Source organism: Cupressus sempervirens, chromosome 9, assembly GCF_028749045.1.
Source record: "Cupressus sempervirens isolate cs-2001-9-10 chromosome 9, ASM2874904v1, whole genome shotgun sequence".
In the NCBI taxonomy this organism is placed as follows: Eukaryota; Viridiplantae; Streptophyta; class Pinopsida; order Cupressales; family Cupressaceae; genus Cupressus; species Cupressus sempervirens.
In genome coordinates, this window is record NC_143126.1 from 31,836,303 (window position 1) to 31,980,481 (window position 144,179).

General features: G+C 35.9%; 2 protein-coding genes across 6 annotated transcripts; both read right to left on the reverse strand.

Moving 5' to 3' along the window:
- Positions 1 to 29,913: 29,913 nt before the first annotated feature.
- LOC149537474 (D111/G-patch domain-containing protein) lies at positions 29,914 to 91,544 on the reverse strand. 2 transcript variants are annotated; one of them, XM_089798907.1, is made up of 10 exons: positions 91,444 to 91,544; positions 89,599 to 89,856; positions 81,608 to 81,846; positions 81,230 to 81,310; positions 79,330 to 81,127; positions 52,453 to 52,544; positions 52,192 to 52,266; positions 36,291 to 36,352; positions 31,423 to 31,492; positions 29,914 to 30,804 (listed from the first exon to the last, which is right to left on the reverse strand). In XM_089798907.1, exons 2-10 carry the CDS (start codon positions 89,834 to 89,836, stop codon positions 30,217 to 30,219), a joined length of 3,243 nt encoding a protein of 1,080 aa, XP_089655033.1. In that variant the 5' UTR covers positions 89,837 to 89,856; positions 91,444 to 91,544; the 3' UTR covers positions 29,914 to 30,216. The 2 variants fall into 2 exon arrangements, with proteins under 2 accessions (XP_089655033.1, XP_089655032.1); XM_089798906.1 differs by having other exon boundaries at positions 79,330 to 81,310.
- Positions 91,545 to 122,131: 30,587 nt separating this feature from the next.
- On the reverse strand, positions 122,132 to 124,963 carry LOC149537475 (transmembrane 9 superfamily member 11-like). Of its 4 annotated transcripts, none has more exons than XM_089798910.1 (2): positions 124,817 to 124,963; positions 122,132 to 124,587 (listed from the first exon to the last, which is right to left on the reverse strand). In XM_089798910.1, exon 2 carries the CDS (start codon positions 124,451 to 124,453, stop codon positions 122,474 to 122,476), a length of 1,980 nt encoding a protein of 659 aa, XP_089655036.1. In that variant the 5' UTR covers positions 124,454 to 124,587; positions 124,817 to 124,963; the 3' UTR covers positions 122,132 to 122,473. The 4 variants fall into 4 exon arrangements, with proteins under 4 accessions (XP_089655036.1, XP_089655034.1, XP_089655035.1 ...); XM_089798908.1 differs by having other exon boundaries at positions 122,132 to 124,595; XM_089798909.1 differs by having other exon boundaries at positions 122,132 to 124,595; positions 124,713 to 124,963.
- Positions 124,964 to 144,179: the final 19,216 nt, after the last annotated feature.

The window sequence follows — 144,179 nt, forward strand, 5'->3', positions numbered from 1 at the left end:
TTAAAAAGTAATATGGTTGTTTTTGCTATCTTTTCTTTTAGAATTTATAGAAGCTCATTTTAGTTATTGTAGATGGACTGAAGGGAGTTAATGAAAAGGATTTAGCTTACTATCAAGTTGGTAATATTTGGACATAAACTTTTCATTGTGACTACAACCAAAAATATAACTTGGGCCAAGATTTTTTAATCTTGCGATAACAATTTATCTCTATAGATGTGCATTCACAAAAATTAGCATTGCATAGCTAAAGATTCCAACACTTTATATCCAATCAAATCAATCAAAATTTTATTTGTGGCATTTCGCATCTCAAATGTAGATGATGTCAAGTTTTTAAAATATGTTTGAGCATTGGTTTTATGTATTTTGGAAGATAAATTATTACTATTGATTGATTTCAAACTATACTAATCTTTGGTGCAACATATTATTATTTAGTATTATTTTGGAGGAATGCATGGTGTTACAAAAGAAATAGTTTATGATGCATATCTAAAACCTCTTCATATCATGCCCAGCATTGGGATCTTCAAAGTAAGTGCTAAAAGAGAAATGAAGAAGGTATGTACCTAAAAAAGTGAGTAGAAAAGGAGTACTTTGAGGCTGATTTTATATGTTTTAGAGTGATAAAATGACCTAATTTCATTATCCTTTAACCTATAATATGTAAATCTAAAATAGGTAGTTCTCTATTCTGCCTCTAGTTATAGGTATAGGTCATCTTTCTAGGCATAGGTTGGCTTTTTCCTATACTTGATTGTGTAAGAATAAGAAATAAAAATTTGAGTCTTATAGATCTTCTACTAGGATTTCCAGTCTTGCAACCAAAGTTGATGCTTTCAAAATCAAAGAATCCCTAAGGGAGATGTCTAACCTTGCAGCAAGAGTAAGTCACAATGGAAATGCACAAATAAACTTCGTGAAAAACAACACAATATGGAAGAATCATTAGATTATCATCAAATTGGCATGAAAAATCATTTAATTACATCACCATTGTCAATAAAAAAAATGCTACCAAGATTGCAACTAATCATCCCTCAAATTACCAGATCTTAGACTAAAAAACCTAACCTTCCAAATACTTCAGCCTAGCTTTGAAAATCTATATTTTGACACATTTCTCATGTTATCCTTCCTATCCACTTAGTACTAACTAGATCCTCTACTCTAGTTATATACAAGATTATAAGCCACAAGTCAACTCATCTGATGAAAAAATCCAAGACAAAAGAAACATATTACAATCATAAAGGTTAGGATCCAAATCATAAGAGTATCCCTCATATGAATACATCATGCCTTGCCTTGTGAACATACAGGAGGGTCAATGAAACATGTTATTGTTGGAAACTTTTCTATTGTAGATATATGGATATTATCATTTATTAATACACTATTTTCAGCTAAGGTTGTATGAAGGAAAAAGTTGATGAAGAAATTGTCTAAGTATCACTGACAATAACTTTTAGTAGAGCAATACTTTTAGTCAGTGAACTTCACTAGAAGTAGATATATGGCCACAATTTAGGAATATGGTTTAATTGTTTTTATATATGATATATATCTATTTGCTAATGTTAGTATGTCATACAAAATGTGTTTCAAATAAAAATCATGAAGATAGTTTTGATATCATAGATTCAAATTGTAAGGCAAAGAACAAATAATTGGGCTAAGGAATTGAATAGTCTTGAAAATTCAAGAATGGGGAAATGTAGGGATAAGATCATAGATGTTTACCCTCACTTATTAGACTATGATAATAAAAATTGATACACGTAATACATCTCATTATTCAGAATGACTAGATAGATTAAATGAAAAGAGTATATAAGAAGGCCTTTTGGTTATACAAAAAGATACACAATTATATTATGTTATGATTACATTACTACACAAGGACTCAAACTTTCTCTAATCAGACCATTTTCAAGAAATTTTGGCACTTGTCTATTCAACTCAACATTTTTAGTAGGTGTCAATCTGTGTGGTGCTTTATTAGGAAAACTAGCTCTAGGTATCAAATCCATGTAGTGACTAATACTTCTCACGAGAGGTAAACCATTAGGTAAATTATTAAAATAATATCTTGAAACTTTGCCAAAAAACATTTAATCTCAAGTGCATATTCTACTTCATCTTGTTTCTTAGTATTTCTAGGAATCAAAGCAAAACAAATATTTTGTTCTTTCACATCTTTGGAAAATTGTTTTCCTTCAACCAAACATACTCTAATTGTGGTACCATGATTCTCATCAAGCTTTTATACCAAAGGTAACAAAATTTTCTTCTTCCCATCAACCTAAATAGTCTATGGATTCAATCAACCATCATGCAAAGCTTTTCTATCATATTGCCAAGGTCTACCCAATAGAATATGACAACAATCCATAGGCATAATATGACACAAGCCTTCATCATGATGAATTCCAATTTTGAACTTAACAAGGAATTTCTCACTTACAAGTAGTTGATGATCCTTTTGGATTAAAGAAACATGGAAGGGTTTATGATGTTTTAATCTCTACAAATGCAACTTGTTAACTATCTCCTTAGATGCCAAATTATTAGAACTTCCAGTATCAATGATTACTTTGTAATATTTTCTAGTGATCCTATATCTAGCCTTGAACAAACTTCTCCTTAAAATATTTTCTTCATCAACTTCCTTATTACACAAAACTCTCCTTATCATTGGGATCTCACCATTCTTAAGTTCATTGGGTGTTTCAATAACTTCTTTACAAGCCATGGTACTCCCATTACTACCTCCAATCTTCTTACCAAAATTACTACATTCAAAAGCTCTATGTCCATCTTCTTCACATTTGAAATAAGTTCCTTTAAACCAAGATCTCCCTTTTCTCTTACCACCATTGTTATTCCTAGAATAACTAGTATAGCTACCTCAAGTGTAGTTACCTCCTAGCCTAGCAGGTTCTTCTTTCCATTATGTCTTTTATTTATCTTGCATTGTATTGTTAGATCTACTACCTTCTTCATAGGTTCTTTCTCTGCCTCTTTGAAATCTACCATCTCTACCTCTTTGTCTTTGATCATGTTTCTTTTCCAACCTTTGTTCATCTTTTAGAGCATATTGGTATGCTTCTTCCACATTATCCATGTTGACATAACTAATCCCATCTTGAATTGATGTCCTCAAACCATTTAGGTATCTATCCACCTCATCAACTTCATCATCAACATGTCCAAACTTGATATCCAATTTTTAAAATTCCTTAGCCTTCACACTCATGTCCTTTTGTCTCTAATTTTGTACTATTCTCAATAGGTTAACTTGATTATCTATAAGAAGGAACTTCTTCTTCATTTTTCCCATGACTTGATCTTTTCTTTTCCCATTTTCTATTTTTTAGTTTGTAAGTGGTCCCACCAAGGTGAGGCATGACTCTTCAACTTTGTGACTATTATCTTCACCTTCTTGCTGTCAAGAGTTCTTTCATACTCAAAATACTTATCCATCTCAAAGATACAATTTAATACTACATTAGTCTCAAGTCTTCTATTAAAGAAAACAACTTCAGCAATAGGTCTAGAGTTGGTCGCAAACAAAACTCTAAGGATTATTTCCTCATCTTGTTCCACCTTAGGTTCAGGGTTAGTAACCTCTTTATCATCACTAACATCCTCAAGATGTACACTTCTTCTCTAGGTTGTCTCAACAACTTCAAGTCTCATTGCAATCTACCTACTAGAGCCCTACTTAAAGTACACACAAAATCCAAACATAAAATTGAGTACAAAGAGACCATTGAGATCATAGACCTATTGATTGATTTGATAATATAATAGCAACCAACATGCTTGGTTTTGAGGTCTTCTAGGTTGTGGCCTTATACAATGAATTTCAACGTCAAATTCCAAATGTGCAGTCTTTATCTACCTTCCATTGATAATACCACTTCATACTATCTTCTATCTTCTATCATACTTTTTTTCTACATTCCTACATCAAATCCAAGTACTTATGTAGCTAGCAAAGTCACAAGTCAGCCATCCGGGAAATTAAATTATAATATAGGTCCATTCTTGGAGATGTAAACTATAACCCAAGATACAAGCATCAATTGTTCACGCACTCTTAAGCATAGGTTCATACACATGTTAGGAGTCATCTTCTAACTACGCAAGATTCCATATCATCATGGAAACTACGCCAAATGAAACTTGGTACTCTTTGCAACATGAAATAAGTTGGAAACAATGATTGGAAAGAATGACATAGAAATTGAGAAATATGACACAACCATTTGTGCTCTTAAAATAAGGACTGAGAATAGGTCCTCAACATCATGCTAACTGTGCATAGTGCAAAACTCAAGGTAGAAACAACTACACTATGAACATCAAATAGGTATAGAAAAATAGCAAATATTTTTGGGTGATGCAAGAATTCTCATTGACCCAAGATGCTCGTACATCATTACTAAATTGAAGGTTTGAAGATTTGTACTCTCTAATATAAGTCGTTCTAAAATATAAGGTTCCCCAATCATCATCTAAAAGGACACTAGTAGAAGGATCATCTATAGATTTTTTTTACCATGATTTTCTTCAATACACACAAGTGTATTTCTTAATACAATATTCAAAAAACTACTATCATCTTCTATAAGTGTCTACATCAAATTGTTGTAGCTAAAATTGAGTTTTTTATGAAGACTTGAAGGAACAACATGCATAGTATGTAATTAAAGTCTTCCAAAAGAAGGTTATAATTAAGAGGTCCAAACATGACATGAATAGGATTATATAGAATAATCGGGCCTACTTTAAAAGGTAAAATTTTGATTCCTAATATTTTATTAGAAGCATTATCAAATATGCATATAGGAATGCTATAGTGTTTGATGGTTAAAATATCATCTTTCATTTCTTTGAGCACATCCAGACTGCAAACATTTAGCCGAGATCCATTATTTATTAAGGTCATATGAATGAGATTACTATTGATAAGGACAACTAGCATAAAGTTATCATGACATTATTGAATTTATTTAGGAGCTAACTCATCTTGAGTAAACACAATTTGAGGTGGGCCAAGAGCAAAACTCCTGCATTACAAACATGAATTGATATTGTTAGAGTAATAAAGTATTTTCTTATTAATTTAATTATATTAATTTAATTATTAAGTCACATATTATCTCTAGTTTACTTAAGCTAAAATTTGGGCATATAATAATTAATTTTTTTATTAATTATTATCATGCAACCAAGGTTTTACCTTTCAGGGTTTTGATCTCTTTTATAAGGATTGATATCTTTGTAATAATTCATTTAGTTTTGATAATAGCAATTCCTCTTTTTTCTCATCAAGAATATCTCATCTATGATTTTGGGAATTCCAGCCTCCATAGTTTTTGTTTCTCTCTTTCTGTGACATGTGTTTGCATACAAGTGTTTATTGAGAGTTGTGGAGTTGATTTTTCATCAACTCTGATACCACTACAACATCTGGGGTCAAATTGCAATGACAATTTGTAATAGTGGTATAATATGTGGTTATTTTCATGTTCTTTTTGTAATTGTCCTCGACAATGTCATAATACCGATGTTAGCATCGTAATTGTGATGCCCTTGTAAGCATAAAACAAAAACAAAAGAAACACAAAAATCATTTTCCATTTGTTTTGATTTTGGAGAGAGTTGTACATGAAAGAGGTGGAGAGGTATAAATGTTGTCGCGGCGCCCTTGTGATCGATGCAATTTTTTATTGTACCCTTGTAATCTCTACATTTCATTGGCATGCTCTTGCTCTGTAATTTCATTATCGTGTTGTGCCCTTGCTTTGCAATTTCATTTTTGTGTCGTGCCCTTGCTCTACAATTTCATTGTCATGTCATGCCCTTATGATCTATGTGCCCTAACTTTGCAATTTTCTTCAAGGGCAAGAAGGGTTACGTATGTAAATGTTTTTCTTTTCTTTTCCTTATAAACATGTATGTCTTTATATTTCTTTCTAATTAAACATGTATCTCTTTATATATTCAGAGAGATCTTTTTCAAGGTGCTTATTACATATATGATCAAGTTGCATACATATTCTAAAATCTAAATAATAGAACAATAAAACTCACTCAACACGTGCTAAGTGACTTACCTCAAGATCCTGCACAAAAATAATATAGACCATGAAAAATGGGTCGAGTTTGCAAGAAATTTTACAAAAACATATCATAGAAAATATTTTTAGAAAGAAACAAGCCATAACCAGTTAAATGGGTCTAGTTGTTGATTAGCTGGGTTGATACATACATATATTTAATTGGGTAATGGCATCTACAAGGGAATGAGCCTCGTGATAATGCATATATGTTTGGTGCATTTCTTTCCTGTGATATATCTCTACATTTTGTTGTTGTGCCCTTGCTCTACGATTTGGTTGGCATGCCCTTGTGATCTCTATATTTTGCTGTCGTGCCCTTCCTCTGTGATTTTGGTGTTGGGCCCTTGCTCTACAATTTTGTTATCATATTGTGACCTTTCTTTGTGATTTTGTTTCTATGTTGTGCCTTTGCTCTACGATTTTGTTGCCATGCCCTAGCTCTATGATTTTCTTCAAGGGTATGTAATGGTGGTTTATTTTCCTTCTAAACAAGTATCTCTTTATATCTCCTTTTGAACATGTATATCCAGAGATATTTTTTAAGGTGCTTGTTATATATTAGCTACACAAAAGAAAAATTGATCTAGCTACATACATTTTCCAAAGTCTAAATAATAATAAAATAAAAATCACTCAACTCGTGCTAAGTGACTTACCTCAAGATCCTCTACAAAAATAATGTAGACCAAGAAAAATGGGCAGAGTTTGCAAGAAATTTTACCAAAACATATCATAGTAGATATTTTGAGAAAGAAACTAACCACAATCACAAGGCTCATTCCCTTGAAAAAGTCTTTGCCACAATGACATTACCTCTAAACCTTGGAAAGGATGTTGAAGTGGTTCCCAACCTTGAAACACTCTTATAAGCATTTGATACTTGGGATCATTGTAGGGAGACTGTGCCAATACTTGAAACACTCTTATAAGCATTTGATATTTGGACTGTAAATTCTCAAAGACACTTGCAAGTGATTCCACTATCATAGTACCTACCACAACACTTTACTAGATTCTATCTAGTGGCTCCCATAATATCCTCTATGATGTCTAGTTGTTGTTTTTGTCATGCAGTCTCTTTCTAAAGTTGCTCCTTCTCATTCTCTTTCTAAAGCCAGTCCTCCTTTGCTCTCATGCCTTCAATTTTGATTAGCAAACTTTTGAATATCTGCCTCTACCTTATCTAAAATAAACTTCACAATGTGTTGTAACTCTAGCATAGGTGTTTGATCATCAATAGCTTTCATTTCAACATTCAAGTTTTCAATATTGGTCAACACCCTCACTTGCGGACCTCTCATGTCAAGCACTTTTTATATTTTTTCAACACCATGTTCTTTCTTATGAGCTAACAATTCTTTAGATGCATTTTCATGTAAAACATTAATTTTGTTGAACAATTGTAAACTCTTAGAAAGTTCATTGTTGTTTTCATGTATGTATGTATGAATGTGTGTGTGTGTGTGTGTGTGTGTGTATATATATGTATGCATGCATGCATGCATGCATATATATATATATATATATATATATATATATATATATATATATATATATATATATATATATATATATATATATATATATATATATATATATATATATATATATATATATATATATATATATATATATATATATATGTATATGATATATATATACATTCATATATATGTATGTATATATATGTATATGTGTATGTATATATATGCATGTGTGTGTATGTATGTATGTATGTAGAGAGATCTTGTGAATTGTGGATTATGGATTATTAAAAAAAATGGAAAAAAAACACAACATTAATCATTCCTCATTTTTTTTTATTGATTATGGAGAGTTGTGTGCAAAAGAGGGTGGAAATCTCTAAATGAGGGTGGAGACCTCTGAACATTGGTGGAGATCAATGGAGATCTAGGATTTTGTTCTGGTTCCCTTGTGATCTTTGTGCCCTTGCATTGCAATTTTTTTCGAGGGGAGAAGAGGTACCTATATAAATTTTCTTTTCTTTTCTTTCTAAGCATGTACCTATTGTTCATATATAATAGCTTTGGTCAAATTCAAGCATAACTGATTATGATGATTGTATGCATATGTGCATGTATGTATGTAAATCAGTTCATATGTGAATTGATTTACATGCATACATACACAATTGCATAATACTTGTGATAAATTAAATTAATCATTCATGTCTTGGATTCACGCAAGCAATTATCCTTGCATTCAATCGAATTTATTCATACCAAACTAAGTATGTAGAAATCTGTACTTACAGATTATATTATCTCTTGGTGATTAAGTAAAGATCTTGTGCATAATATCGTCTAGGTAATGATTAGATGCATTCATATTAAGTCATAATAGGATCGAGTAGATGATCCATTTATGTTAATTCATACTTGTTTTATTGAACATTTTTTTTAACATAATCAATAATACTAGAATTATACAACTACACTTAGTACTCTTGTTTATTTTATTCAATCATATACATTTAAGACTATTATTTTTCTTAAAATTATTGTTTATATTTGTTATCACTAAAACACAAATATAGATCTCTAATAGTTGTCTTTTTCAATTTCAAGATCTTCATATTTAACATGAAGAGCTTCCACTACTAAACAATGGAATATCCACAATGTGGGGCCACATAGCTCATGGATTTTTCCACCAAATTATATTTTTATTATATTTTTGTCCTTCAAAAATATTATAGGTGAATGTTCTTCTGATTTTCCATATATTTAATAATTTGTCACTTGTCGTTTGAGGTAGTTTTCTATTATGAGATAGAGACATCTATCATAAGGATGGACATGCCAATTTTGATCATCTTGCTTTCAAAGATGATTCCCTTATCTAATTAATGAAACCACTTGCAACTGACAGCCTAATTTTCTGCAACTTGCTCGATCAGCCATTCACACAAATGAATCATCTCATATCCATAAACAACATTTAATCTTGTGTAAGCCTCTATCCTCTAAAGGCCCAATACATGGAGCCATTATCATCATGAGTAGACTCACTCTCCTCAGATGAATTCAATTGAAACTATTCATACCAAACTAAGTATACAAAAATCTGTACTTACAAATTATATTATCTCTTAGTGATTGAGTAAAGATCAAATACAATTTTCCAAGGTGATAAAATTGCATATGTAGATGTATGTATGTATGTATGTATGTATCTTTGCATCTTTTTTTCATGCCTTTTTTGTATTTGTATATGTATGTATGTATATACATATATATACATATATGTATATGTGTGTGTATGTGTATATATACATACATAGACATACATATCTGTATGTATAAATGTATATATACACATACATATACATAAAGAGAAGCTTATCTAATCACTTGCTCAAGGAATATAAAGATATACATGTTTAGAAGGAAAAGAAAAGAACATTTACATAGATACCTCTTCTCCCCTTGAAGAAAATCGCAGAGCAAGTACTACTACATTTGGGCCCGAACACCACAAATTACACCACTATCATAAATTGTCATTGCAGTTTGATCCCAAATGTTGTAGTGAGCTACAAAATGCACAAAGATCACAAGGGCATGACAACGAAATCTAGAGATCACAAGGGCACAACAATGAAATCCCAGATCTCCATTGACCAAGGGTACAGCAATGAAATGCAAAGATCATAAGGGCACAACAATGAAATACAGTGATCACAAATGCTTGAAAATGAAATCTCCACCAATGTTTGGAGCTCTCCACCCTCGTTTGAAGCTCTCCATCCTCTTTTGCATGTAGCTCTCCATAATCAAAATAAATGGGGAATGATTTATGTCATGTTTTGTTTTTTTTGTCTATATCTAAAATCAACTTCACATTGTGTTGTAACTCTATCATACATTTTTTATCCTCGATAGCTTTCATTTCAACATTCAAGTTTTCAAGTTTCCTCTTCATTATATAGTCCTTTCCACCCTAAAAATCACTTTGTTACTTCATTAAAATCAAGACTTGAACAAAGCCAATGATAAAATAAAGCCCATATTCCAAAATCCAAATAATAAAATAATAAAACTCACTCAACCCGTGTTAACTAACTTAGCTCAAGATCCTACACAAAAATAATGTAGACAAGGAAAAATGAGAAAGAAATTTTAGAAAATCATATCATAGAAGATATTTTTAGAAAAAAAAAAAATCCATGACCTAGTTAAATTAGTCTAGTTGTTGATTAGTTGGATTGATTACAGATTCCTATAGAACCTTTATCAGATTAGGTACAATAAAATGAACAATCAGATATTCCCAACTAGTAGGATCAAATACAGTTTTCCAAGGTGATAAAATTGCATATGCAGATGTATGTATGAATATATGTATGTACATATGTATGTATGTATGTTTATATGTATATATATATAGAGAGAAAGAGATCTTATGGATTGTGGAGATTAGTGGAGATCTAGGATTTTGTTGCCGTGCCCTTATAATTGTTGCATTTCATTGTCGTACCCTTGTGATCTCTACATCTAGTTATTGTTGCCTTGTGATCTTTGTATATGTATGTATGTACATATGTATACATATATATACATGTATGTGTGTGTATCTGTGTGTGTATCTGTGTATGTAAATAGAGAGATCTTGGCACAACAGAAAAATATTAAAACTCACTCAACCAGTAGCATGGCCACAAGTATTGTTGAGATAATGGGTGTTGCACACATTGGATAATATTGTTATTTTATTATTTTATTTTGTTATGTAATGTTGTGCCTAGATGGACGTGCAACATGTAAAGATTCCCATAGAATATTCTTGATGAGTTGTATTGTAACATTGTGAAAATATTTCATGTAATTATTTAATATTGGGAAAAAGAATTAAATGCCCAATATTAAATGTGGGGTCAGTGGGTTAGTTAGCACATGGTTTATGTAATACCACTTGGTGGTTTTGTGGGACTTGCTACTATATAAGCAACCACAAGGGTAGTTGTTGTAGAGAGAGAGTAAGAGTGAAAAAGGCAAGAGTCAAGCGGGACAAGGCTTGACAGGTTAGCCAAGGGAGCATTTGTGAAGGTTGAAAGCATGGCATGGGATGTGTGGATTCATGCTTGTTCACATAGTTTGCTCGATTGTGGCTATGGCCATGAAGGCTTCCATGGTTGTATGGAAATGGTTTTTTTTGTTGAATAATACATGGTGATGGATGCTTTTGGAGGCTGGTTTTTTCCCTCAATGAGGGTTTCCTAGGGTATATCTTGTGTCACAATTTTGTGGGTATGTTGTCTATTCTCTTGCATGTGGATTTTAATTCCGTGTTTATTTCAGATTTATTATGGGTTATGTGGAAACGGTTATATTCTTTGTTGCCAAATTTCCTTACAAGTGGTATCAGAGCCTGGTTTTGGCCTGGTCATGGGTTCAAATCTCCCCGGTGCCTTCCCGACCCATGTAAGTACCTGGTATGCGCGCCAAGGGGGAGATTGTTGGGTGATGCGGCGTGCTCCCCTGCCCATAGGTAGTTAATTATGTGGTGTTTCATGTTCACTAACAGTCATGGCTTTTGGTGCAACGGCAAATGGGCCCTACAAGTGGTATCAGAGCTATGGTTTTATTATTGTAACCCTAGATTGAATCCATGGGAATGCATGAGAGGATAAAAGAAAAGGGCAAGATATATGAATGATTTATTGCAGATCTGAGGGTTTTGGATTTGCTGTTATGATGGGATGTTAAAATATTTGGGCATGTGAAATTGTTGGACAAAAAGATTTTTTCGGATGTTTCATTTAAATGAGGGTTTTGGGGGGTAGCTTGCAGAAATGACCTCCTGGGTAAAAACAGACCTCACCATTGGATCCGGGTTGACATTTTCAAAAAAAATTGATATATAATATGCCCTAGTTTGGCCATGTTCAGAGGAAATGAAAGAGTTTTTTAGTTTCAGCCCATGATGGCCGTCAAATTTAATCCCATCGGAATTTTCGTCACTGAAAAAAATAAAAAATGAAAAATCATATTAAAAATGGTAAAAATATTGTCTTAGTAAAATGGCCATAACTTTCTCTTAGAATATCGAATTTCAGAGTTCTTATAGGTGTTGGAAAGCTAATTCAGAGCACTACAACATGGTGTAAGTTTGGTTCTATGATTTTGAAATTTTGTCAAGTCTTAAAAGCCCTAAAGTTAGATGTTATTTATTTTGAGCACAGATTAGGGCATAACTTGGGCATACGGAGTCAGATTTTGGACTTCGAGTAGTCAACGAAAAGCTCTTGGAGAGCTCTACACATTGGTTTAGATTTGGTGCAAGTTTGGCATGATTTATTTTGTGATATATTTATCTGAACAGCTTATAGGTATATTTTGACTATGGTAACATTGTGAGTTTATGGCATTGGAGATTTAAGATTTGATGTCATTGTATACTCAGTTCATATTTTAGATTGGTCTCATGATGATATGGTTATCAGTGTTTAGTTTGGATATGTATGATGACTTGTTGGGTCTACAAGTTGTGCAGTGTTGTAAGCGGTCTATATTTACAGGTTGCATTTATGGCTTGGTTATGGGTTGTCTTTGCCCATTGATCTTTCATTATTGATGCATATTCAGATTGGTGGCTTGGATTTGAGTTGTCTATGCCCTAAGTCACATGATTTGCTGATTTCTTCATGTAGAAGGGATGAGATGTTGTTATCAGGTACAGTCATGGCAGAGGATTGTGGTTGACTATGCTGACAGGTTGGACATATTGAGAGCCAGATGCTCGGTTCATGGATGTGATCATGGTGTCATGGATTTTGGCATGACATGATTGGTTATACAAGTACATCCTTGATGTTCATTAGCTTGGATTTTTCAGATTCAGTTATGGTGGTATATCTTCTTGGTTGAGGATCATGGTTATTTAGTTTCTTTTGAGGAGCTCATGATGTGCACTTTGAGTTCTTTGATAGTTTGATGCCTTAGTTGATTCTCATGGTTAGAGGATGGGTTTTCATCATGATGTTATGCATAGCTTGGATACACGATTTAGTGGGAGCTTGTGACAGTGATGGGGTGACAGTGCAGGATTAGTTCCTGGTTTGGTTTATATCTTCTTGGTTTGGAGAGGATGGATTTTATGATGCCATAGGTGACTTGGTACCACAGTTGAGTGGGAGTTGTTGGCATTGATATATTTATTGAGTGTTTATAGATGTTGGAGGTTTGTCTTAGATCCTGTTGTTGCAGAAGCATCTTTGACATTTGCATGGTGCACTTGGTTATCTTCATGGTGTGTGAAGATGGTTAGATCTTTAGAACTCATGGAGTTCTTGTTTATCTTCATGGTGTGTGGAGATGGTTCTTCCTCGTATGTGGAAATGGTTTTCTTTGTGGTGTATGGAGATGGTTGCATCTTGAGGACTTACAGGGTTCTTGGCAAAGGTGTGTTTTATGCTTTTATTTGGCATGTTATCCTTGGTATGAGGATGCTTTCATTATTATGTCATGGTATACTCTTGATATGCGTTTAGAGTTGTGACATGTTATGGTGTGTTTATTGGAGCATGTTATCTCTTTGGTTGAGATGGTTAGATCATGTTGTCATGTTTATGTTCCTAAGGCCATGGTTGGAACTTTGACATTGATCTTGGTTTAGTTTCTTGGTATTGAGTACATTGATCATAAGCTAGATACTTCATGATATCGCTATGTTGCATTTGGATTTGGCATGGATTGATTGGTTACAGGTGCTCATGGATACTTAGAGATGGTGGTGATGTTGATTTCTCTTGGATTAGAGATGTATTTGTTGGGATGGTTAATGGTTTCAACAAGAAGTCCGAGGGGTAGTCACCTGATATGGACTTGAGAGAAGATTGTTCTTAGATGAGTCTTAGTTGGAGACTTGGGTATCTTGATGAGCATTCTCATTCCCCACTCTTGGTCTACTCAGCGGTTTGCTACTTGAGAGGTATAGCCCATTGTTTTTTCTCAGTTGCATTATATTCATGCTTTTCTTTCATGGATATGGATCTTGAGCTATGGTACAGAAGTTAGTTCTGGAGGGTTCATTTGAGAGATGGTTAAGCATTGGTTATCTCCATGTGCATATGTTGTTATGCTGGTTGAGTTTGGGAGAAGATTTTATATTGGGCATATTCCTTGGATTAGGAATGGTTATTCCTTGGTTTAGGAATGGTTTATGAGTTTTATCTTCTTGTGAGAGGCTTACATCCATGATTAGTTATATGGTATGGTTTGGGTGTTGAGGCAATGGTATTTTTTGCTGAATAATACATGGTGATGGATGCTTTTGGAGGCTGGGTTTTTCCCTCAATGAGGGTTTCCCAGGGTATATCTTGTGTCACAATTTTGTGGGTATGTTGTCTATTCTCTTGCATGTAAATTTTAATTCCATGTTTATTTCAGATTTATTATGGGTTATGTGGAAACAGTTATTCTTTGTTGCCAAGTTTCCTTACAAGTGGTATCAGAGCCTAATTTTAGCCTAGTCATGGGTTCAAATCTCCCCGGTGCCTTCTCGACCCATGTAAGCACCTGGTATGCGTGTCGAGGGGGAGATTGTTGGGTGATGTGATGCGCTCCCCTGCCCACAGGTGGTTAATTATGTGGTGTTCCATGTTCACTAACAGTCATGGCTTTTGGTGCAGCGGCAAATGGGCCCTACAAGTATTGTCACATGATTTTAAACATAACTATATAAGGAGTGAGTTAGAATGTATATAGGTTAAGCTTACATGAATTGTAAACTACAACACAAAGGTTGCACCAGGGTATTACAATATTTTAATTATAGTAAACTGCCTAATTCACCTGAGTGGGTGTATGATTGCGAAGAGTTGTATTAGGTGAGTAAAGCTCAACAATAGTTATAGGAATACATTTACATCAAAACAATTAGAAACCAAAACTACATATTCATTAGAGTGAGTAGTTCAAGGGTCTTGATCTAGTGGATACAAGTATGTAGGCAGCTTGGTAGGCGGAGTATGCCTCCTATGTGTAGACACCTTGGACATAGTTAGATAGAACTTAACCATCTATGTATGTATGTATGTACCTATTCTCTCCTTAACAGTTCCATCCACATGTTGGGCAGGGGGGGGATAGTTGAGCTTGCACCTTCGACAATACTTCATTTCTATTATTTGCGCTCTCTAAGTCAAAGGTATATAACTTTATCACTTGTAACTATAATTTTCAAATAGTACAAACCACGATAATTTCTTATAATTCTATGGTTCTCTTTGTAAGTTTATAAAATTAAAGTTTAAAAATTAATTACATTCATGTACATCTTTTTCAAGTTTGATATTTCTCTTTTTCCCAACTCACAGTTGAAGATTAATTTTTCAAAACACATACTGACCAGTTGGAGATTGAGCCAAAAAAATATAAGAACGATTGTACCAAAAGAGCTAAAAAAAATGATTGTGTAGGATAATCATTTTTTATGTTCTTTTTGACACAATTGTTCTTACATTGTATGATTTTTGGTGAGAACATAATTCCAAACTAATCAGGTAGGTGATAAGACCTATGTCTTGTGATAAGACATGTTTCTTTATTTAAGAGAAATCCTAGAATATATCTAATTGAGTTCATTTTTATTTGGTTTTGGCTAGTACAAACTTTTATTTCAAATCTATGTTTTTTTTCCAAATGCCATGATTTCTAACAAGAAAATCTAGCTGAAATATCGTATAGAATCATAGAATATATCTAATTTCTTTAAGGGAAAATTTGTTCATCTTTTTAAAGGGTGTATGTATTTAATGATTTTTTCCTTTTCGAATGGGATTTTAAATATGCTTACTTGTTTGTGCCTCTTAAATATAACTATATTTTCAATGTGCTCAAGAAATACAAGTCTTTGAAATTCCAATTTGACTTCAATTAGATTCAAGAAAATTAGCCAAGACAGGGTATTAACAATGTAGGAACATGTTGGGAAACTTAGTGGACTATGTTATTATTTGTTCTATGTTTGCCATTAAATTTAACTAGAATGTCTAGATCTAGCAGACTTGGTATTTTATGCCTATCTTATTAAAGGTTTAAAAGAATTGCAGATAAATAACTTGATTTAAATTTTGAGGGTTTTGAATTATATTGGCACACTCTCCCTATGAGGATCCCAAGTATTTATTGATGTTATTAATTTGGTCTAGTTGCTAATTAGTTGGGTTGATTACAAATTCCTATAGAACTGTCATCAGATTATGTACAATAAAACTAACAATCAACATTAATTTTGTGTTGTATCTCGAGCTAATTCACTTAGCACAGGTTGAGTGAGTTTTATTGTTTTATTATTTGGATAATGGAATATGTATGCAACTGGATCTATTTTTCTATTGTGTAGCTAATATGCAATAAGCACCTTAAAAAAGATCTCTCTATATCCATACATACATACATACATAAATACATGTATATTTATGTATGTATATATATGTGTATGTGTGTGTGTGTGTATGTATGTATCTATCTATCTATCATGTGGAGATCTAGGATTTCATTGTGGTGCCCTTGTGATCTTTGCATCCCAAGCATCTACAGTTGTTGTTAATTTTGGCATAACTATATGGTCCAAAATGTTATGAAGTACTAAAGCTGGTAGTAACTTCTCCCATGTCTCCAAAAAATATAGCATAGGTTCAGGGTCCCTTAGCTCCCAAGAGCTTGTAGCAGCTATTCTCACTACTGGAAGAATAACTTCAATGAAGAGTTGAGTGTAAGGAGTTGAAGCAGGATCTTCTTCTATGTAAATGCCATAATCACAAGGCTCATTCCCCTGCAGAAGCCATAACCCAATTAAATGTACCTATATATCAACCTAGCTAGACCCATTTAACTAGGTTATGGCTTGTTTCTTTCTAAAAATATCTACTATGATATGTTTTTGTAAAATTTCTTGCAAACTCTACCCATTTTTCCTACTCTGCATTATTTTTATGGAGGATCTTGAGGTAAGTGACTTAGCACCTTTAAAAAAATCTCTATGTATATATATGTATCTATGTATATGTATGTATATATGTGTCCTTGTGATCTTTGTATATGTATGTATGTACATATACATATTCATATGTGTATATATGTGTATATGTATGTACGTATATATATAAACAAAGAGATCTTGGCACAATAGAAAAACAATAAAACTCACTTAACAAGTAGCATGGCCATAGATGCAATGGCAAGATCTATTGGTAAGTAGATTCCTCTATTTCTCTCTCATTTTTCATGTGTTTATTTCACTTGAATTATATAAGGAGTGAGTTAGGATGTATATAGGTTAACTTTATATTAATTGTAAACTACAACACAAAGGTTGCAGTAGGGTATTACAATATTGTAATTATAGAAAACTACCTGATTCGCCCAAGTGGGTGTATGATGGAGAAGAGTTGTATTAGGTGAGTAAATTTCACCAATGGTTATAGGAATATAGCTACATCAAAACAATTAGAAACCAGAACTACATATTCGTTAGAGTGAGTAGTTCAAGGGTCTCGATCCTATGGATATGGGTATGTACATAGCCTGTTAGGCAGAATACACCTTTAGTGTGCAGATGCCTTGGACATAGTTAGCTAGAACTTAACCATTTTAAGACATTATATGTTAACTCACGATGCTCATTCCCTTGCAGAATCCTCTCGCCAAATCACCCAAGATGGCTAGAATATCTAGCTAAGCACCTCCTATATTGCTCAATTTCTTGAGTACATCTCTAACATAATTCTAATTGTGTATAAGAGGACTATATGTTTCTTCTGTTTCCAATATCTATGTTCATTCTAAATATGTACTCTTACTTTTTTTAGCACATTCTTTGACAACAATTTACCTTTTGACTATTGTTAGGGCCTAAGCTTTGGAATCAACGTAAGCTAATTTGCATGGTAGTAGAATTTCTTGAATTTTTTGACACCATGCTAAGTGAATTTGAAAAAATTGTACTTCAATTCTTTGTTGGGGACATAATCGTATTTTATTCCTTAATTTTTGATGCAGTAATGAGGATTTTAGCTCATGCCATGGGAGAGCATTTGAGTTGTGAACATAAAATTGGGAATGATTTATGTCGTGTTTTCTTTTTTCTTTTTTATATCTAAAATCAACTTCACATTGTGTTGTAACTCTGGCATAGGTGTTTGATCCTTGATACCTTTCATTTCAGCATTTCAGCATTCCATTTTTTAAGTTTTCTCTTCATTAAATGTTTGTTTTATCAATGATTTCCTCCAGTTTGATTACAATGCATCTCAACTAGCTGCTCCAATGATGCAATCACCCATCTATCTCAAGATTATGCAAGCACTTGTTGATTTACAGAATCTAGATAGATGTTGAGAGTTCCAAAGCCATAAACGGAAGACCATCATGTGTGTGTCCCATTGTAGGGAAAAATTGGATGTCATGTTCTTGTGCATATATTACAATCACTTCCTTCAAAATCAACTGAGGTGCACCCATGGAATTATTCAGGTGATTCTCAATGCTTATGGAAGCTAAGGCTTGTTACTGAGCATATGTTGTTGCTTGTTGTTGTTGAAGTGCCTCAAATTGGCATTGCTTAGTCACCCTAAAATAGCTTACATTCTCTCTAGCCCCATTTTGCTCCACAGTCATACCCTCTATAGTTTGATTTATCATTTCAAGGGCTACATTTAGCTAACTTCTTATCCTCTTATTAGCAAGAAGCTCAGGGCCAAATAGTCTTTTCCACCCCAAAAAACCACTTTGTTACTTTATTAAAATCAAGCCAATGATACAAAACCTATTGCCACTTTTGAAAAAATGTTGTCTCCAACATTGCAACCATATGATAAATGGGAACAGCACATGCCTGAGCCATAATCTAGTTAAATTGGTCTACTTGTTAATTAGCTAGGTATTGAAGTTAATCTGGGCATCAACAATAGAGATCTTGTGGATTGTGGATTATGGACCATAAACAAAAAAGAAAAGAAAACATGACATTAATCATTCCCCATTTGTATGTTGTTAAACAGAGAGATCTTGGCACAACATAAAAACAATAAAACTCACTTAACAGGTTGTTGTGCCCTTGTAGTCTTTGTATATGTATGTATGCATGCATGTATGTATGTATATACATATATAAACATAATTATATGTATATATGTGTATATGTATGTATGTATGCATTTATTTATATAAATAGAGAGATCTTGGCACAACAGAAAAACAATAAAACTCACTCAACAAGTAGCATGGCCACAGATGCGATGGCAATGCCTATTGGTAAGTAGATTCCTCTTTCTCTCTCACATTTTTTAGGTGTTTATTTCACTTGAACTATTATTTCTTAGGGGGAATTTTCTAATATTAGATTCATTTTGTGCAGGAGGTGATGAGGACATTCTTGAATGTACCTATGTGATGAATTGTTTGTGAGAAATGAAGATGGACTTCCCCTGAGAGTAGCAAGAGGCGATGAAGAAATTTTAGGAACTTTAAAGATTGATCCTTTATTAGATACTTTAGATGTTAAAGGGGAATTTAGATGTTGTGGTGGGGCGGGGAATGAGCTTCCACCTTCATGTGGTTGGCCCTGATTAGTAGAGAATATTAAACTATTCTCAAAACCAATTGAAGCTTGACAATAACCTATGATTGTATGACAACTGATTGTGTGAATCTCTTGATTTTAGGCAATGCAGAAGGACACCATAGTTAAATATGTAATGTCAATTCATATGCATACGATATCAAGCAGAGTTGAAAAATGCAACAGTTTTGCATTTTTGTTAGGGGTATTTAATTAGGTATTTTAAGTTATAGACCATCACAAACATTATTCATGATGATGGTCTATAATTTTAAAAACTTAGAAGACCTATTAAATAAATGCAATTTTTTTGCATTTTTTTAGCTTCGCCTATTGTCCATATTTAAAGAATGCAGTTGCATGTGCATTCTTTATTTAGAGTCGTAGAATCTTATTTTGGATGCGACGAAAAAATGACAAGCACCAAAAGATGGGAAATTGATGTCACTTTTACAAGTCTGGAACCTTATTTGTACTTTAAACATTGATCATTCCTTAAAGATTTTAGATGTTAACAGGGAATTTAGATGTTGGGGTGAGGGGGGAAATGAGCTTCCATCTTTATGTGGTTGGCCCTGATTAGTAGAGAATATTGAACTATTCTTGAAACCAAGTGAAGCTCAATATTAACCTATGATTGCATCATAACTATTCAACATTTGCTGCCATTTTTTTATTAATACAGCACAATGTTGCAATTGCAATAGTTGGTCGTCAATCCCACAGTATTCCAGCCACATGCTTGTCCCCATTGTGATGGAAGTTTCTGATGGCTTGTCATTGGACCCATATCATTGTTGTCACACGAACGTCGCTCACAATTGTGATAGTGTCTTTGACAGATTTCTGTTGCAATGCTTATGGTTGAAATGAACAGCTTTCCAGAATGATATCCCAATTTATGACACCTCTATGCATAGCAATTGCAATGATAAACCTTGTTGTCACAACTTGCAATAGTAAAAGTCGGACGCCAATCCGACGGGAGCCAATTTTGACTGATGTCAGCTAAGCAATGGTTGACTATTGTAATTGCAATAGCCCATTGTCGTAATTTGGGCCCAAATGTAGTAGTGTACCATGTTTGTACTCTACAAGCCTTGTAACCTGCTAGCATCAACATCTGACTCCTGATGCCACCTGTCAACGAGTGCATCTCCCAAGATGGTCTACCTCCAAACTTCGGCCTCCTCTCCCACCAACGATCTTCTCCTTGCAATGGCCCTTTGACTATAGCTTTGTGATCCCATGCACTTTATCTCCATTGGTGGAAGCATTTTTTTTGTTTGGTGAATTTTTTTACTTTTTTTTGGGGGGGGTGGGGGCAAATTGATTAAGAGTTGCATTTTATACAAAGAGAGGTGATGGTGTTCTATGGGGTTGACTCACCACTAGCCCTTCGACCTCAACCAACTTGGATTCTTTGCCACCACGCCATTTTTTTTTTTGACCCCCTCCATATTTGGCATTTTTAGCTTTTATGATCTGCAGTTTCAATCTTATATGGATGAACTTCTTTAGATGACATGTTTTTTTGTGGTTGGAAGGTGTAATTTCCCCATGCTCATGTACCTATGTTCATGCAGTGACTTTTCACATGGTTTTTGGGTAGATTTTTTTTTGAAGATGGCGCCTTTCTTAGTACTTTTACATTTTGTTTGCCATGTCCTTTTCCATATCAATGACCCAATAACCTCGACCTACAGATTTTTTGCATTCAATGCATCTTGATTTTTGGAAGATGTTTTTTTATTGGAGGGCACAACCTCACCTCATGCCACACAGGCCTTGTGCCAATTTTAATTCCTGATGGTGCCCTTATATTTTATGTGCATGTGAATTTTTTCAAAGTTTGCGCTCTTATGTTGAACCTTGTTGGTGGATAAATATTTCATTGGGACTTGCTTTTGCCAATTTTTTAGCATGCTTGGCTCATGTTATTGGTAATTTTATGATGGTGGATTAGTTAGCCCACCCTTATGGCACATTTTTGGAGGACACGCTACCCTTGAGTTGTGCCTGATTGGTCTTTGTGAATGTGTTTTTTATTGGTGGAGCTTATTTTTGTGGCTTGAACTTATTTTTGGAGAAGGCACTTTTATTGGATGGCATTGTTGACCTTCTTTATAGGCCTCATGTAAACAACCCACGTCCTAAGTTTACGCGCTTGATTAAAGAACTCTCCTCTTGCCTACCTTGCCTTGTTGTATAGGACCTACATATGTGTTGCACCTTATTTTGGTGGCTTCAACCTTAGCCCACCATTTTTTGACACTTGGTCCCCTTATTTTGGGAAATTAACAAGTTCATAATGAAATTTTTAGAGTGGAGATTAAGGACACCACATGGTTTTTGCAGGACTTCACACTCTGACATTTCATGAATGGTCGATTTGGTTATCCTTAGTAGTTTCCATGATACAAAAACATTTTTCACCACATAATTTTTTGGCCACCAGATTTTCCTCCCAACACCAGCCCTTTGATCTAGTGATAGTGACTTTTTTGACATCCTAATTTGTTTCTAGCGACTGGATTTTTTTTATGATAGGGGTCATTTTTCTAGCATTTTTTTACCTCGACAGTTGTTTGACCATCAAATTTATGCTCCTCGTATGTTGAAGTCCACATTGCATCAGCATTCCTACTTACCCTTATGGCTTTGTTTGGACCTACCTTTGCATCTTTGTTCATATCTTGAGCATATAGACTCCATTTTCTGCAAAAAAGATATTGCCAGAAAGTTGGTTCTGAGCCCACTGCACTAGTACAATTATTTATAGTTTTGATGCTTTTTTATGGCATTTTTGGTTGTCAAGGTCAGAAATTCTAATTTACACTCTAGGATACATATCTTGAGCATTTTATCTCTGATTTGGGAATTCTTTATATTGTTGCAAAAATCTTTTTGAACTCTTTCCATTGATCCTAGTTGTTTTTTGAGATTTTGCCCCAAACACATTTTATTTAGTTTTTTTATTTTTGCATTCTGGTAGATATTTTGGTTGTTTCAAGTCGAGGGATTGATTTTGTTTCTTTATATGATTCGTAATGGTTTGTATTATCTATTGTATTAGCCCTATGTCTCTTCTGGTCTATTTAGACATCATTTATCTATATTCTTGCAAATGCACTGAGATAAAGTGTCATATTGTATCTGTATTTTTGTTTTCCTTGTTTTGCCTTTTGATTCAAGTAGTCTCATTTGAGGACACTTGCACAGATTATTATATTCTTGTGATTTACCATATCTTGCGTCTTATTGTACATGCGCTACTCTAATTAAAGTGTCATGTGGGGTTGATGTTTTGCATGTGTTTGTCATCTTCCTTTGTCTAGAGAGTGTTCCTTCTGTGACATTAGCCTAATATCTAAGATTGATCACCTTAGTACACATATATATTCTTTTGTGCATCTTAATTGTGCTTCCTCGACATGAAGTTCTTTTGGCCTGCTTTTCTAGTTGACTGTCATCTCGCCCATGTCTACATTAGGGAGTTCTTCTGTTGTTTCTCATGTTTCCTTGGTACTTATGCATTTCGATGAGATGGATCATTTACCATACAAACACTCTTCTTTTTGTTCCTACTATGGATGCAGCCTTCCATGTGCAATTGATCAACTCTTTAGACTTTGGTGTTGTATGCCATATGTATCTCCGAGTTTAGTTATTTGCCTTGTTTGCCTCCTAATTCGAGTAGTTTCTTTTGAGAGAAATCATGCATATTATAGTCTTCTCGACCTAGTCAGGTTCTATTTTAGTGGAGGTTCTTCAGATCAACAATTACTTTTGACAGAGCTTTGTAGCTCATGCTTCAATGGCATTCTTCATGATCATCTTTTGTTCCCATCTTCTATGACATTCCCTAGTTTGGAGGCTTCTTCAATCCTTCACTAGTTATTTTCAATATTATTTCCATCTCTTTTTAGAGTAGGTATTTTCCCATGTGGTTTTCTCTATTTCTCCTCTTTTCAAAGATTTTGTTGTGCTTGGGTACCTCAACATCCATCATTGTTGAGACCAATTTTACTTTTAGTAGTAGTTTCTAGGTTTTTAGCTACTCCCTAAATTTATCTTAAGGGGGGCTATTAGAGTAATAAAAAAAAATCTTATTAATTAAATCATATTGATTTAATTATTAAGTCATTTATTATCTCTAGTTTACTTAAGCTAAACTTTGGGCATATAATAACTAATCCATTTATTAATTATTATCATGCAACTTAGGTTTTACCTTTTAGGGCTTTGATCTCCTTTATAAGTATTAATCTCTTTGTAATAATTCATTCACTTTTGATAATAGAAATTTCTCTTTTCACTCATCAAGAATGTCTCATCTATGGATTTGGAAATTCCAACCTTCATAGCTTTTGCTTCTCTCTTTATATGACAGGTGTTTGCATGCAGGTGATTCTTGAGAGCTGTAGGGTTGATCTTTCATCGAATTCAATAGATATTATCTTGATTGGGAGGTGGAGTTGGAAGAGTGGTTAAAGATTTTTACAAGAATTTTTTATCATCCCATGCTAGATCCAAAGAAGGAAGTCAAATTCAAAAGAGTGTAATTTAACAACTTCTTCTTCTTCTTCTTCTTCCACTTCTTCTTCTTCTTCTTCTTCTTCTTCTTCCTCTTCTTCCTCTTCCTCTTTCTTTTCCTCTTCTTCCTCTTCTTCTTCCTTTTAAACATGATAATTCTATATGTAGCTTGGATTGAATTACAATTAATTTGAATGAGGAAGATAATCTTGATGATTAATTTTTTTATACAACCAATGATGATATTCATGTTGGTTATTCTATCAATATGTGTGAGATTATTGATGTTAACCATGATTTACCAACTAGTTTTATAGAACACTTATCTCTTAGTCCTAGTGATGAGAAAAATGATTGATCTTCACAACATGGTTCTCATTTGAAACTAGCTATTGTTCCATTTAATGTGTTGGATATTCCTCCTCATGCATGTTTCCCACCTTCCTCACATACTCAACTCTCATATTGGGGAACATGAATTTTGTTGGAAAAGATCCTTTTGTATTGTGGATTATTTATTTATATTGTTATAATATGTCTCCCCTATGATGTGTTTCTTGATATATATTTTATTTAGATTTCTTTAGACGATCCTTATTACTCCATTGGCACAAGGTGATAAAGGAATCAATCTTATTGTTGTGTTCCTCTATTTGCATCTTATTTCTTCTATATGTTATTATGTATGTTATGTTGTGCATGTTCAACTGTTCATAAATGTGTCTTTGTATTGTCTAATTAGAGTTGATGCAAAATAGAAAGTACTTATTCTTTTTGGTCTCTATGATTCTAACCCAACAAAACTCTTCTTAGTGATTGATATGTGTTCTTCCTCTAGTTCTACTACATTTTAAAAATGATGACAATATGATATTGGTGACCATATAAATTCCTAAGATAGTATATATCTTTGTGTTCCTTTGTCAAGTGTTTCATTCCTTTTGATATGTCCTTTCTTGTGGGAATCTCCTAGTGAAAATGTCTTTTGTTAGTGCAAATATGCTTTGTGGAGATATTTCTTGCATTAAGGTGTTTAAAATCACGTTAACATGTGGGCATACACTTTTCTCCTTGTTTCACATTTTTCACACACATACATAGTGATTCAATTCAAATTCTATTGCAGATGACTGAGGAGACCTTTTTTCCTAGTCTTCATTTTTTAATCCCTTTGGAGACAATGCTTTGTTCAAGATCTCTCTCTCTCTCTCTCTCTCTCTCTCTCTCTCTCTCTCTCTCTCTCTCTCTCTCTCTCTCTCTCTCTCTCTCTCTCTCTCTCTCACTCACACACACAAGACTATTTTTGAATATGGAAAGCTGGAATATCTTGTCATATAGATAACTAGGATGATCCATTACCAAGTGCAATCATCAAGAAATCAAGTTTTTTTAAGGATTAACCATAGACAGAAATAACAATTACATGAAAATATAACCAATATAAGAAAATAATAAGTCGCACAAAAAAGAACATAAGACGCAAGGATTTAACGTAGTTCACCCAATCCCTGGGCTATGTCCACCAACAAGTCCAATACTATTATTATCTAGTGATTACAATATGCAATCCCTTACAACTCAATACCACCAGAAGAAGCTACAATCTCATCATACATTATGAAATCCCTAACTCTATGCCATTTTATACAAGCTTTTTTCTCTTACAAAATTAGGGCTAGGATAAGTCGTCCAATAGAAAAATAACAGTCGACCCCTTTTCCAATAATAGAGTCATTTTTGGCTTCGAGGGCGCTACCCTTGACCCCACCATGTATTGCGACAAAGAGCACACCTAGGGTGTTGCCTCTTGACCCCATCTTGGGGACGCTACCCCCAAACCCTTGTAGAAATAATCTAAGGGGAAACCACACCGAATAAACCTTTGATTCTGATTAGGCTCCAAATGACAACATTTTTTAAGCAATTAAGCAATTTGATTCAAGATTTGAAGGCAAGCATCAAAGGTCAAGTTTCTCCAATTCTTTTATTGTTCAAGATCATCCAAGTCAAACATAATATTCCATAATTGAAACAATTTTCTCTGCCATGATGCACAAGTAGAGGAAGATTTAATCAAGCGAGAAGATCCTTCCTTCCCTTCATATTATCTCTCCATCTTTGCAAGCAATTATCAAAGCATATTTACATTCAAGATCTAAGAGTAGTGTTCATAGATCCATGCGCTAATGAAGGAGTCATTAATTCTAATTTACATTCCAAGGTCAACTCTACAATTTCAAGTACGAATCTTCATGGGCATAAGCAACTTCCTACATCCATCCATGTGGTTCTATGGAAGGTGAATTAAACATTTGCATTTTTACATAATTTCCTTTATGCAATTTTATTTTATTTTTAACATACCCTACTAAAAAAATCAAAAGCATTTTGTACCTTACATTATGTTCTTAGATTTCAGCCATGGGTCAAATCTACATTATGGCTTTCATTTATGTACATTTGAATTCTTGGTTGGTTTGTATCAATTTTGTAATTCCTATTTTTAAGTGTATCATCTTAAATGGGAAGGCCCCATTGACTTGGGGGATCTTAAGATGTTTTAGGTTCTCTTTGATGATTTTCCAGACTATAGGTGCATTCATGCTCAAGTTTAGCTATTTTCTACATTTCTACCTGCTTAGTTTCAAGTTCACTTCACCTATTGATTATGGATAAGTCTAAAACTAGAAGCTAGTTGGGCCAAGGGACCAAGTTGAGGTTGACTTGGTCCTTTATAGGGTCCAAGTCAAAGTCGACCTTGTCCCCTAAGTGAAATCAATTTCAGATTTTGGGAATTAATTCAATTTTCCAGTTTCTACCATGATTCTTGTATACTCCTTATTAGTGTCCACACTTGGAATTGGGTATATAAAGAAGCTTTCTCCTTTAATTCTGACACCCACAAGTAGTGTAAAGATCGCACATCAAGGAAGCAAGAAAATAATTATCAATCTACATCTTTGTAAACATTCATTTTGGTAATCATGGAGTTCAAGCAATGATTCATTGAAGGCCTTCTTTCATGTCTTTCTTCTTTAAGATCCAACTTCATTTCTTGTTGCTAGTGAAGTTGGCCATTCAAGAGATCTACACTCATCATCATTGCATTCATCCTTCTTACATTGAGGATGTTTACATCCATAGATTCATGATATGGCTTGTGTAGATCTATTGCATAATCAGAGATATCCTACATGCAAGAAATTCATCATTCAAGCATTCTTGGCAAGAAAGGTGCATATTTATGTTTATCTTGTTTTACGTACATTATGATTCCAAGATTTATTGCTCAATCTAGGGCTTGACCAAGGCTAACCCTCCCACCAACAAACCCAAAAAAACTTTTCTCTTGTATGCAAATGTCAAAAGTATAGGTTTTGATCACAAAATCAAGCACCCGTTGTAATGAAGATTCAAGATATGAGCTTTGCTCCAAGATCCAAATAGAAGTCATTTTGGTTCCCAAGTCATCTTGGTCCCAATTCCAGTTTTCACGATAGAAATCACAAAACTAGCACAGAACAATCTAGATCATAGTTTTTTGCACTTAGGTTGACATTGTCCCTCCAGGATTACTTGGTCTTGAAGGCATCTTGGCACTTGGGTTGAATTAGTTCCAAAACTTTCAAATTTTTAGATTCAGTTGTTGCAAGTCTTTGCTATCTCATTCTTTCATTGTCTTCTTAGTCTTTTATAGAATTGGTATTAGGCTCATGAAAATGGAAAATGATGAAACAGTGTAATATAAAGGATAAATTAGACAAGCTACTAAATGTAATGATGAAAACAATTGGTATTCAACATTACATTATATGGGAGGAAAACAAAGCAAACGAGGAATCAACTAGCACACGAGAATGCAAGCAATATGTAAAACCCTTTTGGGATGATAGAATTACTTGGGTTTTGCCCCACCTTTCCCTAAGAGAAGGAATCAAATAGTATAAATGTGAATTAAGATTGCCTTTGTATCTTAAATGTAAAAAGAAAGAAGACAACTTAAGATGCAATGTAAATGAAATGAAAAGCAAATAAGATCTGAAATGTAACAAGGAAATGAAAGAACATGAAATTGAAATGACTTATCTTGATCAAAAGGGACAAACTGAAATATGAAATTTTGTTGTTATTTTGTGGCAAACTAACAAAACGACAAATTAGGATATAAAAGACCTACAGTAGTCAAAGTTAAAAAAATATAAAAGCTCTAGAACCAAGTTGATGTGAGTGTAGAAAACTAAGATTTGGATTGTTCTACATTTGTTTGGTGATTTTTGTTCCAAGTTAGTCTCCCCTTGAGCCTAACGAGGCATCTTCCTTCCAAATTTGTAGCCTTGGAAAGGAGAAGCAATCTACCTATTTGCATTGCTTCACTTTTCCTTACAGACTAAAGATAAATTAAGCACCAATTTTAGGTAATTTTAGCACATGATTTTAGCACTTTTTGTAATTTCATATATTAGGTACATTAAATGAAGGATGTAATAGTCTTTAGGCCATTTAGTTAACCTTTGGATCTATATATAGTTGGCAATGTTCTTGTGAAAACTTGTTTTGCACATATATTATGATGTCACTAATTCCTTGCTAAAATTTTGAGCAGTTTTTGGAGTTCAAATTTTTGCTCCTTAAAGGGTTTCCCTTACTTTAATCACTTTGGTGTGGTATGCATGTAATTTATGGTGTTTTTGTCAAGTTTTTGTACCTGTTGTAAAGATCTAAAAAAAGTCCTTACATAACCCTCCTCTCAAAGTTAATGTAAAAGTTGTATTACTACCTTAATTTTCTTACAAATCCTTATCAAATTTTTTATATAAACAAAATCTCCTTGCTCTTCTTCTTTGTTTTTGGCTCCTATCTAATCATTGTTGGTTGAATTTGAATTGTAGTTCTTATTTCTCCTTGCATGAAAAAAAACTAATAAAATATTTTTCTTCTATTTTACAAGTTCCAATCGAAAGTATATCACAATGAAATTCCACACTACTAACATATCCTTTTATACATAAACATTCAAACTTTGCATGCATGTTTGTGACGTTAAATATGTTTATAAGTGTAGTGATTCAAAGATTTGCACACCTAATAATATGAACCATGTAAAACTGAAACACGAAACCAACAAACATTTTTTTAACCACTATTTTTTAATAATAATAACTATTATAGCAACCTCTTTCACCCTACCATTAAAATACATCTTATAACACAATGATCAAGTCTCTACAATCTCACATACAAGGTCAAGAGTTCAACTCTTATGCCCTTTTCTTATATCTTTAAAAAAAACTATTATAAAAAACAAATGCTACACAATAATGGTTCAATTATAACATGATAGTAAAATGGGACAAAAAATTAGGACGTGCCTATCCTCCATACAAATTGCCAAAAAAATATGTAAAACAAAAAATTATGTCTTAAATGTAGTAGAATAAAGTAATATGTAAAACAAAAAATTATGTCTTAAATGTAGTAGAATAAAGTAAAAAGATTTAACACGTTTATCTATTTTGGTTAATTTATCTTTGTTATAGAAGCTACTTTACAGTTGCATAATTAATGAACATCTAAAAAATGGCTAAAATAATATTGTGATATATAATTCTAATGGATTGCCCCTGTTTATTTTATAGTTTTAAAACAACCAGTATAATTAGAATATAAGATTTTGTATTTTAAAAATAATTTCATTTATACATTTACAAATTAAAAAGAATGTAAGGAGAGCCCAATAATGCTCAGTTCTTGGAAGAGTGTCATGCTTCAGGTACTCTTGATCGTTTATTTCAGTTCATTAGAAGTGTCGCTTGTAGCTTGCGCACATGTTAGTAGTAGTCACAAGCTCCCCTATTTCTATTTTACATGTTTTTCACGGCTCTCCTTGGAAGGGAATATCATTCAAGGCCAGTAGATCCATTTTCAAATGCAAATATCAATATTCTTGAATAAAAAATTACAATCCCAAGCCCAGTGATTTTGGTCGTTTTACTGCTTCAATAGGTTGGACGATACCTTGCCCATCTTTCCCCAGACCAGTCCCTTCAACAAAGCCCATTTTTGCCATCATCCTGGACCCAAAACCTTTCGTATGAACTTCGAAGCTACCCATCTTGGATGAACTTACAGTAACCTTTCTTTCTACGCTTGCCCCATTCCCACGGCCTTTCAGATTCTTTTCAACTACATTTACACAGGAAACAGATGTTTCGGCGATGCGGGCATCAGGTGCCATCGTGCCGCTAGAAACAAACGACATTGGCTGGTTCGCATAGTCAGTAGCACGTTTCTTCTCATTCTTTTTAATGGGGCCCACTTTTTTACTGCCAGACACAGCCGTGCTACCCGAATGAACATAAACCATCTTGGATGGCGTTTTATTGAATTCTCGGCTAAAAGATTCATCATGCTTCATGCTCCAATAAGCTCTGCGAGCAGCACGCCTTGTTTTCGTAGCCATTCGATCTTGTTCTGAAGACACCTTTACCCTGTTGAACGAACCTCCATAACCCACTTCATCTGATTCATATCCAGCACCCAACAACTACAGACAACAAAAATCAAATTGTTTAAAAAATTATGATCCGATAAAGAATAGAACCACTAGACCAAACAAAACTCTAATATCTCATACAAATCAGACAAACATGCCAAATTATCTGTACATGCCCATACAGGTTGACGAATTATAAGACACTTTGTTTTTTGCAGCTCTTGCTCTCTTGCTCTCTCATCCTGATGATGAATCAGGTAGTGTGATTTGAAATGTTAATGGTAAAACTTTCAACACAATCTAATCCAAAAGCAATTACGAACAATAATAATCTTTGTCAAAGCAAATTTGTATATAGGGGGCCTGGTAAGCTAATTGTATCTTCATGCACGTCATCCTTTTGCTACATGCATGGAACAAACTTGGAGTTATAAAATCCATTAGTGGAAGCAAATTGTATAATAATCATCGAAGCTGTTTTTCAATATCGATCTCTTTATGCAAATAATCATGGAAACCTAAGCTTCTTATAATTTTTTCTGACAAAATACAATGCATGATTTCTATACAAACATTGGATCAATTGCAAGTTCATCTAGGTAAACTTATTGTAACCTTATATGAATGAAAAGAAGTAACAATAACAAACATGGAAACCAATCAAACTACCTGCAACAAACGGCTTTTGTCACTGGCAGATGGCATACACGTGTGTTTTGTGCGAGATACTGTCACAATCCTGTAAAGCCAAACGTGTATAGGATATTAACATGAAAAATTAAAAAATGTATCACAATAAATATAAACTGATTCCGCAATCATATAACATTAATAAATCCCTTGTTAGATATGCGAAAGGAACACAGGAATACCAAATCCCTTGTTTGTATGCAAAATGAAATACAAATAGCATTTTTAACATTCATGTAAAATTACTTCCAAACAAGGGAACATCTAGTTCTTTTATGCTTCATCCATTTCAGATTTGCTGTGTCAAGATGGATACATTCAGTGTTAATGCTGATTTTGATTTAGAGAATGAAATTGATGCGGAATATATTGCATGCAGCCAAGTGCACTCCCAAAGCAGAACCAGAGACAGTTCAACTGCAAGTATATCCCTTAAAAGTTATCACAACTTTCCAAAGGGCCATTTAGCAGCAGAAATAATCCGTTACAGGAATTTGCATCAGTAAATGACAAAACCAGAGAACTTAATTCAGGTGGGAATTGGTAATGGAAATGCGACATTTGCCCAAATGGTCGGATTGGCAGCATGCCATTGTGACAAGGATCAATGCACACTTTTTACATATCCTTGGCAAAGATGTTGGGGCTTGTGAGAAACACATACTTGAAATGAGGGATCAAATTAGCTCATAGAGAAATCACTGAACCATCAAGTTCTAGTACATCACAAGGTTAAAGTAGACCGTCTTCATTTTTATTATTTGGGTTGAGTGCAGTGGAACCTAACTGAACCCAATCTCAATAATGTTGAATGTGCAAGGAAGAGAACAGGTGGAAGGAGTCGAAGACTTCAGTAGGTGAAGGGGGTGATGGAGATGAAGGAGACTAATCGGTAATACTTTTTAGATGAATGTATAATGTACCTGTAACTAGATTTAAATGATAAGTGCTGGAAACTGCAACAGAGCATTAGTACACAATAGAAGATATATATCCAAATCTTAAAACAGGTTAGGAAGACTAATTACTTGCACGATCTAGATGCTATCCCTCGCTACCCTTCCTAATCCTTAGGAAAGGACTTCTCTCAAATAACCTAACCCTCTAATGAGAATAAATTCTCGATTAGGCAATCGTCATATGAGGAGTGCTTCCCTAAGGCCTCTGGGGTCTCTTTTAGACATTACTTAGTAGAGATCCCATCTCTAACCAAGCCTCTTCTCTGACATATGCATATAATTAACCACTACAATATATATTGTCTCTAAGAGCTTCTCTACAAATCTCTCCCTGGGATCCTACTCAGGAAACCCTACATTCACTCTTGAATGTCCTCTGATCACTGAGTAACTTTTAAGGAGCTCAACATCCACGGATGTTCTCTACCAAAGGATTCTCTTAGACTTTAATGAGAGTATAAGTTCTCATCTCTGTTATGTAGTAATATCTGTTTGATTGGTAAATTCTCTACTATAATTTAATACTCATATCATAATGATGCATACCTCTTTAACTCTGAACTGATATCTCTTGCAACTATTTTTATCCTCTTTCCTTTGGCCGATAGTTTATAGATTCTTTTATTTATTCATTATATTATCAATCTGTTTATTTCTCTCGTGTTATCTCTGATGAGGATCAACTTCCTAACCTTACATTACTCTTCCTTACTGCTATGTGGCTTTCCTCTGATCACTGAGTTCCTTTTAAGGAGCTCAACATCCACGGATGTTCTCTACCAAAGGATTCTCTTAGACAGAGTATAAGTTCTCATCTCTGTTATGTATTAATAGCTGTTTAATTGGTAAATTCTCTACTATAATTTAATACTCATATCATAGTGATGCATACCTCTTTAACTCTGAACTGATATCTCTTGCAACTATTTTTATCCTCTTTCCTTTGGACGATAGTGTATAGATTCTTTTATTTATTCATTATATTATCAATCTGTTTATTTCTCTCATGTTATCTCTGATAAGGATCAACTTCCTAACCTTACATTACTCTTCCTTACTGCTATGTGGCTTTCCTCTGCAATAACTAGTTATCTTTGATCTTATAAGTCTTACTAGCTGTCTTTGAATTTTCTTAATGTTGTCCATTTCTGTTTTTTAGGTTTATTGTCTTTTGTTTACTTGTATTCTGCAAGTAGGGATTTTACTTATCTTTTTCCCAGTAGGGGGTACTTCCTAATATTGGCACCTCATCTAAGGCTGCAACTGTTAGTAATCTCTGTATTTTCCATTATCTACTGTCCATGCTGGATATGTGATAGGTCTTCCTTGTCACTTCTAATCACATCTTTGCCTTATTGTCTGTTTCTGACTTCTGTCTGCATATATCTCTATATTGTTTGCTTGTGATTTGTCAATGACTGCGATACTGTTATTGTCACCTTTTGATGGGATATTCCTTGTTTTCCACGTTAATATTATAAATGCCTGCTTTCATTCCCAAGTCAATAATCATATCTTTATTTTGGTTGACGTCATTACATACTCCTGCGGTTTCCATATCTCCCGTCGGTTGCCTTCAATCATTTAATATATGTTATGAGACTCTACATAGGTGTTGCCCTTTACATCATCTGTTGCTTTTTATCCTTGTCTCTCCCGCAGACCCTTCCACAGTGGTGAGGTATGTAGTAATAACATTTGCCAAAGGCTCATGAGTTGAATCCAAGTCATTCGCCCTTTAAGATGTTTCCTGCTTTTGGTTGTAATCCTTGTATACCTTCTCGATGGTAACATTTCTATCCTCTTCATTGTCTTTTTAAATTTTTTTGAATTTTTCCTTTTTCCTCCCTTTCAAATGCTACAATCCACTCAATTAAATATCTTGGGTCTTGAAATGTTGTGACTATTGGTTACTAATAACTAACAATCTCTTTAAAAGAAATAATCACCACTATTACCTATCTCCTCATTTAAAAATCATTTCCTTATTGATTAAATGATTGTTCATTTCCAGCTAATTATTCCATTGCAGATTTTAGATATAGTTGTCTATAATTGGTATCGATAAATATATATCTAGTTTTTCATCTATTAATACTGCACTACAGATATTTTAACAATTAGTCAATTCTTCTTGGTAATTGTTAATCTTTGTATTATTGATAATAATAATAACCACTTGACCAATAAAATAAATAAAATCATTAAGTATTCCCAGGAAGACAATAATATTGATTTCTTTAATATTATTATTTATTTATTTGTAATGATATTATTTAGTTAATCATTCTCTATATTTAGTTACTATATATTATTATATTATATTTTAGCACAGGAGGTATTATCATTAAGATCTTATGTGGGGGACATGACAGCATGTGGGACGCATTTTTTATATAAACTGTTTTCATTGTCATCAAATAGACTCTAACAGTCCTAGTCTAGGGGAGATCTATGAGCGCAATTATAGAATGCTTTGCCAAATGAAGACCGCAATTTGCACAGAAGACCCCATCCTAGAGTTGTACAATGAGCATACTCACCCCGTCATCTAGAAAGGGAGAGAAGTAGAACAACTTTCTAAACATGACTGCATATGCTTTGAATCCAAAATAACATTTGAAAAGAGTAGGTAGGATTCTTCCTACTAAGGATCATGGGTAAGGAATGGCCTCTTAAAAGGCCTTATAAAATACATAGTTTAGACTTTAGAGGACACTTTGTTGGTCATAGATGATTAACTTCCTGCTAAGGATCATGGGTAAGGAATGGCCTCATAAAAGCCTTACAAAATACATAGTTTAGACTTTAGAGGAAGCTTCACTCACCAATTGTCCTCACTCACAGATTTGTATTCCACTACTGCTAAGGGGGAATGGTCCACATATAGCTTTTATTCAATCTCTAAAGAGGAACAGACCTACCACTGTGAGGGTGAAAAAGCTCATTGCAGTGCATAGTATCTTGCATCTGACTCACTGCAAGACATCTGTGTATAGGCAGCGGCCAAACAAAGATGGGACATAGCACCTAAGGAGCCACAACAACCTGATGATGACCACAATGTGTAGATGGGATTGGAGGAAATAGATCCACTGATGAACAGTTACCCATGTATGCAGCTGCAGATGACAATGATTCTTATTTTTGAGCCTTCTGCTTAAATACAAACAACAATAGATGTTGCTTTGGCAATTTAATTATTTTATTTTGATGCTTGTCTCTAGTATCATGTGACTCTAATTGGTCCTTTAAACTTTCAACTTATTTGAATATTTTGATTTGCCAGGATTCCAATTTTCAACAATGATGATTCATGAAAGATCTTTGATATTCAAATACTAATTATAACATTTTGTTAGTTACTTTGATGCATGAAATTAAATCAAATTCAAAAAAATTGCTCTGGGCATTGTTTAGTTTAAGTTACTCGTATCTTGTTTTTTTTTTTTTTTGATATGCTAGGACTGTCCTTGCATCTCTTCCCAGCAACCCGCCATACCTTACCTTGGGCTTACTTATTTGATGCCAGGTTGAGGACCAACGGAGTGATATGAGATGGGACTAGTCCTCTATGGATGGACACAACAGCCCGCAAGTACACCTCTCAAGCCAGCGAGAGTAGAACATTGGACCTTCGGGTAGAACCCAAAGCCTAAGCATAACCTTACCAACCATTCAGACTAGGGGCGAACCTATATCTCTTTTTTGTTTTCTGTTTTTTTTTTGTACTTTTTAGGTTATAATTTTTCATTAATATATATCATATTAGAGCTGTCCCCATAATTTTGGAATTTTTGAATTTCCCTATAACCATATAAAAGAAAAATATATGTTGTCTTACACATGCTAGAACAGTATGTATATTTTCAAAATGTAGACATGTACCTTTTCTTGCCAGAACCTTGTCGTCCACTTTTCAAGCGATAAATTGAAGCAAGTCGCTGAACCTAGAAAAGCCCAAACATCACAAAAAGGTATTAACATCAACACAAAACCATGCAAAACATAGCATATACCAATTTAAAAAGCCACATTAAAATAGCCTCAAAGAAAACTGCACAACTTAAAACTCATCACTGAAGTTACCAAAAGGCAACATTATGGTGGGTGAGCTCCATGCCTTCCAAATCTCTGGTTTCTAATGGAACTACATGATTAACAAAGAAAAATGAAACAAAATCCTATATATTGTTTGAAATCCAGAAAAACGATATCTAGAACTTCATGGACTGTAGCAATTCTGTGTTTCTAATAAAAAAGAAATTATTTATTTCAATATTTTCATATAATTTTAAAAAACCAAGATGTTTATGATATTACATATGACCATTCCTAACCATGTAATAAGTTCTCTCTTCTTCCAAGCCTAAAATTAAAAATGTCAATTTCAGGCCATGCCATCAACTGATATTTCATCGGCACTGTGCATAGGTTAGTTTTTAATCAATAATATTATAACTTACAGATAATTGATCTTGGGACAAGCATCTTGATCTAATTTACAATCTACTAAGCACTTTATCCAATAGCAATTACACTGGTAGGATGGTATTTATAATTTTATTATGATGACAATGTTAGGACAGCAGTGATCTAATTGTTTGGACTTCCACAGCGCTATGTTATCAACTCTTCTTTCAGGTGTGAATTTTGATCTCACATCTTGTTATAATTTCAGTATGCTTATTGTAAATTTTAAATGTAATTTGTGTAAGAAATTGCTAGGAAAAAACCATGATACTATTTGTAGGCTGGTAATAAGTAATTAGTGAACTATAGTAGACTTGTTATGAAATAAAATGTACCGAAGAATCACAACGGTTGGTATTCTTAACCAGTCGGAATGCTATATGTACGGTTTGTACATAACAGTGAAGGATATGGGGGTTATTGTTGGTAATGTAATACTGCGTTATAACCAATAAAAGTAATATTCTGCCATTGTCATGTGTTTTCTATGACATTGTTATTTATGTTGTTATCCTGTCAATCATAATCTTGTTGCATTAGTACAAAGTCACGGTGTTAAGACTACTTCCATATGCGGCATATAATAACATCACTTCCATATTTAGCACATAACATTTCTGGTGAGCTGTCTAGTATGAGCCTAAAGGTCTCTAGGTGATAGGTGATGGATGGAGGTATAATGGATCATACTTTTAACCAACAAGTAGTCATAACAAACAGTGACATCAAGGAGGAAGTGACCTCAGAGGATCAATTGACACAGGACCTCGTTCAAGTGTGGGACATAGTGGTAGACCAGTATGTAGGGCAGCAGGCAAAGCAGAAAGCTCTTCCCACCAATATGGTACGGGCTGAACTCCCGATGAACGAAGCAATGTACGATCTCCTGGGGAGCCTTCCAAAGTTACTAGCACATAGGCTGGTGGAAGTAGAAGAAGAGTGAGAGGCTATCCAAAGAGAACAACAAAGACAACAACATTGCCACGATACCAAGAAAGGAACTAGTGGGATGGGGAACCCTGCGACACAAACAAGCGTCGCACATCTGGTGACTCCAAGAATCAGTACCCCTCCTGCCAAATAAGGACAGCAGGCGTCATAAGGAGACACAACCAGAGGAAAATGAAGCCAGAGTGAGACAATCCTAATGAATCCAACAACCTTTAGAGAGATGACAAAAGTTGCTGCGCCTTGTGAAAGAGTCTAGCAGTTCTCACAAACCCAGTGAAAACCGTAAGGAGGGGTTGCCACTTTAGTGTCATTGAGACAAAATTAATACTTGGTACTACCCCAAAGGAGGTAGATACAGATAGCTAGGGAAGCGAGTTGGGTGAAACAAAACCATTTGTGCACTCTAAAGCCAGTGACAGGAAAGAAGCTTCGAAGGAGAGGTAGCCAACTTATTCGATAATGGTGTATGTTGGATAAGGGGGCTGGCCATATCCAACAAAATAAGAATAGGGCAAACAAAGCCAGAGACCCCAAGAAGGAGGGAGTATCAATACCACCAAGGTATATATGAAGACAATGGTAGAAGGGAAGTCTCATAGTGTAACAGTGCGAGACAACTACCAAGGGAGCGCGGAGGAACAACTGATCAACCTAATTTCCAAAACACAAGGGGTCCCAATCAAGGGAGAAAAATGCCAAACACTCCGAACAAATAGAAACACCCCAAGTTTAATGGTGATGGTAGCACAATATTGTAAGACATGCGAGACCATTTGAGAGGTAACTAGACAAGAGCATGAAGATTATTGGGTGAAGGCCTTCCTAACCACAGCCATTGACTTGTACACTAGCCTTCCAGCCACCGAAAAGACAACCTGGAACAATATAAAGAAAGCCTTTAAAGCAGAATTTAGGTCATGGGATGATGATGGGGTAGTAGCAAAAATATATAACACAGGCCAAGGAAAGAGCAAGACTATTTGGTCCTACCATCGAAGGCTGAAGGAGCTCATAGGCAAGTTGAAGTATAAACCAACAGATGGATTAAAAAAGAGGTGGTTCATAGACGATCTATCTCCTATCATTAGGTAGAAAATGAAAGCAGTGTCCCCGTCCACATATACAGAGGCCTATGATTGAGCAATGGGTATTGAAAGTGAGAACAAAACATCAAGAAATAAGAAAAAAGTGATGACAGCAACGAGGACAGCGATGGAGAGTCCCCAACCATCTAGGGACTGCGCAAAGATATGATGCAAATGATGAAGGAAATGGAGGGGGGAAAAGAAGCCAACGAAAACAAAGAATGGTGCACGCAATGCAGAAATGAAGGGCATACAAGAGCTAATTGTCCAAAAAAATGTTTTGCGACCTCTATCAAGTAAAGGGTCACTCCCTAAAAGAGTGCTTGTAAAATCTGACAGGAGGAGTATGCAAGTACTCCTAACCACGGAACAAGCAACCCCAGCCACCACACGCTGTAAAACCACGACTACTGACGCCTCCCCAAGATGTTATCAGAAGAATGGATGTGGAAGCAATAACAACATGCCCCAGAGCCAAATCCAGTAAGATGCAAAAAGGTGCCTAAGGGTACAATGCAAGAGATGCAATGTGGGACCACCTTGCATGACAATGTTGAAGACGGCAAAGTGCCAAAAGTAGGTGGTACGGGTTACGGAACCATGAAGATGTTTACTACTTGAAAGAGAAGGCTGTGAACATGTTGGAAGTCGCAAAACTGGATAAGGTAGTGATGGCCACTATGGATCCCCGAACTAAAAAGGAAAGATTGAAGGAAGCATAATTGGCAATGGAAGAAGAGCAGACAAACTCATGAGGCAACTTACATCCAGATACGATCAATATCAGAGGCCAACATCACAAACCAAATGTTACTGACCACTGTACCAATAAGGGTAGTAGACCTACTGGAAACATTACCCCAATTAAGTAACAATCTCCAGCATGGAGGAGAATAACAACAATACAAAGAAAGACAAGAGCATGGAAAGAGAAGATGGTAAAAGACTTTCATGACGGGACCCCCCACCTCCAGATACCACGTTGTTCACGGTCACGACAGGAAGGACCCCTTCGATAGTGGAACTGGAGATCATGGGTCATAAGCTCACTAATACCATTGTGGATCAAGGTTCTAAAGAAAATGTACCACCGAAAGAGACATGGAAGGTTGTGCGCAAACTGATGTTATGGTTGCCAACCTTCCATTTGGTAGGAGCAGACCAACATGGCATAGAACCACTTGAGACCTTCATGGTCCAAAAAGTAACAATTGGATCACAACAATTCTTCTCAGATTTCATAGTCATCACCCTAGAAAAGAAAGGATACAATGCTCTACTTCGTAGAGAATGGCTGATCACAACAAAGGCCAATCATAGCTAGAAGAACACGTTTTCCATTAAAAGCAAAGGGAAAACATTTTGGTACAATTTATGGTTTGCTCTCATTTAAAGGAGTTGGCACAAATTCTTTTGTCAAAAAAGTAAAGATCTTCAGCTAAATATTGCATGGAAGTGTTTTCTAGCCACTTCTAAGCTATTCTTGAGTATTGCAATGCTCAACTTGCATGCTTATACTTGGAGAATTCATCTGTACTATTGTTGTCCTCTTTGTAAATTGTTTAAATCAGATTTTACTTCCCTGACTTCAATCATGTACAACAGTAGTTATTATTTATTTAATGTCTTCCAAACTCATGGAGCTCACTCTATGAAGGTTTGTGTAGCAAGCTTCAACATTTTACCTTTGGAGTTGCTCCAGGACACAAACTTCTTTATGCTATGGTCCATCTTTCAGAGGGCTTTGAAGTTGTGATAAAGAATGCTAACACCGCTGTCCACTCTCCAATCAGATGAGTTGGATGGTTTCTTTAGCCCAACAGATGGATAAGCCCTTAGTTCAGGATTGATGGCAGAGGAGATTTGATCATAGAAGATGGGTTTTCTATTAGTCCCATATTCATGAGTTTCATGAATTGAGTGAGGTTCTAGATTGTTTACTATTATCCTCACAATTTCAAATATTCTATTTTGACTTCAATCTTGATGCAGATTGATTTTGAACACTTGCAGATTTCATTGCAACCAAGTGTGGGATATCCTCTTGGTACAGTTCAGCTATTCTCAATTTCCACTTTGGAAACTTTGGGTCATTACAGTCACTTCATGATGCTAGTTTGCATGCTTCCAGATAATAATTGGTTAATTACAGTAAGTTGGGTTTTCTGGTGTACTCGCGCTCCCTACCTTGACACTTGGAGGCTACGTGCCACTCATATGATTCCAATTATTGATCACAGATGCACTACTTAGCTGATTTTGGGGTTAGTTGTACAAACATCATTATTAGTCCCTCATTTGTGATAGATTTGTTTCTTCTTGTTTGGGACTTCATGAGATATACTGAGAATTATGATTTTGGGCTGAGTAGATATTCTTCTGGTTGCCCAGGATCATGATAGCTTTTGGAATTGCTATTATGGATCTCACTGGGATGTCACAAGAAAAAATTTAAAAAATCATGTTGAGATCAAAGGAGTGCAGCGTCAACATGGTGGTTCCTTTATGAGATTGATTTGGAACCCTGGGATCATTTTGATTTACGGTTTAGCAACTGAGAATGAGGAAGCCAATGTTGGCTTATTGCAGGTTGCTCCTATGGTGTTTCAGTTTAGTTTTTTCGGAGAGCAGTTTCCAAAGGAGTTCATAGAAATAGTGCAGTATTTGATCGCTATAAATACTAGTTACTGTTAGGAGGTTTCTTGTGTTGGCATCCAGCAAGGTAATGCTTTCAACAATTGGTGCTATAGATCTCCTAGGTTGGCTCTGGACCCTGGGATCATAATCAATTTCAGTTTGGTACTACATAGTGATCTTGGGAAAGCTTTGGAATTGGTTGAGGACAAGCAATTTTGAGAGGGCAGACTGTAATGTCCCCTTTAGCCCATGTTGTATGATGTTGTCACTAGCCTATTTCTCCATGGTCCCATAGACTAACCAAGACTTTTTTAGGAATCTTGATGATATTTGGCCTAAGCAGTTACAGTTGCAAAACATTCTGAAGGGTTTTGAGCATACTTACTATTTACAGTAAGTCATTATAGCTATATTTGAACTTCCATGCAGGTAAATTGCTCAATATTGACAGGATCATTTATTTACAATTGATATAATTTATTATGCATTAATAAAGCCTTTTATAAAGTTGAATTTTTTATTTAACTTTATTAATGCATAATCTACAGTTATCTTTCTAAATTATATGCAAAAGATCGGCAATTTTTTATTTAATCTTCCATTGTTGTAACAACTGGGTAAGTCTCGAAGTTTAGATTATGTTGTTGTTCACTAGTTACAAATTTGATTTACTATGGAATGAATGGATGTGTGGTAGATGAAATCAATTAATCATAGATGTTTAACTGTGCTTTTGAAATTTATGGTTATAAAGCAATCTGTGAATCACTATTGATTTCGTTTTGTTATATTCATGTTATTTGGCAGATTGCTAGTTCTTTTACAATCAACTGTATGTATGATTTTCATGGTTATGAGAGTATGTGTACAGAAATCTCGGTGGTAGTTATTACTATGTTTTATTTTCATAGTTGTGGGAATGCAGTATCTATTTCTGTTTCAATTTATGATCTTATGTTTTATTGTGGGTGTGTCATGGTGATGTGCATCCATTAGGAACCTCTTCTGCTTTCTGGCTAAAAGCATAACCCCTTCATATTTAGAAAATATCAAAAACGAATTCATTGAAGATTTGTCACAAAGAGCTGTACCTGTAAAATTCAGAGAACCATATGTCATCTTATTATTACAGTTTGTTCAACTTTTTGTTGACAAAGAAGTCTCGTGAGGGTTTGAGTCAACATTACAAAAGGCCAATCTATTAACGAATGATACTCCCATTGCTAGTTCTAGTTTGTTACTTCAATGTGCCAAAATTCAAGAAAAAATTAGGAGAGCTCCATGGTCTAACCCACCAGTAATGCCATAAGAGCATGAAGGGGAGAGAAAGAGAGAGACCATGAATCCAACGGGCTAGCTAGTTGTCTTATGCTAGGTAACCCATGGAAGAATAGAGTAGCAAGGCTAGCAAGCTGTGTTACAATAATCAACTCTACCTGAAAAATGTAACAGAGTAGATCAAATAGTCTAGCAAGTTGCATTATGCTCGTTCAGCCTATCCAAGGATAACTAAGTAAAGCATTGTTTACGAGGAAATCCACCAAAGAGGATTGACCTAAGGAAAGCTTCATCTCCAAAGGAAATCTGCTAAAAAAACTACAAGGAAAATGCAAAATAACATGCAGGGGCTTTAAAGGATAGAATTGATAGTCTAGCAAATTGCATTATGCTAGTCAACCCACCAAAAAGGATACCAAGGAAGCATTGACCACATTGAAATCCACTATAGGAGGATCAGTTCTAAGGAAAGCATTGTCTACGAAGAAATCTGCTGGAAAAGGAGGACTAGGCCTAAGGAAAATATTGTCTCCAAAAGAAACCCATTGTATAATGTGCAAGGAAGTCATGTATACACCCCCCTCCTTATGATGGAAACATATGACTATGGTGTCACCATAAGAAAAAGAGAATAAGGATACAATCTAACAATAAGGAGATATCCTTTAAACAATAATGTATGCAATAACCTTAGCAAAGGGGCAAGACTTTTGTTAACCAAAGAAAAGATAATTTCGAAAGGATATCTTGCAACAAGTGGAACAAGACCCTTGGTAGGAAAAGATGTTTGTTAAAAGACATCTACCTTCAAGAAGAGTTCTTCAACAAAAACATTTTTGAGATGAAGAGGAGAATAACTATTCACCCTTTTAACTCTTCCCGTTGCTAGGTGAAAAAGGAGATTATTGATGAAGGATGACACATTTTAAGTCCACAGGTATGGATATTTGACATCAGTGCTTCCCAGGGATGCGTCCCCAACATTTTTTGGCCCAATTCCGTCCCAAGGATGGAACATTAATGTGGGGACGGATTTTTGCCGTCCCCAATTTGCCCTCCCTGGAAACAATTTTCGAAACGATGTTTTGAGCCCAGCAGGAAATGGCAAAATGCATCACTGTACCGAGTACAGAAATCCCGTCCCTCGCCTGTCCCCAAGACGGAATGCCTTCCCCGATTTCCCAGTAGGGACGGGAGAGCGTCAAAATGCCAAAAAGCAGTTTTTTTTAGTTTTTTTCTTTGGAGTGGGCCCCACATTGTTTCTAGAGGTTTCTAAAATATGTGAAACCCTATTGTGCCCTTCAAAACACTAACATTTCAACTTCTTCTCATTTGTAGTTTAGACAAATTTGCTAAGAGGAAGTGGAAAGCATAGAGCAGCAATAACGGTGAGCTGAGATTGCATTTTGAAGTTGCAAAGGGAGGTTTTGCATTCATTCTAGGTATGGATTTCATTTTCCTTATGCTTTTTTCAAACCATGCAGCTATTTGTTGTCATTTTCCAGTTTTTTAATCTCAAAAAGAGGGCGTTTTGAAGGAAACATTGAGATATCTTTTTCTTGTAATGACTTGCAGCACTACAATGCATTGCAAAATCTAAAAATATGAGCAGCAGCAGTGAGAGTGATTATGAGGGAAGTAGTGCTAGCCATAGCCTAGAAGTTATGGAAGAAACTCATAGATCACAAAGAAAAACTATAAGGCCTAGAGCAGGCCACAGGGGCTTCAATTAATGTGGGTGATCATGCAACAGCAGCAACCTCAAATCCAAATCCATTTGAGTGCCCTTCCCAAGCTCTCAAAAAAATGCCAAAGGCCCATTTGACCTAAAGAAACCTCTTCTACAATAAGCCACAAAAGTGGACAAGGATAAGTAGAAAAATACAGGGGGTAGTAGGGAATGGGAGTGCAATATATGTCACAAACATTATTTTGGGAGCTACACTAGAGTATACTGCCACCTTTTATTGATAGGTGGACAAGGGCTGAAAGCATGTAAATTGATCACACGAGGAAAAAAATGAGGCCACTAGATTGCACATGGAGGGGGAGGGGCTGAAAATGGGGAATCCAAGAGGAATGTGCAAGCCACTATGCCTATGAGTAGCACAATACCCACGGACACAAACACAGCCAGCACTACTAGAGGAAAGGGAAAGAAGAATAAAAGAGACTATAATATTGCTGATTTGTTTAATGTGGCTGCAAAAGAGAAGGCTGAAGAATCTATTGGTAGGATCCTTGTTGCTCATGGCATACCATACCATGTTACATGTTCCTCATTTTTTTTTTAAATGTGCAAAGATATATATGCTGGTGGTCCACCATTTGTACCACCTGGTGAGACAAAACTACGCACCACTATCCTTGATAAAGAGTATTCAAAAGTAAGTATTTTAATGGAGGAAGTGAGACAAATATGGATGACTAATGGATGCTCTCTCATCATGGATGGCTATTATTGTCACTAGCACAACAGGCTCTTATTTTCTTATAGCTATTGATTGTTCAGGGAAAAAGAAGGCTGCATCCTTTCGATTTCAGATTTTGAAGGATGCTATAGAAGAAGTTGGACCTCAAAATGTTGTGCAAGTAGTCACCGAGACAGCCCGGGTGTGTAAGTCAGCTGGTTTGATGGTGGAGAGTACTTATAGAAATATTTTTTGGACCCCATGTTGTGTGCATGCATTGAATAACACCTTGAAGGGCATTGGTAAAATTGATACGTTGTTGTTCTAACACATAAGCATCACTAAAATCTTGGAACTTCTGAATATTGTTTGAACCAAAGAAACAAAGAGAACCACACATCCAAACTGCAAAACTCAAAAAAAATCAGAAAAACTAAAAAAACTTTCTATTCCATTCTCCTCAATCTGATCTCTTTTACATTCAAAAATCTGCCTTTTAAAACACTTTCCCATCTCTTCTCTTGGGAATCTGAAACGTCCATAATAAAAACAAAAAAACTGAAACCCATTTTTGGAATCGGTTAGATATCATGATCTGCTGCTATCTTTTTCCAGCTATTTTAAGTAACATGGTGGAAAATGTGACAAAAAGTTAATGCAGACCAAACAGTTTCAGCTACAGGAAGTTATGCAGAAATTTAATTTTATGTTTTAAATGTTTTCAGTCTTAATGTTTGTAATAAAGTCCTATGATGTGGTGGCATAAATAGAATAGCATTCATATTAGCTCTCTAATTATAGCCCCTTAGGACAAAGTCAGTTTTCTTTAAAGAGTGTTTAATAATTAAGACAACTAAAAATCGACAGCTACAGGAAACTTAAAATAGCTGGAAAAAGATAGCAGCAGATCATGATATCTAACCGATTCCAAAAATGGGTTTCAGTTTTTTTGTTTTTATTATGGACGTTTCAGATTCCCAAGAGAAGAGATGGGAAAGTGTTTTAAAAGGCAGATTTTTGAATGTAAAAGAGATCAGATTGAGGAGAATGGAATAGAAAGTTTTTTTAGTTTTTCTGATTTTTTTTTAGTTTTGCAGTTTGGATGTGTGGTTCTCTTTGTTTCCTTGGTTCAAACAATATTCAGAAGTTCCAAGATTTTAGTGATGCTTGTGTTTTAGAACAGTAACGTATCAATTAAGTTTTGGGATCAGATTTTAATTTGCTGTTTTGAAATTGTTATAGGAAACACGCTTTTTTCAAAATATTTGAATGTAAATATTTGATGTTTTGAGAGTCACATCAGTGGATGGTAGTCTATTAGACTCTCTACGATCTATTTCCTGGGATCGCAGCAGAGCCATGTATTATACATTTTTATTTTTCATTTGTTTTGTTTTTTTGGTCAATTCAGCCCATGTCTGCACGGAAAGGAATTTCACATTCATGGTGAATATATTCATGTATTCACCGAATTGTTGAAATCACATAGTTGTTATGTGAGAGGGAAAAGTTGTTTTATGTTTGGAATATGCAAAAGTTGTAAGTGTCTTGAATATTTCAGAATTGGTGGTCGGGTTTGTGCTCAAGTTTTAAATCCACGCATGCATAATGGTGGTGTAGATTTGAATATGAAAAATGCTATTTGATAGTCACTTTGTAGTCAGATTGATGTTAATTCTCTTCTCTCGAAAGGGTATGTCAAACAAGTTGCAGAAAAGTCGGGTCGGATTTTATTAAGTTAGTGTAGAAAAATGTTGCGACAAGAGGTCATGAAAGTTCATGTCGCCTGACAGTTTTCAATGGGCATTGAGAAAATTAGATGTCGAACAATCTGAATGAGTTTCTAATAGTTCCTAGAAGGTGTATGTGCCCCTTGATGTAACTTAGTTGAGTGACTGTTTTCCTCCTGAGTTTTCCAAGGTGAGGCTCTGCATCAGAGTACTTATAGACATATTTTTTGGACCCCATGTTGTGTGCATGCATTGAATAATACCTTGAAGGACATTGGTAAAATTGATTGGATTAAGGCTTTGGTATGTGTGGCTAGGGATGTACAAATGTTTATTTGCAATCATCACACATTTCTTGCATTATTTAGAACATTTTCAAAGAACGAATTCGTCAAGCCCATGGAGACTAGATATGCTAGCTACTTCATTTTGTTGGAGAGGATGCTTGAGGTCCAAGAGGCCTTACAATCCATGGTGGTCAATGTAGAGTGGAATAGGTGTCATGAATCAAGCACAAAAAATCTTGGATAAAAATTGGTGGACCGCAATAAGGTAAGAAGCTTAGATAAAGTAATATTAATAATTGTTATTTGCTGATTTGATAAAATAGAAAATTATATCTGATTTTAGCATTTGCTGATTTTATTATTTATGATGTTTCTCACATGTAATTCACTAATCACTGATTGATAATTTGATTGCATTTTCAGTTACATTTGCTCCTTCATTAAGCCTAATGTAGCAGTCATTAGATATGTTGATACTGACTCTCCTAGCCTTGGAAAGATTTATGAGACATTTGAAAGCATGTTTGGGCAGATCAAGCATGTTATTCATGCCAAGGACCCCAATTTGGTGTTTTATGATGAGCAACTTAAGCCCATTGTGATGAGGAGGTGGAAGATAATGAACACTCCACTTCATATGGCAGCCTATGCAATCAATCATAAATGGTATGCACCAAGGCCCAGGAGAGTGCCTCTATCTAGGGATGAGGGGTGAGTCTCTATTCTGCAATCTGAAGTATTTTGCTTTTAGTTTTCAATTTAAATTTAAATTTCTAATTGCTTTAGATGACATCTGATAATTTTACTAATGTATTATGTTTCTTATTTGTTCAACATAGGTGAAGGAAGGCTTCTTCAAGGACCTTACAAAAATGTTTAATAACATTGATTATAGTATTCTTCGGGAGCAGTGGCTTGACTTCGCCAATCTTCGTGGTCCAACATTTGGTAGGCTTGAGGCCAATACAGACAAAGATACATTAGCTCAAAGGGACCCTATTGGATGATGGACGTGGCATGGTAGAGATGCACTTGAGCTAAGAGTTTTTACCATTCGTCTTCTTTCACAGGTTGCGAGTTCCTCTACTGCTGAGAGGAATTGGTCCACATATAGCTCCATCCAATCAGTAAAGAGGAACAACCTTTCCATTAAATGATCGGAGAAGTTAGTGGTTGTTCACAGTGTCTTGCGCCTATGTGATCGTCAGACCCCTTAGTATCATTAGACTCCAGCACTACGTTGGGATGTAAATCCCAAGGATGCTATGCAAATTGAGGAGAATGATGCACCTCCAAGATTGGTTGAGGTTCCATTGGATGAGAACCCTTTGCCTATAGCTACCATTGACTCAGAGGATGATGATGCTGTTTTAGATTTAGACATAGATTTAGATTTGTAGAGGATAGCTTGCAGGTTGACATATATTTGGCAATGGCATTTATTATTTGACATTTGCAGATACAATAAGGATTTTATTTTTGATTTCATGAGATATCCTATTAGTTATTACTACTGTTTGGTGTTTATCATTTATGTCATGCATGATACTTGGAGCCTTCAGGCATTTTTGCTACATTTATGTCTTATATATTGCAATGAATTATGGTTTATGAGAGTACTTAGTATTTTTATTTTGTTAATTTCAATTTGTTACACTTATGTTACATGTGCATTGTAATTGTATCAATGTACTTTTTAAATGTTTATGATGAATGTTTTATCAATCCTATGTTGTGCATATTTGAGTTATGTCTCTATATATAAAAACCCCCTATGTTTTTAATCATCATCCCCTGAGGTGCCATCCCCTAAATTTTGGCTTCGACTCGTACCCGTTCCCATCCCCTAAACCGTCCCCTTTCTAGAAATTCCATGGAGCATAGGTATTTGTTGAAGATGAACATGCTTTTGCAAATAAGAGGTTGTGATCAAAGATGCACACCTCTTGCATAAGAGAAAATTCTAAATCAAGACATTTAAAATTCCGTATAAGAAAAGACTGTCACATGATTAACAAACACCACTTCACCAAAGATAGTGGATCCTTAGGAAAAGAGCAAAGATGCAAAGAAAACAGCTCGCTTCCCCCGAGAAAATATAACATGTTATGTATTCTAAGTTAATGATATACAGTTCCAAGCAAGGAAGAGATTGTAAACTAGGATATCAATCTCTGAAGAAAAGGAATATTCCCAAAATTCTGCACTCTTTACCACACATTGCATAAAAGGCATCCAAATCCTCCTCTTGCTGATTGTCCATAGATACATCCTACTACAAAGTTTATTCCTGCTAAAAATGTGACCTTGGGTGGTCATGTGCCTGCTACTGATTTCGTTAGTGTGTTTTGGTTCATTGCTGAAGATGAGGGCTCTCCTTGTGCCCCATTCCCCAAATGTGCAGTGGGATTATTAGTTTACTTGGTTTCTGTCATAATTTGAATGAAAACTTCAGTAAGTAGTTGTTACCTGTTCTTTCAGGCCTTTATCACCTTGAAAATTTCTGCTCTTTGTCCTTTTGTGACATTTGCAGCTTCCTTTGTTACCTATTCTGATACCACCTTTTACTAATGCTTGCTGACATGCAGATAAGATATTTGACCATTATGATTTCTTGTTATGCTTTGTGTTTCTTTTATTTTGTTTTTATATATTTAGTTTTTCACAAGTTGGCAAGATCACAGCTAAGATACCACTACAACAACCCTAACTAAAACATAAAACATCTGTACCAGTTTGATCTAAACACAGAAAATCTGTAGCAGCCTAGTCTAAACACAATGAAAATAGGCCTATAAAAGGATTGTAGAAGAAGCAATCTAATAGGATTTCCTTTGTTCTTTTTATATAAATAGTAAATACAAAAATACACCACAAATAATTTCAGACTAACTACCGGCTGTACTTAGCACATTTATTTGAACTTTGACTCCTTGAAGCCTCCAGAACGGTGAACATGCCAGCTAAATGAGTGTGCGTCTCCATGCCCCACTCTTCCCTACAGTTGCCTTGCAGTACTTGATTGTCACTGAGGGCTTTCATCCTCAGAACTTGTTGAGGAAACACGTAGGGTTTTTTGTCCTCAGAATTGTAGAAAAATCTAGGGATTCCCATCCCAAGCACCGTAGTGTTGTAGCGATGGCAATCTGAGTATGAAGATTATTTGATATGTGATTTCAGTGATACCCCTTTCCTTTTTTCTGGAGCTTTCTATATCCTCTAATATATGCAATCCTAAATCAATGTAAGGTAATTCCTCATTCAGTGGTATCTAACTAACAAAGCAGTCTATCCAAAACCTAACAAGTAACTGATCAAGCGTATCTGCTTATTTTTAAACGCAAAATATTTAACTGGCCAAAGAAGCTCCTTCGACGGGAAGATTTCACCCTCTAACTGAATGACCTACTATCTGCCATCAAGGACTCGATCAAAACCCAGACCTGCCTAACTACCAAGCAAATCAGTCTTTGTGGATCAAAAGGAGCATTCCAAATGTATGATAGATCGAATGTCCAAACTTAATTTAGTCAACTTGATCAATAATTTGTCTACCAGACCATAATATCTATGACTTTAAAATGTATGGCCATGAGATAACAACTCAATGTGATAATGCAATGACTATTTCAAAAATCAATCCAGGTTGCATCAGATGGTATCATCAAACAATTCAATATGATAATGGGAAATGACTGTTTCAACAATCAATCCAAGCTGCATCAGATGCTATCATCATGGACAACGCCTTGAAATTCATATACCATGCATGCATTAATGATCTTGACGTGACAGATTGCTAGAGCTGCACACTGAAGATTTCAACAAGGACATCAGGTATGCTCTTAAGATCCTTTGTCTTCCAAAGATAAATATTTTCCCTAGGGCATCAGTATGAGTCCAAGCGGCAGACTTCCAATGACTATTAGTAATTTTCCCTACCAAAAAATGGGGAAAGAGCACAACTAGTTTCTTATCTTCCTCCATTCTTAGAATTTGGGTCTATGTTACAATGTAACAAGAACTGATCAAGGGGTTTCAGTGTGCCAAAATATACATTATTTACCTCAGAAAATATTTAGATGAAGCAGATGAACATGAAGAAGTTCCATATGATCCTTCTCGATATCAAGGGTTCCGATTTCAGCTACTATTCAGCATATCTAATTGCTCTTTCTACACCCCGGGCACTGCAAATTGTCATTGACTTGAACAATGCTGAATATTTTATTGACAAGATGTAGTCTAGCGGCCAGCCAGTTAAAATGCTTACCCTGCCTATTCAAGAACTTTCAGGTAATGATTTGCAATGGATGCATAATTCCATGAGCAGAGGTTTGACACAGTATGAGAATTGGTGGGTTTCAGTTCAGTGCATCTATGCATATTGCCAGTCTTAACGATATGGACATCATATAAAGGTCTCAATGAATTAAAACCTTAGAATTATATTTGAGAAGAATGGTTGCAGAAGAATGCATGAGGATTCATTGCTCATTTTAGATTTACTTTTATCCAAAACAACAAGAAACCGTAGCTAAACACAATTCATGTCATGTCAGATATTGAATAATCATTAAAAATTTCTGGATAATTTTAACATATTGTTATTTCTTTTTGTTCAAATTACAATATATAACATCAATTTTTCTTGCAATCAAGAAAAAATAGTTTAATTTGGTTCTTCACATTTGATTTTATTTTTCCGAAGTATGGATAGAATAATCATTTATATTAACTTCTACAATTGCTAACACAAAAACCCATTACGTTCCTCATTTCACTCCTCATGGTTTGTAATTCTAAAGACACAAGAATCATAGCTACCCATGAGTACTTCAAGAGATCTATCTTAGAACTGATATAAAGCCTGGATGTGCAAATCAAAATTTTGAGAGTTTGACAACCAGACAATGTTTGAAATTTAAATGTATTACCTGTGAACAATCACGGCTATGCATTGGCTGGAATGCTAGTATATCAACTGAATCTAGCACCATCTTTTCCAAACTCTGAAGATAATGAATTTCAAAGTAAGGAACATGCAAGTCAAGATTCAAATATTTGAATAAGTTACAAGATACATGCAAACAAAGAGCACTAAAATATTATATAAATAAAGTTAGTGCTATATAACATGCTGAGAATGTCCTACAAGACATATGTATGTGCATGTGTATATACATTGATCAACTCACCAAATTAATTGATTCTAGATCAACTCCGCGGCGTAGAGATCTTTCCCTGCGCTTCGCAGATATCATCTCCTTGCGATGTTTCTTCTTTGCACCTATCAAATGTGCATTTAATTAATGTAGTCATTAATAGCATGTTGATGCAATACATATTCTTGGTATATTTTGTTTATTATTTGAACAAGTTTTGACATTTTAACATATGACTCTCAAAATAATTGAGTTTTTCATTATAGCACAACAATAATTGATCAGTTACTCCTTTCCATTCAAATTAGATTGGCTTATTAAAAAGGAATAATTTGATAAAGAGGGGCACTTAAAATTAACTGAACTATGCCTTCAATATGAAATTATGCAAAATAGAATACATTGGCATATTAATTAGGCAACATACATCAATCTGCAAAGACCCTATCTATTAATGAAAATTTAATGCAAGAGCATCTCAAGGGTGGGTCCAGCCATCAGCATCAAGGAAACTTAATTATTGTCTCAAGACTGGGTAACGGCAGTCTAACTCTATGTTTCCATGTGCAGAGCCAGTCTCTACTGTTCAAAAGTTCAAATTCACACAATTTCCCTCTCATTTGGATGTTTGCATCTTTTTGGAATCTGTAAAGGCCTAATTTGACACTTGTACACTTGTTCATGGTACAACATAAAAGATGAAGAATCACATTTTCTCATAAGGGCACTTGGGATGGTGAGCATCTTGCATGTTGCTTAGTCAACTTGTATGTTTCATTTCCATGCCATCTACCTTGAATGGGGTGCCCAAACACACAAGAATTGCAAATTAAAGGGTGTCTTGCATGCCTTTTCTTAACTGTGATGACTAGGTGACGAATGCATTTTCTTAGTCCTTTGATTTTGAGAATGGTACCACTTGACAAAGGAGGTGCATTGACTTGGATTTGCAAGAAGGTAAGAAAAAAATGTCACGATTTTTGTTGTTGATGTCAAGGTATATGAGCAAGATTATTGGAAAAACTGATTGTCATTGATGTCAAATGAGAGACCACCATCCAATACCCATGTAAAGCCCTAGCACAAGAGAGGGTTCAATATTTTATTGGGCTCCAATGGTTGGAATAGTGTTTAAAAATATGATTATATTCACCATGACATATAAAGAAACCCTCCATGGTTGAGCGAGCATACAAACCCGAAAGTTAAAGAATCTTTATATTAGCAATATGAAGGACAACAAGTTTTAGATTAGAAGTGAATGATAATAGATAAAGATGCAATCTCATCAGGATCATTGGATGCTTGTTCAGAGCATGTGGGAATATATGATGGCCAATATCAACTGAAAGAAATAAAACAAACTCAGTGCATACTGTGTGTCTCAGCATCTCACAAAAGATTGGAATAGAGAACTTACATTATGATTGGCATTGAAAGAACATATTAAGAGAAGATGAACTAAATCTTAACCGATTCATTAATTTGGGGTTATCTTGCTGTTATGTATGAAAGATGTTGCCAATTGTTGCCAATAATTCTGATATACTTTATAATTAACTGATAAAGAAAGAGGAATTATATTTGATCAACAATATAGACTATATAGAACAATACCTATAGGCTCTTTTTGGAGACGTTTGATGGGAATATTGTTCGTCCTAGCTACCTTTCCCGGAGGTGGTCTCATGCCCTACGTACCGTCTTCGGGTTCAGATTGACCATCATATTGTAATAACCCCAACAGGTTATAACTCCTTCAAACACCAAAAATCTTTATACTTCAATTGTTTGACATTTCGTCAAACACTTTGCAAGCAAGCTCTGATACCACTGTAATAACCCTCCTCAAATCTGCCCTCAAAAAATGTTGATGAAAGCTCAAGGAATTTCATCAAACAATTCACATGCAAGGGGCGTATGGCTGATATAGTATTTCAGGTAGCTTCAAATGACTTTTTCTTCAATTTGCATCAATGAGAATCTTGTGCTAGAAGACTACAATGGACTACACAATGACCTAACATGAGTGTGCTACTAATTTTGACAATATTCAGTGCATATATATGATCTAAGCATGAAAAATAAACACCTACAGCCAACTGACATTTTTACAAACAGTTGGTTTGCAAACTAACTATCTCATAAATAATGATATTAAATTGCCTAAATGACACCAGCAACTATTATTTTCTTAATTGCAATGAAAAATACAATGCTCATGAAATATGGCCAAGACTTTGGCATTTACATGGATTACAAAATGATAATGCTGGTATAATGCACACTTACAGCTGAAAGCTTATAACACCCTAAAAAGCAATACTAACAAAAGAACCTGGTTATAGATGGCTGTAATAATTTCCTTCAATGTTGTCCCTTCTACTTTGCTTTTTTCGAACTGCTTTTTCGGCCTGCTTTTTCGGTTCCACTTTTTTGGACTGCTTTTTTCGTACCCGCTTTTTCAGCCTGCTTTTTCGATTCCGCTTTTTCGGACTATTTTTTCGTATTTGCTTTTTCGGATTGCTACTATGTTGAATCTCAAGACCATATCTTTCAATGGCGTCAAAATTTCTAGCTTGAAGGGATTTCTTCCTTCAAACTATTGAGACAATCTCCAGAAAATTCCCCAATTTCTTTGATATTTCCAAGCATGCTAAAATAGAAGCTCTTCCATTTCTTTTATAGTGTTCTCACAAGAGCTCCATCTTTCATTTTCTCAATGTGGGATAAAAGATAACTCCCTTTATGTAACTTATGTCTCCAATGTGTTATAAAATAAAAGGGACTCTTTTAATTTAAATATTTCCCTCAAACTATAGTCTATGCATTAATAAAATTAAATATTTAAATTTAACTTTATAAAATAGCTTTATCAGTGCATAACTAGTCTTATCAATGATAAACAAGTCTTCTTGTCAATTTTGAACAATTACCATCAACATACCGCTGCCACAGGATGTCCGACCATATCCAAGATGACTTACGATAAATAGTAAGTATGCCCAAAGTTGCCTCAAAACCCCTCAAAAAGACCTGCAACTGAAATTATCTAGGCCAAATGGCCTCTAAGCCCCTTCAATGTCCTGGTTAGCCTATGGGACCGTGGGGAAATAGGCTAACGACAACATCATGCTATGAATGCTAAAAAGGGGACATTACAGTCCACCCTTCCCAAAATTGCTTGTCCCCAAGCAATGGTCGAACAACAACCCAATCAATCCACCTGGATCCCAAATGTAGACATGAACTATACCACTGTTAATTAACATAGGCTCCTACAATATCCTCTGCAATATAACCAAGAGGAATCCATAATCAAACTGACAATTACAGCTCAAGCAAACTCCAAAATCACAACTGCCACAGTCAGAAACCCACAAGACACAAACTCTTAGAACATCAGAACCCAAGTAAAGTGGGCAAATCAAGTTGCCAACACAATAAATACCATCAACACATCCCACTGGCCTATACGGAATGTATAATCCAACTCTACAACAATGGTGAACGCTCCCGAATGAAACTATACCAAGTATGAAGAATCCACACACTGTACAACTCCTGCAGTCAACACAACTCTGTAGATCACCGGCCACTGTCTCATAACCATAACTCCCATGCACCACTGATGGTGAAAAGACATCACAAGATAAACAGCAAGAAATGGAACCCAAACCAATTTTGCCTGCCATCAAATCCTCAACACAAGGATCAAATGCTAACTGATGTACATACACTACAGTATAATGCTGATAAAAAGAACCAACCTCAGTCAACAGCTCACCACGAACAAGTGATACAACCCACTGTGACTGATCACCAGCTAAGTCAGGAGATGTCATAGCCAAAGGAGTAGAATCAATAACAACAACCGCTGAAGCATCACACTCCCAAACTCCTCCTCTAAGTCATGTATAATCAAGCTGTCAACCGCAGAACCTATCGCCATGTCATGCCCATCACAACTATCATCCTGAGGCGTCAAACCGTCCCATAACTGATGACAAGCACTAGGAACCAAAGTACATCTCTGTATCATCATCTCATTAACATGGTCATCAAAGGTAAATTGACGAGCATACCTCACAGTGTAATGCCGATAGAATGCGCCAATCTTAGTCAATGGCTCAGACTGCAATCGATCATTAACCATGTTGGAACTGACTACTACCTCCGAAGACATCACCAAGGGAGTAGTATTACTAGCAGGAACCATGCCAATTGCCGGCTCACCAATATCACAAATGATCTTTGATACAACATCTCTAGTCTCTGTGCCATCAGTACTAGAGGCCACCACCATGTCAAGCATACCACAACAATCTGCTGCAGCACCCAATTCAACTGATCCCGACTCTAGTGGGAACGAACCCGATATGCCAATGTTAGTATCAAGGATGGATGCATTCCCATCTCCACTGTCTTTGACAATCTCGACCATGGACATCCTCGGATCACCAGACACCACAGCTTGTGACTGTACAGAATCTGGTAAAGACTGCAGTCGCTCTAACTCCACAGTTACCTTAGCGAAATGAAATTGTGACTCCTTGAAAACCAACTGTGTACTCTCAACAATCTCAGAAGTCACCTCGAGCTGCTGAGTAAGCTCACTCACCTCATCTTCCTTGGCCAATAATGCTTCGTATGCTATACTCCCCCACTCCATAAGATAATCTCTATCGGCTACCAACTGCATATAATTCTATCTCAGAATCCGAATAGCCTCCCATAAAGAGTGGATCTCTGTCAAGGAAAGATAACTGCCTCCCTGCTCATCACTAGTAGGAGAAACCCATCCATAAATTGCTAACAACTGGCGAGCAGCATCAAAATGTTCGCACACAATAGCAATGTCTTGCTTGCCAACTCTCAGCTAACTAGACACATGATTGTGCCGATTGGTCGAACTCCTATACTCTATCCCTGGTACACCGTCCAAAGGAGTAAACCTCAAAATAGCTATCATCTGTAATACTCAGATCCTGGGACTCTCCTGTAAACTCTGTCATCTCTAAGAAATCATCAACATGTGACCTGACTGTAAAAGAAAACTGAGTCCCTGCTATATGCGCTAACTCCCGAACTGAGCTCACCTCAAGACAAAGCTTGTCCACATGTCTCTCAGAATCCTGGAGAGCCAACTGAATACACACCAAGGAATTCCAAGTATCCTCCAGCTCATGAGAAAGTCGGTCAACCTCCTCCTTCTTCTTCAATGCATCTAAATAGATCCCTGCAAGATTAAGGAGATGATCGCGATCTGAGAGTAGGTGTATGTAACTTACCTTCATTGCCTCCATGCCTTCCTTGATCTGCTGTAAGTCGTCACAAGAAGAACCTGTTGTGACTCCTTTCTATCTCTCCTGCAGTTGAATCATCCAAATGTGATTCTCAATCAATCCATGCATCCTGTCATGATGAGATAAAGCCGCGACAATATCTTTGTCCCCTGTTTTCAGCTGGCTTGCCAAACCAAGTGAAGAGCTACTAGCCTCTATCTCATGTGAAGAAACATCTAACTGTGCTTGATACTCATTTTCTGCAAAGTCCTACTCCTGAATGCTCACTTTCTGATCAATTGTACTATCCTCAAACATGACAATATCCTCAACTACTGTAACTTCATTCAGCCCAACTGTACTAGAATCACTATTTGTGTCAATCACGCAATCCGATGTGCCTATGATATCACCTTCTGATGCAACTGGCTCAACCTGCACAACATCTGAAACCCCTTTTGCCTGTGAAGATGATGCAGATAAACCATTACCTGAAGATGTGCTAATGTCTCCCTGTATTGAATCAGCATGTCTGTTAAACTCCTCATACAAGTTTCTGCCTGTCATAGGGAAGGTACAATCCTTAGGCCTATCAAAACGTTCAATCAGTCTCTTCGTAAACTCCACATATGAGGTAATGTGTGCATGACCCATAGTGACCATACCATGATGCCACCACTCATGTGCTACCCCATCCAGGTGAATTGTTGCATACTTAATAACTTCTTCCTCAGGCATAGGGTTCATTTGAAAGTATGTGTCAAGCTTTTGAACCCAAGCTGTTGCTGTAGACTTCCCCGAGCCATTATAATATGGTAACTGAAGTTTCCCTACTTTCTTCTGTAGCTCATAGCTCTGGTTCCTGTCATGTCCACATGGCATATGCTTCATCCACACATCTATATACTCCCTAAAGGTGATTGCAGCAATAAAATCTAGACCTCCGGCTTCCCCATCTCTCCTCAGCTGGTCCTGTATATCAGTGATCTGGGGCTCTGGTACGAGCTGCTTTGGAGCTCTAGGAGGAAATATGGGAATCATGGGCCGCGAACTCACTGTCCTAGTTTGCTGGGGTGCATGACCGAAATTGTTCCCAACTTGTTCACCTCCATTATGTGTCCCATCCTGATTATTCCCATTCTGATTGTTACCATTCTGATTATTACCATTCTGAATATTTCCTCCACCTACGTTAGCATTCAACCCCATTTGACGAGCCATCATCTGCATCATAAACTCCAATCTCTGAATCTGTTCCTGTGCTCTCTGCTCTGCTGAACGCTGTCCCTGTGCTAAGGTGTCTAATAACTGTAAGAATCTTTCCTTTCCCTGATCTGGACTGGCATTCATTTTGTCAAACATTTTTCTCTCTATCTTGCTAATCCAAATTCCCAATAAGACCTCCACAGGATAGCAGGACTTATAGCTCTGATACAATTGTAATAACCCCAACAGGTTATAACTCCTTCAAACACCAAAAATCTTTATACTTCAGTTGTTTGACATTTCGTCAAACACTTTGCAAGCAAGCTCTGATACCACTGTAATAACCCTCCTCAAATCTGCCCTCAAAAAATGTTGATGAAAGCTCAAGGAATTTCATCAAACAATTCACATGCAAGGGACGTATGGCTGATATAACATTTCAGCTAGCTTCAAATGACTTTTTCTTAAATTTGCATCAATGAGAATTTTGTGCTAGAAGACTACAATGGACTACACAATGACTTAACATGAGTGTGCTACTAATTTTGACAATATTCAGTGCATATATATGATCTAAGCATGAGAAATGAACACCTACAGCCAACTGACATTTTTACAAACAGTTGGTTTGCAAACTAACTAGCACATAAATAATGATATTAAATTGCTTAAATGACACCAGCAACTATTATCTTCTTAATTGCAATGAAAAATACAATGCTCATGAAATATGGCCAAGACTTTGGCATTTACATGGATTACAAAATGATAATGCTGGTATAATGCACACTTACAGCTGAAAGTTTATAACACCCTAAAAAGCAATACTAACAAAAGAACCTGGTTATAGATGGCTATAATAATTTCCTTCAATGCTATCCCTTCTGCTTTGCTTTTTTCGAATTGCTTTTTCGGCCTGCTTTTTCGGTTCCGCTTTTTCGGACTGCTTTTTTCGTACCTACTTTTTCAGCCTGCTTTTTCAGTTCCACTTTTTCGGACTGCTTTTTCGTATTTGCTTTTTCGGATTGCTACTATGTTGAATCTCAAGACCATATCTTTCAATGGCGTCAAAATTTCCAGCTTGAAGGGATTTCGTCCTTCAAACTATTGAGACAATCTCCAGAAAATTTCCCAATTTCTTTGATATTTCCAAGCATGCTAAAATAGAAGCTCTTCCATTTCTTTTATAGTGTTCTCACAAGAGCTCCATCTTTCATTTTCTCAATGTGGGATAAAAGATAACTCCCTTTATGTAACTTATGTCTCCAATGTTTTATAAAATAAAGGGGACTCTTTTAATTTAAATATTTTTCACAAACTATAGTCTATGCATTAATAAAGTTAAATATTTAATTTTAATTTAATAAAATAGCTTTATCAGTGCATAACAAATCTTATCAATGATAAACAAGTCTTCTTGTCGATTTTGAACAATTACCATCGACATACCGCTGCCACAGGATGTCCGACCATATCCAAAATGACTTACTATAAATAGTAAGTATGCCCAAAGTTGCCTCAAAACCCTTCAGAAAGACCTGCAACTGAAATTATCAAGGCCAAATGGCCTCTAAGCCCCTTTAATGTCCTGGTTAGCCTACGGGACTGTGGGGAAATAGGTTAACGACAACATCATGCTATGAATGCTAAAAAGGGGACATTACACATATTGACAGTGGAGAGCGGATCTGCAAGCTTTGTACTTTGGGTGAGGTGGAGACTGAGACTCACTTCATTTTTCATTGCCCTATTTATTATGAGATCAGAGGGAGATTTTTCTATCTGTTCTGAGAAGTGCTTCTCTCTCTATGATTTTTTCAGCTACTATGATCAGCACTGTCTTGCACTTTATCTTCGAGAGGCCACTATGCTCCGTGATAGCATGATCCAGTCATTGCTTCCGCATAGGAACTCATCTACTCAACTCATTACTGCTTTTTTTACACCATTATCTCCTTTGCATGATGTGGAAAGGCCTTCTAGCTCCACTAGATCTACCACACACTCCAGATGCATCAAATTCCGTACCAGCTATTTGCACCAGCGACACTCCTCTATGAGTGGCCACAGACATAGCAGGGCCTTTACTCATCGGCGTGCATATCATTCAATGACTGATTTCTTTTTGCCTAGAAAGGACTCCTAGTCTCTCTCTTGGCCTCCTCTCTGGTTCTTTGTTTGCTTTCTCTTGTTGTTGTTTGTATTTATTTTCGAAAACCTTTGTGTGCTCTTGCTACTGTCAGCGTCATTGTTGTAATCCTCTAGTCCCATAGACCTTTTGTTGGTCTTTTGTTGGACATTAATATCATTATCTTATATCTTATCTTGTCTAAGTAAATGTCTTAAGGAGTTTTCATATATATAAAACCAATTTCAATATCAATATAAATAATTGATTGACAGTTTTTCAATCTAGTCAATATCAAGGATAGGAAGTACTTATAAGGATTATATATCGAAGTCAAAAGTATGGTGTGAGTTGAGCTTCGATCTGATATCAAAAAAGATTGTAATGATCTAATGTTGAACTCCAATATGTTACTGATCTTAATGTAGACATAATAGTTGTGGTGTTGTTATGTGGAACTTAATCAAACTTAGAGGTTAATTTTTCTCTACTTCCTTCAACGCGGTTTCCCTCTAAATTTTTCTACAAGGGTTTGGGGGCAGCGCCACTTGCGGGGTCCAAAGAAGCACCCTATGCAAGGTCTTGGGGTAGAGCCCTAGGCGCGTTCGTCGCTATACAAGGTGGGGTTGAGGGGCAATGCCTTGCAAGGCCAAAAATGACTTTATTATTATAAAAGGCGCCAGGAGTTATTTTTCTATTGGACAACATATTCTAGCCCTAATCTTTGTAACCGTCATAAGTTTTGTATTCAATGGCTTAGGGTTGGGATTTTATGATGTATGATATTTCAATAGCTTCTTGCAACAGTATTGAGTTGCAAGGGATTGCAGATTGTAATTATGTTAAATCACTGGATAATAATATTGGACTCATTGTTTGGTAGACGTAGCCCAAGGATTCAGTGAACCATGTTAAATCTTTGTGTCTTATGTTCGTTTATGTGTGCTTTATTCCTTTGTGATATTGGTAATATTTGTATGTAACTATTTTTTTTATCTAACTAATACTAACACATGGTAGTGATCTTAGGTTGTTTTAGTTGAAAACATTTTCAAGTCTGAGTGTGATTTTGTGCAAGTTTTGACCTGCCAAGAAGTAACGTATGTCTTTGGTGTGAGCAAGTGTTGAGCTTAGGAACATAGAATTGAAACCAAGTGATTTATGATGGAATGAGCTAAAATCTTTAAATGATCCTTATTCTAGCTTCAGTTTGCCCTTATAAATCCAGGATAGGTTATCAAGGGTTAGACTGTTAAAGTCTTGTTGAATCCTAAAATTTGGTTGTCTGATTTTTTTTGAAAACTCCCAAAATCTACATTATGTATCTCAACTCCTATGAAACTAAAACCTATCTCAAACATCTTGACAGTATTTATATATATATAACTTAAAGTGCAAGAAAGGAAATAACTTGCAGGAAAATTGACCAACTTGGGTCAGAATCCAACCCTCTTTGGGCATTATTTCCCAACATTGCCTAATTTTTGCCCACCCCCCAACTTGGCCTCTGAATAAAGCATGATGGCAATTTGAAGTTTAGAGCAAAGTAGTATGAAAAGTGGGGGCAGTTTTAAAGGTTTGTGGACTTGGAATTTTTTTCGAGTTTGGCTAAGAATGCCCATGATGGTTCAGAATCCGACCCTCTTTGTGCATTTTTGCCCTTTCTTGATTTCTGACCTTCCATTTGTGCTTAAGTCTTTGATTCCTTTGAGATCTGCCCAAATGCTTAGCGAATTGGATGAAAAATGATTGAAAAGGACGAACTTTGGTGGGTTTGACACTTAGAAACTCCTTGCTAATGACTGGGAATGCCAAACAAGGTTGAAACCTGACCTAATTTGGGCATTAATGCCCAAAATGTTGCAATTTCCAACCTTATTTTTTTGCCTCCAAGCTTTGATATCATGCTTCAAATTGAGAAACTTAACAAATATGGGGAAAGATGGGTTGAACAAACAAAGATTTGGAGATTTTGGGGACTTCATTTTTTCTGATAAAAGAGTGAATTGCCCAGATAAAGCCGGAATGCATCCTCATTTGGGCATTAATGCCCAAAAAACCCATAATTTCCGACCTCCTCCTTTTTAGACAATAACATTGGTGGCTTAAAATCTACCTTAGTCTTGGCGAATTGGGTGAAAACTTAGGAAGTGAGGGTCAAAATGGGTTGATGGGACTTGAAAAATTCAGACATAGATGGAATTGCCCGAGATAGGTCAGAATCTGACATGTTTTCGGTATTTTGCCCAAGAAGAGTCAGAATTTGACCATACTTGGGCATTAATTGCACAAAATTTTACAATTTCTGACACTTTAAATTTGGTCCAAATTCAGTCCTGAACTGTGTTTCTTTTCCTATGTATGAAGTTGAGATTCAATTTGAGGGCTAATTGAAAAAGAATAAGCAGGCACATGAGAATTTAATTCGATAGGATTGCCCAAGAACGGTCAGAATCCAACCCTCCTTGGGCATTCTTGCCCAAACTTCAGCATATTATGACCCCCCCAAATCATGCTAAAACTATGTTTCCTTGCACCAAAGTCAGAGTGGAAAGAATGAATTTTTATTTGGGCAATTGTGTGAAGGAGCAGTTCCAAATTTTAATGAAAAAATATTGCCCAAGAGAACTCTGTGCCCGAAAACTTATGATTTCCGACATAGCCTTAAACCATTTCAAAATTCAGAAAATAATACAGCAGGTCGGCCCAGAATTGCTGATTGAATATGTAATTTTTTGTGTTAATTTGACCGGGTTGGCACTGTAATTGGACATGGTTTTTGGGGGCTCTTAGATTGCACATATAAAGGGAGCCTCTCAAATAGATTGGGTATCAATCCAAGGTGATTCTGCTCTGAATCTAAGGCAGCGCATTTCTCAGACCTGTTGCAGCGAATTTCTCAGGCATTAAGCAGCAAATTTGGCTCAAAATTACTATCAAGATTCCTCCAGACTACCATCAAAACTCCATCATGACTTAGCTGTGAACAACCTCCAGATCAGACAGCGAATTAAGAAGGAATTAGAAGCAAGATTTCATCATACAGGGCAGCAAACTTGATCATAAGAGTTGCAGGACCTCCAAACCCAGCGAACTTCATCTTTACTAGGCAGCAAATTAAGAAAGGTGTGAAATTCGTAATTTGAGGGTGTAATGATGTACAGTAACAACTCGTTTTCCCAGCTTTCGAAAAAAAAAATTGTTTGCCTCAAATCTCTAATGTAAAATTTTAGTTAACATGCTGGAGTTGTCATTTTTTGAATTCAATTGAAAATGTGGGAAATAAGACATAAAACCTATGCTCCACGGGGACGCGTTTCCTGCCTCTGTACCCTAGTACCCGTACCGGGTACGAAACGGGGACGCGGGTACGGATTTTGGCCGTACCCTGCGACGTCCCTTTTTTGAAGAATTCAGAAACGTCCCCGAAACAGCCAATTTTTTTGGGCAGGAAACTTGGGGACGGCCAGCAGTATCGGGGACAGTTTTGCCGTCCCCTATCCGTCCCCGAAACTGCTGGCCGTCCCCTTTTTTCCAGTCAATCTGGTAAAGGCAAACCATACCCAAAAAAACATTTTTTCCTAATTTTTGTTGTTCGTGTGGCCCCTAGTCATCTTAAAGACATAATAACAATATGCAACCCATATTTGGTCCATTAAAACACTAACTCTTCTACTCATTTTTCGATTTAACATACTTGCTAAGAGGAAGGAAAAAAACATAAGAGCAGTAGCAGCAATGAGCAAAGATTGTGTTTAGTGAGGCAAGACTGCGTTCGGTATTTACTATTTACCAACTATTTTAGTTGGACTTCTCTTTATTTCATTCTGATTTCAGCATGATACTTGAAGCCTTTAGGCATTTTAATTTTTGCTATATATGTATGTGATATTGTTATAATGGAAGCACTTAGTATTTGCCATTTGATAATATTCCATGTATTTATCTTCTAAAATGTCTATGGTGAATGGTTTATCAATGTTATGATATACATATTTGAATTTTGTCTCTATAGTAAAAAAAATCCCCTATGTTTTTAATCGCCGTCCCCTGATGTCCCGTCCCCTAAATTTTGGCTTCGACCCGTACCCGTACCGAAAACACGTCCCCGTCCCCTAAAACGTCCCCGTCCCGAAAACTCCGTGGAACATAACATAAAACTGATTGAAATTCTTAACCAAGTTTAGTGAATCAAAATTGGGAAGGGGTAGTTTGCTTTGAAACTAAGAGAGATCCGTGATAAAAAGGTGGGCTTTATTGTGATATTGATGCAATTGTTTCATTAAAATATTCAACTTTCATTTCATCATTAACTTTATAAATCTCCTCTCCTGTTTTCGTAAGGTGAACTGCTGGAGAGGTTGCGAGAAGCATGCTACAGGAGGACTGTCTCTAGCTCCCAGCCTCTAAGCAAGAAGATCAAGTTCAGGTCCAATTTACAAGTACAAGAAATCTAACTGTCCAATTGCACATCCAAATCACACCCAGCTGCCTGAGGTCTATATTATCACAAATACAATCAAGATTGGTCAAGTATGCGATGGTGAATTCACAAGAAGCCATGAGAAAATCTCAAAGGATGAAGAGATTTGAAAGATCAAGCAATTTGAAAACATGAACCATTTCATTCATCCACAAGAGATTGCTAGTTTTGGAAGAGTTAATCAAAGTTAGAAATGTTGAGTATCAAGAAACATTTTCTCTTCATCAAAGGATTAAATAGAGATCAACAAGATAAAGGATAATGAAATGGCAATTGGCTCTCTTCTCCAATCAGAATATTCCAAATTCATGCTCAGCCAATCACATCATGCCAAGAGTTCAATCTTCTCATTGGTTGTAAAAGGCTTTGTAATTTTCTTATTGGTACATGACATGGTGCACCTCTTGTAATTGGTTGTAAATTTGGCAACTCTAATTAGGGTTTGTGGTGTTAAATCTCAACCCTTGATCTTGAACCAATCTTGGCCCTTTGTTGTAATGGAAATATTATAAAAGGCCAAGGCCTTCTCATTTGTAGAGAATTAGATTTATTAGAGAGGAGTTAGAAATTGTGATATGAATATCAGGATTTAACTGTGTGATTTTTTAGTCAAACTCATTGACCCATATTTCATGAGTAGTGATTCAACATGAATCCATCTCTCATGAGAATAAATGGAACACTTAGCACTCATTGGATCTAGGTGATGCTCACAGGGGTGAAGCACCGAGACTTCCCAGGAGGTCACCCATCCCAGTACTACTCCAGCCTGAGCGCGCTTAACTACAGAGTTTCCTCCATAGTTAAACCCAAAGCTTGCAACCCCATTTGCAAAACCTTCACCAAGTGTTGTGCCTTATGAACCATTCATTAGAAAGCCCCCTAAGCTCATCAATTGATAAGTAGGAGATATTTTTCCACAGCAAGTCAAATTGTGATATGAATATCAGGATTTAACTGTGTGATTTTTTAGTCAAACTCATTGACCCATATTTCATGAGTAGTGATTCAACATGAATCCATCTCTCATGAGAATAAATGGAACACTTAGCACTCATTGGATCTAGGTGATGCTCACAGGGGTGAAGCACCGGGACTTCCCGGGAGGTCACCCATCCCAGTACTACTCCAGCCTGAGCGTGCTTAACTACAGAGTTTCCTCCATAGTTAAACCTAAAGCTTGCAACCCCATTTGCAAAACCTTCACCAAGTGTTGTGCCTTATGAACCATTCATTAGAAAGCCCATTAAGCTCATCAATTGATAAGTAGGAGATATTTTTCCACACCAAGTCAAATTGTGATATGAATATCAGGATTTAACTGTGTGATTTTTTAGTCAAACTCCTTGACCCATATTTCATGAGTAGTGATTCAACATGAATCCATCTCTCATGAGAATAAATGGAACACTTAGCACTCTGTAATGTCCCCTCTTTAGTTCGACATGGCATTGATCATGGATTTGCCTATTCCAGACTCTCGTAGGCAAATGGTGTGGAAAGAGAGTCAATTCTGCGGATCAGATAGTCATATCTTGCTCTTGAAGAAGTGTTAAGAGGTTATATTTTATCATTATGTGATATCGGGGCCCACATGTCATAATTTTAATTTGAGTTGCACTTTTTATTTTATAAAATTACTTTATTATAAAAAGTGCATTATAATGAGAAATTATAAAGGATGTTTCTAGAAGTTCTAGCAACTTCTTAGAAAAGTGAATAAATAGAGGGCTGGGCCTCTCATTTGGACATGCTTGGATTGGAGAACTCTTCTACTTCTTCATTGTGAAGACATTTGTGGACTTTGGATCTGCAAATTATTCGATCTTTGGGAACGAATCACTCCCTTGGATTGGCGACTTTGAGGGTGTGAAATATCACCTGAATTGTTGCATAATTGGAGTTGGTATTCAGCCATCTCATTGGAGCTTATTGAGAATTCGTTGTTAGGGTTTGTTTTTGGTTGGAATAAGGATTTCAGATTTGCCCTATCATTGGAGAAGCATTTGACAAGAGTTTGAAGACAGAATAAGTGCATTTTCAGAATTGGCAAAGCAGGGTTCGGAACCACATAATTGCTCACATCTCCTCAACCCCTTGGAGTTATTTTTTATGGTTTTACAGGGTTACTACCTAACCCTAGGCGCCCATTTTCCTTGCATTTGGGGGTCCCAAAACCCTAATATTATTTTATTTCAGCAGCCGTACAAGTACGGCCTGGTACGGCCTTGCTAGTTTGGGCAGCAGCAGCAAATTAAGGACAGTTTGGGGGTGCGGTTGGAGGTCTTCATCAACGATCTGCAGCAAAACGTGGTGTTCTTCCATAGTTCTTCAAACCAGGTTCTTGCATTCTGAAATATATGTCAATTTTTGGGTAAATTTGTTGTCATACAGTCATTGTAATAATCAGTCCAGAATTGGTAATAAAATAATTTCAGAATTTATTGCAATATAGTTCAATGGCTTTATATATATTGTAATTCTGTGATTATATTCTGAAAGTATCAAATCTGAAATTACCATATTCTAAATATTGTTACTGTTACACGCCAAGTGTTTGACAAAATTCCTAAGTTCAGTTTGAGGGTTTCTGTGGCCTTTATAGAGAGGGTCATTACAGTGGTATCAGAGCTATAAGTCCTGCCATCCTGTGGAGGTCTTATAGGGAATTTGGAACAGCTGGATAGGAGGGAAAGTGTTTGACGAAATGTCAAAACACTAAAATCAGAGCATGCGACAAAGGCCTTATAATTTTCGCAATACCAAAGCAAGACAAGATAGGATTTCTGACCTGCAGAGCGAACAGTCTAGCTCATCTATCCAGGTGGACATAGAATCCAGTCATACAGACACAGGGGAGGTATTTTTTGATCAAGACTACGACTACAATATGGATAGAGGCGGGAATGCCGGTCCAGATCCGCAAGAGGAAAGATTTTTACAGTTATTAGACACCCTGGCACAGGGACAGCGATTAGCCGAATAAAGAGCACAAGAACAGAATCAGAGAATGGAGCTTATGATGCAGATGATGGCTCGACAAATGGGGTTGAACGCTAACATAGGTGGAGGAAATAATCAGAATGGTCACAATCAGAATGGGAATAATCAGGATGAGAGACCTAATGGAGGCGAACAAATTGGGAACAATTTCGGTCATGCCCCCCAGCAAGCTCGGACAGTAAGTTCAAGGCCTATGATTCCTACGTTCCTTCCTAGAGCTCCAGAGCAGCCGGTACCAGAACCCCAGATCACTGACATACAGGATCAGCTGAGGAGAGATTGGGAAGCAGGAGGACCAGATTTTACAGCTGCAATCACCTTTAGAGAGTATATGGATGTGCGGATGAAGCATATGCCCCGTGGACAAGACAGGACTCAGAACTATGAGCTACGAAAGAAAGTAGGAAAACTACAGTTACCATATTATGATGGCTCGGGGAAGTCTACAGCAAGAGCTTGGGTTCAAAAGCTTGACACATACTTTCAATTGAACCCTATGTCTGAGGAAGAAGCTATTAAGTATGCAGCAATTCACCTGGATGGGTTAGCACACGAATGGTGGCATCATGGTATGATCACTATGGGTCATGCACACATTACCTCATATGTGGAGTTTACGGAGAGACTGATTGAACGTTTTGATAAGAAAGATCCAGAACTCCATTTCAAGGAATTAGCCCAGCTTAAACAGTGGGGATCATTGGAAATATACATTTCAGAGTTTCAGAAACTTGCAGTGTTAGTAACAGATGTATCTGAACGAAGGCTATTGGTTTTATTTATGGATGGGTTAGTTGATCCATTGAGAGGTTGGATTAAAGCTCTCAACCCTCCCACTTTGCAGGAAGCCATTAAGAAAGCTCGTGACATGGATTCCTCTTCAGCTTCAAAAAACAAATTTCAGGCAAAGAGTTTCCCTTCAGGAAAAGATAAGGACAGGAAACCCTTTCATAGAGAGGCACAGCTACCTAAGGAAGAAAGTAAGAGGCTGGACAAGGAGACACTTAATGACTTGCGTAGGAAGAAGCTATGCTTCTATTGCAAAGGCCTGTATGAGTACGGCCATGACTGTCCTATGAGGCCAAAAGGGAAGGCCAACCGGGCAATGTGGGCTTATTACGAAGACTCAGATTCAGATGGTTCAGAACATCATGATGAGGATCCTGATGAAGCAGAGGGAGAACAGGAGATAGACAGTGCAGGGCAAAGGCAGGAAACAGAGCTACATTTACAGGAAGCACGATTGTCTAGTATCCAGAGAGAGGGATCTTTCAGACTTCGGGGAGTCTTGGCTGGGCAAAAGGTTATTACATTATTGGACACAGGTGCCACGCATAATTTCATTGATGCACGATTCGTAGAGAAGTGTGGACTCATTACTGAGGAATTCGAGGGACTAAGAGTCAAGGTAGCTGATGGATACACTCTGCGTTGTGACAGGATGGTACGAGACTTACCTTTGCGCTTGAACAACTATGAGTTTAAGGCGGACTATCATGTGGTCAACATGGGTGACATGGACATAGTACTTGGAATGCAGTGGCTACATTCATTGAAGGTGGTTACCCTAAGATTAGAGGATATGGAGATACAATTCGAAATGAATGGTAGGACTCATGTGCTAAAGGCTATCCGTAATGGAGACATCAGGACTATCTCATTTAGGCGGCTGGAGAGATTAACTAGGCATAATGATATAGAGTGGGCAGCAGTTTGTACTTTGATACCTATACAGGAGGAGCAACATAAGGCGGAATATCATCCTGATATTCAGAAGTTGAGGATTAAGTACGAAAAGGTATTCAGTGAGATTCCACCAGGCAGGCCACCGGACAGAGGCATTGAGCATATTATTGAGCTGGAGGAAGGTGCTAAACCTATCATGGTCACACCATATCGACATCCAAAGCGACTCAAGGATGAGATCGAAAGGACCATTGAGGAGTTGCTAGCGATGGGGCACATCCTACCCAGTAAGTCACCTTTTGCATCTTCTGTTGTTTTGGTAAAAAAGAAGGATGGAACGCTTTGGATGTGTATTGATTACAGGGCATTAAATAAGAGAACCATTAAGAACAGGTATCCTATTCCTCGCATTGATGAGTTGATAGATGAATTGCATGGGGCCTGTTATTTCACGAAAATTGATTTGAGATCAGGATATCATCAGATCAGAGTCCGTGAACAGGATATTGAGAAAACTGCTTTCAGATGTCATTGTGGGCACTTTGAGTTTGTAGTCATGCCTTTCGGCCTGACCAATGCACCTGCCACTTTCCAGTCCACTATGAACAGAGTTTTCCACCATCAGTTGAGGAAATTCGTGCTGGTGTTTTTTGATGACATTTTGATCTATAGCCGATCATGGCAGGAGCATCTAGAGCATTTGGAGACGGTGTTGAGCATTCTACAGAAGGAGTCCTTGTATGCAAAGGAGTCCAAATGTGACTTAGGGATGACCGAGCTGTTATATTTAGGACACATCATTAGTGCAGAGGGAGTGCGGATGGATCCTGAAAAGATTCGCGCTATTGTTGATTGGCCTCCACCAGAGAACCTTACACAGTTGAGGGGGTTCCTTGGTTTATGTGGTTTTTATCGCAGGTTTGTCAGTGGCTACTCACGACATGCAGCTCCCATGACAGATTTACTGAAAAAAGGGGAATTTGTGTGGACTCAGAAGGCACAGGACTGTTTTATGAGATTTAAGGAGATAATGACTACGTGCCCAGTTCTAGCATTACCTGATTTCACGGAGCCATTTGAGCTTCAATGTGATGCATCTGGAGAGGGAGTAGGTGCTATACTTATGCAGAATAAGCACCCCATAGCTTATGAGAGCAGGAAGCTCAGAGGCCCTGAGCGTTCATTCAGTATATATGATAAGGAGATGTTGGCCATCATGCATGCTTTGGCCAAATTCAGACAATATCTTGTGGGTAGCAAGTTTTGTATTAAAACTGATCATAACAGTCTGAGGCATTTCTTGGGACAGCAGGACCTGAATGATCGCCAACAAAAGTGGGTACGTAAGTTGCAGGCATATGATTTTGACATCTCATATGTCAAGGGAACTCAGAATGTTGTTGCAGATGCTCTATCTCGAAGGCCACACCTCACTCTTATGGTTCAGATATCAGAGGATTGGCGACACTTGATTATAGCAGAGTATGCCAGGGATACATGGGCCTCCGATATAGTAGAGGGAACAGTGATTGATACCAGATACACACTTGTAGATGATTTGATCATTTACAAGAACAGGATTTACCTAGTCCCAGGATCTAAGGTTAAGCAACTGATTATGAGAGCACTTCACGACTCACCGACAGCAGGCCATCCCGGGTACTTCAAGACTTACAAGTCGGTTCGAGAGCGGTTCACTTGGAAGGGGCTAAAAGCTGATGTTTTGCAGTATGTTCGAGAGTGTCATGTTTGCCAGCAAAACAAACAAGAACACAGCTATCCGGCAGGGCTCCTACAGCCACTTCCGATTCCCGACAGGAAGTGGGAATGCATCTCCATGGACTTTATCACAGGTTTGCCCAAGGTACAAGGACGAGATTGTATTTATGTGGTGGTAGATAGATTAACGAAATATGCTCATTTCTTTCCTATCACCACTACACATTCAGCAGCTCAGGTGGCAGAGGTTTTCTTTCGGGAGGTTTTCAGATTGCACGGCTTGCCTCAGAACATTGTGAGTGATAGGGATAGCCGTTTCATGAGTCACTTTTGGCAGGAGGTATTCCAGTTATGTGGCACGGAGCTTACACCCAGCACTAGCTATCACCCACAAACCGATGGTCGGACAGAAATTGTGAACAAATGGGTGGAAGGGTATTTAAGGAATTATGTGGCAGCTCAGCAGTGAGCTTGGGTCAGATGGATATATCTCTGCGAGTATTGTTACAATACTACATATCATATGACTATACAGATGACACCCTTCATGGCACTTTACGGTTATGAAGCACCTAGTTTCTTGGATTTGTTGTTGAGCGACAGCCGGGTACCCAGTGCAGGTGAATTATTACAGGAGAGTAAGGATATAGTTGCTACCCTCAAAGACAATATTGCAAGAGCTCAGAACCAGCAGAAGCAGTATGCAGACCAGAAGAGAACTGAGCATAGTTTTGAGGTAGATGATATGGTTTACCTCATGTTGCAGCCATACAGGCAATCTACTCTTAAGAAGAGTGGTGCAGAGAGACTTAAGCCACGCTATTATGGACCATTCAGGATTATCAGGCGAGTTGGTGAAGTGGCTTATGAGTTGGAGCTTCCCGCAGACAGCAGAGTGCACAATGTGTTTCATGTGTCACGCCTCAAGAAGGCGTTGGGTCAGAATGTGGTGCCTTCTGCAGTATTACCTCCTTTAGACGATGAGGGAAAATTGATTTTAGTACTAGAATCCATCCTGGAGAGCAGAGAAAAACAGCTTCGTAGAAGGGTGATCAGAGAATACTTGGTTAAGTGGAAAGATTTACCTGTTGAGGATGCTACTTGGGAGGGGGAGGCTATTTTGCAGCACCCGACGTTGAGATTGCTTGAGGCCAAGCAATTTCAGGAGGGGCGGACTGTAATGTCCCCTCTTTAGTTCGACATGGCATTGATCATGGATTTGCCTATTCCAGACTCTCGTAGGCAAATGGTGTGGAAAGAGAGTCAATTCTGCGGATCAGATAGTCATATCTTGCTCTTGAAGAAGTGTTAAGAGGTTATATTTTATCATTATGTGATATCGGGGCCCACATGTCATAATTTTAATTTGAGTTGCACTTTTTATTTTATAAAATTACTTTATTATAAAAAGTGCATTATAATGAGAAATTATAAAGGATGTTTCTAGAAGTTCTAGCAACTTCTTAGAAAAGTGAATAAATAGAGGGCTGGGCCTCTCATTTGGACATGCTTGGATTGGAGAACTCTTCTTCTTCTTCATTGTGAAGACATTTGTGGACTTTGGATCTGCAAATTATTCAATCTTTGGGAACGAATCACTCCCTTGGATTGGCGACTTTGAGGGTCTGAAATATCACCTGAATTGTTGCATAATTGGAGTTGGTATTCAGCCATCTCATTGGAGCTTATTGAGAATTCGTTGTTAGGGTTTGTTTTTGGTTGGAATAAGGATTTCAGATTTGCCCTATCATTGGAGAAGCATTTGACAAGAGTTTGAAGACAGAATAAGTGCATTTTCAGAATTGGCAAAGCAGGGTTCGGAACCACATAATTGCTCACATCTCCTCAACCCCTTGGAGTTATTTTTTATGGTTTTACAGGGTTACTACCTAACCCTAGGCACCCATTTTCCTTGCATTTGGGGGTCCCAAAACCCTAATATTATTTTATTTCAGCAGCCGTACAGGTACGGCCTGGAACGGCCTTGCTAGTTTGGGCAGCAGCAGCAAATTAAGGACAGTTTGGGGGTGCGGTTGGAGGTCTTCATCAACGATCTGCAGCAAAACGTGGTGTTCTTCCATAGTTCTTCAAACCAGGTTCTTGCATTCTGAAATATATGTCAATTTTTGGGTAAATTTGCTGTCATACAGTCATTGTAATAATCAGTCCAGAATTGGTAATAAAATAATTTCAGAATTTATTGCAATATAGTTCAATGGCTTTATATATATTGTAATTCTGTGATTATATTCTGAAAGTATCAAATCTGAAATTACCATATTCTGAATATTGTTACTGTTACACGCCAAGTGTTTGACAAAATTCCTAAGTTCAGTTTGAGGGTTTCTGTGGCCTTTATAGAGAGGGTCATTACACACTCATTGGATCTAGGTGATGCTCACAAGGGTGAAGCACCAGGACTTCTCGGGAGGTCACCCATCCCAGTACTACTCCAGCCTGAGCCCGCTTAACTACAGAGTTTCCTCCATAGTTAAACCCAAAGCTTGCAACCCCATTTGCAAAACCTTCACCAAGTGTTGTGCCTTATGAACCATTCATTAGAAAGCCCCTTAAGCTCATCAATTGATAAGTAGGAGATATTTTTACACAGCAAGTCAAATTGTGATATGAATATCAGGATTTAACTGTGTGATTTTTTAGTCAAACTCATTGACCCATATTTCATGAGTAGTGATTCAAATCTCCTACTTATCAATTGATGAGCTTAAGGGGCTTTCTAATGAATGGTTCATAAGGCACAACACTTGGTGAAGGTTTTGCAAATGGGGTTGCAAGCTTTGGGTTTAACTATGGAGGAAACTCTGTAGTTAAGCGCGCTCAGGCTGGAGTAGTACTGGGATGGGTGACCTCCCGAGAACTCCCGGTGCTTCACCCCTGTGAGCATCACCTAGATCCAATGAGTGCTAAGTGTTCCATTTATTCTCATGAGAGATGGATTCATGTTGAATCACTACTCATGAAATATGGGTCAATGAGTTTGACTAAAAAATCACACAGTTAAATCCTGATATTCATATCACAATTTGACTTGCTGTGGAAAATATCTCCTACTTATCAATTGATGAGCTTAAGGGGCTTTCTAATGAATTGTTCATAAGGCACAACACTTGGTGAAGGTTTTGCAAATGGGGTTGCAAGCTTTGGGTTTAACTATGGAGAAAACTCTATAGTTAAGCGTGCTCAGGCTGGAGTAGTACTGGGATGGGTGACCTCCCGGGAAGTCCCGGTGCTTCACCCCTATGAGCATCACCTAGATCCAATGAGTGCTAAGTGTTCCATTTATTCTCATGAGAGATGGATTCATGTTGAATCACTACTCATGAAATATGGGTCAATGAGTTTGACTAAAAAATCACACAGTTAAATCCTGATATTCATATCACAATTTGACTTGCTGTGGAAAAATATCTCCTACTTATCAATTGATGAGCTTAAGTGGCTTTCTAATGAATGGTTCATAAGGCACAACACTTGGTGAAGGTTTTGCAAATGGGGTTGCAAGCTTTGGGTTTAACTATGGAGGAAACTCTGTAGTTAAGCGCGCTCAGGCTGGAGTAGTACTGGGATGGGTGACCTCTTGGGAAGTCCCGGTGCTTCACCCCTGTGAGCATCACCTAGATCCAATGAGTGCTAAGTGTTCCATTTATTCTCATGAGAGATGGATTCATGTTGAATCACTAATGAAATATGGGTCAATGAGTTTGACTAAAAAATCACACAGTTAAATCCTGATATTCATATCACAATTTGACTTGCTGTGTAAAAATATCTCCTACTTATCAATTGATGAGCTTAAGGGGCTTTCTAATGAATGGTTCATAAGGCACAACACTTGGTGAAGGTTTTGCAAATGGGGTTGCAAGCTTTGGGTTTAACTATGGAGGAAACTCTGTAGTTAAACGCGCTCAGGCTGGAGTAGTACTGGGATGGGTGACCTCCCGGGAACTCCCGGTGCTTCACCCCTGTGAGCATCACCTAGATCCAATGAGTGCTAAGTGTTCCATTTATTCTCATGAGAGATGGATTCATGTTGAATCACTACTCATGAAATATGGGTCAATGAGTTTGACTAAAAAATCACACAGTTAAATCCTGATATTCATATCACAATTTGACTTGCTGTGGAAAAATATCTCCTACTTATCAGGAGTTAGAAAGTTAGAAGCTTAAGAGCTAAAAGTAGATTAGAGTAGGCTACCTAAGGGAGTGACTTGATGAAATTGTTGCTATGATGCTTTTGAAGTAATGGATAGGTCATTGTTGGTTCTTCATTGTGAATTACTTAATATCACTTTGAAGTGTTGCATGGTCTCCTCAATCTTTCACTTAGAGGAGGTTTATTTTCATGTTAAAGTAATTTAGTTGGATGAGAGTAATTGTGGATATTTACTTGCTTGGCTCGAACAAATCTGGGCCACTAGCCTCTTGCTGATGGTAAGCGTGTCTTGTGTGGTAAGCCGATTAATGAAAGCATTTAACTTCATTTGATATCTAATCTTTAGTTTGCATCCATTTAATGGGATTAGAGAGCATATATCAATTTGAAAACCACAAGTGTTCCTTAGAAGCTTGCACTAGGTGGATGAAGTCATTGATTAAGCTACATCTAGTAGAGTCCAAGTGCATCCATGATTCCTTGCAATCATAGTTAAGAGTAGAAGTAGAAGCAAGTTTAAGTTGGAGTGGAAATTTGAAGATCAAAGCTATATTTTCATTGCACATTGTGACGCTAAATCTTTAGAAATGCAAGCAGCTGATATCCATTGAATGAACAGTGCATGTCCCCTAAGTGATTACCAAAAAATCATATTATTTCACTGAGTGAGTATCCACAGCTCATGGAGCCTTGAAGTCATTTCATGATCTTACACTGCAAGCTTAGCTTGAGCGATAACCTTATATCAAGAGAGGACTGAGTAGTTGGGGTTTCATCTCAAAACATTGGGTATTTGATTCTGCATGTTGTAGTGGAACAAAACTCACACCAACACATCACTTGTCAGATATAATATCTTTGTAATGTCGATGATCCAATATTGAGCGATTTGCAATTGGCTATCACCGTTTCAGATGTAGTACTTATTATTTATGCAATGATTGTATTGCTAATCCTGATAGGGATCTCTATGTTCAAGAAATCTGGTTTCCTAGCTGATAGTGGATTACTTCCACTTGAGTCAAAAGGAATAATCTGAAAGAAAAATGATTGAACGATCAATTTCTAATTGATTGATTGATAGGTGTTTCTAATTGGAACTTAATACTTCTTCTATAATCCTTGGCACTGTGTCTGAAACTCTGAATATAGACTTTGTGCTTATGCAAACTTAATTTGTTCCAAATAAATAATTCTTGTTTATTGAGTATCAGTTAGCATGGTCCTTAATTGATATTAATCGCTGATTTTCATGATGACAACTGCAACTTTCAATTAAACAAGGAACTTGCCATAAATCACTTGTTAATTTCCTTACTAAATCTGAGTATTTATTGCTTCCTTTCATAAAATGCAGCCAAATTGCTTGCTTATCCTTCCTGTGATTGTTGTTGTCCAATAACTCTAATCATTCATCTTCAAACTTTCCTCCACAAAATGTACCTCATCCTATCTGACAAATAGCTTGATGAATCAGCCAAGATACTTGATATAAATTGTATTGCTTAAACAACCTACTTGAAGTTGCTTCTAACTCTTCTTTTTTATTGTTAACAGCCAGCATACATTTGCAATCATTTTTACATTGTTGCAAATTTCAACACATCACGAAGTTGGCTTCGTAGGATAAATATCTCTAAATTTGAAACAGTCGTTAAAGTCTTCTTTAATATAATTGTTGCTATATTTATTTCTTAATTCTCTTTTTATCACTATTTATGGTTATTAATCTTACAACTGCTATCACAAAGTTATCATTCTGAACATTAGTAAAGCCGCCGTAAGCTATCTATTCTTAGCAAAGCACTGTCATTGTGTGGATAAGATCAACATATCTTCCCGAGGCTACTTGAACACAGTCTCGATACAATGATATTTTGGCAAATAAAATATTTCCAAACTGCAATCAAAAACCTATTCTTTAACATCAATGCCTTGTTCATCAATTTAGTGGCCTTGGGCCTTTAATTATCAATAGTGCTATTACACTAGATACACATTCTTGGAGCTGAGATATACATAAGTCATCATATATACAATGATTTAATACAAGTCCGGAGTTGGTCCTTGAACCACTTGTGTATCAGGGCTGCCTGAACGTATCCTAAAGGTATCGAACAATGCCTCAATGTATTGCTTCATTGCAAGCACTAAAGAACTATTGTACTGTATGTAAGTTTGTGTATCAAGCCAAAAGATAGTTCAATCTCAAAGCCTCTTCGTGACACCATCGCTCCTCAAGACATCTTACAAGCTCCATTGCCAAAGCATTATTGCATTATTTCAGGAAATTAATAAGCATTATTGCATGGATTATATAAGCCAAGCCGCATTACTATCATTCAAAACAAGAACATCATTGTAGTGCTTCTGTTACACAAAGATTAGAAGTTATTGATATGCTAACCAGTCAAAATAATGTGTTAACTTGTGTGTTCATATTATTAACCACAACCCAACATGGTGACCTGCAATCTAAGTTGTGCTCTTGATGTGTTATCAAAATCTGGTCTAGAAGCACATTATAATTTTAAATTTGCTTCTCTATGTGGCATGCTCAAAATTGATTACTAATGTACTTACATTAACTGTCCAAAGGTATAATTTGTACTCTAAGAATCAACAAAATCATCAAACAGTTTGCCTGGTCAATCTTGACCACAGGCTCAAACCTTGTGTCCAAGACACCAGAAAGAAATTCATTATGGATAAGAAAATGACTTTAGAGTGGAAAAACAATTGAAGTTCTTATTTTCAGTAGAGGAATACAAAAAGGGACTAATTCAGAACATCAGCATTAAAGAGCTTTACTGGAGATCAAATTTTGCATTATTTTACTTCTCGGAATGTCATTTAATGTTAAGCTTTCTTAATTAGAAAATACCAATGTGTAATTATGCATCCTCTGCTCATATTTACCATTGTTGTCGTATTGTTTTACACAGATTGAGCAGATTAAATTTCCTCAATTAAATTCCTCCATAGAAATTGCCACAAATATGTTCTGAAGTTTTGGAAGCATAATTAATGAGCTCACCTGATCTAAAACTAGCACAAACAAATAAGTTATTTAACACGCACTTTATCAAATTAAAAACCTTTCCAAAGTATAAACAAGGAACACACAATTTACTTCAGTTATAACTGAACTAGAGAAAAGAATTGCTTAAGGATTGCAATAAGACTGAAATTGAAAATGTGGGAGAAAGCGAGGTAAAGTTACCTGGAACTCCCTTATCTTTACTGTTTTTCTTAACAACTGGCCAAGTATGAGGAGCATGGGCAGATTTCTTCTTCTTGTTTGAAGGAGTTCTAAAATCTTTTGAAATTACAATACCAGCAAGACTTTTTTCAATGCAATCTTGATGACTAATTGTTTCTTGAGCATCCACGTTATCTTTTTTAAAACTTTTGTTGTCAAAGTGTATACGAAACTCTGCTTCTGATCCCTCACTATCTTGCTCATCAAACAAAATGCTTTCACTGAGCTTTTCCATCTTTATATCACAGACTTCATTAGCAATAGATTTTCTGAAGCTCCCTTTCCCTGAGTTATATTTTTCTGTCGGATTTTCAAATGTATCTTGTCCGTCATCTGCCGCATCACTGCTTTCAGAATCTATGGATTCCTCATCAGTGCTTTCTGACATTTCTCCATGGGATAGCTGTTCTAATGCACCTCTATCCAGTAACCACTCAGCTTTTAGCAGTTCAGAATAACTGCCACCTAATCCCTCAAAATAGTCTAGTGCTGTTTCATCATCTATATCAGACCCAAATTCGTAGTACTCTGAGGACTCAGATAACACATCAGTATTGCTGGAATAATTCTCACCACTCATTTCCCTTTGTTCACCCACTTGTTCACTGCTGGGCTGACCACATCTTTTTGAGCTGCCTTCGTCATATTGGTTTAGCATCACTCTATCAGCTCCTTCTGGAACAGAAACATCTGCAGTGTAAATACGTGTACCTCCAATAACCAAAAATCCTTCATTTTCATTTTTCTCTATGCTTGTCTTCTTTTTCCATTTCCCTCGCTTCCAATATCTACCCTTTTTCTTGTTTTTATGCTTAGATGTTTGTTGTGCTATATTAGCTTGTCCACCTTTGCATTCTTCTTCAGGTAATTCCAGATACTCTTCAGCTGGAAATGATATTGCCTTCTCTAACTGATATCCTAACCCTGGCCTAGTTTCTTCGTTTAATACAATATCTGTGCTTCTATGATATATAACAGATCCAGATGCGAGCCCCTTACCAGGATTTTTGTCAAGAAAAACTGGAACTTGATTTTCTGAAGAAGGAAGAACAGTTAACGGACAAATTTTGTTACATGGTGTAGAAATTGTTAAACCTTCCACTTCTTGTGCTGAATCACTAGCCTTCTGATAATCTTCAGCTGGAGATAGCATTGCCTTCTCCAAGCAGTATCCGAATCCTGGCATAGTTTCTTCATTTAATTCAATATCTGTGCTTCTATGATATGTAGTAGATTCAGAGATGCGCCCCTTACTTGGATTTTTGTCAACAATTACTGCAACATGAGTTTCAGAAGAAGGAAGAACAGTTACCGAAGAGACTGTGTTACATGTTGTGCAGATTGCACTAACTTTCACTTCTTCTGCTGAATCACTATCCTTTAGATAATCTTCAGCTGGAGATAGCATTGCCCTCTCCAACGGGTATCCCAATCCTGACCTAGTTTCTTCATTTAATTCAATATCTGTGCTTCTATGATATGTAGCAGATTCAGAGGTAAGCCCCTTACTTGGATTTTTGTCAACAAAAACTCCAACACTAGTTTCAGAAGAAGGAAGAACAATTACTGGAGAAATTGTGTTACATGTTGTAGAGATTGCACTAACTTTCACTTCTTTTGCTGAATCACTAGCCTTCAGATAATCTTCAGCTGCAGATTCTATTACTCTCTCCAAGGGGTATCCCAATCCTGACCTAGTTGCTTCATTAAATTCAATATCTGTGCTTCTATGACATGTAGCAGATTCAGACGCGAGCCACTTATTTGATTTTTTGTCAAAAAAAACTCCAACATTAGTTTCAGAAGAAGGAAGAACAGTTACTGAACAAATTGAGTTACATGTTTTAGAGATTGCACTAACTTTCACTTCTGCTGCTGAATCAATAATGCCCAGAGACTGATGCTTGGAAGCATAAAGTGTACTAGAGTTTCCTTCATAACCCTGATAGTAATGGTATTTTAATTATTTTAGTGAATAGAATACTGAACCAGTTTACACTATGTAAAAAACAAATCTGAGCAAATACATAATATAACATAATCTAATATCATAGATGACGAGATGAAATATATTAAAGATCGAGTTATAAAGAATATTCATAAGAATTCAAACCCATATAGCTGCATAACTGAACCACAAAATGTCTAGCATAAACCATTGTACAGCTATTGCTATGCAGGAAAAAAATTGTTTTCAACGTCAAACCTTGCTTTGAACAGAAAAGGGTGCATTTTATACCAAACCAAATGAAGGAGAATCGTCTGCAGTTTCCACATCAGAATAACCATAGCTGATAGAAGGGGAGTCCGTTGTGATATTCGCATCAGGGTAACTATAACTGATAGTATTATTGTTCTTATGTAACATGTGAGGCCTGCTGTGACTATCTTTCAGCCCTTGTCGTCTACCCCTTCTAGAAGTAGAAGCATCGAATCTCTGAGAATCAACAGGGCACCGCAAGCTCCTTCTACAACTTTCTGCAATACAAACCATAATAGTAAGGAAGAAGGTAGTTCAAAGCTAAGACCACAAACTGATAAGTACAAACCCCCATGCGATCATGACTTAGACAAATGATGGCATATTGAATTTGTGCCCTCAAAGGAAAAATAAATAATTTAAATAACAAATTAGTGATTTCTAATTTCAACACAGAGATGCACCTCAAGCCCAACAAAAGTAGAAACTAACAATAAAGACAAAATGTTAGGACCAATATGTCCAAAAGGTGTGACCAAGTTGGTAAAGACTGAACATTACCATATGAAGACCAAGGTTCATCTCTCACTCCAAGACTAATAAGCACATTGCTGGTAAAAATGTACAGGCATAAAAAAGTGTGGGAAAGCAGGCCTGTGCAATAGGCCCCTTTGTATCTCATTGCCAAGGAGCCCAATAACTTCATTAACCAACCAACAAAATAATGCTAGTCCCAATTACTAACTTGGACAAGCACCATGGAACATTGCCAGCAAAAGAAAAAAACATGATAAACAGAAAGTCATAATGCAGGGAGAAGAGCTCAACAATGACGTTGATAGATACAGGAACATGAAATAAAGTTCATCCTAAAATTTATGAAAAATGATGTCAAAATCAAATCCATAACAAATGAAATAAAAAGCAGATTTTTGTAGAAAATATTTGTGATTTAAAAAGATTCAACAGGTAAAGAGTTGGCAATGTAGCAGCTGAGATCAGTTCAACATCCCAAGGTCATTTGCAAAAACAAAGATAACCTTCCACAAGAGAGTATGCAAGAAATGAGCTTTCTTGATATTACGATCTATGAGATATGATCTTCTGATCTATATGATATAAAGTGTACAATGGCCTTGCTTATTTAAGGGACTGGGTTAGAAAAGCTCATGACATCTACTTCAACAAATAATAAATGATCTAGGACACAAGAAATAAATGAGATGAGTTCTCTTTGACAACTAAGACTTCTAGAACGATTCCAATATGCTGAATTTTCTTAACATGTGGATAAAGCCCACTAATTGATTAACTAGGTAATACCTTATTCACACAACCACCCCCTTGATTGCTACTTAGGGAGTTACAAATCAATGCAATGATACAAGGATGTAAATATGATGCATGATGGGTCCTGAGTATGAGGCCAAGCACCCATTTATAAAATATCTCTCACAAACAGAGTTCAGGAGGAAAACCACTTGGGAAAAAACTCCTTTGAAGCACATATGTAAATTTTTCTCTTGGCATCTTAAAGGGGGATGCTTTGCTCTTTTCCAACTAAAAAGGTCCCTATGATATGACAATTGCATGTGGCACCAAGTGACGCTAGGATCAGAGTGGCAAACTCTATATATTAGGCGTTCAGGTACTTGTTTATGCGGTGCGACAATTATTGCAAAAATAAAAATCAGATCAGAAATTTAAAACATATTAAGTTTTCAAAAATAAGTTGGTTTACATTGAAAAGGGAGTACACTGGGAAGGGGGTAGTTTGTGCAAATAAAATGTTTTACCTAGCTAGTTCGCCTAGTGGGTCATATTCACATTTTTTATTGGCCCTAGGAATCTTTGTAGAATCTTGGTTGTCTTGATGAGAACTTATTTACTTCTTATGTTCTTGCCTCCTAGGTAATTTAATATTTGTTTGTGTTAATCGTCTCTTGTCATGTAATTAAGATATATGTCATGATCTTCTCTAATCCTATGCCTCACCTTGCCTTTATAAGGTGCTGGCCAATTTTTGACCTCTGTTGAAAAATTAGCTATCCCAAATCAACCTTTTTTGTCTAGAGCCATTCTTTGGGTGTGTCAATCCTCCATGAAAATTTCACATCATCTATTTGACTCTGAGAAGCTATCCTAAGCTACCCAAGTCTTTTAGCATCTTTTGTGTTCCATTTTATCAATCACTCTTTAAAATTTGTTCTAGGTCATCTCAGCAACAAGCAAAGCAAGGAATTGTAGTTGGTTGATCTATCTTGTTGAGCTCAACAACTGAATCCTTCATTTACAGAAGCCATGAGACCATCTATTGGCCATAGTTTGCTGATGGCACTAGTGTAACACTAGTACTAGGGTACTTCAAGACGATGTGACAAGTGTCCGAGACGCAGGGAAAATGGGCCTCATTTTCGCGACAGCAGGGGGACGCCTAGGGGACAACAGCAAGCAGAGGACGGAACAGGGAGGGGTGTTGTATAGTATACATATAGAACTAGAAAGGCTAGTTATGAAACGATGTTTCAGTAGAACATACCAAATTTTAAATACTTGAACATAGCAAAACAACAACATGAACTAGAACCATTGACTATTTTGCTACTTCAGTACCCAGTGCGGGAACGTCTTGGGGACGGGTACTTCGAGGTTTGGGAGGGGAGTGCAAGTCCCCATGTTACACTGGCTAGCACATACTATTGTAATGAAGTTATATGGAAAAATAGCATATACAAAAACAATATACTTGATTAATGGTATCGAGGCTATAAGGAGTTTTCGGTCAACAACCTTCTGTTGTCAAGGAATAAAAATACATGTTGTTAAGATGTCACTAATATTGTTAATATTAGGCTAACTAAGTGGTAGGCAGTTATGAGTTGTGATGGTTTGCCTTGCACCCCCTCAAGTCCATATATGTACTTCTCTCGGATGGAAATGAGGTCATCATTGAAGTTGTTGAAACTGTTATGTCATATTGCCATTAGTTGTAAACAGTTGATGAATTAATACAAAAGCATTGGGTGTCCTCTAGCATATCATGTTCTTTTACATTTCCTACTGTTATTATATGCACTAAACATGTTACCCCACAGAGGCAAACATTTGGTGTTGTTGCCGATACAAACTCGAGAAGTGATGGAGTAATGAAGGTGGAGGAAAAATAATGGGCCAACCAATAGACGACAATGCGAGAAGAAGTTAGGAGCAAGAGGTCGGGTCCTAAGAATTTTTTGATGGTGAACGGGCATTGGCCTCAATCTTCATAGCATTGATAAGTAGGAGATAATTTCCACAACAAGTCAAATTGTGATATTGCTATCAGGATTTAACTGTGTGATTTTTGAGTCCAACTCATTAACACATGTTTCATGAGTAGTGATTCAACATTAATCCATCTCTCATGAGAATAAATGGAACACTTAGCACTCATTGGATCTAGGTGATGTTCATAGGCATGAAGCACTAGGACTTCCTGGGAGGTCACCCATCCTAGTACTACTCCAACCTGAGCGCGCTTAACTACGGAGTTTCCTCCATGGTTAAACCCAGAGCTTGCAATCCCATTTGCAAAACATTCACCAAGTGTTGTACCTTATGAACCATTCATTGACCCACGAAGGAAACTCCGTAGTTAAGCGTGCTTACGCTGGAGTAGTATTGGGATAGGTGACCTCACAGGAAGCCCTAGTGCTTCACCCCTGTGAACATCACCTAGATCCAATGAGTGCTATGAGTGCTAAGTGTTCCATTTATTCTCATGAGAGATGATTTCATGTTAAATCACTACTCATGAAAAATGGATCAATGAGTTTGACTCAAAAATCACACAATTAAATCCTAATAGCAATATCCCAATTTGACTTGTTGTGGAAATTATCTCCTACTTACCAATTGATGAGCTTAAGGGGCTTTCTAATGAATGGTTCATAAGGCACAACACTTGCTGAAGGTTTTGCAAATGGGGTTGCAAGCTTTGGGTTAAACCATGGAGGAAACTTCGTAGTTAAGCGCGCTCAGGCTGGAGTAGTACTGGGATGGGTGACCTCCCGAGAAGTCTCAGTGCTTCACCCCTATGAGCATAACCTAGATCCAATGAGTGCGAAGTGTTCCATTTATTCTCATGAGAGATGGATTCATGTTGAATCACTACTCATGAGACGTGGGTCAATGAGTTTGACTCAAAAATCACACAGTTCAATCCTGATAGCAATATCCCAATTTGACTTGGTGTGGAAATTATCTCCTATTTATCAATCGATGAGCTTAAAGGGCTTTCTAATGAATGGTTCATAAGGCACAACACTTGGTGAAGGTTTTGTAAATGGGGTTGCAAGCTTTGGGTTTAACCATGGAGGAAACTCCGCAGTTAAGAGCACTCAAGCTAGAGTAGTACTAGGATGGGTGACCTCCCGGGAAGTCCTAGTGCTTCACCCCTGTGAGCATCACCTAGATCCAATGAGTGCTAAGTGTTCCATTTATTCTCATGGGAGATGGATTCATGTTGAATCACTACTCATGAAACATGGGTTAATGAGTTTGACTCAAAAATCACACTGTTAAATCTTGATAGCAATACCCGAAAACACTCTTCTACTCAGTTTTAGAATTGACATACTTGCTAAGAGGAAGAAACAAAACATAGAGCAGTAGCGGCAGTGAGGAAAGATTGCACTAGTATTACAGTTACTATTTACTACTTACTCTTTTAGTTAGAGTTCTCTTTATTTCATTCTAATTTCATGCATGATACTTGGAGCCTTTTGGCATTTTGATTTTTGCCATATATGTATGTAATATTGCTTTAATGGAAGTACTTAGTATTTGTCATATGATAATTCTCCATGAATTGATCTTCTACAATGTCTATAGTGAATGGTTTATCAAAGTTATGATATGCATATTTGAATTATGTCTCTATATATAAATAAATCCCCTATGTTTTTAATCGCCATCCCCTAAGGTCCTGTCCCCTAAATTTTGGCTTCAACCCATCTTTGTACCAAAAACACATCCTCGTCTCGAAAACTCTATGGAGCATAGGATTAAAGCCTTCCTTGAGGAAACAAATGAAAATAGTAGCCCCCACGTCATACATTGACGCCTACGACTGGGCCATTGATCTAGAAAGTGAGAATAAAACCTCTGAGAAGAACATGTCATCTTTGGGTAGCAACATCTAAGTAGAGCAGCAGTGATGAGAAGTCGAGTAAGAAAGTACAAACCCTTCAAAAAGATACAATGTGAATGATGGAGTTTATGGCAATGAAGGAGCAAGTCTCACGAAGGAGAGTTGTGGTGTATTGATTGCAAGGAGATGGGCATACAAAGGTGAAAACAAGGAGCCACCAAGTGCTTTTCTCATAGGAGCAACCATGCACATATGCAGCATCAAGCACCTCTCAATTGACAAACAATAATGTCCATCTGGCAGGCTCCAAAACAACTGGAGAGGAGGGAAAGGTAATAAAAGAAGCCGGATACAATATGACGCAAAGGATCGGCCAATGATCGAGTGTTAGGGTTGTAAACAATGGGGTCACTTTGCCTGAGATTGCCAAAAGGAAGATAGACCACAAAAGTTGTGCCAATGGTGTGGCCCCAGGGACCATGAAGATGTCAACTACCCAAAACTTGACGTCGACCTTTTGAACATAGAAAGGAATGAAGTATTGGCGATCACTCAAGCACAAGCAAAGCAGACCATGTACCCTGACCAGCATACCAAGAAGCAAAGAGTACGGGAATTGCATTAGATGGCTACCACTTAGGGCCAGATGGAAGCTAAACAAAATATATTAAGGAAAATGTTACATGGAGGTAGCGATCAAAGTCCAAGACCTCCTCCTTCACAATATGACCCCAATTTTGGACAGCATCAATTTTGGACAGCATTGTTAAGCACCTTCTCCATACCAACCAGCACCACATAATGTACAGATGTTCCTAGCAGGTTTGCATGGATCTAATGTTGCTTGTTGTAGACAATGGTCAACACCCCGTAGTTGTACAGATGGGGATCCTTGGGACCATTCTCACAAATACCATCGTCAATGGTCAATCAAGGGTTACTATACTCCCTGAAGAGATGCAAAAAATTGGGGAAATCAACTCTCTCGCCCCCCAACTTTTAATCTACTAGGTGTTGATCAACATGGAATCAAACCCCTCGAAACACTCGTGGCACAAAAGGTCACAATAGGCTCAACCACTTGTCCTAGACAGGCATTGTCCATATTAGATGAATGCACCCCGCACGAACTTTTTACATCCATGTTATCATCCTTGACTCATCTTACTGTCTGAGGCAATAAGCTCACAGAGCCCAGCAGTTGACCTTCAAGGTCCTAATTTTCCTCTTGACATGGCAAGATGCCCAATGGCATAAGCTGCCAATAATGTCCCTTGTATCTTGTAATTGCATAAAAATGTAAGAAGTTGCGTGTATGAGCTTATGTCACATGATTATGATGAGTACTCAACATCTACTAGTAGCTCAAGTAGTGATAGAAGATCTTGAGTTCATATACACACCGACACAAAAATTTCAAATAGAGAAGTAACAAGTGTTGTGGAATATGAAGGTGCATGAGAGTTTCTAAGTAAATACGAAGGTACATGATGGTCACTTTTATGGTTATGATTACACATATCAGATGAGGAGATGAATGAGTTGTTAGTAGTAAGAAATTTTAAAAACGTGTCATAAATGGCAACCACCTTTTCATTTTGATCATCATTGTATGGGTTCAATGGGCTTTCTAAAGGTCCATAGTTCACTTATCCTTCCTATTGGCTTTGGAGAAACTTATAGAAGAGAATTACCACCTATTTTCTTCATTGAGTTCCTCATAGCCTTCAAAAATTGAATGGAGTGGATATCCCCCAAATACTTTAGTATAATCCTACACAACCCAATTTCAAAAACATGGCACCAAACAAAAACTCAATCTAGATGAATGTGCCCCACGAGGACTTCCTACATCCATGTTATCATCCTTGACTCACATTGTTGTTTGAGGACTAAGTTCACAGAGCCTAGCAATTGACCTTCATAGTTAGCTCTTTCGTTTCTGATGGTCAAAACACTTATGTTGTTGTTAAGATATTTTAGTTCTTTTATTCTCTGCATTTTATAATATTTAAACTTTAGAACTCATCTTCATTATTTATCTTGATCCCCTAGCTCACCAAAGTGTAGTAGACGTAAGGGTTAGCTCATCCATTGGGATTTTAACTGGTCTTGAGGTTGGTGAATTTTCCCTTCTCCACATATTGAGTCTCTTAGCTCTTTTATAATGCCATAAGAGTCGCCCCATATAGTAATCCTCAAGTTGCTCAAGGGTACAAAAACACTTCATAGACTCACTGATCGTGACATGCAAGTGTTAACATGAATGCTGATGGTATTTCTGTGGGGGAATATTGTAGCATTGTTGGAGACATGATTCAGTGCTTATGAGTTGCATTCATGACAGTGTTTGTCATTGATGTCAACATACACCTTATTCTATGAAGATTTCCAGAGTCGTAGAGGTAGGATGTGTTTGGCGCGGTCAACGGTCAACGAGTTGGAATGTGCGCTCTTAGACTTATATTCAGATATGTGTATAGATGCTACACCAAATTTTGAATACTATTTCGTAGTTTTAGAAAGCCTAATTAAAGTGTGTTAACTAGTTTAGACAGTTGTTTCTATGAACATGTAGATTAATTAAAAAATACAAAGTTTCATTGGTTCCATTGTCTTGATGTAAGTTAGCAAATATCTGTTATCATGCCTAATAGGACTCTAGAATAAGCAGACTAGAAGGAAATGCATTTCAATTTTTTCTTCCATTAAATTAAACGCCTTACAATATCTTTGTTGCCAAAGTCTATATGAGAAAGTGTCCAATAATCTTACTCTATTAATTGTGTGAGTTGATTCTTAGCTTTAAGATTATAATTTTTTTAATTAATAATCACATTAGAAAGGGCAACAGATAGAAACTGAAAAAAGGAAATATTTCTAATATCCAAACTGTTACCTCTTGAAGCGCCGAGAGGCTGCCACTCTGCTAAAGCTCCTCCCTCCACAAATAAGCTTTCACCAGAATAACCACCCCTCCTGAAGCCACCAATTGCATGTCCATTATTCCTGAGACGATGATGAGAAGCTCCCCTGTGCCTACCCCCAGAAGAGTCCCCATATTCTTCTTCCAAATCTTCTCCTTTCCCTGATCCACCCCCATTGTAGCGCCTTCCCCTTCCCTTTCTCCAACCCATCTGTATAATAGATCACAAGTCTGGACTCCAGAACCTAATTAGTGATCACTCCAAAAGCTAAAAAACAGAAGATTCAGAAAAGCTAAGGTCCTTTATAAAACGTTGAATTATGAAACACTAGCAGACACAAACTCATTCCTCTATTAACCTCTACAATAACATTGGTGCTATATGATTTATATCCTTTCAAACAATTACATTTTTTTCCTTTTCCTTCTGTAACCAAACCCTCCAAAAAAAATTATTCCCTAAGCTTGCAGAACCTTTCATTTCCCTTAGCCTATCATACATTTGCATACCACTCTGATTTCCTTTTAAAATTTCTTAAATTCATATATAGATGTTATTTAATAGATTCCTACTAATAATGTCATTGATTACTAAATTTCCTCGTTACAATAATGAAATATAAACTATACTTTCTTTTTGTGCTGCTTGAAACTGCCGTGCTCCAGCAGACCTTTTTCATTTAGTAGATCTTCTAATTAAATGGTATTGATAACCAGATTTTCTAAAAAAACCTATAGGTTCATCCATTCACAGTTCATTAAAAGAAGTAATAACCTCCTGGAATCAATTGGCTGTGAATTGTACATATTATATACCGGATATCAGAAGAACACAATACTAAGTTACACGGTACACCTCTTTAGAAATTATCTTTACAGCTGTCTTTTTTATCAATTGACCTTACCATTTCATAGATTCCCTTCTAAAATGGCATTAATACCTAAATTTTCTCAATAAATAAAAAGCGATATCCAGGTTAAACTCAGGTTTTAAATTAGTCCGCTTAAATTAGTATCCTGTTTTTCTGAATTTAAATTGACCATGTGAATTCATGTACATAAGCAATTGAATTCAAACAAATAGAATTCCAGACTACAGTAATTATTGAAAATACTTATTACGGCTGTTCTCATGATGCAGCAGACCATTTCATTTGGTAGACCTCCAGCTGAAAGTGGTGTTCATTACCGAAATTCTCAATAAAAAAACAAATAGATTTCATTCTTATTTAAATGTTACTTGCAACTACTTTGATTAAATGTTCATACTATAAGGGGCATATCTATCTTGTCAAATTAAATTCAACTGGGACTTACACCTAAGATCATCTGCAGCTATCGGAAGTTTGTGAAACAGGTCAGGTCCTGACACTGGATCAAATCCTTAGAGACTGCTACATTTTCCCCCTAACAATTTTCGTGATAAATAAAAGCTATCAAAGTTTTTAAGGTATTAAACTGCAACCAAATACTGTTTATGGAAGGTTAATATTTTCCAACCCCTCTCAGACCATATCTTCCCTATCTCGAGTTGCCAAACCCTTATAAAGAAATTGATCTCCCCAAGTCGTCTTAAATATTGCAGAAATCTTCATTCCCTTAACATTGTCAAACCCTTTCCTCCTGGGTTTTCAAACCCCTATGTGGCTTTTCAATTTCTTTTCATTTTCCTAGAATTGAGCTTTTGAACTCTTATACACCAGTTTATTACAGATCTCTTGTTAAAATAATGGCATTGAGATCTACGCAAAGCAATTACAGTCAAACAATTAGCTGATGTAAATAAAAATATTGAAAAGGGAAAATCAAAACGCGCACCTGAAGAAAATTTGTGGTGATTTTATTTGATTCTATTTTTTCTAATGGGGTCTCACGGAATGAATTGATGAACGTCTATCATGCGAAGCACCGCTTCAAACAAACTTTGTCTTCATCGCCGAACGTGTTAAATAAGATAATGGAACAACGACGAGCTCCCCAAATGTGGGTAAGAAGGCGAACCGTCCGATCAGAACGAGTAACGCCACGTTTAGTAGACTGACAAACGAGAATAAGAATTGCTCTTTGAAGGAAGTGGTCTTCCGCTCGGAGGAGCGATTAAACTTTTGCTTTTCGTGAGAACGGGACTCGCGCTTTTCCCAGGGTTATAATATTCTCATGACAACTGTCAACCTGTTGTTTCTAAATGTTAAAAAACTGCCCGAGGAGCTCAAATCAAAGCCCGTCTCCACTGGTTGGAGGTTGGCGACAAAGCATTGAAGGAGTTCTTCCAAGCTCTCTGAGTCCGTCATACCAATATTGGGATTAAAAAGATAAAACAAGGAACTGATGTTCTTTCCAGTCTGCCAGACATCCTGCAAGCTTTTGTTCTTCACTATGAGAACGTTTTTGCTTCGCAGGGACATTCGGTTGCTTAGGAGGAGGCTCTCAGAAAGTGTATTACTGTTACTCCAAACCGCCTCGCGGTTGAGCAATGCGTTTTCCTGTGAGCAACTTCTTTCCCTCTGAGACCTTAAAGAGGCAGTTTACTCCATGGCGGATGACAAATCCCCTAGGTGTGATGGATTTCCCTGTGAATTTTACAAACATCTTTGGGAGCAAATTGGTCGTGATCTGCACAAAGTCTATCTTGAAGCATACCATTCTAAAAGCTTAGGAGCGATCATAAATAAAGGCAATATTAAATTCATACCTAAAGCTGGTAATTCTGAGGACATCTGCAACTGGAGGCCCATCACCCTGAATGTGTCTTATAAGATCATTGCTAAGGCGCTCTCTCTCAAAATCTGCCATATGCTTCTTCTAATTGTGTGCCCTGAACAAACTGGCTTCATCAAATCCAGGTATATTCGTGACAACATCATTGCTGTCTGGGAAGGCATGGAATGGGCCCGTAAGTCCAAGCAGCAGGCTATCTTTTTAAAGATAGATTTTGCTAAAGCCTATGATCGCATTGAATGGCCTTTCATTTTGGCTATGCTCCAGGCTCTAGGTTTTGGTCCCAATTTCCTTCAGTCCGTGGAGATGCTCTTTGGTGACGCTAATGCTTGCATCACCATCAATAATTCGCAATCTGAAGCTTTTGGACTTTTTCGCTCCATCAGACAAGGTTGTCCGTTAGCTCCAGCGCTTTATGTCCTTGCTGCTGAAGGTTTTGGTTATTTACTTGCTCACTCTATGTCTTTAGGGCTAGTCCGTGGCATTTCCTTGCCTGATTCTTCCTCCCAGTTAGTCAATGGTCATTTTTTTGATGATTCTTTTCTTACTCTTCTTGTAGATGATAATATCAAAAATGCTTTAAATTGTCTTGACACTTTTTGTCAAGCCTCTGGCTTTGCCATTCAATGGCATAAAACGCTCTGTTACTGACAGTCTTTTTTGCCAGCTCCACCTTGGCTCAGCCAATTCCAATGGAAATGGGTTGGTTACTCATGGAGAAATTTTTTGCTTTCTTGGCATTCCCTTTGCTTTCCAGGCTTCCCTTGTGGAACTTTGGAATGCTATGCTTACAAAGATTACCAAAAAGCTTGATTATTGGATCACTAAGCCGCTTTCTCTTGCTGGTAAATTCCAGATTTGTTCTAAGATTTTGGCTACCACCCATGTGTTTTATTCTTCTTGTTGGGCCCCCTCCAAAGCTTCCTATCTCAAATTAGAACGTTTGCTCAAAGACTTTCTTTGGGCCTCTGGTTCTGACCATCATGGTTTTCACAGAGTTGCTTGGGATTTCCGTTGTCTCCCAAGGGAATCTAGGGGTCTCGGCCTGCTTTCCACTTGAAAGCAGGGCCTTGCCCTCTGTGCTAAATGGATTATCAAAGCTATTTCTAGAGATGAAGCCTGAAAAATTCTTGTCAGGCATTGCATCTCTTCCGGCTTCCCTGCCAACAGACCAGCGTGGAAGGGAATTGGTTTTCAGACCCTTCTCACTATGCGTGAACCAGTGGTCATACAGGGCTCTTTCATTATAAAGAGCATCTGGAAAGCCTGGGAAGTTGTTAAACCTTAGCTTCGTTGGGATGGTGATGAGTTTCACAATGGGCTGACCTTAAATCAGCAGAACATTTGGTGGTCTCCCCTGTTTGCTTTCCAGGGTATTCCTCTTGCCAAGACTCAAGGTGCCAGTGCTCTGTGTTTCTATAAATGTGGCATTCGCACTACCAAGGACATTTTTTCAAGAGTCACCATGAATTTTAGGTCTTGGGAGGATATGCAAGTTCAATACCGCCTTGTTCGTACTGATCGCCAGTCTTATGAGCTTCTGTTGTCTTCCATCCCTGTGCACTTACTTCATAAAGTGGGGATTCAGTCTGTTCGACCTTGGTGGTATGATTGGAAGTGGTTTCCTGCCACTCCATTTACCAATTATAAGCCCAATATGGGATACAGATGGCTTTCGCCCCACCTTCCGATGGTGGACACGCTTAATCAACGGTGGCATTTGCATTCTTCGCTTTCTCAATGGAGAAAGCGGTTCGACACCATTTGGAGTGCCATTACAGAACCCAAGATTGCTCACTTTGCTTGGTGCCTTGCTTTCCAAGGTCTTCCCCTAGGGCCTCGGCTCAAGCACATTGGGGTTCCTGATCCCAGATGCCCCTTCTGTGGCCAACCTAAGTCCTTTTTGCATATTTTCTGGTTTTGCAAGCGTGCTCAGAATTATTGGCACTGGATTCATGATTTTTTCAAGCCTTTCAGGCCTGCACCTTTTTCATGGCACATGATCTTGCTGGGTGATTCCTCCAGATTTTCTCAGAAGTTTTCCCAGATTTGGCATACCTTCAAGATGAAAATTTTGTTTTCTCTATGGAAAGATAGGAATGCAATTTTATTCACTCACAGTTTTTTGGATGTTAACATTGCAATGTACACTAAGGCATGCATTTGTAACAATGTCATTATGCAGATACAGGTGCAAGCTAATAAAGTTGCCCTAGAGGTTGCCCACTTACAGGAATTGTTAAACCATTGGGGCAATGCTCTTTGTACCATTGCCAGAGTGCCTCCGGATGCCTCGGCTGATGCCTCCTCGTCTCGCAGTCGTCGTTCCAGACACCAGTCCTCTGGTCGCCATTCACACACGCCGCGCTCCCAGGGTCCCCGCCACCACTCTCCCAGCGGTGGTCATGGTGGTTGGAGGCGTCACTCCGCTTCCCCACCACATGGTGGTTCTGGCTGGTCCCCGGCTCCCCCCCCTGGGCGGGCTTCTGGCTGGTCTTCGGCTCCTCCCCTTAGACGGGCGCACGCTGGCAAGTTTCCTCGGCTGGCCTTGGCAATTTCTCCTCCACGGCCAGACAAGAAAGATGCGGAGACTACAACTACCCCAGATCCTGCAGATGCTGCTGACGGCTGGACTGTTCCTAGTCTGCCTCACAATCCCACTGATGCGTGGGAATTTCCTGATAAAGATGATCCTCCTCCCTCTGTTGGTACTGCCTTGGCAGCATGAGGTTGTTTTAAATGTTTTTTTTTTTATGAATAGTTTATAGTTCCTGGCTGCGGCCATGTTTACTCCGGCTTCAGCCGATTGAACTCATTCGTGGGGTGATACTGTATCCCTCAGCCCTTTTTTGTGAATTGTAATCTTAGTAAATTTTATTAATTGAAAAGGACTATTCATAAAAAAAAAAATTGTTTTTACTCTTATTTTAAACAATTTTATTTAAGAAGGTAAATTGAACTTTTCTTAATGTTTTTACGTAGATTAATTAACTAATGAGAGTAGTATGTGCCTAAGCTAAAAGGTGTGCGTAGCTACATTTATTAGGAAATTAAATTTTATTAAATACTAACTATAAAAATTAAACAAAATGGACAAAGGTAAGCGCGTATGCATTAGAGCTAGAGTGAAGCACTCTAGTTAAGTGTGCTCGAGCTAGGGCTAGAGTGAAGCTCTCTAGTTAAGCACGCTCAAGTTGGAGTGAAGCTCTCTAGTTAAATGTGCTTGAGTTGGAGTTGGAGTGAAGCTCTCTAGTTAAGCACATTTGAATTAAAGTTGGAGCTAAGCTCCATAGTTAAGTGTGCTCAAGCTGGAGTAGTATTGGGATGGATGATCTCCCAAGAAGCCCTTGAGCTTCACCTCTCTAAGCATCACCTGCATGCAATGAGTGCTAAGTGTTCCATGCATTATCATGAGAGATGGCTTCGTGTCAATGAGTTTGAGTCAAAAAACTACATAGTTAAATCCTGATAGCAATATCACAATTTGACTTCTTGTGAAATATTTCCTGCTTATCAAGGAGAAAGGCACTTAATTGTATAATTAATAAAAAATAGTTATTTTGATTTGTTGATTTCTTATTTGTTTCGATATTATAAATTATGAATTTATATTTGTATTTTGTTTCAAATTTAGAAAAGTCTATCGGTTTTGAAAGGAACAAGCATACAAGTCTAGGTTGTTTTCATAGATGCAATCTAATATGTGGTCACAAAAATCTAATCTAGCATAGTACATACTCCTACTTCTTAGTTTGACTGATTTCTTGTTGACAACTTAATTCCAAGAGCTATCACTATTTCAAAATACACTTATTGTGTTGTCATATTGTTGGAGTGTATGTTCTCCTAGGTCAACCCCAACATAGACCAACTTATGGGTTTGTGAATGATTAGTGCCAACAAGCTTCAAACGTGCAACTGCTACTTGGGTGGTTATGCAAACTTAAGTGTTTTCAAGTGTTTTGATGTAAGTGTTCCTAGTACACTTTTGAAAATGGTGTGCAAATGAATAATGAATTTATGAATGATCTTAATTAATGCAAATGAATGTCTTTAAATCCAAAGACATATCAATAATCATGTAAAATGGTATTTAGTTGTCTCTAAAAGGACCAAGATGGACAAGGTTTGGGCAAAATTTGAATTTGAAAATCTTAGGGGTCATGAGTGTGAAGTCATTCCCAAGCTTGTACGACTAAATTAGGACATGAAAATGAAAAAAATATGTGGGGAGATCGTGGACATGGAAACATGTATAAATTAAAAAGTATCAACATAGGGGAATAAGCCTAACTTCATACAAGATTATTCAATTTATTTACATGCAAATATGTTAAGTCATTCTCTCAAAACAAACATAAAATTAAATAAGAATTGGCATGGTCATGGATATTTCACATTCCAAATTGCTCTAACTAAGAGTTGCATGTGAGTTCTAGAACAATCATATATCTCAAATTGTATAGCACTCAAATGTTTGAATGTGAAGTAAACATTCATAAATAAAATGTATCCAGGTCCATAAAAAGTATTAGAAACCAATGAATATCATATTTGTATAAGTCTATCCTTTAACATGCACACTACATAGGAACCAACAAAGTAGAAGGAAAATGTGTGATTAGTGTAGACACCTAAAATCCTTTAGAAAATAAAGTATTTTTATTTTCTGAAAAAAAAATCACTGATGACATCATCATTTATTAATTAATTAATTATTTAATTAATTTATTTATTTTTATGCCATTAAATCCCTTTATCTTAATTAAAAATATTTAATTAAGAAATCCCTCCCAAAAATGTTTAAATCTTATTTAAACATTATTTTCCTTATTTATTAATTATTTAATTAATAAATTGACCAAAAATCTCAAAATAAATTATTTATTTATTTTTTGTCCAAAACTTGGCCAATTTCCTTAAGACCACTAACCTCTTCCAAAATCTTCTAATCCTTCTTTAATTTCGATTAAAGGCTAATCCCATCATTTTCTACCCTTAATCCCAACTCAAAATATTTAATTAAAGTTAAATATTAATCCTCGTGTTTATTAAAAATATTTTAATGAATATCTCCTCAACCCAAAACCCATGAAATAAATAAAACTTTATTTATTTACTAAAAACTTTTTTTCCTCATCCTAGGAAATTCTAGACTCTTCTAGAAGGTCTTCATACTCACCTTAAGCCTATCTCTAAACCTCCATTTTAGTCTAATCCACCCCATCCACCCATATTAACCAAGCTTAGCTACTAACTCACCCACCCTCATTGAATGCCATCCACTTACATATCTCTAACATCCCTAATCTAATCCTAAATCACCTCTAATCCCCCCCCTAACCTTGTCACATTCCCTAAACAAGCTTAAGACTTTCCTAAGCCAAACAAAGTCAACAATCTCAACTCTCTCCAAAATATCCCAACCACCCAGCCATGAATGCTCTTAAAAGGCCATAAAGACTCTTACAAACCCATTCATTGCTCTTACAAGCCATTTATGAGGGTCTTTAAGGCCTTGAGCCTCCTTTGTTGACTCATCCTTGCCCTTTCTTCCATCCACTCACCCTGTGACATGTGTCACTCCCTGAATGGTTGTAAGGAAGCACAATCCATGCGCTCTCCTCTCTTGCAATCTGAGCCCTCCATGAGCTTTTCCCCATCCTTGCATCTTAGCCCTCAAACCCTCAAGCCCTTAGCCTATAAATTGAATCCCCTCCCAAGCCATTTCAACACAACCTTTAAGCTAAAGTTATAATGCTAGTGTGAGAAACAAAGCCCTTAACCATACCCTTATAATGCCAATTTGAGAGCTCACAAAGCTACCAATTTGCCATTTTCCATCTCCATTGAAGCATAGTTTGAGTATCTTGAGCACACATCCCAAATCTTATCAAATAGACACATCCCCAACTCAAGAGAACAATCTCATTGAGAGAGCCCCTTAAATGGCTCATATTCTCATTTGAGAGCTTCTCTTTTGTCTATCTTGAGGTTATGTTAATTTAGTTTAATGCTAATGTTTTTATTTCATTAGATTAGTGTTTATTTGCGTACTAAAGTAGCATATACAATTAGTAGCTTTTGTAATGCAATTAAAATGAAGACAATTGCACATGCTCAGAGGGAGAAAGAAGGATTCAAAAAAAAATAGCCTATACAAAAAAATTCTTAGAGATTATAGACTTATGTGGCATTTTGGGCACTAACGTGTCAGTAGCAATCATATTTCTAGTAAAGGTGATGATTGTTAGAATATATAGTCCAGCAACATAACTTAGACGGGGCGAGGGGGTTGAATCAATTATCCAACTAATATCACAATTATCAACCTTATTAAACTTTAACCATATCAACAATATAATCAAAAACCACGACAAGATACTCATACACAATTAACACCAAATATGTTAACTAAGGAAACCCTTGATCAGAGGGAAAACCCTGGTGGGGATGATACTCACAAGATGATGTACTAATATAAATATTCCTTGTTAGAGGATGGGTCCTGTTAGGAGTCTATGAATACATTCAGTACATATGAGTCCTTGTTAGGAGACTTTGAATCCTTGTTAAGAGATTCCAACCTTGTTAGGAGTTGTGGAAGACAACTGGACCCACTGCCCAAACAACTCCAAGTTAAGACCAATGAACCCATTGTCCAAATGATATATGTATTATTCCTTGCAGAATAATAGAAATGAAATGCACTTCCTTCCTCTTCCTTTGTCTTGTCAACTAGACTTATGCTCCTTCGGATCTTGTAACCTAGTCACAAAACTTGCATCTAATAATCCCTTGGATCACTTACTTGCATTTAGTAAGCACTTTGCTCCTTTTCATGCTTCGCACTTCATACAATAATGGATACAATATAAACAAGGAAAACAACTTTCCTTTATACTGTATCTTCGTAATAATTCATTGAGTAGACCTTGAGGCTTTCCCAATTAATTACAATAAGATAATTAATTAATTACAATTACAATAGCACTATCAGCTCACAGTCTATACAAAACTTCACACGTGTGATACTAGGGCTTGCACATTTTCTGATGTTATAGTACGACTATCCTCTATCACTGGTTGATTGCATATTTCTTCATTGCCTCTTAGATGTAAGATAGAAAACAAACATCAGAATGATGTTCTCCAATACTTTGTTTTTGTACTACTCTTTGTAAATCAAGTACAACTTCTATACGCCTTTGACTTAGACTTTGTGCACTTAACCACATCATCAAGACATAGTCTAGAACATGTCCTTAGATGCACATCACTAGACAATCAAACCATTGTTTGTACCAATAAGATCTCAGACTGCTACTTTGCTAGCCTCTACAACAATACTATGTTGAGATCAATGACAAACACAATCATGAATGCAACATGTCAATGCTCTCCAATTCTTAGGATACTCCCCCAATGTAGTATCATCAACATTCATGCTAACAATCTCCCCCTTTGGCATTGATGGATACATAGATGAAAAACATCTAAGTTCTAAGAGTACCAAACTAGTACTTTGTTTCTATTGTTGTCATCTTCTCAAATCTTCTTCATCAATCTGAAATCATCTTGAATACTGCTCTATTCATCATCTTCTAGATCGACATAATAAGTTGTTCACTAGCAACTTCTTCTTCTTCTTTGGGATCAGGAAGAATTATTCACAATAAACAACTAACCATACATATCTCCCCCGTAGAGATATTCATCCTGCTTCTTTAAATGAATCTTTCTAAATCTCCCTAACAAATGCTTAGGAGATGTTTTTCATGCATATTTTCCCCCATTGACATCAATGTCAAAGGGCTCAATATTACCAAATACCAATTGTTACTACACTTGCTCCAACTCTTGAACCAACTCAAGTGTCCAAAGACACTATTCAATACCAAATACCAAGAGTCCTCAATGACTCAACTCTCAATCAGATACTCCCCCATACAGGAAGCATCGGTATTTAGTCCACTCTAACAATAGTGTTTTGTACCACTGAACTGATGCACTTTCTACATTGTCTACTTAGAAGTAGGTAGGGACATAACCCCAAGCATACCTTTCAGGTACTCAAATGTATCTTTAGGTAAGGGCTTCATAAAGATATATGCAATTTGATCTTTAGTATTCACATACTCCAATCTGATCTCCTTTTTTGTTGCCTTCTCTCTCAAGACATGATACTTTATAGATATATGCTTCATCTTAGAATGCAATACATGATTCTTAGACATACTCACTATACTTGTGTTATCACAGTAAATGATAATAGTTTCTATAAACTCAATTGCAATATCCTTCAACATTTGCTTCATCAACATAACTTGATTACAGTTATTTGTTGCTACAACATACTTTGCTTCAATTGTACTTTGTGAGATGTAATTATATTTCTTGCTCAGCCAAGAAACCAATCTTCCTCCAAGAAAGAATGCTCCACCACTGGTGCTCTTTCTGTCATCCATATTGCCTGCCCAATCTGCAACAGTATATGCACACAAAGTGAAATCACTTGATTTGTCATACCAAATTCCATAATCAAATGTTCCTTTCAAACATTTGAATATCCTCTTTATTGTTGCATAATGATACTCTTTAGAATCAACTTGAAATCTAACTACAATCCCAACTGCATTTGCTATATTTGGTTTGGTGTGAGTCAAATATTGCAATCCTCCAATCATGGATCTATACTTCTTCTACTCAACTATAGGTGACTCATCCTTGCTGGATAACTTGTGACTAGTTATCATAGGTGCACCAATAGGCTTACAATTCTCTAATCCAAATCTCTTCAACAAATCTTTCAAGTACTTAGCTTGTGAAATGAAAATACCATCACTGCTCTGTGCAATCTACAATCCTAGGAAAAACTTCATTTCTCCTAACATGCTCATTTCAAACTCATTCTTCATTTCTTCAACAAACTTATCACTTTCTTCATCATTACCTCAAAATATTATGTCATCAACAAATATTACAATGATAAATAAAACATTATCAACTTCTCTCAAATACAAATTACCATCTGTCATACCTTCAACAAATACAAGCTTAGTTGAATAATTATCTAAGCTTGCATATCAGGTTCTATGTGCTTGCTTCATACCATATAATGCTTTCTTCAGTTTGCATATCATCTCTTTTTCTTCTATCAAAGGGAATCCATTAGGCTGCTCAGTGTAGATTTATTCTTCAAGTTCTCCATTCAAAAAAGTTGACTTGACATTCATATGATATTCTTTGAACTTCTTACTTGATGCATAAGCCAAGAATATTCTTCTTGCTTCCATTCTAGCTACAAGGGCATAAGTCTTTTCGTAATCTATGCATTCTTGCTGTGAGTAACCCTTACATATAATTCTACCCTTATTTCTCACAACTTCTCCTTGTTCATTCATCTTTTTTTGAATACCCATTTGGTTCCTATCACATTCTTGTCTTTAGGTCTAGGAACTAACTCCCATGTCTCATTCTACACAATCTGATCCAATTCTTCCTTCATTTCTTGAATCCAATGATCATCCTTACATGCTTCATCTACACTCTTAGGCTCAACTTGAGAAATCAAACATAATTCCTCAATTGACTCTGTTCTTTGTCATCACACCTTTGTCTTTACTTTCAATTATCTGCTTTGGAGGGTGATTCTTTATCATGTTCCTATTAGAGGTAGGAGTTGACATCTCAACTCTTTGTTCAAACCTCTATTCTCCTCTTTACTCAACAAATACCATATCATTCTACAAATCATTGTTAGTCTCAAAGAAAACTTCTGCATTTTGTTTAACAATTTTAGAATTATCTTCTCCTTCATCTGAATTATAATCTACCATCTTTTCCTTAGTTCCAAACTTTTCATCAATCCTTACATTTTTACATTAACTATTGTCTTATATCTATAGTTAAAACATTTGTATGCCTTGCTTTTCAATGAATAACCAAGAAACATACCTTCATCACTTCTTAGATCAAACTCACCAATGTCATCATCTCTCTTAATGTAACATTTGCTTCCAAATATTTTGAAATACTTAACAGATGGTGAATGACCAAACCATAATTCATAAGGTGTCTTGCTCATACCTTTAATGATATGTACTATGTTTAGAGTGTACACTGTTGTATTGACTGCTTCTCTCCAGAATGTCTTAGAAACATCATTAAACAACATCGCTCTTGTTGCCTCTGCTACTGATTTATTTCTTCTTTTAGCAATCACATTTTTCTCAAGTGTTCTAGGTGAGGATAGTTGTCTTTTGATTCCATTTTCTTCACAAAACATGTTAAACTCTCTAGAGGTGAACTCTCCTCCTCTATCTGATCTTGAACACTTTATTTTAACACCAAATTCATTCTCAACTCTATTCTTAAATATCTTAAACTTCTCAAAAGCTTCAAATTTCTCTTCAAGAAATGTTATCCACATTATTCTAGTGAAATCACCAACGAAAATCATAAAATACATTTCACCATAGAATCCTCTATTCTTGAAGGACCACTCAAGTTTGTGTGAATGATCTTTAGCTTCTCTCTGGTAGTGAAATTCTTGCTGGGAAAAGATACTTTCTTCTGCTTAGCCATAATACGCTCTTTGCAAATAACATTAGTAGGCTTTGTTATGTTAGGCAAGTCTCTGACTACAAATGTGTTACTACTTTTCACAATATTATCAAAGTTTATATGACAAAATATCCCATGCCATAAACAACTATTATCAACTTTCACAACCAAACATGTCATTTTAGTAGGATTCAACTTAAATACATTACCTCTAGATCTAGTTCCAGTTCCAATCATCTTACCATCCTTATTCTTGATAATGTAGGTCTTTTCTATGAACTGCAATTGATATCCCTTGTCCACCAACTGTCCAACACTCAACAAATTATGCTTCAATCCATCAACAAAATAAACATTATCAGTATTAGTCCTACCATCTAAAGTAATGAATCCAATCCCCGTAATATGACAGGATGCATTGTTACCAACCCTAATAATATTTCCATCATAGTTTCTTAACTTAACAAACTTATTGATATCACCAGTAATGTGATGTGAACAACCACTATCAATTATCCAATCAGATTTCTTTTCAACTTGGGAAATCATAGCTCTTTCTTCTCTAATTTCTCTATCAAGATCATCTTCCTTGATATCCACAAATCCCAATTAATCATGAATTTAACTTTGACCAATCTCATCAGATTCTTCATCTTCATTTGCATATAAAAAATTTCTATCTCTTCTAGGATTGAACTTTCCCTTATACTTTTTCTCTCTTTTAGGACATTTAGATGCATAATGACCAAATTCATCACAAGTCCAACATTAAAAAAAATTCTTACCATCTTTTTCTCTTCTCATGAGAAGGGCTATACCTTCCTCAATCTTCTTGTCTTCATCAGATCTGTTGCTACTAGCAAAATCTCCTCATGTGCTTGCACTCCTTGTCAAACTTGGTCAAACATTAAGTGCACTGAAAGTTGTTTCCACTCTTGTAAGATCTCCAAACTATCTTAGATCAACTTCTACTGCTTCAAATCTACCAAGAAATGTTTCCTTGGTGAAATCCTTAGTGCAGGGTATAAGTAGTTGGATCATCTAAGCCACTTGCTTGAATGGTGGTGGCAAACTTTTCAAAATCTTCCATATGACCTCATCTTCTTCCTTAGTTCCACCGCGAGTCTTGATTCCTGCAACAATTTATGATATTCTACCAATATAGCTTCTTACAGATTCATCTTCCATCATTTTAGCATCTTAAAATGCACATACCCAATTCTACAATCTAATTCTCTTTGCATGTGTATCACCTTCAAAAGAATATTTTGATGCTTTCCAAATTTCATGAGATGTTTTAAGTGACTTTACCTGATTGTGCTCATTCTCTGGAAGAATTGATAGTAGGACTTCTCTAGCTCTCATGTTACAAATGGATAGATCTCTTTGTGCCTCATTGCCTTGTTCAAGCTTTCCTTCATCAACAATTGTCTTGTTGTCAAAACCCAATAACCCAGACCCATGCACAACAGACGAGTCTTCATCTTCTCCTTCCAACTAGCATAGTTGGCCCCATCAAATCTATGACTATCCTTTTTAAAAATATTCTCCATCGATCTCCCAAAGTTGTTAAGCTTATCCTTCAAGGACCTGATGCTCTAATACCAATTGTTAGAATATATATTATAGCAATATAACTGAGAGGGGAGGTGAATCAGTTATCCAACTAATATCGCAATTATCAACCTTATTAAACTTTAGCCACATGAGCAATATAATCAGAAACCACAACAAGATACTCATACACAATCAATAACAGATATGTTAATTAGGGAAACCCTTGATCAAAGGGAAAACCTCGGTGGGGATGGTACCCACAAGATGATGTACTAATATAAATATTCCTTGTTAGAGGATGGACCCTGTTAGGAGTCTATGAATACATTCAATACATATGAGTCCCTGTTAGGAGAATCTGAATCCCTATTAGGAGATTCCAACTCTATTAGGAGTTGTGCCAACTCTGTTAGGAGTTGTGTAAGACAATTGGACCCACTACCCAAACAACTTCAAGTTTAAGACCAATGAACCCACTGTCCAAATGATCTCTATATTATCCCTTGTAGAATAATAAAAATGAAATGTACTTCCTTCCTCTTCCTCTGTCCTATCAACCAGACTTCTACTCCTTTAGATCTTGTAATCAGATCACAAAACTTGCATCCAATAATCCTTTGGGTTGTTTACTCGTATTCAGTAAGCACTCTACTCCTTTTCACACTTCACACTTCGCACTTCATACAAAAATGGATACAATACAAACAAGGAAAACAACTTTCCTTTATACCAAATCTTCATAATAATTCCTCGAGTTAGCCTTGAGGCTTTCCTAATTAAAATAATAAGATAAGTAATTAATTACAATTACAATAGAACTGTCGGCTCATAGTCTATACAAAATTTCACATGTGTGATACTAGGGCTTGTGCACTCACTAACATCTCCATACAACTGTCCTTTGTCACTGGTTGACTATGCATATCTTCATTGCATCTTAGATGTAAGATAGCAAACAAACATTATAACATTGTTCTCCAATACTTTGTTTCTACACTGCTCTTTGTAAATTAGGTACAACTTTTGTATGCCTTCAACTTAGACTCTACGTACTTAACCACATCATCAGGACATAGTTTGGAACATGTCCTTAGCTGAGCATCACCAAACAATCAAACCATTATCCATACCAATAAGTTGTGACTACTAATATGCCAATCTTTACAAAAACAATACTATGTTGATATCAATGACAAACACAATCATGAATGCAACATGTCAGTGCTCTCCAATGCTCAAGATACTCCCCCAATGTAGTATCATCAACATTCATGCTAACAATGATTACATATGCACACATATGTGACATTTTGATATCTTAAAATAAGAGTGTCAAGAATAAATATTCCACCATAAATTGGTTGTGTCTATTGGATCCAAAGAATTCAAGAAAAGGGTAAAACAATAAATGAAAATAAATTTAAGCCATGCATTTTAGCATACAAATTATATGACCAAGGAACAATATTGTACACAATATTTCTAGAAGGATCAAGGTGACGTAGGTCTCAATGGGAAATACTCATGCAAAAGTATAATCCATTAAAAATGACATATATACCTAATGTGGTTACATGAGCAAGAGGTAAGACAGTGTTAATAAAGAACTTGATACATGGAATTGTACATGACAAAAAATAGGGAAGGTTGGTGTCCCCTGATGTAATTCTAGCATAAGGGTTAGTTCAAGTGTAAATATTATGACGAGAGGAGGCCTAATGTCCCTAAAATAGCTTTTAGCATTCAAGATGAAGCTAGCACAGGTCAAACATGTTTTGATTATTCTAGGGAATTGTGCAAGAAGACATAATATTGATTAAGGAAGTGATAAGAAAAGAGTCAAGGACATTAAATATGTGAAGTGAACAAGGTATGAGCACGAAAATTTTATAATTTTAATTAAGGTTTGAGATTAAGCGGTGAAAGACAATATAGGTTAAAAAAGATGAAAAATGAGTAAGGGAAGAACACACAATATAATGAGAAAAGAGAAAATAGAGATATATAGTTGAGGCATTTAGAGGTGATTAAAATAAGTGAAGGGGAAAATTTTGAGAAGAGAGAAGCTACAATGTGAGAAAATTAGAAAGGACCTAACATGAAAGCATTGCTATAGATAAAATCAGTCAACTTGTTATTATCTAATAGTTACAACAAGGGAAATCCATTAAATGGGTGGGTCACCTTAACTAATCTTGTCTAATTCTTTAACGAGATAGACTCTCATAAGGAGTTCTAAATCCTAAAAGATCTTCTTGTACTCCTAAAAATGTACAAAATACTCCTAATAGGGTGAACCCCCAAAAAGGGTATTTGTAAGCTCCTAATAGGGTGACCTTTTAATTGTAGTGAAATGCTTAAGGGTATCATCGCCACCATGGTTTTTACCTTCTAATAGGGGTTTCCATGATACCAAAATGTTTGTTTTATGTGTTGTGATTGATCGGTGATCTATGTTTGTTTGTTACAACAATTATTTGGTTAATGTTTTTAGTAAAGAAAGTTTTCAATTAGTACTTTGAGTTAGTAGATTACCTATTGTACTAATTCACCCACACCCCCATCTCAATACCATTTTATACCAGCAATATGACCATTTTTATCTTCCCAAACTATTTTCTTCCATGTTGCTTTGGCTTGGGAACGAGTCCATAATGATGAGGTAAGAGATTAATCTATCTACAATCTATAATATTCCTTTTGCATGTAACTCATAATTATCCCTAGTCAAATCTATTATAGCAGGACGTCTACCATATCAACAATTAATTACACCCCACAATTAGGTTATAATAGACTTAGATCACTATGCAAATGACCAAACATAGGCCTATCACTAAAATTGCAAAACTATACCTAATTTTGAAAGTATCTAATCACACATTGAAAATTGATACTAAATTTGAAAAAAATAGATAAACTTATTCACATTTTTAAAAAAGGACCTAAAATAGAGTTAATATGAGCCCGAATGAGACCTTGAAAGTTGTAAAAAATAGGATTCTTGATTTTCAAAAACACTTAGAAACAAAGATCCAAAATCATCTCTACCATTGTGCAGGTCATAAAATTCTACCCAAAGTAAAAAATAAAAAATATGCTCAAAAAAAGGAGTCTAGATGAGTGAGATATCATTGTTTGAAAATTGTCTCTAAAATTATTTTTCTCAATTGTTGTCATCACATTTCAAAATTCAAATTGCTCTAGATTTAGCCTTGCATGTCCATTTGGATGAAACAATGCAATTTAGGGTTTTCTGGATCTCCTTGATATGATGTCAACCTCTAATTTGCACCAGCAAGCTCCAATTATCACATGCAATAGAAAGTCACAAAATACAAAACCCCAAATTTCCTTTAAATAGATTGTGCAATGATGATACCCAAATTGTCAAATTCTACATCCACTACTCAATCAAGCCAAGATTGTATTCTTGAGAAGAGGGTTTCACACCTTGGGAGCCCTGATACCATTTTAGAAATGCTTTGGTACCATGTTAGAGTTTTAGGTGACGTTATAAAACCCTTAGAATTGAATGAAAGACCAAGATAGGTTCCACAAGAGTTTGACAAGATAATTGCATTAAGATGCAAGAATGATATTATTGATAATGGACATTAATCTCAAATGTTTATAATAGACCTAGATATATAGACAAGGCAATAAGAGGCAATGTTAAGGAGAAGATAAGCTATCAACTACACAAGGTGGAATCACATGTCCACTAAAGGTAGAATCTCCTCCATTATCTAATGAAGTATGTGCCACGATAAGGATGATAATGTGATATATGAAATTAAGGTGGATTGAGATAACAACTATCACCACCTAGAGTGGGATTCTCCAACACTTTGTGCATAATTGAGGTGTAAACTCGTAGGTGTCTCAATGACAAACTACTATGCAATGCATTATCCTAAGTAAGCTTCATTAACATGTAATTAGTGAATATTTAATTATACCAATGATTTTCCTATTTAAATAGTTACTTTTCTTCTTTGAAAAAATAAAAAATAAAGTTTAGGTTCCATTGTTGGCTTATTCTAATTGATCTAGACACATTAATCTTATTTTTTTAATCATATATATTAGTTGTATTACAACATAGATTAAATAGGTTGAGTCAATTTAATTCATTAACAAGGAAACTAATTACTACCATTTCGTATTTGTTTGAATTAGATCATATTCAATATATTATTTTTAAGCCGATAGGCTTATTCCTAGGAGGGTTGTGGTCGAAACGTTGTGACATGTTGGAATTGTCGGATGCTGGAGAGAAGAAAGCATGTCAGAAAATGTGTGAAAAGTGGTTGGTGTGTACATGTCCACTATTGACGTTTCTCTGTTAACGGTAAAAGGCCATTCAAAAATCTAATTTAGCCTCTACTGGTGTGTGTGGGGGGACATGATAATGGGCCTGAGAAGGATAATGAGAATTATTGCAAAGAAACCATCAGAATATGAATACCTTTTGTGGATCCATTTGCATTGGATTTAGGTGGTTTATCAATAACTTGTAGAAAGTTAGTAAGCGACCCCTTGAGATGATTAAAACAAATTCTTCAGTATAGATTAGCAACATCTTGAGTGGAAATTGTTGTTGTGTGAATGTTAAGTTTGACCAGCAAATGCAATGCAAGCTCTGATTAACATCCTCTCCTTTCGCAACCTTATTCAATGACTTCCTTATTTCTAACACAATCATTGATTTAAAACGACCAATGCTGAGAATGTTACACACAAGGCTTTCTCTATGATTAGCTGGGAATTTTTGAGGTAGTGATTGACATAATAACAATTTATTTTTATCTTTTCATGCTTTTTTGTACATAAATTTTGATGGAATTTAATGAATTTTAATGTTTTCTTCGGTGAAATTAGCAATGGAAGCAACGACTGTGGCGTTGATCGAAAAAATAGGAAACATAAAGAGTGCAACATGTAATTCCATCCTTGACTAGACGAAATATGTGTCCAAATGGAGAGGTGGTTTAGTGACGACACTATAAATTGAGGCAACACAATTGGAAGGATGGTTGAACCTTAAGTGTTGTAGACACATCTGGTAGGAGTTTTATACTGTTTGCCTCTCTATTTATTTATACTATATACTTATGAAGGAAAATATTTATCTTCTTCTCATTTATGAGAAATAAGGTACTCAGATAGATTTTATTAACATCTAGAAGGTCATCAAGGCATCGAAAAAGAAAGAAATATTGATAGATTTATATTATTAGTTTTTATACTATATATACTATAATTTTAAATAATAACAAGTAAAGAGGATGCTAACAGTTTTTAAATTGTTGTAGAAACACGTGGTATTGTTGAATAAATTTTTGTTTAAAAAATCTTACCTTTTTATAAATCAATTAATCAAAATATTTTTAGATTTGACTTATTAGCTATCATAATTTCCTATAAGGTATCTTGTGAGTTTGATCTTTTAAAAATACTATACAATGGCAAGCACATAAGATTTGCAACAAGTGTTTTCCATATTTTTAAAAACATCAACATTTTTAAATTATTATTTTTTAAAATTTTAAAAATCATTATTAATCCTCTAAAATTATTTTATAAAGATTAAGATAGATTTTTTTTAAAAATTTATAGTACAATTACGAATAATTTAAAATTTTGAATGGTTTAATTTCAATAAAAATATAAATAAAACATAAAATTAAAAAAAAGTTAATTTTGAATTTTCTTTCATATTTCTTTTAAATATGAAAAAAAAGAAAAAAAATACACACACACACATCACACAAGTAGTAGTCATAACTTAATCAAGGAATATTTATTCTTTTTTTAAATATGTGATTGACATAGGTAAGCTATGGGAGCCTAGATTATTTATTATTCATTTATTTTTATTGAACGTTTATTAAAATTTTGACATTATTTAATGTTAATTGAAAAAATACGGATATTGAATGTATTGGTTTTGTTATAACTCTACACAATTAAGCCCTGATAGCAATATCACAATTTGACTTGTTGTGGAGATATCTCCTACTTATCATTAAATTAAAATAGTTTGCCTAAAGTCATATCCATCAAAGCATAAAAAGAAGAGCATTTTCAAAATTGTACTGCTATGTTAGATATGTTTTAAAAACATAGACAATAATGCAAGATTGTTAACTCCATGATATTTAAATGCCTCAAAAGTATGCATTATTACGATTCTTTAAAAAACAAGAAGAATTTTTTTGTACTCTAAAATGTCTCTATAATAGCTATTGTGGAGTTTTATGTTATATTTTTTGAATGACTGTTGTTTTGTGGGATGCTTTTCTTTTTGAATCTTATCATACAAATATTGCATAATTTGGAGCTATTAATTTAGATATACAAATCCATGACATTTATCTATTTTTATTATTATTCTTATTGATTTATTATCATGTGAAATGTGAAATTTCTTTGTGAACATTATTCTACAATTTTGTCAAGAACTACACATGAATTCATTATCATGATAGTTATGGTGTAGTTGTATACATCTTTTTGTAAGTTTTGACAACAATAGTAACTTATGTCATTCAAGTTGACATTTTAAGATAGAGTGTAATGGTATTTTTAACATTTTAAGATTGGTTTGTTTCTTATTTTAAAATGTTTGGATTGAATGTATATATAAAATTTTGAAGTGGAGGAGAGGAGTGGGATCATCTAATATTTTGACTTTAAGTGAATAAAGAAATTATCCAAATTTTAAAATAACACAAACAAGCCAAACAAACTTTATATTTAAATCCTATAAATCAATTCTACTTCATATATAACATAAATAAAATAAATAAAAATAAAAATGTAGCTTAATATTGATAAACATAAAGTAATATCGCATGTACAATTTTATCTTAATGTATTTAAATGAATAATTTTTCTATACACTTGTAGATTCCTTCAAATAAAAAATAAATCATTCTTTTATTTATTATCTTGTTAATTCTAGGTCAACATGGGATCACCTATTTGGTGGATTTTACTTTCTAACATTTCCTTGGAGACCATAAGAAAGGAAAAACAATCCCGAAAAATGGCTCTCACCCATGCTTTTGAAATTTCGTCTCTTGCCCATGAGTTCCAGGCTTTGGCTCCCGCTCACTATTCCTGTGATGGTGTGAGGGCGGCCTGTGGTGTGGTGGATTCCTCTGCGGTGGCCCGACTCCCCGCAGCTAATGCAGTGACGACTTCCTTTGTCTAGGCTCCTGGGCCCCCTCCTGCTATGGTTGTCATTGGATCGGTTATTGCTACCCCTATTTTGGACTCCTTCCCTGCTGCTTCTTGAGTGGTTCGAGCTCGTTCTGCTATCTCTTATGCAGATGTGGCGGCTTTTGAAACATGTATTAATGCTCTAGTTCTAAGGAAGGGGTCTTATTCAGCTATGGCTAGCCATGAGGCTGTGCCTATTCCTGTAAGTAAGTTGATTTTGCTTGAGCTTGCTTTAGACACTGTTGATGAGATCAATACATATGTGGATGATTTCTCTGCTACTACTACTATCTTTCATTTTAGGGGTTTTTGACCCTCTTTCTCGGATTTGTATGCTTGGATCTCCAAATTTTGGGAACCAATCATTTCAGATTTAGTTTAGATCTACCTTGTGGCAAGGGGTTTTTTTATTGTGAAATTTGCTAATGTTGATGATAGGAATTTTGTTTTGTGTCGTGGTTTCTCTTGGGAGGAATGGTTCCCCCTGATGGCCAAACCTTGGTATCTGGCATTTAACCCGACTACTGAGTCCTTTGATAAGATTCCTCTTTGAGTTAGATTGTGAAATCTTCCCCTTCACCTATGGCATGACTCAGTCTTGGAGGCTGTGGAGGAAGCCCTTGGGGATTTCCTAATGGTTGATTTGGTTTCCTCCAATCTCTATAGGACAACGTATGCTCGCATCCTTGTGGAGATGGATATATATAAGGGGCTTCCTACTATGATGAAGTTGGCTTCTTTAAGTGGTTCCTAGATTCAGCTTTTTGATTATGAAGGTATTCCCTTTAAATGTAGGAAATGTCATAATATTGGTCATCTCACTGCTCGATGCTCCTCTGATAAGGTTAAATTGAAGAAATCACCTTCTTGGTGGTTGGGGGTTTCAGATGATCACTATACGGTTCAGAAAGCTACTTCGATTGTGGATGGGTTAGATAGCTCTTCGCATATTGATCTCACTTTGGATGAGGATTCTGTTGATGTCTCTGATGGTGCACATGTTGTCCCTACAACGGTTTTGACTCAAATTGTTGTGGATATTCCGTCTCCTACTGGCTCTGTGGTTTCAAACCCTTTGCTTGCTTTGAGTCAGAGTTTTGTTGTTGTCCCTTTTGCTACTGACTCTTTCTAGAACACTGTTGCTGGCTCTTTGGCTATGGGGGTTAATGGGGATTGGCAGAAAGTTGTGGGGAAGGTGGAGGATGGTTGGACTCTAGTTAAAGGAAAAAAAGTGAAATCCTCCAAACCTTCATTTGATATGGCTTTACGTTCTCAAAAGAATGGACCAAAATGTAAATCTTGATGGTTTGTGTTTTCTTGGGTTTTTGCCCTCTTGTTGGAGACATTAATGTATCCCTCTAGTTTGTCAGGTGGTTCTCCACAATTGTTTTATGATTTTCATTGTTATATCTTTATTGTCCCTTTGTACAATGTTTCAGGGCCTTTCAATACCTATTATTACTTAATCAAAACATGGGATCACCTAGTATTTTCCATGTTTTATCATATAGATAGTGAGGGAGAGAGGGAGAAAGGGAGAGAGAGAGAGTGAGAGATAATTTTTGAATTAATGTTTTAAACATCTAGGTTGTCAATTTCTAATAGAAAATGATAGAGGGATATGGAAATATAGGGAGAAATAAGGGGAGGAGAGGAAGAGAGGTAAAAAGATTTTAGAGAGAGAGAGAGTGTGTGTGTGTGTCTTTAGATAGATAAATATCTATATATACATAGATATAGCAATTCAAAGAGAACTAAAGGAAATATAATATCGATGGAGAGAGATGAAACATAATGAGAGGGATAAAATAAAAAGGAGACAAGGAAAAGGAAAGGAGTGTCTATGTGTGTGAGTAAGAAATATATAAAGGTAGAGAATGGAGATTTTGTGAACTACAGAGAGACATAGGAATATAGAAATATGGACTTTGGGTAGTCAGAGACAACTTCCAATCACCATGTCATGAGATATCACTATGCACAAATCCCAAGGACTCGCTACTAAAAGAAACAATGGATATTTGGTGCAATCAAGAGGCACAGACTGACATTTATAGATATATCTAGAGTGAAATTTAAAGATAGACATGTATTCGACCTACTTTTACCTTTACACTTACTCCAAAATGCAAATTAATCTATATACAGTTATACAAAAAAGAGGAGGCCCATCCAAATCATATTGAACTTCAAACAAAAAGTAAATAGTTAGAGCACATAAAGGAATAAAAATGGAAATGTTGTACCAAATGTTTCACTCAAACTACAAAATTTAGTTATAATGAGAAACATAGAGTATATAAGACTATTGGCTTAACCCTTTAAAGGTGCAAGTGCTAGTAATAGGATTTTCTTGTTAGTAAATGTACATTGCAACTCTAAATTGATTTATACAAACTATGTTCTATCACTAGAATTTCCATGATTTCTTATAGGACACTTATGTTATTTTGACAACTTTTTATTATAACAATCATGATAGGCAATTAGAATAATTTGTTGAATTGTAAAAAAATCAATGTCAACAAGCTTAATTGAAAGAAGCATAATGCTTAAAAATACATTAATTTACATACTTGATTTTTCGTTGTTTTGGATTTGGAGTTGATCGAATTTTTAGTAAACCACCAAGAACAATATGCATTATACTTAACTTTATACTTGAACAAGGTGATTTACCTATAAGTATTTAGGAATCACTAATGAGATCTTATATCATGAGATAATGGAGCAAGCACGTAGACCTAAACATTAAAATCATTCATAGCATAAGACCTAGTAAACATAGATAAAGCTAATAATAAGCACGATAGTGTAAACTATCTAAATTTCAATTTCTAAAAAATCAAGAAATGACACAACTAGATCAACAAACTATCATGAAATGAAGGATGTGTTGGAGCTTGGTTGAGACTAGGTGATTAGACATTCTTAACTTATATTGGATCTTACAAAAGTTTGTGATTAAATTACGCCACCTCATGTCCCTTAAAATTTAAATTGAGTAGGATATTATAATCTAAAACAACACAACAACACTTTGTATTGATTAGAAGAAAGATGACTCTTTAAAGGTTACCTCTAGCTTAAACCTTAGCACTATGTAAATGAATTATTTATCATATAAAGTCAATTAAATTACATTAATTGGATGTATATTTTTAGTTAGGCTTGTTGATTCAATAAGTAGGATAGAAACTAAGGGAGAGGAACCAGTAATCGTGAGGGCTAACTTCGTCAATAAGTAGCCGCTACATGGGATATTGTAAGACCTTCATTTTATTTAGAAATGTAAAATGGACATTGAACTACCTCCAACTAAGGTTTGAAGCTGTAGCTCATCACACAACTTGTTAAAATAGTGCACCTGGTGAGATGTGTCTAATAAATGACTTTTTAAACATTTGACCAATGCTTAATCTAAAAATATTTAATAATTAAAGTAAAAAATTTCATTTGTTGTTAATAGAATATTATATAACGATATGAAATGTAACATATAAGTAACTGAAATGGACCAAATAATAATTATTAATCATAAATATTTGTTCTATATAACTTTTATATATAACACTTTTTTTTGTCCTTGATGTCTCCCGCTCCTTCTACTCCTGCTGCTCCTACATTTGATTTTGCAATTCCCGCCTCTCGTCCTGCGGTTGTTGGGGCTGCATGTATTACTAGCGGTGGTGGGAGAGCTTCGCCCATTGTTGCTGTCGACTCCTCATTTGCAACGTTTGTTTTTGGCGAGGCTAGGGTCTGTTTGTCTACTTTTGGCACCCATTCTTCTCCTTCCGCTTCTTCTTCACTGGGTGCTCGTCCTGGTTCTGTAGGGTCTCTTGGTTCTGGGGGAAGGACTTTTGCAAACGTCGCTGCCTTTGAAGCTGGATTGCATGGTGCTTTCCATCATGTTGGTTCTTTAGGGCCTTCTCGTTGTGATGTGTCCCCTGTAAGTGTCTCAAATCCTATTAGGGTTTCTTTAGACCTAGAAACAATTGAAGATATCTTCCATACAACAGAAGAGCTCTCCTCTTTTGCTACTATTTTTCGCTTTCGAGGTTTTGGCCCTCTCTTGCTGATCTCCACGCTTGGATCTCCATGCATTAGGAACTAATTATAGACAACAATGTCCACATCTTTCTAAATGCTAAAGGATTCTTTATAGCTAAGTTTGAAAGTGTTAAAGACAGGAAGACTATTTATTATGTGTGATAACAGTTTTTCATGGCAGGGTAGATATCCACTTATGGCTAAATTGTGGCATATGGATTTTAATCCACTTACTGAATCCTTTAACAGGTTCCCTATCTGGGTCCAGCTTATGAATCTCCCGATGCATCTATGGCAAGATTATGTTTTTGAAACTATTGAGAATGCTATTGGTGATTATTTATATGTTGATTCTGACACTTCGGATATTTTTCATTCGACGTGTGCATGAATTCTTGTGGAGTTGGATGTTTCTGAGGGCCTTCCTGAGGAGATTTGCTTGGATTCTACGAGGGGTTCCTGGACTCAAATGTTGGATTTTGAAGGTATCCCTTTTCGTTGCAGAAAATGTCACATGACAGGTCATATTGCTAATCATTGTGGTGCTAAGAAGTCCAAATCAAAGCAAACCACCTTCTTGGTGGTCAGCAACTTCTTCTAAGCACTATATTGTGCATAAATCTTTGGTTGCACCCCTGGAACTTGTGGGTGATTCTCCCCCTAATGATGCTTCTGGCGATATTTCAGTTCCTGTGGTAGAGGAAGTTGTTAGGACTTCAGATTTGGTCCCTATCCCCACTTGAGCTCCTACCCCTATATCAGATACTCTATCTGGGGCCCAATCGTCTTTTGGCTCTCCTAGAAAGATTGTTGTGGCCTCTACTTCCCTTGGGTTCCACCGTTCCATTTCTTTTGGGGTTTGGGTTGCTGAGGCTGCGAAGGTGGAGGACGGTTGGATTGCAGTAAAAAGAAAGAAAACTAAGCCTTTTGCTCCCCCTTTAGATATGAACCTCTAATTGCGCAAGGAAGACACTAAATTAAAAGAAAAATCATAAGTTCCCTTGTCATTGGCTTTTTCGGTGAGGTCTTATTGTGCAAGTATGCTGGTTGTGGTACTGGTGTGCTAGTTGCTGGGTTTTGCTTGCCAGTTGGTTTAATCTCTAGGTTCCATGTACCTGTAAAATCTGGTTGCTTTTTCTGGTCCCTGTAAAACCTGGTTTTAATTTTTTAACTGGTTTCAAGTCCTAGTAAAACTTAGTAGTGCTTCATAGTTTATCTTTTTTTTTTTTTGTAAAAAGTTTCAGGGCCCCTTCAAAACCTATTTTTACCTTAATCTAAAACTTTTATATATAACACAAAAAGACAAACACTTTAACAAAAAAAATATTTATTTATCGTTATAAAAATAACACATTATTACATAAAATACAACCTATAACAACCACAAAGGGACCATTAGTTGAACACTAATTTTTAATTTTATTTTTTTGACAATCTCACACATTTCATAAGAAAATACAAGACATTTATTAGTATTCACCTTTTATATTTGTGATGAGATATTATTAATATGATTTACTCTATGCATATACATTGCTACCCCAATAGTTGTACACATAAGAGTAGTATTTGTACATTAAAATATCAATGTTTATTTGATTGAGCATATTATGTTTTGAATGACATACCTATATGAAATAGCTATAATATTCTATTTGATACAAAAAATTATTTATTTCACTCATTAATGCATTCATATATTTATATTTCCTATAACATGTATAAGTTTTCATGTGTTCAAGAATTGATATTTTTTTTTATCAATGTTTGGATTTTTTTATATTTACAAATAGATCAATTAATTACAATATATAGCAAAAATGTGTTGGAAGATTGGACACTATGTTCACAATAAGGTGATCAACTATTAGAACTGACCTAAAGCTATAATTCCTAGATCCTACGGTTTGACATTTTTCAATTAGATGCCTACATTATTCTAGACAATTATTGGAAAGTGTCCTATGTTTGCATTTACTTGTAAACATTTTTCCATGGTTAGCTAGCGTCTTTTAACATATTCACCTCAACACTAGGCCATGTGAATTATGTCACCTCATTGCAAGTAACACGTGTAAGGATGCATGTTCTTCATTGATGTATACAAAAATAATTATGTTTTCTTATTGCTAATTTTCAAGTGACAATTTACAATTTAGCATATGAAGAATTTTGACATTCCTAGTCTTAGGAACAATAATTATAATTATAACAAAGTGGTGCTCTCTTCACCTAATCAAAAAGACGTTAAAGGTTGCAACACACGAGGTTTAGAAATGAATAAATGGTTCAAACATGAAATAAACATAGTAAAGATTAACCATATTTAGTATAAACTACCTTGTAGATGCATGGAATGGTAGCCAAGGAAATTATTCCTATCTTTAGTAAAAAAAGTCCATAGAGTCTTTATATTATTGTGATGCCTCAGTAAAAAAAGTCCATATAGTCTTTATATTATTGTGATGACACTTCCATACCCAAATCATTAAATCCTCATTTGAATTGGATGTTTTTTTTTAGTGAAAAAAATTGACTTAAATGACATGGATGCAGTTCAATAGAAGACTGTAGATGTTAAAATAATAAAAATAATGAGATACAATACAGATAGAAGCAGTTCAGGTTAACCATATTTAGTATAAACTGCCTTGTAGATGCATGGAATGGTAGCCAAGGAAATTATTACAATCCTTACTAAAAAACTCTATATAGTCTTTATATTATTGTGATGACACTTCCAGACCCAAGTCATTAAGTCCTCGTTTGAATTGGATGTTACATGACACGGATGCAGTTCAAGAGAAGACTGTAGATGTTAAAATAATAATAAAAATAAGATACAATAAAATACAGGTAGAAGCAGTTTAGAAAAAAAACTGTACATGTTAAAAATTATAAAAAATAAAATAAAAAAATACAATAAAATACATAAATCTTGGAATCATCTTCCTAGCTAATATACAACATATACATTATTATCAACTTTTACATCTGAAATTTCAAGAAATTGTTTCAAATCCTTCTTCAGCATAAAATGATATGTTATTTGGTTGGACACTTCATCGTCTCGTATTTATAAATAACATAAGCATTTAGTAGGTTAATCTAATTGTTTTTTCCACCAAGAAACTGTAAATCCAAGCCTTTTCAACTTGAGATCGTTCAAATCGCACCTCTATTTCCTCAAGTAGGAGTATTACTAGCCACATATATGCAGGTCAAACTGGTAAATCCGAGACTCTATTACTTGAGGTCTTTTATCCAAATCGCACCTCTATTTTCTCAACTAGGGGTATTGCTAGCTGATAGATGCAGGCCAAACTGGTAAATTCAAGGCTGAGGTCTTTTATTCAAATTGCATCTCTATTTTCTCAATTGGGAGTATTGCTAGCCGATATATGCAGGTCAAACTGGTAAACCCAAGGCTTTTTGGCTTGAGGCCTTGTATTCAAATCACATTTCTATTTTCTCAACTAGAAATATTGCTAGCCACATATATTGAGGTCAAATTGATAAATCCAAGGCTTTTTGACTTGAGGTCTTTTATTCAAATCGCACCTCTATTTTCTTGGCTAGGAGTATTGCTGGCCTATATATGCGGGCCAAACTAGTGAGTCCAAGGCTTTTTGACTTGAGGTCCTCTATTCAAATCACACCTCTATTTTCTCAACTAGAAGTATTGCTAGCCACATACATGGAGGTCAAACTGGTAAATCCAAGGCTTTCCATAAGGAGAGACCCTCACGAGACTATCTTGAGGTTCAATCATCATATCCGTATGCTATACAGAAATATGGAGTCCTTTTATACAATACCACTTGAGGCTGCAATTCAGATCTAACTCAACTCCATGGACCAACTTACAATGATATTTCTGAGGTGGTTGCCCACTGCAAATATGGACACCCTTAAAAAGGTTCTTCAAAGAGGTCTTTTATTCAAATCACACTTTTTTTTCTCAACTAGGAGTATTGCTAGCGGATATATAACTGGTAAATCCAAGGCTTTTCAACTTCAGGTCTTCTATTCAAATCAGACCTCTATTTTCTCAACTAGGAGTATTGCTAGCCACATACATGCAGGTCAAACTGATTAATCCAAGGCTTTACAACTTGAGTTCTTTTATTCAAATCACACCTCTATTTTTTCAACTGCAAGTATTGCTAACTACACATATGCAGGTCAAACTAGTAAATCCAAGGCTTTTTGATTTGAGGTCTTCTATTCACATAGCACCTCTGTTTTCTCAACTAGGAGTATTGCTAACTGAATGCATTGTGTTCATCACAAACACACAGGCTGAATCCTAGAAAAATATGGAAGTCATTGAATACATTGCGAGTTCAAACAGATAGAAGGCTATTGTGTTAGATGTGCAATGATTACCCTTGTTCTGTCATACAGCCATACTTAAAAACCTAAACCTTAGGTCCAAATCAATCAAAGAATGAAAAGTATAGCTTGTGCTCGTTACAAACATAGCCACATACATGCACGTCAAACTGATTAATCCAAGACTTTACAACTTGAGGTCTTTTATTCAAATTGCACCTCTATTTTTTCAACTGGAAGTATTGCTAACTACACATGCAGGTCAAACTAGTAAATCCAAGGCTTTTCGATTTGAGGTCTTCTATTCACATAGCACCTCTGTTTTCTCAACTAGGAGTATTGCTAACTGAATGCATTGTGTTCATCACAAACACACAGGCTGAATGCTAGAGAAATATGGAAGTCATTGAATACATTGCGTTCAAACAGATAGAAGGCTATTGTGTTAGATGTGCAATGATTGCTCTTGTTCTGTCATACAGCCATACTTGTTTATATTTTAAAAACCTAAACCTTAGGTCCAAATCAATCAAAGAATGAAAAGTATAGCTTGTGCTCGTTACAAACACAAAGGCTGTTATGATAGGTACAATGATTAGTCGTGCTAGGTTTGTAGTCTATATGCTGTCATACAGCCATGCTTGCTTATATTTATTGTTACTGTTTCTGTTTTTTATTTATTGGCTGTTTTGTTTGAACTTTGAAGTTATCCTTCTGTGTAGACTTCTTTTGTGGATGCCTGTTCATTTGTTCTATAGACTATACCAAAAGAAACATAATTATACTGCAGAAAGATTGTTAGGCTCCTTGTTAACCGTCATAATGCTCTATTCATTCTTATTCTGTTACAGGAAGCCTATAGACAATAGTTTTAGTGATCACCTTAGCAAATTACAGGCATTGTAATATATATATCATTTCTATGCACCTTTGTGTATGAAATCATAACAATTTGCACATAAATCTAACACTTTCTTTCTCAAACTAAAAAAAATCTAAAATTCCATTAAATGTTATATAGTATATTTCCTACATAAACATAAAATTGGAATTTTTATTTTAACGAGAGAAAAAAAAAACATTTTGAATATTTTTGGTAACATATCTCTTGGTATTACGAGTATGATTGCCTAACATGTATCCATTCCACTGTGCCATCCTACGCTCAAAAAGGTCAGGTCTTTGATGCAGCAAAGCTTGCTCTTTAGAAAGCTCTTTGTAAGCCATACAGCACCAATAAAACAAGGGCCACTTAACACATTAGAAAAAATTATGTTTGTTCATGCATTGCTTATCATTGATTTGTGACCATGCCTAAGTATATGAATGCATTTACAAGAAACCCCCAGCACTATTGCACTTTTCACGCTCTATTATAAAAAAAGAACCCGATACATAGTTAAATCTTGAGCAATGTTATAGCCGAACAGGAAAGCTTATTATCTAGCTCTTTGACTTTCATTTAAGTTACATGATTTTCAGTACATGCAATGGTAGTCATGGATTATCTAGCTCTTTGACTTTCATTTAAGTTACATGATTTTCAGTACATGCAATGGTAGTCATAGATGTATGCCTGAGATAATCAATGCTAAATTTGTTTACCAAAATTTTCTGCTCAGAATGCTGCTAAGAGCATTGAAAATTTACCATGGCCATAGGTCCATCAGAAACACATTCCCATCAATATGAACACTTAAAGACATTCATTGTGTCCATTAAGTTAAGATGAAAACCAAAGGCTATGTAAGATTGGTTACAACATCTCTATAAAGTCAAAACAATCTATGGAAGGCTAAGTTACTAATGTAAATAAATTCATATACTAGAATCAAATTCTGTGGTCATTGAACTAGTATGACGAGTTGCTCAACAAAGCTTAACAATGCTAGCTTAGACACACGAACAGATAAAATTCTGCATTGACAAGGCTTTTGAAGATCTAAAATGTTTATGTACTCAATAAAGCAACCAAAGATAGTCTTGCAAACTTGCTAGGAACACAAAATCCGAAATTTCAAGGGCCAAACAGATACCAAAATGCCAGACGTAAAACCAAAAAGGATTTGGGAATTAAAAATTGATTGCAGTAAAGACTAAATTCAAAATCCTAATAAACAAAGCCCTTGGTAAGCGATCTTCTGGTTGGTCTTATTACACCAGATAAATAGTACCAACATTAGGAACTGCTGTAAATGATCAGCTCATCAAGTCTATCAAAATTGCTATCAAGTTATTCATATTCCTACCTTTTTGAAAGAACACAAAACCTGTAATCCAAGGCCTTACCTACTCAGATATGCCCATTACAATAATCTGAGAAGTTTTTTGATCACTTTGTATGCAAAAGGTCTTTAGCTGATCTGCTAGTTCCATGTATGCATTTCAGGCATCAATCTAATTTAACTGAAGAAAACAGGTAGTGCACAAACCAGAATGATGCCAGAAATCCAATAGTTCCTGTAGCGAGCATGACAGCGAAGACCATAAGGAATGAGTAACCAATGTATAAAGCAGCTGACACGGGTCCACTAAGGCTTCGAAGATCAAACACCAGATAGTTAAGCGAATAGAGAAAAATGTAAATAGCCACGGAGCCTGATGCAAAGAATGATTTCCACCACCACTTCCAATCCTCAACACACAAATGCATATACGTGAGAACTAGAGAAACCTCAGCGCAGACGACAACAAGAAGAATCAACACAATAAAGAGAAATCCAAACACATAGTAAACTCGACCCAGCCAGATGCTTGACATGATGAAGAATAGCTCAATGAAAAGGGTGCCAAAGGGAAGGGTTCCTGCACCAAGAACAAGCAACCAAGAAGGGTATTTCTGTACTGGAATCTCTCTAGGAATTTGATTGGTACGGACAGGGTATTCAATGTGGGATGCCTTGGCTCCGAAGTACCCACCCAGCAGAGTCAAAGGAACTGATATGCAAAACCAGAGGGCCAGAAGAATGACAAATAAAGAGATTGGTATAGCGCCTGTGCTTTGACTTCCCCAAAGAAGAAAGTTGAGCACTGTGAGAATCAGAAAAACAATCCCAGGAAAGAAGCATGCAACACGCCAAGAAATTGATTTCCAGCCCTTGTGATCTCCTCCTTTCAACGTTCTCCACATCCTCACAGCCACATATCCGGCAGCAATTCCAAGTACAAGGTAGAAAAACAACATGCCAGTGATGAGAGCTCCTCGAGATGCCGGAGACATAAAACCAAAGGCAGCAAAGAAGATAGTCACGACAGCCATACCCAGTATCTGCACTCCATCCCCCACCATAATACATAGAAGCTGTGAATGTGCAGGAGTTCTGAAAACATCACCCACAACAAGCTTCCATCCAGAGAGTTCTTCATTCATTTGGGCTTGCGCTTCCTTATCCAGTTCTTCATATCGGGTCAGATCACGCCTAACAGTACGAAGGAGGATCACAAGAACTATTCCAGCAAGAAAAGCAATGACCATGAGTGAGTTGAGAATTGAAAACCAATGCACCCTAGCTCCCTCCATCTTCAAATAAGCATCCCATCTTGATGGCCACCTGATATCACTCTCAACAAATGCGACTTCATACGAGAAAGCAACCGGATGCCCTTCCTTAATTGCTTGATAAGGTCCCCGGCCTGATGGGCTACAATCAATTGTTGATGGATACTTCTGATACATCTTAAGCTTTCCAGATGCAACCATATCGTGCTGATAACTGCAGGGAACAACCTCAAAACCCACAACCATATAGCCAGGTGCAATGTCTCCATCACCAGACGGCAAGGTATCAAGCCCATCACCAGCTCCCATAACCTTAGAAACGCTATTACCCTCATCCTTGTGTACTAAAACTGTGAATTTCAGGTGGTTGAAGATGTAATGTGTTTTATCCACACGGAACCCCACAGGATACCCAGTCCAACGAAGGCTGAAGTTGTCCTGCTTGGTGTACCGAATAGCAGGAAGATTGTCCAGCATCAGGTTGACCTGATACAGGGCATCAATCCTGTGCTTTAAAACTTTCATCTGTTCAGCTCCAAGAGCATCGGTGTTGCAAATGAATATCTCAGATTCGTTAATATTCATCTTGAATTTATAAGGAGAGCTCTCAATCCTGTCCCCCATGAGAAGCTCACCAAGATTCTCTGCCATGTCCTTGACACCATCTTGGGGTTTACAGAAGGGCAGGCTGTAATAGCTGTAGGGAAGCTCAGTCTCAACGGAGGTCAGGGAATTGACCTTCACCCATAGATCTAAACCAGCAGGATGCGTAAGGGGGTAACTGCCAGGGAGATAGAATGCATTTGCATTCTCTAAGATTCCCAATATGCTCAGCAAAATCAAAACCCGCACTCGAATTCCACCGGTACCCATGTCTCCCAAACCCCAAACTCAAGGATCAGCAATGAATTTATCCCTTCGTCAATTAGAGATCCAAAACGAGATCCACCCAAAACTTTATACCTAAGCTTGATTTGTCACGGTCCTCTTTCTCCACATGTTGCCATCTGCAGACCTAAAATCATATGCAACCATTGGTTTCTACGAATGCAAATCATGCAGATCTAGTATCTCTATATAATTTACTTGTCCAAAACCCTTTTACAGTGGTATCAATTCAAGAATATCATACCTGAGATCTAGGCCTCTGGCATAATCGTGTTTGCCACGAAAAAACTACGCGAATGCATTCTGCATCTTAAAAAAAAGGGTAAAAGTACAGAGATGAAAATCTACCTTCTTCGGAAGACTTGACAGGAAAAACTCCTTCAGACGCCCACGGTTCACGGAAATAACATCCCTTTGCAACCCATCTGTCAGATATTAACCGATACCTTCTGAAGGTTATAAATGTCCATTATGATTCGTGAAGCCTAGGTACATATATCTTTATGAGCGGAAGTCTTTATATATTTTCACATGATTCGTTCTTTGTGAGAGCCGTAGAGAGATTGTGGAGAAGAAAGGGGCGCTCCTGAACAAACATAGAGAGGATCTAAAATAGCCATATAGAAATTTATATTCTTGTTTTCCAATAAATTTAGCTTACCTTTCAGTCCACAAATTGTAACACCCATGAAAATATGATTGTGTGAAGTGTTTGGTTTTTTTGTTTGATTTAATTTGTTTATTTTAATAAAATATTTTAATATAATTGGTGTATTGAAAAATAGTATAAAATTGTATGAAGTTAGACTTAATTTTAATTCATTATTTTGATTTATTGATCTAAATTATTTGGTGAATGGAAAGGGTAATATTTAGTGAGCTGAATTTGCATGTCTATGTTTTTTTTGTTTTGTAAAATAAAAATATTTTAATATAATTGGCGTATTGAGAAATAGTATAAAATTGTATGAAGTCAAACTTATTTTTAATTCATTATTATGATTTATTGATCTAAATTATTTGGTGAATCCAAAGGGTAATATTTAGTGAGCTGAATTTGCATGTCTATGTTTTTTTTGTTTTGTAAAATAAAAATATTTTAATATAATTGGCGTATTGAGAAATAGTATAAAATTGTATGAAGTTAGACTTATTTTTAATTCATTATTTTGATTTATTGATCTAAATTATTTGGTGAATCCAAAGGATAATATTTAGTGAGTTGTTATTCTATAAGGATACACATAATAAGTAATATGTAATGATTTATTTTGGTGAAAATATAAAAAAAATTATATAAATTTGGTCAAACTCATAACAAAGATGTATATTGCTAAATCCATTCAATTTGTACAAACTATTGGGATAGATGTATGCTTTGAGCCCATACAAGTTGGACAAACTTGTGGGATACATGTATGTCCATATGATTACTTAGAAGAAGTTGATATAATTTAGCAAACTTATCAAATAATATCTATGTCAAAACTTGACAAACTTTGAACAAATGTATCGTTGTGGCTTTGATTATTAGCTTTGAATTAATCGCATTTATACTTCAAACAAAGTTGAATGGTCACACCTCTATGTATCCATCATAATTAAAATGGAAAATCTCATATTGAAAGGTTGGTGCACTTTGACGAGGACAAACTTATTTTAAGTTAAAATTATATTATTTAATTTGGATGCTTTGACTTGCTCCAGTGCACCTATTGCAAATTATGCTTCATCTCAAAGATAAGAGATGGATTGTTGACCCTGAGGACGCAAATTTCTATCTTTATTGGAATGATTTAGGTTGTGGACATGATATTTTTTTTTCTCTCATATCTATTATTTCTCTTGTTGGATGCCTTCTAAGAAGGGGTATGAAGAATTAATAAAAATATTGTCATTTTTGTGTTTTAATTGTGAAGGAAAAGTTGGTTGCATTGCATTCAACCAAAAGCTAAAGGTGGTATGGGTTTCTTGGATCCTAAGATGCAAGGGTATGACTTAGCTACAAAATGGATAGTTAGAATAACATCGGGAAAATAACCTTGGGAAGAGCTCATTTGGTCACTATCTTCTTTAATCTTGATGTTGTACTTTAGCATTAGCAAATGATGATTGGTTTTAATTAGATGAAGATATAATAAAATCAAATAATATTGCACTTGATGCTAGTACAACAATGACATGTGCTAGTGTAGTCACTTCAACAAATAAAATAATTTATAGTTATAGCTATTGAACCCCACATCTTTGTTGTCTTTGATATCAAAACAGATTGACATAGCCACCTAGTTGGAGGGACCTCAAAAATATTGATCCAGTCATGCAACAAGAGTAAACACAATGGAAACAAAAAGCATACAACAAAAACATAATGACATCAACATTTACTCACGGAACATTAGATTCATAGAGGCTTGGCAATATGCCTTTTTACATGCCAGGTTCATACATGCTACTTGATTGCAATCTTCAATTAGAGCCTTAGATCCAATCCTCATGGCCTACTTCCTTGATACTATCTCCACTCTCCCTCAAGTGATACATTACATTACAATATATAGGTATCTCAACATACAACTCAGCCTCAAGATCCAAAACATTCAACAAGAACATAAAATGTATTACAACAAATAGGTCCAGACCCAAATCATAAGGAATAAGAGACATAAAATGATTGAAACCTTGTGGTTTTAGATTTAGGTCCTCATATGATCCAATAGCATAGTTAGAAGTGCAACCAAAGATCCATGGTCTTAAATTTCTATCACAAGATCTAAATCCACCAACAGTCATGAAAATAGAAAGAATGTGCTACCCAAAAGAGAAAAAATCATAGATCGAGAAACATAGACCCAAAGAAGTTGTGAATTTGATGCAGGAACATTTTGGGTCTTGGAGCAATCTTGCATCGACCAAAAATATTTCTTATTTTTTGTACCAGTCTGTTGTTCGTAAAGTAGTTGTTGTTGCTTGTAGTTTTGTTCTATGTGCAGTTAACATCATGCAAAGGACCTATCATGGACCCTCCTCCTAAATGCACAAGCCTTGTTTGTTAGCTTTGCTCGAGTTCTGTGTCATTCTTTTTTGTTTCTATTTCATGTGATTCCCATCCTACGAGGTAAAATATTTTCTTTGGCATGGTTTCCTATGTTCACTTGACGTGTTGTGAAGTTAGAAGCCAACTCCCAAGACACATGTGAACCTCCCCTTAAGTGTGCATTGCTTCGTATTTCTATTTGCTTTGGTTTTGGTTTACACCTCCAAGGTTGGACCTATAATGTAATTAAATGTTTGACAAATTGACCTATGGCTTAGCTGGCTATATAAGAAGCTTGGTTAGATGTAGAAACATAACAACTTGATGGTAGAAGAATAGGAGAAGCTTGGAGAGAAGACAGAATGCGAGCTCGGACTCTAATTTCATAATTTCATTGTATATGCTTGTAACCTGAAAGGCCTCATGGCCGGGCATGTTTTCTAATCTTTAATAATTACACCAATGTGGTTGCTAGTGATCTAGCCTTGTGTACATCACATTTTACCTTCTATGTGTAATTCTAAGCAGGGGATGTTTGTAGGTTTAAGTTGAGTTAATTGTGTTTGAATCTCCCTTCTCCTTGTGTCGGGTGGTATTAGAGCGAGTTCTTTCTTATAGATTGGATCATGGAGAACATTAATTATTGAATTGGTTGTAAGGTGGCAAATATGAAACTGGCCTATAACTTGCAAAAGGTTACAATCTTGCAAGAAATATTATCAAGATGGTTTGTGGTAGAGGAAATATCGACAGTGTTATAATGGACATGTTGAGGCAGATTACAACTAGGCTTAAAGCTCTAGAGACATCCCAGAGAAGAAGTGTACATCTTGAAGATGTTAGTGATAAAGAAGAGACAACACCTAATCCTAATTTAAAATGTGAAGTTGAACAAGATGAAGAAATGCTTCTAAGAGTTTTGTCTAGGGCGAATGCTATACCTATTGTTGAAGTTGTTGGCTATGATGGAAGACTTGAAACTGATGTGGTATTGGATTGGATCTCTGAAATGGAAAAATAGTTTGAGTATGAAGGTACTCCTAATAATAAGAAGGTTAAGATAACATTCACAAAGTTGAAAGGTCATGCTTCTATTTGGTGGGATCATTTACAAACTGAAAGAATAAGAGAGGAAATGAAATGATCAAAATGTGGATGAAGATGCTTGGAAAGATGAAGAAGAAGTTTCTTCCAATAGACTACCAAATTAGTTTGTTGAGGAAGATGCAAAATTTAAGACAAAAAGACATGAGTGTGAAGGAATATACTAAGGAATTCTACAACTTAGATATCAGATCTAGACATGTGGATGATGAAGTGGAGAAGGTAGCTAGATACCTGAATGGCATGAGGACATCAATTCAAGATGAGATCAACTATGTTAAGATGGACAGTGTAGAAGAAGCTTATCAAATTTCTTTGAAGGCTAAATAAATATTGGCGAAAAAACATGATTAAAGATAGAGAGGAAGAGGTGGTAGATTTCAAAGAAGCAGAGGTAGAACCTATGGAGAATGTAGTAGAATTGGTAATATAGTGCAAGATAAAAGATGGAAGGATGAACTTGCTAGCAAAAAAGGTACTTACTCTAGAGGTAGCTATATTGGTTACTCTAGGAATAATAATGGCAAAAAAAGAGAAGAGAGATCTTGGTTTAAAGGTACTTGTTACAAATGTGGAGAAGAAGGTCATAGAGCATTTGGATGTACTAACTCTAGGAAGAAGATTGGAGGTAATATCAAAAATACTTTGGCTTGTGAAGAGGTTGATGAAACATCTAATGAACCTGAAAATGGTGAGAACTTGATGTTGGTAATGGTCTTGTGGAATGAAGAAGCTAACGAGGAACATGTCTTGAGGAGGTTGTTCAAATCCCAATGTAAGATCACTTGAAAATATTGTAAAGTAATCATTGATAGTGGGAGTTATGATAATTTGGCATATGAAGAGTTGGTTAAAAAATTACAATTGTAGAGATTGAGACATCCTAAGCCTGATCATGTTGCTTGGATCTAGAAGGAGCATACATTACTTGTAAGTGAACAATGCCTCGTTAAGTTCAAAACTGGGAATTTCCATGATGAAGTCTTGTGTGATATTATGCCTATGGATTGTTGTCATATTCTTTTGAGTAGACTTTGGCAGTATGATAGACACGATTTGCTTGATGGCAGATTATATCGATATATTGTTTGGGTTAATGGAAAGAAAAAAGTATTGATTCCTTTGGTGGAAAGGATTGACGAAAGTCACTATGCTATAGTCCAAGTGTGCTTGGTTGAAGGTAATAATTTTGCAAGAGAAATGAAAGAATATAATGTTTTCTATGCTTTGAATCTTGGAAAAACTGAGAAACAAGATGAGTTAGAACATGCACATGAGATTGAACCTTTGCTAAGTGAATTTCATAACATCATTTCTTATAATGTAATTGATGGTTTACCTCCTATGAGATGTATAATTCATTGTATGAATTTGATACCTAGAGCTAGTTTTCCTAATAAAGCACCACATAAGTTAACACCTAATGAAAAGATTGAGTTGAATAGACTAGTACAAAAATTTCTTGTGAAAGGCCCGATTAGAGAAAGTTTGAGTTCTTGTGCAGTACCTATTGCGTTAACACATAAGCAAAATGGAGAATGGAAAGTGTGCATTGAATCTAGAGCTATAAATAAGATAACAATGAACTATAAATTTCCTTTCCCTAGGATGGATGACATAATGGACAATTTGAGTGTAGTGAAGTATTTTACAAAGATTGACTTGAAGAGTGGTTATTATCAAATTAGAATTAGAGAAGGAGATGAATGAAAAACTACTTTTAAGACTAGTCAAGGTTTGTATGAGTTGTTAGTTATTCTCTTTGGTCTAACTAATACACCTAGTGCTTTCATGAGGCTGATGAATAAAGTTTTGAAGATATTCTTGAGTAAATTTGTGATTCTATATATTGATCATATTTTGATATTTAGTAAATTTAAGGAAGAGCATATTGGACATATCAGACAAGTATTGCAGAAGTTGAAAGAAGAAAAGTTTTTGATTAACTTGAAGAAATGTTCATTCATGAAAGAAGAGACTGCGTATCTTGGTTTTATAATTTTAGTTGATGGCTTGAAGATGGACCTTAAAAAGGTGAGAGTTATTCTTGATTGGCCTACACCAAAGAATGTGGGAGAGGTAAGATAATTTCATGGATTTGCAAGTTTTTATTGGAAGTTTATTAGGAAATTTAGTTCTATTTGTAATGTTATGAATGAAACAATGAGAGTAGATAAAAAGGATTTCAAATGGACACATGGAGCACAAAAGAGTTTTGAAACATTAAAACAAAAGATTATAGAATTGCCTACACTTGGTTTACCTGATTTCAGTAAAGTTTTTCAAGTTGAATGTGATGCCAGTGGAAGTGCAATAGGAGTTGTTTTAAGTCAAGAAGGGAGACTTGTAGCTTTCTTTAGCGAGACATTGAATGATGCTAAGAGAAACTATTCAATTTATGATCAGGAATTCCATGCTATTGTTAAGCTTTGAAGAAATGGAGACACTACTTGATACCTAAGGATTTTGTATTGTATAATGACCATAAAGCTTTGTAGTATTTGGGGAGTTAGAATAAGTTGAATCAGAGACATATGACACGGGTTGAGTTCTTCCAAAAATTTGCCTTTTCATTGAACATAAAAGTGGGCAGTTGAACAAAGTTGTTGATGCCTTAAGCCGTAGAAGAATTTTGCTAATAGAAATGAGAGTTGAGGTACTTGGTTTTGATGACTTGAAGTGTTCATATGAGACTGATCTTGATTTTGTAGAACCTTGGAAATGTTGTAAGGAATGAATAGTAATTGATAAGTGGATTGATTGTTTCATTCAAGAATATATGTTATTTAAGGGAATTCAATTATGCATACCTAGGGGATCTATGAGAGATAATATAATAAAGGAGAAATGTACTGGTGGACCAATTAGACATTTTGGGATTGATAAAATAGTGAAATTGATTTATGATATATACTTTTGGCCATAGATTTATAAGGATGTACAAAGAATGGTTAGGGGTTGCTGAAATTGTCAAAGAACAAAAGGAATTAGTAAAAATGTGGGATCGTATTCACCTTTGCCTATACCTGATAAGCCTTGGGAAGATGTTAGCATGGATTTTATTCTTGGATTGCCTAGAACTCAGAGAGATAATGATTCTATCATGGTGGTGGTTGATAGATTTTTTAAAATGGCTCATTTCATACCTTGTAAGAAAACATTTGATGCATTACATTTAGATGTGTTATTCTTTAAGGAAGTGGTAAGATTGCATGGTTTTCATAAGATTATTATTTCAGATAGATATACTAAGTTTACTAATTACTTTTGGAAGACACTTTGGAAGAAGATGAATATAGAATTAAAGTTTAGTTCCACATTTCACCCTTAGACAGATGGACAAACTAAAGTTGTGAACATAAGTTTGGATAACTTGTTGAGATGTTTAGTTGGAGATAAGCCTGCTAATTAGAATTTAATTTTGGCACAAGTAGAGCTTTCATACAATAATTCTATGAATATAAGCACTAAGAAGACACCATTTGAGATTGTTACTAGATGTCATCATAGAGGAACCATAGAGCTTAGAGATTTTCCTACTCAGACAATAAGAAGTGCTAAAGCTAAGGATTTTGTAATTTTCACGAGGGCGTTTTTGTTAGAATATTTAGAATAACTGAGAGGGGGGGGGGGGGGGGGTTGAATAAATTATCCAAGGTCCAGATGTACCAATTAAACAAAAAATAACTTAAACAACTTCAAATCTTATCATTCCATAGCTCTGTCTCTACAATCAACTTTTAGTAACATCAACTAGCTATCCATTGTTCTAAATATAACATACTTGTAGAATGTAAGCATTAATCAGTAAAACACCATAAATAACATGCACACAAGTTTGAAACTCGGATTTAACATGGAAAACCTATTTGGAAAAACCACCAGAAATATGTCACTAATTTTCACTCTTCTGATGTGAGCTCTGTTAGGAGCCAATCCTGTTAAAAGTTACGAAACACACTATTAAATGTGATCTTGTTAAAGAATTTAATCAACCTGTCAGGAGTGGCCTTGTTAGATGAATTTAGAACATTCCATTAGAATGTCACCCTACTAAAGGATTTACATATGACTATTAGGTCAAGTTTGATTAAAGGATTTCAAATACTATTTACAATGGTTAGAAAGTAACACCAAGTTTTGATCTATTAAGTACAACTCACTTTGCATGTACATATCTCAATTCAAATAAAAAATTGATTCATAGCCTAGCCTTCATTATCATCTCAGTCTCTAATTTTCTTGGCAACCCTTCAAGCAATCACTCTTCACCTCTTCTCAAATTATCTCAGCCTTATGCTTAGATTCGATAGTCAATAATATCAACAATTTCTCCAACTTTCAACAACACTCTACACATTATGAAAGTTCACCCTTGTACCTCCTTAAATAGGCAATTATGTGTTGAAAATAATTATTCAATTGTATATTGTCTTTGATGTTACACAAAATGTCAAGTCTTTACTGAGTAGTCAATGATAGTCGAGCTCACTCAAACATTGAAGGCAATTTCCTGTATGTGTCGAGTGTTTAGTTATAACCAAGTTAAGAGACAGTATTGATTGAGCTTAGTCAGTTAATGAAGGTAAGTCTATATTGACCAAGTTGGGTCAACTAACATCAGAATTCTTGTTCTAATTGAGTTCGTTGGCAAATGAAGGGATCCTCTATGCTAACTAAGTACTCAATTATGTATTAGTTGATTGTAGGTATATTAAGTCTGATAAATTTATTGGTTAATACAAGCTAACTTAAGGGATGATAATTGTTCGATTAAAAGAGTATTTAAGTTGACTTGACAAGGTAAATCATATAAATGAAAGGTCAAGTTGACGATTGAAATGTGAAATTGAAGAAGATAAATTAAGGAAGTGAATTGAAAGGATATATGTAAGAGGACAGAGTATTCGAGTTGACCGAGTTGCAAAGAACATTATGATCAAGGAGGATCAAGTAATCAAGCTAGAATAGAGATCTGAATCAACAAAATCAGTTACATTAACAATCAGGTCAAGTTATTGTTACACTTTAGTAATTGTAGTAGTGAATCAAATCTCCTAACAAAGTTATCAAAATAACTATTTAGAAAATCCTCTAACAAGGTGGTATTTCTAGAGTGCAGTGTCTGAATAATTCTAACAAGGCCACTCCTAACAGGGTGAATTAAATCCTCTAATAGGGTCACACCTAATAGTGTGTTTTGCAACCTTTAACAAGGTTGGCTCCTAACAAGGCTCACTTCAAAAGAGTGAAAAATAGTAACTAGTTGCAATTGGTGATTTTCCCAGATTGAGTTTGCACATTAAATCTTGGTGTCTCTTGTGTTCATGTTATTTCCTTTATGCTTCTACAACTGAGTTAATAAAGGATAATCACATTAAATATCTTAAGATCTAATTATCTCTATGTTAACTGAGTAACAAAAAAATATTTAGTGTTAACCAAGTTTCAATAAGGATTTGGTTTAAAGTTGTGTTGACATCTTAAGGGACTAGGATTTGTTTTTTAAGTAACTAATTCACCTCTCCCCTCTCAGTTACTCCTTTCCATTTCCAACAATTGGTATCAAAGCTATTAGTGCTTGCAGATAAGGTTTCAAGGACATAAGCTAAATATCAAGATGTCTTATAGAAGGGAAATTCCCAAGTTGAACTGAAATAACTTCCAAGCATGGCAGGAACTCATGAAGCTGTATTTGGAAACCATTGGAGACATGGGCCTTAAATACCTAGAGAACAAGTATGTGGCACCTACTGGACCTTTTTCTATGGACCAAATTGTGGAAAAGAACAATCATAACATAATGATGATTGACATTGCTTCTACTCTCAATTATGTTGAATTTGATGAAGTCAAAGATTTTCCTGCTACTCATGAAATGTGGATCAAGCTGAAAGATATCCATGGAGGAGATGACAATGTGAGGAGAGCCAAGGGAGAAATTCTAAGAGGTTAGTTTGATCAAATGAAGATGAGACAAGATGAATACATTGCATAATATAGTGAAAGAATCAAAGCAAGTGTTAGTGCAATTAGAGCCTCAGGAGGAAAAATAGATGATGTGACAGTGGTTAGCAAGGTACTTAGAAATCTTCTTCCTTTTTATGCAATTAGAGTTTCAACTATTCAAGAAATGAGATGTGATGCCAAAAATGATATAAATTTGGATGCACGAGTGGGAAGGTTGATAGCCTTTGAGTTAGACAACTTTGATAACTATGTTCCTAACTTTGGTAGCATTGAGTCTGCATTTCAAGCTAAACTATCACTCATAAAGAAAGGTGGAAAATCTAAATGTAAACAATCTAATAGTGAAGATGAAGATGATTATGATGATGACCTTGAAACCATTGAAGCCCTACTTGCAAGAAGATTCTCTAAAGGAAAAGGAAAATACAAAGGTAAAATGCCTCTAATCTATTTTTCTTGTGAAGAAGTTGGTCACATTGCTACAAGGTGTCCAAACAAAGAAGGAAAATAAGAAACAAAGTATAACAAGTACAAAGGCAAGAAATATTTCAAAAGCTACAAAGATTACAAGGATAAAGGTTAGAAATCTTGTTACATGGCTAAAGACTCTGATAGTAGTGATGATGATGAAATGGTTTACATTTCTGTTAAAGATGAATCTGATGATGAAAATGATAAGATAGCCCTCATTTCTCATATTAGGAAGAATGACACATGGATCATAGATAGTGATTGTTCTCACCACATGAAGGGTGATAAAACAAAATTTGAGCACTTGGAACACTATGATTGTGGAAGTGTTAGATTTGGAAATGACAAACCTTGTTATGTAAAGGGAAAATGTTGCATTGCATTAACTAATGAACTTAGACATGTGACAATACATACTAGGTTGAAGGACTAAAACACAATCTACTTAGTGTGGCATAGTTGAACAAAATTGCATTCAACGTAGAATTCATGAATGGAAAGGCCAAGCTACTAGATAGGAAATGAAATCTAGTTGGGACTGGCAATCAGACAAAAGGTAATGTATTATATCTAGATCACATGAAAGTTCATGTTTCCTAGTGCAAGTGGAGGAAAAAGTTGGTTATGGCATAAAAGATTGTGTCATGCGAATTTTGATAACCTATTAAACATAAGAAAGAATAAAAGAGTAAGAGGCATTCCAAGTCTAAGGAAACCTGATATGGGCATGTGCAAAAAATGTCAAATTGGGAAGATGGGAAAGAAAAGCATTAAAAGAAAGAATTATCATTTTGAAGAAGTTCTAGAGCTGGTTCATAAAGATCTTTATGGACCTATTGGCATAGAAAGCTACTGTAGAGATTAGTATTTCATTTTATTTGTTGATGATTATTCTAGGATGATGACAGTGATGTACTTGAAAGATAAATATGAAGCCTTTCAAAATTCAATTGGTATCTAGCTAGAGTGGAGAAAGAAATGGGAAATAAAATAAAATGTCTAAGGTAAAACAAAGGAGGAGAATTCATCTCAAATGAATTCAATAAATTCTACAATGGAAGAGGAATCAAAAGATAGGTATCTGCACCTAGTACACCTCAAGAGAATGATATAGCAGAAAGAAGAAATAGATCCATTATAGATTGTGCAAGAACACAGATGATAGAGAACAATATTGCAATCAAATACTGGAAGGAAGAAATCAGTACAATAATTCATATCGTAAACTGAGTTCAACTAAAGAAAGATACAAATCAAAAACCTTATGAATTATGGTATGGATATAAACCTAATGTCTGTTATTTCAAAGTATTTGGAAGCAAATCTTATATCTTAAAAGAAATAAGGAAAGGAAAATTTGATGTGAAAAGAGATGAAGGCATATTCCTAAGCTAATCCAACAAAAACAAAGCATATAAATGTCTGAATCTTACTACTCACAAGGTTATAGAAAGTGCACATGTAAAAATTGACGAGTTTGCAAAAAAGAGTGAAGAAAAAAGAAAGAAAGAACCTAAAAACTACATAAAATTTGTCTACTTTGAACTTGATACTTTACCTAGAATTCAAGAAAATGCAATTGGAAATCAACAATCTTCACCACCCGAGTCCCCTAAATCTCCAATTCAACTAGAGTTACAGCCAGTGCAACTTGAGTCACAGTCTGAGGGACTCGAGTCTCAGTTAGAAGGACCCAATTTTCAAACAATGGAACCTAAATCACAGTCTGAAGGACCCGAGTTATAGATAGTGGGACCCAAGCATGATTCAAAAGATCATTTTGAGCATGGTGAATCAAGTCCAAAATCTAGAAAGAAGGAACTTGTACTTGTTAGATATGTTAGAAGGCATCATGCACCCAAGAAAATAATTGGAGATCAATCAAAAGGCACAATGACAAGGAAAAGACTAAAAGGTACATGTTTGCTTACTAAGTTTGAACCTAGAACTGTTAAAGATGCATTAGAAAATGAAATTTGGATTGAAAAAATGAATGAAGAGATTGAAAAAATTGAAAGGAACAAAACTTGAACCCTTTTTCCTAAACCCAAGGACAAAAATGAAATTGGCACAAAATGGGTATTTAGAAATAAGTTGAATGAAAATGGAGAAGTATCAAGGAACAAGGAAAGGTTAGTATGCAAAGGTTATGCTCAAGAAGGAGGTATTGATTATGGAGAAACATTTTCTCCTATTGCAAGACTATAAGGTGTTAGAACACTACTTGCTTATGTTGCACATAAAGGATTCAAAGTATATCAAATGGATGTAAAGTCATATTTCTTAAATGGAATCCTTGAAGAAGAAGTCTACATTGAGCAACCTGAAGGTTTCATAGATCATAAAAAAATGATATGGTTTGCAGATTGCACAAAGCTTTATACGGTCTCAAACAAGCCCCTAGAGCCTAGTATGAAAGATTGCATAGTTATCTGGTAAGAATTGGTTTTCAAAGGACAAATGACAACAACAGTCTATACATCAAGGAAGGACTAGAAAAGAAGATATTGTGGGCATAAATTTTTGTAGATGATATATTATTCATTGGACATGATGACTTATGAAAATTTCTTTTTGAGGAAATGAGTAAAGAGTTTGAAATGTCAATGTTTGGAGATATTAAATTCTTTTTTGGCCTGGAAATAATAACAAAAGAAGGATGGAATCTACATTACTTAATCAAAGTACATCAAGGAGATATTGAAGAAATTTTGAATTGAAGATTCTAGACCAATTGGAACACCTATGTCTACTGGACATAAGCTTTCCAAAAATGATGATTCCAAAGAGGTAGATCAGACTGCATATAGATCAATGATTGGAAAACTTCAATATGTAGTACACACAATACCTGATATTGCATTTGCAGTTGGTATACTGGCAAGATTTTCTGCTAATCCAAAGGAAAATCTTATGATGGAAATAAAAATAATTATGAGGTATCTAAAAGGTACTAAAGATTATGGTTTGTGATATAAGAAGGGATGCAATCTTGAATTAAAAGCCTTCACTGATTCTGATTGGGCAAGAAGTATTGATGATGAGAAAAGCACTAGTGGTGGAGCATTCTTTCTCAAAAAGAGGTTAGTGCCTTGGACAAGCAACAAATAGAATTGCATCTCCCAGTCTACAATAGAAGCAAAATATGTTGCAACACTAGTCAATTGTTCCAATATCATTTGGTTCAAACAACTATTGGTAGGTATGAAGGAAGAAATCAAGGATCTAGTAGTTATCTTCTATGATAACACCAATGCAATTAACATATTCAAGAATCTTGTGATGCATACCAAGACAAAGCACATTGCAATAAAATATCATTTTTTGAGAGAATTAGTGCAAGAAAAAGAGGTGAGATTGAAATATGTGAATACAAAAGAACAAGTTATAGACATATTCACCAAGCCATTACCTAAGGATGCATTTTTGTATGTAAGAGGCAAGCTAGGGGTCATTCCCCTACCGGAGCTCACTAAACAAAGATTAGTGATGCATCAACCAAGCATTTGAAGATCAGTCAAGTTGATGTAGTATTATCATAACATATTGCATATGAACTAGTACATTAGGTACATGGAAAATCCATTGAATGTTGTCTTTGGCATCAGATATCAAAGAGGGAGAGTTTTTCTATGATAGGAGAAATTTTGTATCAGTAAGTCAGAGGGAGAGATTGCAGTTAAAGAAATTAGAGAAGTTAGAGAAAATCATTCCAAAGGGAGAGATTGATGTTAGAGGGAGTTCTCACCGATAGAAAGAGTTCTCATGCATGAGAGTTAGAATCAAACTAAGGATATTATCCTTACCTCTATTTTTGCTCTAAAATTTATTTGTACTATGACATGTTGTGTTGTCATCAATGCCAAAGACGAAGATTGTTAAAAATAATTATTCAATTGTATGTTGTCTTTTATGTTACACAAAATGTCAAGTATTTACCAAGCAGTCAGTGATAGCCGAGCTCACTTAGGCATCAAAGGCAGTTTCCTGTATGTGTCGAGTGTTCACTTATAACAAAGTTTAGAGACACTATTAACTAAGCTTAGTTAGTTAATGAAGCTAAGTTTGTATTGATCAAGTTGGGCCGATTAACATTAGAACTCCTATTCTAATCGAGTTGGTCGGTCAACAAAGGGATCCTCTATGCTAACTAAGTACTCAATTCTGTATTAGCTGACTATAGGTATATTAAGTCTAATAAATTTATTGGTTAATACAAGATGACTTAAGGAATGATAATTATTTGATTAAAAGTGTATTCAAGTCAACTTGACAAGGTAATGTTGGAAATTTGATTGAAAAGCTCATTGTTGTTGAAGATCAAAGAGGGAGATTGTTGTAAAAGAATGTTTTCAATCATTTTTTTGTCATTGATGTCAAACCTGCTATTTGGAGGGATGATATCTGCTTATAAGATCCAAGCACTATCACTTAGTTGATTGATGAAGAGGATTTGATCAACAAGATTTAACAAGAGCACCTAAGGGAAAGGTTGAGTTATGATGTTGTAATGAAGTGCAAGGATCAGTTAAGACAATGGTTAAGAAATGCATTCATGACATATTCAAAGACACAGATGTTGGTCACACTTAGATATATTGGAAGAAGGAGTTGTAACAAGGATGACTGCAAAGCTTAGACTAAAATCTTTAGTGGATGCTGAGCAAGTTAGTTGAAGCCAAGAAAATTCTTAGTAGAAGCCAAGTAACAAATATTTCTAGTGTGTGCCAAGTAAAGATCAGGTGTTGAGCATCAAAAAAATTTAGTAGGTGCTGAGTGATCTTTAGGTGTCGAGCATTAGGAAAAACATAGTTGATGCCGAGTAACAAAATATGTGCCGAGCACCAGTATTTCAATAGTACCCAGCTGCTGCATTATTTCAAATGATGAAGATTTGCCAAATCCAAGCTGATTTAGTGGTTGCATTGAATTTTGTGAATGAGTTGGAAGATAAGGATGATGAATTGTTGGCACATAATCTTATGTAAATCATTTTTGGGCGAATTCTAAAGGATTATTTAAGAAGTTTCTAGAGGAAACATAATATTGGTTAGATGCAATGTATCCTACCTAATCCATGCAAATTAAAATTGAAAAATGGAAGAATCGAGCGGGAAAAAGAACTCCAAGACTTCTATTTAAGGAGTCATAAACCAAGAAGCAAAGAGTTGCTGATACTGTTGCTGCAGAAGTGCCAAATCTGCGAAGTGGTTGAAAGGGTGTCAAGAAGGAGACATCTAGGAGAAGGAAGAGCACAGAGGCTTTGCTTCTATGAGTGGTCATGAAGAGATGATTACACTGGTACATTGAGTATGAGGACTTAAGGAGAAAAAGCATGAAAGGAAGGCAAGCTGTTAAGAGTTGCAGAGATTGAAGGCCAAGCAAGGGTATTAGCTAAGAAGTGATCTAAGATCTGCAAGATAAGTTGTATGTTGTAGTCAGGTCATGATTTTCTAATACTCTCTAGCAATTGTATTAGATCTGAAAATCCTATGGACTTAGGTTGGCCTAACAGCCATTTATAAATCCTTTAACAAGGTGGTATTTCAAGTGAATTTTCTAAAGTCCTCTAACCAGGCCCACTTCTAATAGGGTGGTTAAATCCTCTAACAATGTCACATTTAATAGTGTGTGGTAAGCCTTTAACAGGGTAGGCCTTTCACAGGGCATCACTTTAGAAGGGTGAAAATTGAGTAGCATGTTACTGATGGTTTTTCCCAAATTGGGTTTCCACGTAAATCACTGTGTCATGTGTTGATTTCTTATGTGTTATGCTTGCATGTTGATTTATAGTAACTTGCTAATTAGATAAGTTAAAGTTTGGGTGAATGAATGGTTGAATGGATTCACTACACTTAGTGAAAAAGTTTGAAAGGGACATTTGGACCTTGAATAACTAATTCACCCCCCCCCTCTCAGTTTTTCTAAAGCAATTTTAATAGGTAAATCATATAAATGAAAGGTCAAGTTGATGATTGAAATGTGAAATTGAAGAAGATGAATTAAGGAAGCAAATTGGGAGGATATATATAAGAGGACAGAGTATTTGAGTTGACTAAGTTGCAAAGAACATTATGATCAAGGAGGATCAAGTAATCAAGCCAGAACAAAGATATGAATCAACAAAGTTAGTTGCATCAATAATTAGGTCAAGTCATTGTTACTCTCTAATAATTTTAGCAATGAATCAAATATCCTAGCAAAATTATCCTAATAGCTATTTAGAAAATCCTCTAACAATGTGGCATTTCTAGAGTGAAGTGTCTAAAGAATTCTAACAAGGCCACTCATAACAAGGTGAATTAAATCCTCTAATAGGGTCACAACTAATAGTGTGTTTTGTAACCTTTAACAAGGTTGGCTCCTAACAGGCCTCACTTCAAAAGAGTGAAAAACAGTAACTAGTCACAATTGGTGGTTTTCCCAAAATGGGTTTCCACATTAAATCTTGGTGTCTCTTATGTTCATGTTATTTCATTTATGCTTCTACAGCTAATTTAATAAAGGATAATCACATTAAATATCTGAAGATCTAATTATCTTCATGTTAACTGCGTAACAAAAAAATATTCAGTGTTAACCTAGTTTCAGTAAGGATTTGGTTTAGAGTTGTGTTGACATCTTAAGGGACTAGGATTTGTTTTTTAAGTAACTGATTCAACCCTCCCCTCTTAGTTACTCCTTTCTATTTCCAAATTATGATCTTCTATCTCTTAAACATCATCATAGATCTTAGGGTTTACATGATTAGATCCATCACATATAATGTATCTAATTGTCATCTTATTTATCCTCTTCTTTTCTAGAAACTTCTCTTGGAATCCATTCCTTAGGTCATTTACCTAATCATTTCCTCATATTAAATGATCCAACTCATCAATCCTTATCTTCAACATCCTTTCCATATTCCAAGAAATTAACTTAGTTGGCTGGAAGTTATGATTTCTCATCAACTGTTAAAATATTGTTCCTCGACCAACACTCTGTTCTAACAATTGGTCATCACTGGGTTACTCGGTCACTACTAAATGTATTGATCGACACATACACTATTTCTCAATTGATACTAATGCTCAATCAACACTAATTATGCTCGACACTAGCATCACTCGACACATACTTCAAATTCTTTTATCCTCTGCTCTATTTCTTGGTTAAGCCTATGCATTTGATTTGTTTGTGATCACACCTTCAAGACTTGAGTGTTACTATCTTCTCCTTTTGCAACATGATTTAAATAATCACTTTATCTTGTCAAAGTCCAACTAGTCAAGTGTCAGTTTATAGTTTCCTCTTCATAAATCAACCTATCCTGTAGATACTTATGTTATGAACAACTTTAAATCCTCTTCATCAATCAAATAGATATGACACTTAGATGAGATTAAAAAATATCTCACCAATAGGTTTGACATCAATGATAACATAACAATTGTTCCAATTGTAGTTTCCAACACTTTTCATGATGAAGTAAAATAAAACTTGAAGAATACTAATCTAAAATATAAATAGAAGCTGATAAGAGGAAGATACATAAATATTTTGAAATTGGAGATGAGGTTTTGATTCATTTGAAGAAGAATAGATTTCCAATTGGTACCTACAGTAAGTTGAAAATAAAGAATTTTGGACCTTGTAAAATTTGGAAGAAGTTTGACTGTGGAAATGCTTATGAAGTGGAATTATTAGAAGACATGGATGTATCACCTTGTATCATCTTAAAACGGAAGCACTTCTATGGTAAGAACATTTAGCCCTCCAAGTAAGTTGTCTGGGGTCATGTCAAGCACCATGAATAGGTCTTTGCATGGATTTGACTATTTCCCCTTGTTTCCAGCTCCTTTTTGACAACTTTCTTTGAGAAATTGAAGACTTTGACTTTTGGGTCAATGACGACCAAATGGGTCAAGGTTGAGCTCAACCTTGACCTAGTTCAAGGATGACCTTGCCTCTAACCTAGGGCAGAGTCAACCTTGACCTTGACCCTAGGTCCAAATTCAAGTTCTAGAGGTTTCAGGATATTTGGCTTCGAAAAGTTTCATTTTCTCGCTTTGGATCAGTTATTTCAGATTTCAAAATGGTAAAATCTTAAATTTCATTTAATCTATATTAAATTCTAGTGGTTAAGATTAATTGGGATTTAATTGTCCAATGTTGGCCTCTCTAGAAGTTTTTTCCCTAGATCACTATATAAGGAAGCCTTCCTCTCTTATTTGATCTAAGAATCTAGAGGAGATATCAATCTGAGACATATGAGATGATCCATTATCAAGCATCCACTTTCACGATCAAGGAAGCATTCAAGTATTCAACATCCAATTCATCAAGGTGATCCATTGTTAGCCATTGAAGGATTTAATCTCTATGGAGCCCTCTTGTTGAAGATTTCTCCATCCACATTCATTCAAGCCTCTTCCTATGCTAAGATCCATTCAAGATTGGTGTTGAAGTTCTAATGCCATTGATTTGAGACATCCTACATTCATTTGGAGCATCCCTACTTGTGGATTCAAGGATTTAAATCCTCCACAAGGATTTCAATATAAGCAAGGTGAATAGTTCCATTTACATTGTTTATACATATTGCAATTTCAATTACATTTCAAGGTTGATTCCAAACTAGGGTTTGACCAAGGCAAACCCCCATCTAAACAAAAAAACTTCTTGCAAGTATAGGTACAAGACAACAAATTAAAGTATAGATTTGGATACCCTTTTCTCCAAACTTTTGAGATCTGAAAGCATAATTTTTGTCAGAGCAGTGTAGGTCAAGGTCAACTTTTTTGGGGTAAGATTGTGCCCTGCTATTTTGTCAAGGTTGACCTACCCTCATAAGGATAAATTTTTTTTTTGAGTTTTATTTGTCTCGACATTTCTAGTCCAAAGTAGATTGCAGAATTTCCCAAAACTATGCACATACATTAGAAATCAACATTTTCCAGATTTTCCGTACTTTGAAGTTGGTATTTGTCTTCTATTCATTCAAGATTTCAAGTACATACTTTCTATAGTAGATTATAGGATTTCTTTCTTTCTTCATATTCCCCAATGTTTGACTCATTTGTGCATTGATCACTTCTTTGTGATCGATCAATTTGGATCTTTCCATTTTGGAATTTGGGTTAAGGA

Excerpts from the sequence above, each read along its gene's own strand:
- LOC149537474 (XM_089798906.1), bottom strand. The coding sequence starts at position 89,836 with ATGGGTTGGAGAAAGGGAAGGGGAAGGCGCTACAATGGGGGTGGATCA. Across the intron at positions 81,847-89,598 it reads GCCTCTCGGCGCTTCAAGAG|AAAGTTGTAGAAGGAGCTTG; the intron begins GTAACAGTTTGG and ends TTTGTATTGCAG. Across the intron at positions 81,311-81,607 it reads ATTCTCCTTCATTTGGTTTG|GGTTATGAAGGAAACTCTAG; the intron begins GTATAAAATGCA and ends CATTACTATCAG.
- LOC149537475 (XM_089798910.1), bottom strand. The coding sequence starts at position 124,453 with ATGGGTACCGGTGGAATTCGAGTGCGGGTTTTGATTTTGCTGAGCATA.